Source organism: Scomber japonicus, chromosome 20 (genome assembly GCF_027409825.1).
Source record: "Scomber japonicus isolate fScoJap1 chromosome 20, fScoJap1.pri, whole genome shotgun sequence".
NCBI lineage: Eukaryota > Metazoa > Chordata > Actinopteri > Scombriformes > Scombridae > Scomber > Scomber japonicus.
The window spans coordinates 16,342,406-16,486,179 of record NC_070597.1 but is presented as its reverse complement, the minus strand read 5'-3'; the positions used below and the strand labels follow the sequence as shown (position 1 = coordinate 16,486,179).

The window sequence follows — 143,774 nt, the reverse complement described above, 5'->3', positions numbered from 1 at the left end:
AACAAACTAATCTTAATCATATACCAAAATATAATAACCACCCATTAAACCAAGCTACCCAAATTCATCAGCATTGCCACTGAAACTCCAGACTAATTTCAATGAATTATGCTTTCACAAAAAAGTATATGCATACCTGCAGGGACTGGCTCAGGCATGGTTATTCCTGTTTCTTTCCTTTGCTGCTGGAAGACTGAGAGCTCGTGGTGCTTATTCCTTTTATTTCTCCCCCTCTCTCTGTTATTCAAAGCTCTCCTGGCACTCAAGTCACCCACACCCTCCAGTGAGCGAAGAGCACAGAAGAAACTGACGACACCCTTGGGGAGTTCAAGAAGAGAGGCACTAAGAGTGAAACCGTGACAAAGTGAAGAGACAAGAGGGTGATGTTGTGAGATTTATGATGAGATTAATGGACTCACAAAACCTGTTCAGCGCTAATACTCAGTGGAGAAATACAGAATACAACTGACCTGATTTTTGACACTGTATCCAGCTCAAACTAATCTTTTGATCATCACCTTCTACACTCACATTAAGAGCTGGATCAACAAGTACTGGCACATAATTTTTGTGGTTGCATTTGGTAAACTTCACTTTGTACAAGCGATGTGCTGTTGACACTAGAGGTGAATCCCAGAAATGAAGACACATAAGTAGTATTTACATGTTAATTTTCTATTCATATTTGACAATGTGACTTACTTGTTTATTTATTGAATATTTCATATTATTTGTGTTCGTTATTTACTGAGAAATCTGTTAAACCGAGGATGCATAGCATAATGTAACTAAGCATGATGCCATATAATATGTTACATTAAGTCAAAGAGTTCTATCATGAAATTACTGCAAAAGTCCTGCCATTCAAATTTGATTGAAGTAAAAGTTCAGAAGCATTATCAGCAAAATGTATTTTCATTAGTGTATTTGTTAGATGAACACATTGTACAGTATGGTCCTTTGTGACTGTTATGTTATATATTATACCATTGCATTATTGTTGCTGATGCATTCATGTTGAAGTAGCATTTTACTGTTGTAGCTTGTTTAGCTGAAACTTATTTTGACCACATTATATACTTTTTGAATTTTTTATATGCTGATCCTGTTTTGTATATAATTTGTTAATCAGCAAAGCAACTACAGTAGCTGTCAAATAACTGTCGTGAAGTAGCAAAAAGGAAACGTTCAAGTGAAATTTACTTAGTTGCATGCAAACGCTTTTGGTTCGTTTCCCCGAATGGAACCCTTGATGAACTTGAACTTAATACTTCCTATTTGTAGCCCAAAGAAATTGAGAGCCTTAGCTGGACACACCCAGTAACAGCCAGCTTTCCCTATGCAACAGTTTTTGCTTCCCTTTCAAGATCAACATCCAAGTCTTAGGCATGTCTTCATTACCTGTCGTCATCTCCACTTTCACTCATCACAAATGTGCATGTGTCTGCTGCTGGAGCCTCTGCGGAGACAAGTCTCCTGCTGCTTGGGTCAAAGTGTAAATCTGTGAAAAGGGGACAAGCATGCCGGTCTGCAGACCACCAGATGAGTGAATCTGTAGTTGAAGCGATTGGAATGTCGCTAAGATAAAGAACAGAGATGGAAAGAGGGAGCAAGCTTGAGAGAACAGGAGGGTGAACTGGGCTTTGAGGTCACTTTTCATGAAGTGACATACAGACACTTGACTTACTATAATCATCTGGTAGGAGCAACACAGCTCACATCACATCTTAAGGCCAGCCAATAGTAACCTAATCTACTATGCTAGTATCAGAGACACAAGCATGTATTGTATGTAATGTTTTTTTTGTTTTGTTTTTTGAATTATGCTTTTACTTTTTTGCTAATATCACACAATTATGGAGGAAGAGGCAAAAGGGGGTTAGTTTATCTTATCTTAGCTTAGCATAAATGCTCATAAACAGAAATGTAAAAATGAAAAGGAGATATGAGGCCTAACGAAAGTTCAGACAAAAAGATCTTTTTGAATGCTAGTTTATTTCTCAACCCTGTGTCTGAGTTTACTCATAATTTCCTTGCTGTCATTTTCAGATATCAGTTAAGGCTGTTCACAGTAACTGGTCACATCTAACACATAGCATGGTGACACACCTTTATTGTCAGCCAAGCTATCTTTTTAAATGTTTTCTCCCTGTCCCTCTCTCTCTCTGCGTTAGTGCTTTCTTGGTGCTATTTTGTGTGACATCCCCATCACCGCTCAGTCTTCATTAGTACATCCCCCCTGCTGCCTTCAGCACTCTGGATGCAAAGCTAAGCTAATTGCCTCCTGGCTACGGTACAGTCCATATGATATATGGACATAGTGACTTGTGACATCCCTATCAGTTTGCACTGGAGCCAGTTTAAAGCCCGGGTTGCAGCCAATGGCCAGTGACATCTTTTCAGTTTGAAAAGATGGCAGGTAAAGTGTGCTAACAGGACAGGTATTGTAATCAAGTTAGTATCATTAAATGTACTGAATTCCAATTTAGTGTGAGTCCCAGAGCTGCAGAGAGAAGCAGGTGAGCAAACTGTTAATCACAACTGTGAATCAACGCCCACACAGCAGAAACCAACATTTTTACTTTTTAACTCTACTTTTTTAGTCTTCAAATCTTATTAACAGAGCAACACTTTCCAAAATTACACTTAAAGTCAATTGGAGCCAGGTATTTTTGAAGCCAAAATGTAGCAGTTATCGATGGCATTGCACATTGGCTTCAGCCTCAAGCTGTGGTTGTTGCTGCTTGGTACATTCAAATAATGTAACTGATATCCTCTTGTCATTCTCAGCAAGAAGGCAAATGAAAGTATTTCCCAAAATGTCAAACAATTCCTTTCATGCGTTGCTGTTCATGACAGTTTTTCTCAGATGTAGAATAAAACAACCTGAATCAGTGCTGCAGAACACTGTTAAGTTGCCATAGTTGAGTGCACAGTAAAAGTGACAATGCAGTGAAGTGATAAACAGTAAAATACATAGATGGCATGTAGACAGGCACAAATTTAATGGCTTCGATTCAGAAAATAGAATGCTTAGAAAGTTTAGAGCAGGCTAAGCAGAGGAAGTGTGTGTGTGTGTGTGTGTGTGTGTGTGTGTGTGTGTGTGTGTGTTTGTGTAGGCATAGACAGAGAGACAGATGGGGAAGGGCAGAGTGTACATTAAGTTTCACAGCAAATACTTTTGAGCAGTTTAGCTCTGGAAAATTTATTTTAAAGGGTTGTGAAATTAAGATTCATTGGCAATGAAAATAACTCTTCCTCAGTCAGCAGGATGTGTGTCTAATGTGATTAGTCAGTGATTAGTCCAGAATATGTGGAGATACAGTTTAATGGAGTGTATGCTTGTACAAATTTAAATTGAATTTAACTCAAAATGCTCTTTGCATGGGAGGAAATCTAAGCGTACTATTTTCAAATTCTGAAATGTCCATGTTTGGCCCGTAGCATTTATAATGATAATAGTAGTAATCTTTGTTTATACAGCACTTTTTAAAATCCACATCACAAAATGCTTCATGAAAGCAACAAAATAAAACAGACAATTAATCAAATCATACAGTAGGGTTTAAAGCAATAATACTTTTTTTTTAAAGGAAATAAAAGTTCAAAGAAAAGTAAAGTCCATGTAAAATCAGGAAAGGCTTTCCAATAAATGCATATTTTAGAAGGGACTTAAAAGAGATCACTGACTCAGCAGACCTGACTTCCTCAGGCAGATTGTTCCAGAGCCTCAGGGCCCTGACTGCAAATGCTCTGTCCCTTTTAGTTTTCAGCCAGACTTCTGGAACAGACAAAATAACTCTGCCCAAGGATCTCATCTACTGGCCGGCGTGTATGGTAGAAAGTCTATGAAGAGCCATAAAGTAATGAGTAAGAACTTAAAGTCTATAACATACTGGCCAAGGTAAAGAAGCTAAAACAGGAGTGATGTGATCACATTTCTTGGCTTTGGTCAAAAGCCTGGCAGCTGAGTTCTTTGCAGTATGGAGACAATCAATAGATTTTTGGTTGAGGCAAGTAAAAAGGCTGTTGCAATAATCCAGGAGTGATGAAATAAAGGCTTGTGAAATCTGTCTTAAAAGATTTCTTAAAAAGATTTCTAAGACGATCAAAACATGATTGAACAAGCTTTATGATGTGCTGCTCAAAACCGAAATTACTATCAAACCAGATACCAAGATTCCTTGCAACAGGTTTACTATGATCCAACAAGGAATGTCTGTTTTGTTGAGTTTAGCTGAAGGAAACTTTCTGACATTCAGTTTTTGACATCACAACAGCAGATTTGCATATCATCAGCATCACCAAAATAATGAAGTTATAATCGTTGTTCACAAACACAAAGAACGTCCTAATCAACAGGTTAGATGGAAAGCTGTAAAGCTGTACCTGATATCCCGACCTAGTGCCTCATCCTGTCACAGAGGATGCTGTGATCAATCATATCAAAGGCTGTGCCAAGATCCAGAAGTACTGAGCACATGCCATCATCAGCACCCATTGAATGGTTGTTGGTAACCTTGTGCACGGCAAAAAAAACTGACAAAACCAGTAGAAGGTGACAAATATGCAGCATACATAGTGCACCAACGCATGTCTCTTAAAACATCCATAAAATAGCCTGCAATGTCTAGATCAAACTTAAAGATTTATGGTAAAAAAAGGTGAAGAGCTCCCACTGCACTGAGTCTCTTTTTTCATTGACTGGCTTTCTACTTGGTTGTATAGAAACCTAATATTTCTGGCCTGTACCATCCATATACATGGCTTCTGCAGCCAATATTTAGACAGACATTCTTATCAAGTTTGCAGATGATCTTGGATTTTTCTATTGTTTTCCAGAAGGAGACTTGGCCATGGTATTTGTGACTTTGTGTCATAGTGCAATAAATTGTACAGCCTGCTGCCAAATCCACTCCACAATCTGATAAGGGAATTGAATTGAAGGGCAACTATAAATATCTGAGGACTTTTGCTAAAACTTCAGAGACAGTTACAGAGATAATTTGCAGGGACGTATAGTAGTTTTTGTTTTCCCTACAGAAAATAAAATCCTTTAACATTTGCTAAAGCTTTGACCTTGTTTTACCAGATTTTATTGCCTTAGCTGTGTGTATTGCACTTGTCGTAGGGAGCTTTGTGAGTAACCCAAGTATGATTACTGACTCTAACTGCAATTTGTAATGTGTTGAAAGATGAACATCTTTTTAACAGAGGAACTGATACTCTCTGGCTAAACTTGAGAGCAGAAGGACCCTGTCTAATGTATTCTTTCTGCAATTAGACAACTTAATTTAAACATGAAATTCAGCAGCAGTGTTTATCCGTTAACTGCAACAGCTTGGCACTTTACATTAAAGAACAACCAATTATTTCACTGTCTGGTCAGTAATATATGGTATATCAGACTGATTTGTGTAGGCTATATTGCATTTTATCTGTGCTTTAAGTCTGGTTTTATTTTTTGTCTTTTGAGTGGTTTCAATTAAATGCTTTATGCTAACAATATTTCCCTTATGGAACACTTGGAACACCTCATATTCGTTGAATACTTTCTAATTGCAGTTTTTTGATACTGATATGTTTACAAAATTGTGATTTTTTTTAAAGATGGTTTAGGGAGTTGTAATCCATTGTGCCATTTATTCTAATATAAAAGAAAACAGTGTAATCAATCCCCTTACTCATACATAAAGTTAAAGAAATTCAAGGTTGACATGAAAAAGCAGTTATTGCAGTCCCCAGTTCCTCCTTACTTAAGTGATGATGCCATGGCACCATCTAGTGGAAATATAATGTCATTAAGTGAAATGTATTGTCTAGTATAGCGAATTCATACTGTATTGAACTTTTGAATAATGGAAAATACATCTAAATATCAACCAGATTAAAATTATAACACATATTTAGATCAATATCAGTGACAGTTTGTTGATCTACAGGAACACAAGAATAGCCAAAGTGTCACTGCAGTAGCCCATCATGTACATTTTCTTGGTAAGACTCTTATTTTTCAAGCTTGTAGAAAGTGCTAAATGTGTTGTCAGTCCTTATGTAAATGGCAGCATTGTCCCAAGATACAGTATTACAGGGTTGCGCCTGGAAGTCCAACATAAAAACAAATATATTCTATTATACTGAGATGTAAATGTCATAATAACTACAATATAACAGGACAACTTTTTGCAAATTGTTCAGTTCTGTTCACAAGTTACAGAAAGATATTCTTTTTATACTCCCCCCCCCCCATGAAATGCTGTTCATGAAAATTGTTTTTCCACAATTGTGTGGAGTTTTCCTATTTTCAAACATGTTATTTTGTTTCTTACTGTTCATATTGTTGTGAACTCAAAGCGCCCTCTAGCGGCAGCGGTGTACTTTGTATTTCTTCTTCGGTGGTTATTCTTAGTGTGACTCGGTGGGTTTGACAGGTGAAGCTGAGCTGGTGAGTTGGTATAAAAACTGATTGTAATTTGTGTTAAATATCATAAATATGTCCGTGCCATTAACGTAGTGATGTTTATATTTTGTGTTTTCCAGTTGATTACCTGCTGACGGCACGATCACTGTTTTAAGTGCTAAAAGAAAAGCATGTGTGGAGTTGCTAATGAAGAGAAATAAACACATGAAAAAGACAGAGATTGAGTATTGGAGCTGAGTGTGACACTGTTTCGCCGGTCAAGCACACCCCGTGCGGTGGGATTTATTAGTTAATTAGTTGTTAAGTTAATAAAAACCGTACAACAATTATCTTGTTAAAATCCTTGAAATTACATCTACTCCTTCTCCTCAATTAGTATCTGTGTGAATATGCAAATTTGATTCATTTATAAAGTTTCATTTTACAAAATCATCAAATTCAGATGTGTTTTCCATTGTGGCATAACCACACAACATTAACCACTTAACGCACGCTGTTCCGTCTACGGAACGGGACGGATGTTAGGAGGTAGCCACACGTTCTTCTGAATGTTTTAAACACCAACCCTTAAACATATATACTCATGCCGTACATCGTTGGAAAGCTTAGATTGTCCTGATACATTCAAGACCACTCACGACTTATATGGTTGCTCACAGCCGTAATAGTATTAGCGATTAGCTCGGCTAGCCCCTGAGCTAAGTAAGAAAAGCTATAATGCCTACATACCTTCAAAGTCTTCCCTTTATCCACAACGATCATCTTATGACTCAGGACTTTCTGTACAGCTCGCCAAAATTGTAAAATATGAAATCCGTTTCCATAAAACCGAAATACTTTCTTCAATATGTCCATGTATTTAGTCCAACACGTAACGTAATAACACAAATAACAAACCATATACGTCCGTCATTTCCTGCCTGCACGTCCATCTCAGAGTACAAGTGACTAGATGTTTACGACCGTGAGCCTCTTCTGCTTCTGACGACACCACACACAAGCCAATCGGTGTTTAGGATTAGGCAGCACATGTCTCCAAAGCCAATGAGGACATGTGACCGACAACAATGACGACATGGCTTTGATTGACTGCTGTTCTAGCCTATGGAAATATTCGGTGAAATGAAGTTGATAACCTTTTAGCCAATAGTCAGAGGTTTCCAACGGTGTATGACACTAAGCTATTAAGTTTGGCTGTCCATAAACAAACTCCAAGCGTAACCAGCGTGCGCCCTGTGCGTAAAAGAGTTGAACCATATATCATTACGCACTCGGCATTTTGGTACACGGTTGGTTCTTCGACTTAACATATGACTTATACCAAAATAAACAGATAGATAGATAGATAGATATGGCCAAACAAAAAAATATGGTTATATGTAATAATAATAATAATAATAATAATAATAATAATAATAATAATATGGCGTCAGCTTTCATTAGAGACCAAGATTTTGATTGTAGGCAAAGGGGATGTGAAGTTATAGGTGTTTGATTGCGGTTATACAGCTTTGGTAACCAAGTGTCCATTTGGAGTCTCCAAAAAGGACCTGAGGAAAACGCATGGACATACCTGTTGAAAAATAATTCTGAAAAATTCATCTTTTTGTCTTTTGACTCCAAATTTGGACTGCATGAAGCCAAGACATGTGGCTGTGGCCTCATTGTGTCTATATCCTGCTGAGAGGTCCCTGAATGTCTGTACACATGTCATTGTAAAGGCAAACCTATGGGCGAGTAAACAACCCCATCATTGTAACCTCTGCCACTCTTTGCCAGTAAGTCACAGAATCACACAGACACTTTTACAAGAATCCTGAGAGTGTTTCCTTTCCAATGATACCAGACACATCTCTGAGTCTCAAACTATGTGGGATCTGTGCTGCTCACAACTTGGGCATGTCGTTTAGGCTAACAGCATAAAAAACAGGGGCGTGTGTTAAGTGGTTAAACTAATACACTGTAGACAACAGGTTTATGTTCACATCAAAAAGAAAAAATGCACATACAGTGTAACAAGCTTGCACACAGTTTTAGCATACACAACTATATACTGTACTACAAATATTTAATGTAGTCTGATACAGTACTGAAAAGTTTGAATCCTAAAAACATGTTCACAACAAAAAATACTGATGCAAGAATCGTATACATAACTTAAACACTCTCATCCATATGTGTGTGGAATACAGACATAGCCTACAGGTCCTACAGTATTCTAGTTCCTTACTGAGGCGAATCACTGATTATACAGCACATCATAAAAACAAAACAAGAATGAAGAAATTCTCACAATCAATTTATAGAATGTCTGCACAGGCTCATTTACAATTCACACAGAACAGGTGAAACAACTAAGACACTCAATGTTATTCAAAGGCTGGTTATACTGTGCCCCTGCAACTCTGTCCACTGCAGCAACACAACAGTTTCAGTGTGCAGACAAACACCTCATAGTGCAAAATATGACCTCCATAACATCAACAACTATGAAGAGTGAGCAACAGCATGCAGATCATATTATTTCATATAATTAAGTCCCACTGAACTTGGTGCATTCTTACTTTGTTAGTTCACATAACTCTTCATCTCATTGTTCCATTGCTGCTGGATAACTAAAAACTCTTACAATAATAATAATAATAATATAAGCTCATCTTAATAATGTTAATTACTTTACATTGTTTATTATGTGGTCAGAGTGTGACAGGCTTCACCCAGAGTTTCTTTTTCCAGTGACCTGTTCACTCACACATTTGCATGTGAGCACTTATTTACTTAATCTTTAGTCATACAAACAGCCATTACACCACAGAGGGGCGCTGTTTAACTCGATTGAGTAAACTCAGTTGAAACTACTGTAGGACATGGACACAACATCAAAATAAGAACTCTGTATGCGAAAAAAAAGATGATTGAATCTTTTTTATTAAAATTGTTCTGACTTTTTTTTTCTTTGTTCCAGAGAGAAAACTCCGTTTTAAGAGTGGTACAAGAGTTCCAGGTATGCTGCCACAGAGGATAAACTCTGTCTGTCATACTGCTCACAGTCACTGGAGGGAGGCAGAAGCAAAGTTTTCTCAACCAGAGGAAACAAACTGTTAGAGAAGTGGCTTTCAACCTGTAAACTCAGTCCTCTAACCAGCAATGAACACATTTATGTCAGTTCTGAGGGAGTCACATTATGAATCATGATATTTGAAAAGACAAAATATTTCCTACTATTTGTTGTTTGTTGTAAAATATAAAATGTGATTATACTTCATCCCATAACTCTGCCTTATGCACTTTTATGATTTTGTTTTTCTTCTTAATGCTCACAAACCTAAAAACCACTGTGGTGAAACACTATAAACATCAGTATGATTTTTGAAAAGATTTACAGTACAGAAATTTTACATGAGTATAATGATGAAAATAAAACTATTTGGACAGTTAACAGTGTCTTCTTCAATCATCTTTGTGTTGTGGGTCCAAGTATATGCACTGCATGGTTGCTGTTTTACTTTTAACATGCATCTGATTATATAAATGTATGTAATTGCTGCAGAATGCACTAAAACTTAATTGTAGAGATGGTTTCCATCATGACATGTAACATCTACAGTCCTGTTGTGTGTAGTCAGTCTTTTGTCCTGAGGAAGTGTTTCTGACTAAAACAGTTTACCTGCTCACCCAATGTGTTACCCAGTCATGCTGTATAACAAATATACAGGAATTACTTAATTACTTAATTATTATTTTCTTTTATTACTCTTGTCTTCATCTTCACCTCAACTGAATGTTTAAGCTTTGGCAAACTGATCATTCTGAGTAATTCAGCCTATCTGGTATTAAGGAAAAAATACTCAATGTCATTCTTATTAATTAAGTTAGCAATGAGTTGAGCAATTAATCTGCTGTCTTATATTTATTCAACTTCTCTCTCATCTGTGCTCCTGTATTGGCCTTGTTTGTGTACTCACATGCAACCTTGTTTATTGCTTCCCAGGATCTGCTTTCATGTCACCAGTCTAATCCTCTGGCTCACTCAGTGTTAACAGGGAAAGGTGAGGAATGAAAGATCCAGAGCAGCTGGAGGTATGGAGGAGTCGGAATGCTTCACTTGACATTGATGGATTAATGTTCCTACGCTGTAAGCTCATATTTATACATCATGACTTATCACCAGAGGATACCACAAAGCAATGCAGCTCTGCAAATAAAATGATTTTGTTTGTCCTCTCAATTTAAAGCCCCTTCTGCTTCTTTTAAAAGCAAACATCTCAGCTTTTCTGAAACACTGCAGCCTCCTAAAGAACAGATCTAGTACAATGTGCTGCATGTTTGATATAGGGATGTTGCAATTGCATCTCCCAACTCTCTTAGCACTGATGAAAGCCTGGATTTTAAGGTGCATGTGCTGATTTGTATACACATTTATTTGTATAGAAAGTTAAATATGAATACAATTGAGTGCAGTTAGGTTCCACCTATTCAGAAGCATTTTTCCAAATAGAATCAGTTTTAATTTTGATTCATTCATGTATACAATAGAAGTAGTTAGAAATGAATGGTGTAGACCACTGACTCAGAATAATATACAATAATACTCATGATAGTATTCAGTACACGGGAGTAAAACTTCAAAATGTATTTTATTTAAATGAAGTCACACAAAATCATGTTTTTTATATGAAAAGTGCAGAATATACCTATAGTATAATACCATAATATACATAATACAGTGTATCACCACCACAAAGTATTTAACATTTGGAACACGTTATGCATACACAAAGACTTACAGTAGTAGATTCTTGATAAATATGTTTCTATATACACAGTTTTTACATAAAAGTACTTTTCTCTTAAATTATCCTGAAAAAAATTTAGCATACATGACATTTAACTGGAAATGTAAGAACAATGGAAATACAAAATGTGCAATCTTTACTCCTCTTGCTTAACTAACATGCATGATGATTTTTGTCCCACCCAGAAACCTGCCATCATTTTTCCCTTGAAGGAGCTCTTAATCTGCTGCAGCAATTGGATCTTCCTCATATATTCTCCTCCCTCTTCCTCCTTCTCTTCTTCGACTGCATAAAAATTGATGACACCAGCTGGATGGTCAAGGTACACCCCAATTGTAGTGTATTGGGGAATGTCCCAGATTTCAGTGCTAATACCATCGAACCACAACTGGTAATGGGATCCACCCCACCCAAGACCCCAGGACTGTTCGCTTTCTCCAAGCCCGCAGGGTCCGTCACTTCCCCTTCTCCCTGCCTTTTCATGGGTGACTCCGGCGACCACCCAGCCTGAATATTTTATTTCCCAGTAAGCTCGGAAGCCCAAAATGCCTTCTTTGCAAAGAACCTTAACGTGTGAGGGGATAAAAACAGCTGAGCATTGGAAATAATGTTTACCACAACATCTAAATGTGTGAGTATAGTTGAAAAACATACCTGGGGGATATGCTCATATCTCTCTGGTCTGTCCAGGACAGGACAAGTGACGTTATCAGTCATGCGTGATACCTTGGATCCACTCTCTGTAATCCACAGCATCTTATTGGCTGTCTTGTCATCCAAGGAAAGGTTGATCCAGTCTGAGGGAAAATGTATGGGTTATGACACATAGAAACTGCAGTATTAAAAGACGAGGGGAAAGTAAGGCACAATCATGAAAGTCAATCCAAATGATTCTTACATTTGAGAAGATCAGCTCTGCATGTCGGCTCAGGGATGTTGGGCTCGTAGTCTGGGATCTTTGCTGAGTGAGGAGAATAGTCAGATTTAAGTGGGTTAGAAGGGTTAGGGTTAGAGTTGAGAAAGTTATTAGTTCTTTAAAATAGCAAAAGTATATTTTTCTGGGTTTTTAAAACTCACGTGTAACGGAAGCCACATCTTTGGGTTTTTTTCCTGTAAACATGAAAAACAAGCATGACTGCTGGTTGTTGAATACTTTACTTTCTTTTAGATTAAATTTTAGAAACGTTCATACTAACGATATACACAATCTGCTCAGACAAAACTGTCAAAAGCAATCCTATAATTCTTGTAGGATCATTTTGTAGTTGTGTTAATAATCAAATTATTATAATCTGCTAAAGACTATAAAGGGAAGTCACTCACCAGGTCTGCTGGCTGTAGGCATGATTCTCGTAGTGGGAGCACTGGTTGGCATCTTTATCACTTCTTATTGTACTGAGGTTTCTTGAATGTTGGCGTCTGTCAGCAGCGTATTGCTGCAATGATGCAAACTCCTCTTTATATATCCCTGAGAAAGGGGGTATTAAAGGTTTTGGGCGGCCCCTGGGGATTCGTAGGAGAAATTTTGGTAAGGTATGTAGAGATAATGATCTCACTAATGGGCGTGCCATGGTGTCTGCCAAACCAGGATACACATGTCAATGCCAACACCTGACCCGCTGACCCATATTTATCTGAGTAGTTCTTGAGTTTGTTTGTACAATTGCTCTGTCATCTCTTTGAAATCACACACACACATCTTGGATATTGATATCTGCCGGGGAATGTGAACATCCTGTACAGAACAGAGGCACGTGGATGAGTAGAGCTACTGCACTTTGAGACCTTCTAGAGATAGTGATGGAGACGAGAAACCTGGTAGAGTTTCATTTAGAATAAAGTCTCATCCATATTGAGCTCTTTTAAAGAAGACTTGAAGGTGATGATAAAATATTTTAAAGGTAGATTTTTGATGCAGCACACTCACTGCTTTATTTATTTTTTCTGGTAGATTTTGAATCTCTGGGGAATGACTTTGAAATCTTTATTTATTTAGTTAGTTATTTAAGATGTTTAATTCTGTCAACCCATTTCTTTTCCTCATTTACAACACTCAGTAAAAACATATTTCCACATTATTGCAAGATATTCAGAACAACAGAAAAAAATGAGGTAATGACCTTGAATGTCCAGAACAGCTCAGTGTTTTGGCAGAGATCACTAGTCTGTCAGCACTGCTATAAAAACTGGGTGCCTCTGGTTTGTGATCGGCCTTTGAGAGGAGAATGGGAGGAACTCATAAAGGTATATATGTATACCTTATCCATACTCCCTTCTCAATAAACCCCTTCTGGCAATCTGGGACAGTTCCAACACTTCAGTGTGTACTGTTAAGTATGTTGGTTGCTCTGCAATCAGTGGCCCAGTCACTCATCTGCTTGGACAGGCAGGAACACAAGAAGGACGAGACAGCCTTGCCTAGATGTTTGGCAGGAAGCCGAAACAGTAAACACTTCGGACACGCTGCATCACATTAGTGAGCATATCAGAAAAGGGTTTACGACCAGCGAGATGTTTTTTCTTTTGACTCAGGCCATGTGCATTAAAACATTTGTGATAGTAAATGGGTTGATGTGATAATGCAGGTCAAGATCATGTCTAAGCCTGGCACAATGAACCGAGGAACCCCCCAGTCAACTGACTCACAGTCAGGTATTCAGGTCATAACGCACAGTAATCTACTGTATATAGATTTAATTTGGTGTAGACGTTACATTTCTTTGTCAATGTATTGTTATTAGCTGTTTGTTGATATTATATATTTAATTTACTTACTGATAGATAAATTGATCATATCATGATGTTAATGTCCTGTTTTCCACCATGTTTTTTTAATCACTCAAACTGAATTATTAAAGGGATACAAACGTACTGTAGTATCAATGATTCTTTTATTCATTTTTAAATGCAAATTAAGGAAATATGTTTAATAAATACTCTTTTAAACTTTATGTATGATTGTGATTGCTTGAATATTAAAGTAATCATTTTAAAAGTTTTGATTCCTGTTGTTTGTTTTAAGAAACAAAAACATTTCAATAAAACTTATACTCACTTAATCTAAACTTAATCTAATTATATTCATGCAGTCAAAGTTTCACTGACATCAGAATGCCAGTACATTCTTATACACATTCTATAGATTTTTTATTTCAATGTAAGAATAGGAGTTTGAGGTAAATGGAGGTTTTAAAAATGTTGTTTCAAGAAATATTGACACTTAACCATATCATGTTGATCATTCCTCTGATATAGAGTCTATATGTTTTCTTTCAACACTTTTGAATTGTGCAAACAGTTGAGGTCATACTCTCAATGCACTGTACTTTTGCACCTGTTCGACCTCACACTGCTTCACGTGCTTGAAGACCACACAATCTGCCTTACACATTGAAATATTTGCATTTGCATGCTCTGAATTCATGTTAATGTGTCTGTGTGTATGTGTGTGTGTGTGTGTGTGTGTTTGCATACACTGATCATCTTATCTACCATCACTGCTCTCAGTGTGCAATGTGATGAGATCAGTGATGTTCTGTGGAGAGGGAAGGCGGGGTTTACTGGGTTCAAGGTGGTGTCCTCCAGACATTGGAACATTCATCTAACCTTTTTAAGGAAAAACACGCATACACAGCTCCAATTACAAACCTCTTACCTCCCACTCTTCCTGTTGGAAAGTTTTGTCTCACTCACATCCACGCCAAATGACCTAAATTCTTTCAACTCTGTCCTCGTTTAAAAGTATATAAGAGAGGTATAAAGCTGTTACGCAGTATAGCCAACAGCGACACATCACCCTCAGAGAGACCAGCCACATCAGGCTAAGACAGGCTGACTGTATCAAGATGCCCACTACCACTAGAATCATCTCTGACACTCGGAGGCCAGATAAAGGTGAGCTTTATTTTCTACTTTTCACACAATTTCAAATTGGTTTAAAGCTTAAATACAGAACATGAAATTTAAAACTTTCCTAGAGCTATCTACAGGATCTAGATCTTTATGGCAACCATCTTTATCTAGATCTTAAAGTATTGCAGCATTTATTAGTTGCTGTATTTAATACAGAAATCATCATCAGCAAAGCTTTAAATGTACTGATTTAATATCCTCATCTTGTGTGTGCATCATTGAGGCTGTTTATTATCCTCTGAGGCAAATCCTGAGTGAATGGGTTAATAGAGTTTATGTCTGTGTCAAAAACGCAATATTTCACTGACTGATTTCATGCTTGTCATTATGAGGGGCCGGGTATTATGGTTTTACAGCCAGCCTGGGAGCAAGGGTCTGCAAGTGTCAACATCATCTGCATTAAAAAAGATTTAACATGCTGTATGTATTTAACATGCTATACTGTATGTGCAGCATAATGCCAGTCTTGGAAACAGATGATATTTGGCAGGATTGTATTCAATCTAATCCAGTCTGAACTCATTGATGTCAGCCTCTGTAGACTGGATTAGCAAGACAACAGAAAGAAGGGAAGACAGCAGGAATACAGAAGTAACTCATGAATCTGTAACATAACTTACAAAGGTCTACTCTTGTATAGTTTTATAGTATAAGTTTTTTGGCTTTTTAATAATAGGAATCCAGCATCTTGCTCCAGTATCAATAACAATGTATTTATTTACACACTTTTGAAGTTTTAAATCCATCAAATCAGATTCAGCATGGAGTTAATCAGTCAAATCCTGTCACAGGCCAGATGAACAGACCCCATTCAGATTGCAGCAGTGGGGCTGAGGCTCCTTCCGACTTAAATCTTGTGTATGGTGTCATATTGTAATGAGGCCAGACAAAGCAGTTATTTTCATCACCTTGTGCTATATCCAGACAGGTGGCTTAAAATGTTCATGTGTTCTCTACCCAACCTCCAGTCAACAGAGAGATAAATTTCAGCTCATTTAGATGTGACGTGCATACTACATGGTGTAAAAATAACCGTTAAGTTTGAGAAATGCAGATAATGATGACAAGTAAATTTACATGCAGTTGAGAAAGCAAAGTCTCACCTTGAACTCTTGTCTTAACACATACCATAGACAACCTGTGCTATTGTGCTTCAAGTCATTTTCATAAAAAATTCATGAATTTTGTTTTCCTGTTTGCCAAGACGAACTTCATGAATGTTCTGAGATGATTTGGATGTGTGAATGAAATGGATAGTGTCTTTTTTGGAAGGGATGTCGATTGATATAAATAAAACACATGAGATAGTCAAAGTTGACATCTTAATGCTGAAGAGATTAAGTGTCTCCTCTTCGTGAGGTCCGTCCTTAACTAAAACCGAGCCCTGCCTGCACACACGATACAAAGCTGGCATCCGAGCTATGCCTGTTATGTAGCCTCTAATTAAATTATGATTATTGTTACCTGTAATGAAGCTTAATTTGCTAATATCTGGCAGACTACTAATTATTTTTCATGTATGTTACAATAAGCTACCCTGCATCAGAGATAATCAACATGTTTTGCCTGTAAGATAAGTTTGTAAGTCAACATAACTTCACTTAAACTCTTTTGCAATACAACTTCTTTTTATTTGAGATCAGAAGTAACACAGTTTGTCAGTTTTGACTTGACTCCCCAACTCTTGATTCTTGTGCATTATTCACATCAATAAATAGATACTAGCTCCACATCCCCCACTTATTTTGATTTGAAGAAGCAAAACATGTCACATCTGATAAACTCCTCTGAGCACTCCGCTCTAGTGTGCCTGAAGCCAAAGCTGTAGCAAGTGAGATGTCTTGGTAATTCCAGCCGCCTAGCATGAATCAACCACTGTCTCCAGAAAGCATGTGGTTTCTGATGTGATGATCTGACAGAGGCAGATGGTATTCTAAGTATACACCATTTTGTAGCGGCACTTCATCAATTACAGAGACACACCTGACACATACCGCTGCCTAAAGTATTTAGAACGGATAAGTACATCCATCTTAATACGTTTTCTTTTTTTTCTTTAATTGTTTGTGCAGTAAAGAAAGTCAAAGCTGGAAACACACCCACAGGTAAGACAGTCAACTTATTACAAGCTTGACAACAGTTTTTGGTTTTTAAATATTTTGTATTGTAAACGCAGACATAAAGATGGACCTACAGTACAGTATGGCTCTCCTGACCTTGTATTGATTTCACTGACTTCTGTCACTTCACTCCTCAGAGAAGACCCCGGTCTATGAGCCAAATATCCCTGAACCCAAATGCCGAGCTGATCTCATCAAATGTAGGAACAATTTTATCTGTTTTTATCCATCCACAACTAAGTTCAAAAGTATTTTAAGGTTTTTTTTGTTAAATAATAGTCTCCTCCTGTTTTTCAGACTGGATCGACCTCTCCTTTGATGACAAAACAGCCAATAAGATGCTGTGGATAACAGAAAGTGGTAGTAAGGTGGCCCGTATGACTGATGAGATCACTTGTCCTGTCTTGGATAGACCAGAGAGATATGAGTATGCTCCTCAGGTACATATACATAATGAATATGCAATATTTAATATGTATTTTCTCTTGATTCACAGTGTTCAGACAAGTCATAAACTTGTCATAACCATGCTGCAGGGGGAGGGGATTGATATGACTATAAAACAGGGGCAACACTATGATGGACCTCAGGGCTGTCCCCTGTGTTTATTTAAGTCCCGAGCCAACTGGTTTGGTGTTGCAAGTTGGAGAAAGTGAAGCTGCTCTGAATTCTTCCCAGTGGCAGATGCAGTAAATCACAGGTTATGATCAACAACATCTAAAATAAACTGTCATTTTCATTCATGTTCTGCAAGGTGCTTTGCAAGGAAGGTATCCTGGGCTTCCGAGGCTACTGGGAGGTGGAGTTTTCAGGATGGGTCGTGGCTGGGGTGGCATACGAAGGAGCAGGAAGGAGGAACAGCGATGGACCATGTGGCCTAGGAGAGAACGAGGAATCCTGGGGTTTCGGCTGGAGTGGTTCAAACTATTATGCCTGGCACAAGGGTCAGAGTTTTGAGATCATGGGTATTCCTAAGTCCTCTATAATGGGCATATACCTCGACCAACCAGCTGGTATACTTAATTTCTATGCTGTGGAGGAAGTGAAGAAGGGAGAGGAGAGCACAGGAGTAAAGGAAGTTAAACTTTTGCAACAGGTTAAGAGTTCGTTTAAAGAGAAAATAATTCCAGGTTTCTGGGTGGGGACAAAGTCCCACTGTTTGATCCTAAAGAATGAGGAATAAAGGTGTAGATTATTTCATCTTCTAATTTTTTGGATGTTCTGGTTTATATTGATATATTTATTTGTATTCTATATTTTTATTCCATCATTGTTATTGTTTGCTAAAATATTAAATTCTGTGTGAATGTGTGAATGTATACAGAATGTTAAATATGCAAAAATGTAAATAATAAAGAATTTAACAATATTTTGTTCATTTTGTCCTGACTTTTAAATCTGAATATTAACATAAGAGACTTGCAAAAATATTGCATCGGATTTAATAACTTTAATCAGCTGACAATAAATATAGATCAAACAGGTGTTTGACTTGGCATATAAATTTCCTCTCTAAACCTCTCTGGGCTCTACATGCAGTTCATGGTAGATATAGTATTGTGGCCGCTGCAAAGATTACCAGTGTTAAACTTTTTAAAAAATGCAAGAGATGTTGTAATATAGGGAATCCTATCTATTAAACAATGCAAATATCAATGCACCTGATGCAAGACTTAGTAACACTTTCACATCCATGAAGCCTTATGGGTGTATAGATTAAAATGAATAGACCCCTTGTCGCATAAATCATTATCTGCTCCATCTATTTTTGGTTTGACTGAGGTGTCTTTATATATGTGGCTCTGCTTCGTCATGTACCAGTTGTGTTGACAAAATTGACAAGACCTTACTGTCAGTAGTGTTTAAAGTCATCTTCTTCCCTTTCTGAACAGACTCATGAAGTTTCATTGGTGTCAAATGTCTGTCAGCCTTAAGTATATTCGTATGTCAGAGTCAAGTGCATACACCCCTTTTAACCCCCCATGGCGCGCCTGTCCCACTGACCTCGACACCTCCTTCAGACGCCTACCTCATCTTCACAGAGGGTATAAAAGTCACGACGAACACAAAGACTTTTACTGCACTTTTACATTAGATGAGTCGAAGAATCTTAAAGGCTCTCAAAGTGGATAAGAAGCACACTGTCTCAAGATGCCTACCAGACCTCATTCTACAAGAATCCTGTCAGAGACAAGCAAACCAGGTACAATAAACAAACATTTTCTAAGAGAAATGTTTGTGAGAAATGTTGATTCATTTCAATAAATGAGTAAAGTTTGAGCTTCTGATGCATGACACAACCAACCGTTTTTAATGGGTGTAAATTTAAAGCCAGACTGTTCACATATACAAACAACTCAACTTGTCTGCTTTCCTAAACTTAAAGGGAAAGTACTTCAAATGTATGCTGAACCTCTCTGATATAACATAACGCTTTTTGTATAGTGATAGCTGCCATGTCAAACACCACATTTAAGACTCTGTCCCTTTAGAGTGTCTGTGTTGCCTTCATTAGATGGAATAAGGAAGTGAAGTGTTCACCCCCCAAAAAAATTGAGTATTACTTTGTCTACCACCTTTTGTGATGCCATAATATATGACAAAAGTTTTTGGGCATCCATGCTTTCTCAGGTTCACTAACACAAGTTGACATCAATGAAGGCAGCCAAAAACATTTCGTGTTCTTGTCTTCTGTATTTAAAGTGACTTCTCGAGAGTGACCTTCTTCTGTCATCATTACTCAATGTAATAAGGATAATGCACCACTTTTCCTGAGCATGGAGGAAAATCAATATATGAATGTAATTTGTTTTATGATGTTGATTGATATTTCCATTATAAAACATTGTTATGAAAGTATTATAGAAGAAGATACTTATTGTGGGGGTTCCCAGTTTCACCGGCTGCAGGGCTACTCATGAATAAGATATTTCAAGAATCAGGTGATGAAAGTTAAAAATGAAAAAACTGTCCACACTGTCCATCATTGTCATGCCATTTCTTAACATACAGATGTTTGTCAAATTCTTAGTCTTACTCACAACTTGTCTCAAATGTTTATGATTTACTCAGTGCTCAAATTCCTCATTGAGTATCACGTTTTATGTTAAGACTGTTAAAAGGGTTGTGTCATATGAAGCAGTAAACAGCTCTTCACCTCCAGCCAGGCAGTTTAACCTTACTAGTCCTTTATCTTTGTAGGAAAGAAAATTAAATCCAGCAAGAATGAGAAGACAAATGCAGGTAAGGGACTCATGCATACATTAACCTATACACATACTTTGAACATTACTTTGTTTATTTCATTATTATTATTACCTTAGTTTTGTTTTATTTTATTCTTCTTGTGGTATCACAAGCCAAGACACATTCTTTGCATCATTTGTAAAAAATAATAAAACTCTTTCTGATTCTGATTATATAGTGGACATCATTGTCTGTATGCTTTTCAAGCCAACTTCCTCTCCTTACAGAAAAAATTCCCATCTATGTGCCTAACATCCAAGAGCCAACAAGCAGAGCTGAGCTCATTAAGTGTACGAAACTTTTTCCAATAAATGATCAGCAATATTTTACAGTTTTTGTTGTCAGTTTATGAATAAAAGATACCATTACCTGGTTTTCTCCTGTAGACTGGTTTAATTTGACTTTGGATGACAAGACTGCCAACAAGATGTTGTGGATTTCTGACAGTGGGTCTAAGGTTTGTCGTAGAACTGAGGAGATTTGTCCTGTCCTGGATAGACCAGAAAGATATGAGTGCTCTCCACAGGTAAATAAAAACAATAATACAAACACAGTTATAGGCTATCTGGTAAAGAAACAAATGTTTAACTTTCTTTCTTTCTTTTCCTTTGCCTCTTCATTTCCCTGAAGGTGGTTTGCAAAGAGGGGATTTGGAACATGAGGACTTACTGGGAAGTGGACTACTCAGGCTGGGTGGTAATTGGAGCCACCTATGAAGGAGCAGGACGGAGGTCAGACTCTGGGCCAAGCGGCCTTGGAGAAAATGAGGAGTCCTGGGGTCTGTGCTGGTCAGGAACACGTTACCAGATCTGGTTTAACGGGGTCAACAAAGATATATACGATGTCCCATATTGCTCAACAATTGGGGTTTACATCGACCAGCCTGCAGGCATTATAAGTTTTTACACTGTAACTGGTGAGGGTGCAGAGAGGGAGGTTAAACTGTTGCACAGGGTAATGACTACGATTGAGAAGAAGATTCTTCCAGGTTTCTGGATGGGAATTCAATCCTCGTGTACAATACTGAAGATAGCAGATTAAACTGTCAAAGCTGATGAAATAGGTTTTGATTATGTTAACTGTAGCTGATGCTGTATTAACATATTCTCCCAATTATTATGATCTAATAGCTCCAATCACTTTTAACCAAAGTCAAACATGCATTAAGGTCTGGTACTGCCTTTGATATTCGTTTAAAGAAAACCTTAGTTATTCTTAAACTTTTCGTTTATGTTTTACAGAAATATTTTTCTATTTTTGTGTATTTATTTGTCTGATTGTCCTTTATTATACATGTTTGATTCTATAGGATCTCATTGGATATGTATGAAGTGGTATTATATAGGATATTTATGAATATTGAATGTCCTGTGACTTTATGTATTGTGAAATAAAGAATGAGTTATTATAAATTAATGCTGATATAGTGATTTTTTCCCCCCTTATCTTGTGCGTCATTTATGGCCGTATAGAAGGAATTTTTCATATTTTAAATGTGATACTTCTGTGAGGTGAAAGCAACTAAATCCACTGAATTTCATGCTTAATATCTACTGATAACCATTTAAAATGAAATCATCATAGGACTATTTACAGCTTCTTATTTTCCATGAGTGATCATTGCCCAGTGGGTAAAAGCCTTTGTGTGTTGGAAAGATAAGGTTGCACACACAGTGTCAAGCACTCAGAGTTTCAATCCCCCGTGGATTTTGGCTGAGCAAAGAAGAAGGAGTGAGAATCACACCCCGCTGGGTTAAAGGCCTCACTTTGATATGTGAGAGGCTCCAGCCTGAAGATGACTTTTCTACACTGACAGGTGGGCCTCAACTCAGCCACCTTCACACCTAAAGCATGAGCTTTAGAGGAACTAAAAGTGGGGCACATCAACAAAGACTGAACATCCACACTGCTGAAGGCCCAATGCATCATGCAACCCTGATTTAACAAGCGCTAAGAAGAGCTGCAGTGATCAACCACTCATGAGTCATGCAAGCATTTCATGCACTTTAACGGCCATCATTTGTCCTTCTTATCTATAGCACATTACATACAGTAAAGGTCATGTTTTATTGTGGCTATTAAATGCATAGGTCATTGGAACATGTATACATAAGTGGATCAAAATTAAATGACCTTGTATGTTCTTTCTCTAAATAAAGCAAGGAATCCCTGTCCGTCTGTATGTTCAGGCAGGTGACATATTGAAGGAAAAAATGGCAGTGGTCTGAGTGCTTGACCCCTACAGTGAGGGGATCTGGTGGCTCTGTTATGCTGTGGGGGACATTTTTCTGGTATGGCTTAAGAGACTGAAGCTCTACTATTGAACTGTGTAGCGTGAATTAAACAAAAACGCAATTTGTGCTTTTGCTGTTGTTATTGTTGTTGCTGCTGTAACATTAAGGATAATGAGAAGAAGTTAGCATTGTGTTATTTTTGGCATATTCTGATGTTTTATTTGCAACAAAACATATTTTAGCCATGTGCTGCAGGTGTTGGAGCTCTTTGAATGTAAATTAACAGTGGAACAGTTGATGAATATTTTTACACAGTAGATGGAGGCTGTCATAGCTCATAGACAGTCACAAAACATACTTAAGATATTTAAAAAGTAATGTCTAATCAAACATTTGGTTCACTTATGATGAAAATAAAATACAGTTTGTGTACAATAGTGTATATATAACTGCTGAAATACATCTGTGATCATAGACATCTATTTGTGATTTATGCAGTGGTTCCTGTGAAGTCATAGTTGAGCACACTTAAACCTATGTGACAGACAGGTACAAATATTGATTGTTGACTAAAGGAAATTGGAGTCCATAATCCAAGAATAATCACACCCAGAGCGCCAGTGTCCTACATGTTTGTTTCTGTGTGGGTTTATTCCAGGCATATGAGTAGTAACCCGAAGCTTGTGTCATGAGCAAAGTGGTATACATTATATAAGTGACACATATAGTATGACATATAGGTTGGGGGGTGAGGGGGGTGGATGATGCGAATGTCCCACATTTCATGCTGCTGTGTGCATTGCTTTGAACGCAATAAGGACTGAAAACAAGTGAATACAATTTTTTCTTTTATGTGCATTAATTCTATAATATTACAATGACAGGAATTATAATACACTATGATCCTTGCCTAATTGAAGTTCTTATATCTATAATTATACAGTTCTATAAGCAGATTAAAATGAACTATAAGTATGTTTAAAAATGTATTATAGGCATGGGTGTCATATAAGGTGTTTAACATGTTTACATCTAAGAGCTTCTTGTGAACACTGTGCACCAGCTTGATGAGTTGTTGGTTCTAAATTACATCTACTCAATGTACACCTGGAATATTATTCCCATCTGATCAGACACCACCTTATCGATGATATGCAGCACTCATTTATCCTGACTCTATTGGTCCCCACAGATTTACTGTCATGTAGCTACTGGCCTGCGTTCAAACTGTACAGTCTTACATGGCCTGGAGGGAGCATCAGTTACATATGGCTGCTCTCCACTACTTTCTCTGTATGCTTGTGTACAGTACACACACACACACACACACACACACACACATATATAGATATACACACACACAGGTATACACACAAAACTCTCCTTCATTGTCTCAGTTGGATGCCCTGTTATTCCAGACACAGTCTTGGTGTAGAACATGTGTAGGGAGTGACCCCTTTCGTCCACACTGTACAGTACATGGCAAAGGTGATACTGAGTCAAAGTCTGTTTATGGTTAACAGTTTTTGGTTTTAATTCCACCAATGAAGTCAGAACGCTCTTTGTATAGAGAACCATAGAATTACAGCTGGTTTTGTTTGTTTGTTTGTTTGTTTTTACCCTGGTGGTAGACAGTAAAATGAGTAGTTGAACAAAGTGTTACATAAAATAATCTAAATTTCGGGAAAATATTCTTGATCCATGAGTCTAGTTTATAATCTCTCTGCTTTACTTGTTTCATATTTGCTCACACTAAGTATAAAATGTTTACAAGTGTTGACCTTTCTACTGCATTAAAACACATTAAATTCTATTCTAGTGTTAATTATTTTTCTTCAATACCTGTGAAATAATTTATGGGTAGGTCCCTTTAACCATGAAGACCATTAAAACACTACTAGACCACTAGAGTGGTTATACATTGGCATATTTTTTCCATACTTTTTGTACAAATTTATCTTTCTGACTTGTTCAGTTGTGAATGACCACAGTTGGTTACAAGTCTTGTGAAAGTCAACAGCATCATCTTCTGTAAAAATGATGCATTACAAGTCAGACTGTCACTGTCTTCTATAGGCTATAGTAAGCTTTGTTGATTTTCTGGCATAATATCTAATTGCTGTATAGCTTTTAAAATGAGTCTCTATGTTGACTGTATTTGATAAAATAATTGTGTATCTTAAAAAAACTCTGGTACAACTATCAGGTTAAAGTTTACTAGATATACAACATTGTTAAAGGGCTCCACCTGCTGGTTTCTTTGTTTGTACACCACTGAAAGCAAACAGTCATCACTATGTGGGTTGCATACTTTCATGTGTAATGTGTTCACCTATATATAACTTGCACTCAAAACACAATAACATGATGATTGGCTAATTTATGACAGGATAGAAACAGATAATTATTAAACCCAATGATGAATTATGAGTTTATTTCATGTTAAATGAAATATTACATATATAATTACTTCCTATAATATCACATTACACTTGCATCACATGCATAATGTTTTCACTAATCCAACTAATCCGTAATCTGTGTTAAAATAATTACAATTAATTTCTTGTATCCACTTTCTTTCTAACTACAATCCCACAGTATTACTTGTAATTTATCATTCCTGAACTGTCTTGTTGACTCCACATCCAAATGATGATTTTTATCTGATGTGATGAAAGTTATCTGCAGTAAGTGTCTGCTGTTAGGTGGAATGACCTGCCTGAGAAACCCCAGATTGCCGCATCAGTATCTTCTTCTAAATTGATTTTATGTCTATGTTTACTAGTAATTATTGCTGCTCTCCCTCAGCAGGAGCCATAGTACTGTTTTTCTATGTTCTATTTATTTTACTCTTACTTGGATTTTTTAAAATATTATTTATGCACTTGTTTTTATCTTGGAATGCTGAGAGTGAATGTTGGTGTATTTGTGTGACCCATCAAAACAAATTCCAATTGACTATGTCGACATGGCAATAAAGTATTGAATCTCTTGAATCTCTTGAGGTGGCCGAGACCTGCCATAGCTGCAAATAAAAGTAACGCTGCAAACAAAAACAAACGCTGCTGCAAATAAAAAGAAACGCTGCTGCATATAAAAGAAACGCTGCAAATAAAAAGAAACACCGCAGCATATAATAAAAAAAAAACAATGCAAATAAAAAAAGCCACAACGGAAGTGGTGTTTTTGCCGAAACACCGGAAGAAGAAACAACAACAACAACAGGACTACGAATTGGAAAACGAACTTGTTGTATTGTTAGCTTCGGCTAACACGGGGAGACCACTAAGGAGAGTGGAAACAACTGACGGCTACATAGTTCCGGCAGCTTACTACTGTCGTTGTTGTTGTTGCTTGTACGTGCAGGTCAGGAAAAGACGTAAAAGGGACCGTATATGGTTTGTTATTTGTGTTATTACGTTACGTGTTGGACTAAATACATGGACATATTGAGGAAAGTATTTCGATGTTATGGAAACGGATTTCATATTTCACAAGAATGGATACTTGGCGAGCTGTACAGAAAGTCCTGAGTCATAAGATGATCGGTGTGGATAAAGGGAAGACTTTGAAGGTATGTAGAGATTATAGCTGTTTTTACTTTAGCTGAGTGGCTAACCGAGCCAATCGCAAATACTATTACGGCTGAGAGCAACCAATATAATTCGTGAGTGGTCTTGAATGAATCAGGGCAACCTATGCTTTCTAACAATGTACGGCATGAATAAATATGTTTAAGGGTTGGTGTTTAAAACATTCAGAAGGACTTGTGGCTACGTCCCAACCTCCGACCCGTCCCGTAGGCGGAACAGCGTGTTTTAAGTGTCTGCAGCCGAAGCTAACAATACACCGGCATTCTCCAGTTCAACTTCAAACCTGGGGCTACATCGCCTGACCAAATAACACATTAAAAAGTACATGTAGCGACATTAAACACTACCATTTTCACTTAGTTTCTAGTTCGTTTTCCAATTGTTGTTGTTGTTTCTTCTTCCGGTGTTTCGGCAAAAACAGTCCCCGGTAATCCACTTCCGTTGTGGCTTTTTTTATTTGCAACGTTTTTTTTTTATTATATGCTGCGGTGTTTTTTTTTGTTTGCTGCGGTGTTTCTTTTTATTTGCAGCGGTGTGTCTTTTTATTTGCAGCGTTTCTTTTATATGCAGCAGCGTTTCTTTTTATTTGCAGCAGCGTTTGTTTTTGTTTGCAGCGTTACTTTTATTTGCAGCCACCGTATGAATGACATGTAATGTAAAGCGCTTTGAGTGGTTGCAAAGACTAGAAAGGTGCTATATAAGTACAGTCCATTTACCATTTACCTAAACATAACTGCATGTGTACACAGAGATCTTTAACTTTTTGATACAATCTGCTTCACATAAGACTCCACACTGTAATTGTTTTTCATCAGACAATATTTCTTAATTTTGGTTTGTAGAGCTACATTATCAATATTGTCTTCATCATCAACTAACGTATATGCTTGTGAGAATGTAACAGACAGATGTGATGACGCACCATTATGGGCTCATTTAAAATGTTTTTCACTGTGGCACCTCCTAACTTTCCTTCAACAACATTTTATCAGTCCTCAAAAGAACTACATTACCCATGAGCTTTGACACCATTGTTCCTGCTTCCCATGTGAGAACGCCCCACAGGTTGCTCAGTGTGTAACAGGAGATGATAAGTAGCCATGCAGCTGTCAGTCAACATGGCTTATTGTGTAGTATGCTAAATGGGAGGGGTCGTAAATATCTAGAGGCAGACTGATTTGTTCCCTTGTGAGAACTGGACATCCTGGGCATCTGAGGTCACGACCTTCCTGGTCAAAACCAAATGGCCTGAACATGTGAGGTACTAATTATAAGATGGCATGATTGTGTGTTGAGGAATGGCTTGAATGTTTTGTGGCATGCTTATAGTACAGTATGTGTCTGGATGAAAACAACAATAGAATTCCTAGATATAAAATTGGATTTCTTTCGCCCACGCTGCTTACATTTGAATCTTGTGCCACCAACCCACCAGGCCTGCATTCTGCTGTCCTGTGAGAGTAATTTTAGACTTGACTTTTCGCCTATCTTCCTTGTTCCTATCATAGCACTTAAAATGCCTTTAATATCTTCCTCTTGTACACCAATAATGCTACCTCTCCTGAGGCTGTTGTGTGGCCCACTGCTGACTATCAGCTTTCATTTTTCCTTTGACTGTTTTCCTTTCTGTCTAGTTTTTTGATATTATTCATGACTAGAGATGCTCTCACTTTTCTCACCTTAAAGCACTGTACACCTGTTTTCTTACAGCTGCATAAGTTGAGTTTTTTCATGTGCTGCATGCGAGTTTGAGTGCATTAGCGGTTCCTCAGTTTCTATCTTGGGAATATTTGAAGACGCTGACTCAGTGCGGCAGGAATTCCTAAATAAGGGTTTTTGCTTAACTGTGGAAAGCATTCAAGTCCAGACATACCTATTATAAGACAATGAAATTATCTCTGGTGTGTAGGTTTTTTGATAGATTATGTTATTTAATTAACATGTTTTTGTTCTAATTTACACAGTTTTCCTGCTGTTTTACTTTAAATTACGTGTTGCCTGATTACTCACAAGTTCAATGAATACAGCTCAGATTCAATATAAGTTTCAAGGACATACGTTTGTTTGATTATTTGTTGTATTACTGCTCATTAAATGTTTCACTCCTGTGTCATTGCAAAGTCCTTCTTGGTTCGGCCTTTATCAAAGGTGAAAATTCAAGGCATACATCCAAATATCTAATCATATCTAATAGCTGAGAAATGAAATTCAAATCATGCAGAGGGCAGAGAAGAAGAATGAGAGAACAGCTGATTTTTTTTCTTTGTAAATTCCTAAGTCACAAACCCACACTCAGCAAAAGACAGAGAGGCTGTCAAGGGCAGGGAGAGAGGGAGGGACACTGAAGAAAAGAAGGGGGGGTAAGAAAGAAGGGGCTCACAGAGAGTGCACTGTTAGAGGGGAGAAAAGCGGTGTGTCAACAGCCAGCGTAGGTAGATCACCGGACAAACGCCGCTGTTAGAAGTCATAACGTGGGAAAGAAGTGAGAAACAGAAAGGGAGATTCACACATACGAGGAGGGAAGCGGAGTGTAGCAGGAGAGTGTTGTTACTGTTTGGGCAACAGGAGCTTGTGGAAGCCAGGAAGAGGGCAGCCAAGCTTGAGGAGATGCTGTGAGGAAGCGTGCCAAGTGATGGAGCTTGAAGCAGCCAGCAGGCGGGTGCAATTAGTCAGGTACAGCAATATGTCATCTTTATTATGATTTATTCTCATGTAAAGCTAGATACTGTACTGTCATATGAGCAACCATTAACCATTTTACAGTAAGATAATTTATTTGTGCTCCAATACGACTTTATTTATACTTTATTTTCTATTGTTTAATGAATTTAAAGTAATTTTCAGACCTATTATACATTCAGTAGAAAGACTGCAAGGTTAACAGGACTATTAAAAAGCATGGCTGATGTGATGCATTATCTGTGGTTGAAATATTACAGACCTACTGGGGGACTTTTTCCACAGCTTTGCCAAACTGTGATATCCCAACTTTATTTGCACAGCAACTTTTATATCTTCTAAACCTCAATTTTCTTCTTTTCTTTGCTGTATAACAATCCTATGTCTTCATTAGGAAATCTTCTAAGCCAGGCAAATTAATGTGACACAGCAGCTTACGTCACCGATATACTTATCAAGGTCAAATGTGCTATGATGATTTTGTTGACATTTAAAGTCATAAGAATGTAAAAGACATGCAAATGTTTTGGTTGATGGAGAGGGAGGATATTTTCCCGACCGACGTATTCAACACGCTCTGTGTCCAACTTCACATGATGCTCCAGAGTCTTTGGGCACCACAAAGCGCACTCTGTGTGGTACACAGACCCACCATTTGTCCTCTCTATCCCTCTTTAGCATTTTAAGTCTTCTCTTCCCCAAGCAAGTGACCCCTGCTGATAATGAAGGAGATTTTCCAAATATTTCACGACACCCACGTAACCCCTAGCAGCTACGAGGTTGATAGTCTCTGCTCTCATCTCCTACAAAGACTTGATTGTTTTCTTTCATTTACTCTGTGTCTCACTTGTGAGGAATCGTGGTTGATTCTGACATAGATTACCGATGCTAACCGTGTCAAGCCTCTGGGTCTCCCACGAGTGCTTGTGGAGGCTCACTGTGAAATGTTTCTCATTATATTTTATCTTCATGTTCATCTGCGTTGTTGTTTCAAGACGGTCAACAATAATTGTACAGTGCATAAACACTATAAGAAACCTTTCGGGGTGGGAAAGTTACAGCAGGTGTATCTTAAAGTAGCTGAGAGTCAGTTTTAAAACCTAAATATGAGTTGTTTTAAGTTGTGAGTTTGCAATTTAAGTCATTACATATGCACATATATTCATACATAGGACATATAAACTGCAAATACAGTACACAGAGTTCACCTAGAGACAATAGAATACATAAATAAATTAGTTTAGAATAAAGAAGACTTGTATGGAATGTATTTTATGTTAAAATAATATGCAAAGAAGTTTTATATGAATCAATAGTAATGTTAAAAAATGTAATTTTAAGAAATATGACATGATTCACATCCAAAAAAAGAGGGACTTGAATGTGAGTAAAATGCCAAAAATCATATAACAGACTTCCAATAAATACATATCCATAAATATATTATGCTGTAAAAGTTCATTATATCAGAATTGGGTAAGTACAATGTGCAGGTGTGAGAAAAATGCTACCATGTGACCTGAGGCACAGACCCTGCTGATAAATCCTTGTGGTCATGTGGTTGAATAGAATGCATAAAAAATGTAGAAACCTCTGACACAGTGAACCCCACCCCTCCCCTCCCTACACATTTGTTTCCGACATGCCAATTTTATGTCCCCTGTACACTCCACACTCTATTATTTGGGTTTTCTGTACTTGGCAGTCCATAGAGCATGTCTGCAGTTAGGGACACATTCCAAATCTCGTCTGTCATACCAGCCCTGCCCCTGCTGCCAGATTGGTTTTCACACAGTCCTGGGCCCCTCCCTGCTACCACAGCGACACAGCTGTCACCTGTCAGTTTCATCGTGGGGATGCGTACCGGCCTGTTATGGCTCAGAATAGAATTGTGGGAGAGTTTCTCTGGGAGTGGGAAGATCACAACACAGAGTTTCCGAGAGAATGAACAGTTGACTTAGAAAAAATCTCAGCCATATGGGAATGTGGCATATGTGTGTTTGGAGGCTACAGGGTGCTGTTCATGGGAGTAACTGACTACTTCGACAGAGGGAGAGACTGATTCAGATGGTATTGGTAAGGCCTCATGTCTTAGCCACACTCAGACCAACCAGTCTCAGCTAGTTCATTCAAATGTGTAGGCACAATAGAAGGAGTTGTTGTTCAGCACTGGTCATGTGTTTTCATAGTTCTGGTCAATTTCATGTCATTTGGTTGCTCAGAGTTTGTTGTGATTATGACTATGACTATTGTGATGGACGTGGATGTTTTTATTATCTAATTTCCTGATTTAATTGAGTTAAATACTATGTAATTCTATGTCTGTGGGCACTTTCTTTTTTATAAACACACTGTAAGATTAAAATGCTGTTAGTAGTAATAGGCTTAGTTTAAGGGCAACCTCTGTAAAAAGTTGGACTGGTATGGATCTAAATGTTTTTAATACGTCAAGAGAGATGCTCCAGGATTTGTCCTACTGTTGTGAGTGGGAAATAATAAATGCATTTCATTGGTCCAGCTGTGACATTTTCATCCAGCCGTGACATTTCTGCCATATGTTTGTGGCTATGTGGAAACATTTCCCTCTCTCATCTTCTATTTCTTTCTTCTTCTCTAATTAATTTCTACATAGTTGTTTTCAGCTACAGTCTATATGAATATTTCTATTTCCACTGTAGAATGGATGACCAGGACAGAGTAAGCCAAGCATCAAGTGTGGCCACCATTTCCTTCTTCCCTGTCAATACGGTTTGTTTTTAGTTTTGCTTGTTTGTCATATTTAATGTCAAATTTGCTGGTGTAAATATAACCAACTGTAACATTATTATTAACTTGTTCTATAACAGGAAAATGATGGAAAGGTACAAGCATTTGGGAAAAGATGCCAGGCTGCAAAAAGAGACCCTAACTGTGCTGTGGTCATCAGAGGATGGCTGAACAAAAAAGTAAGATCCCACACATTTTTGTTTTAGCATTACATGCAGAAGACTGAGTTGATCAAAAAGCCACTAATTAATCTTCCTTCTGTAGGATAGTTCTGGTTTGAAACTATGGAAGAGAAGATGGTTTGTCCTCTCCAACTACTGTTTGTTTTACTATAAAGGTACAGTAGGAACTGTAATTTATAGCCCTGTGCTGGATGAAACTCTCTCATGTGCTCTGAATAAACAACAAAGCATCTTTTTTTCACTCCTTTCCTATCCGCATCAGACAGTAGAGAAGAATCTGTGCTGGGCAGCATCCCACTCCCAAGCTATAAAATCCTATTCTGCACACCACGAGAATGCAAGAACAGAAAGTTCACCTTCAAGGTATTTTGAATTGCTTATTCAATTACTAATGACCTATTATTATTACCTTATGATGACAGGAACATGAGCCATTATCAGATTATATTTATGTACAAAATGTATAATACACTGATACTTTGTATGACAGTTGTCTTAGATATTATTTCTAAAATCCAGCTCATCAGGCAAAATTAAATACATTTAAAAAAAACTTAAGGATCTTAGCTTTATTTGAATTGTTGAAGTATTGTGGTAACTCAGTTTTTTCAGTAACTTCAGTTTAACCTTTTATGATTTTTATCTTGAGCTACCGCACATTATGATCACAATAATGCCCATACATCGTTATTTAGGGGAATAATTGCAGTGTAACATTTGGATAATCTCTGTCAAACTAGGTGGTGCACCAGGGAATGCGCTCTTATTTCTTCAGTGCTGATACTCAGGAGGATATGTTGGGTTGGGTCCGAGCCCTCAGCCAGTCTGCTGCTATGGAGCCAGACAGCTCCATGAACAGGTACAGAGCACTATTCATTGTGAACATGAAGGGTTAAATATTGTCATGCTTGCAACTGGGTGAGCCCCCTTTTTAAATTTTTTTTTCTCTGATCCTTTCAGGCGTTGCTCAAGTTATCAGGATTTCACACAGATAGGTGGCAGCAGTGAATCAGTGGACTACCCTAAATCCCCTTCTGATGGAGAGGGTCCCTCTCATAAACTGAGGCATGTCAGCAGAACTCTGAGTGAACCGAGTCATCTCAGTGGTGGGAGAATGGGGGCATCCTACACAGAGAGGGGAAGGAGGAATGTGCGGCAAAGAAACAGCAGGTTGTCAAGTCATCTCTTTGTGTAAACAACTCATATTTAATGTCCAAGAAATCTTTGTCATACTGTTCTGTTATCTCTAATGTTTTTGCAGCCCGTCGCCCCGAACACCCAGCCCTTATGATTTCAGCAGAAGAAGAGCTTATGGTCCAAGCCACGAAGAAGATTCTCTTCCCTATATGTCTGGCCAAAACACACCGCCCACACAGTCAGACATCATGGGAACAGGTTCTTTGACCCCAAGAGGGCAGCTGGGATCACGACCTCACACACCAGTAGGAAGGGTTGACATCCGACCCCAGGACGACCAGGGCATGGTGCCACAGACCCTGCACTACTCACCTGCCTCACCTAAACTTGAGTACAAATCCGGCCCTAATACTCCAGTTACAGAAAGGTGGCAGAACATAAGCAAGGTCAGGACTTGTTTGGTTTACTTTCAATAGTTTATTAATAGCCTAGTAAAATGTGTATTTGGAGGGGCATTTGGAGTATTGCAAATGATCCAAAACACAATTTAATATATTGCTGTAAACTTCATGGCCAGATTAACCTGCTATGGGACCCTGTGGCAAAAGTTTGTTGTTGGGTCCCTATGGCCCCCTGTTGGTTCATGTGACTCACACCTCACTTTTTCTTGTTTACAGCCCATACCTACATATGGTTCTGTCCATCATATCCAGAGTGGGCGAAGACCTTTGGGAAAGGTGATTTTTAAGTATCAACTATAAATCTAATAAATAATATATAATATAATATATAATAATAATATAATATAATAATAAAAAAATAATACTAAAACAGATTATTAAAATCCCCAGAAAGATGGATTTTTCTTATCCTGCACACTTGTATAGTTTATCTTACATTACAGTGTTTTCTCTGCTATTCTCAATTTATATTATCTACATGCTCTCTCTTCCTTCAGAGCTACTCTACAGGAGCACATGCAGATTTACTGCCCCCTTTGCCCCCCTCATCGAGAACTTCACATGCTCCCCTCCCCCCACACCACCACCACCACCATCACCATCACCGCAGCCATTTATCTGTTTGTCTGCTACCGCCAGCTATGGTATAGCCTGCCCTGTTGCTCTCTGTGTTTTTATGGTGTCTTCTGTGGTCATTTTACAACTGTCAGTGGTGTTCTGGTGTTTTTATTTGTGTTATGTCCTCTAAAGAAATTGTGTTTATGTTGTACTGTTGTCTAACTATGCAGACTTATAACAGAGGGACTCTGTTACCTTTTCATATTGTCCGGTATTGTTATGTGTGTGTCACTGACTTGTGTAATGTCCAATATCACTGTACTGTATTGTCACTAATGTCTGTTGTGCTGTGTCAATTTTTGTTTTTGACTAATAAATCATATATTCTTTTAATGGCAGAATTATATCCAAAAAGGCATCAAATGTATATATCTGTGTTTTGTCTGATTATATGAATATTGTCATTATTATGCTAAATGTAATTACATTAAGCTATTGTTTGCCAAATTAAAATTGTGTCTTGACAAATTCATGATCAAACATATAAAACATGGCTGTGGCATGCTTAAGCTTGTGCTGTGATCTATTGAAAGACGAAAGCTAATCTTAACATTCAAGCACATTAAAGTATCAAATTAACTAGAAATGTGCATTAACTCTTGTGAGAACATACATTTAATTTTATCATTATTTTATTATTATTTAACATATCAATAAGGGAATGTAGTCATGAAAAAGCAACGTCAATAAAAGCACTATTTTTAAAGAGGTACTGTTTAACAATTATGACCTCAATGCTTTTCAGGCCCCAAAGCCTGACCTGAGGGAAATCCCACCAGTCAGACCCCTTGAGAGTGATGCAGATGTGAGTACTAAGTGCAGTTTTATTAGATACTGTATTTAAAATGTTTGTCTCTGAGTAGACATCAGTTTGATTTTCCCTCTTCAGGCTGTGTTGACAAGGTTGTGTGGGTGTGACAAGCTGCTACAGTCGCTGTCTGTAGAACTGGCCCAGCTACAAATGGATAAGGTCAGTAATATTTACTATTGTACCCAGCTCATGAAAGCACACCTTACCCTTATTATGGTAAATATCTGCATATTGTGCTTCTCAAAATGAGCTATTTGCGTTCTGTTACAGGACAGTGTCCAGTGTGCGTTAGAAGTGTCCAGACTGCAGCTGGAGGAGTGGAACAGTCAGGGGCCCCAGGCCCAGGAGGAGGCACTGACCCAGAAGGCTTTGCTCCAAGAAGATCTAGTCACAATTCGGGCCAGAATGTGTGATGTATCATTGGTGTGTTATATATCTGGGGGCAAAAAACCCAGATGGGTCACTGATGTAATACTTATGACATTAATCATCAAATAGCAGAGTCAATTAGCTTGTTGTTTTACTCATGTTTTTGTGTCTTCTGTATTATAATGTTTTTTTGTGGTATTGAATGTTAAGAAGTTTTTCTCTCTATATTGTTATCTAGGAAATGGAGCGGGTTTGGAGTCAATATGAGAGAATGGAGAGTGAACTGTCTGTTATTCGTTCACACCTTCAGCACATCTGTCACTTTGGAATGCCACAGGTAAATTCACACTACAAACTGGATCTGGATGGATTTTTTTAACCAATAAATTCAGCTTGGATAACATAGTTTATTGCATCTATTAAAATGCATTTCCACCTTTGGTGATCTACACTCTTAAACAGAGACAAACTTGACATACTGTATGTTCATAGTTAAGGCTTGTGCTTGAAGACATTTCATTAGAAATGTTTCTCTTTTTCTTACCAGGAGCAGTCTCAGGCCCAGAGAGAGCTGTGGATGATGGAAGACATTCTCGCTGGACTGAAGGTCAACAGGGATCAATTTCGCTTCCTGCTGGGACTACAGAGGCACCACAGTAAGTCTTAACTCCTCTTCACTGTAATGCTTAAAGTCTGTTGTGGTGTTGTTGGCGGTGTCACCATTGTGCTTTACTTAACATTGTAACAGTAGAGTTCTGCCTGATCCTTTCAGAGCAGTTTATCAGCAGCATTTAACACAAAACAAAAGCAGAGATTAACAATCAATGTGGTGATAACAAATCTGGAGATGTCAACTTTCAAAAATGTACAACACATGGTAAACATTTTGAATCAAGAGCTTTGTATAAAACATACATATTATACAGCACATTTACTATTATCTATAAATCATTTTTATGTAGATAGATCAAGCAAACATTTGTGAACATCTGCATAAATAAGGTGCAGTGAATCCATTCAAGCTGAAATGTTTTAAAATTCAACCATCTTATCAGCCTAAATCAAAAGGTTTAACTACAGAGGAGCCTAGCAGTTAGGCTGAATGAAATCTTTGCTCACAGGAAGTGATGAAATGAGACTGAATTATCACTTTCATTCATCACCTCCACCAGCCAATATAAAAACCAAAGCCTAAGGACTGAAGTGTACTGATTGCAGAAATTTTGGTTTTGAAGTCTTGAAGATTCAAACAGTTACTGGATGCTGTCATTTGGGGCTGCCAATGCACAAAGTTGCCTTGTTCATCTTGATTATGCACATGAAACCTAACAATAGACTAATAGTGTCTTCACATTGACCTTTTCTGTCTCCCCCTCAGTGTTCCAGCCGACAGCCCCACATCCTGGATCTCCTGGCTCTCCAACTGAGAGGCTGCAGAGTGGACTGCCAATGGTAGGACTCCTGTCCATTGTTCATTTGTCAGTGACCTTTGAAGTATACTCTGTGCTTATGGAACAAACATGAAATTGGTGTTCAGCCCTTTGACAAGGCAAAAGTTAAATCCATCAGCTGGCTAGATATTTGAGTGTGACAGGTGATTTCATACAATATACACACTATGTTTTAAATGCTTGAACATGCATCTGGTGCATCTAGTTATTTGAATGTGGCTATATTTTTGGATGTCACAATATTGGGCTACTGGTAACATTTACTATACTTTCTCACCAAAACAGCAGAATCTTTATCTTTTATCATTGCTTAACAGTTTTCTTCACTATGCGTCCTGCAGGATGTAGAACAAGAGCCTCCAGTCCGCCCACCGTTACCCCAGGAGCTACAGGAAAGCAACCAGAGCAGGGACCACAGCCACGGCTGGATAGAGTCACCATATGAGGTAGAAATGATCAAAATTATCATTAATTACTGGCAATGACCATTCCAGGTTTGAAGACCCTTTCTTTATCTTTCAATTTGTGTTTTCCAGGGGATCTACAGCCACCCTGCAGATCCAGTACACAAAAGAGGAAATAACCAGCCTGACCTCCTTAATGTGAAAGCACAGAAAGACACATCCGGTTAGCACATATAGTATATAATTAAAATACAAATAGAATAAATATAAAGACAGATATTGATATAATGGACATTGGATTCATGGTCTAATCTAATAAACTGCTTTTATATGTGTTTTATTCAAGAGATTCAAATATATTCCCCAGTGGCTTTGTTTTGTCTTCCACCCTCATATTTCCTGTTTTAATACCATTTCTCTTTCTCCCTGTCATTCTCCCCTCCCACCCATCCTCTCACTTCTTCCATCCTTCTACTCCTCTTTCCTCCATTTTCATCACATCTTTAGAATCCCAGTCTAGCTCAAAGTGGATCACACAAGATACAATGAACCAATCAAGCAAGGTTTGATTCTTCATAATTTTCTGTATGCTTAGATGAGTGTGCTGGTTAACTAGATCTGGATGTATTACAATATGATCCAAATGCTCCAAATATAGAAGCAGTCAAAGCTGATTTTTTCCTCATTGCAATGACAGCCAAATTCCAATTCTTTGATTCTCTCATCTTCCTTGCAATTAGGGCATGTTGCAGTGCCTATTCGAGACAGGAGGGGGAGGCAGAGGCTTATATCTCAGTGGCTCAGTCTTCTGACTTCTGCCACCCAACCCCCTTTCTCACATGCATGCACACATATATGCATACATAAGCTGTATATGAACATACAAATGCAAGCAGGCACACATACTCCTCTGCAAAAACAGATGCACATTCAGCCATAAAAATAAGATATTTGTTGTGTATTTAACAGTATTCCTAATTTCAGCTCATAAGTGAGTCATACCAATGTTCTAAATAGCCTATATCTTTCCTAGAAGATGAAGATGAGTGAAGAGGAGCAGATTGAGAGGATGAAGAGGAATCAGGAGAGGATGACTAACAGGAAGAAACCCCCCATACCCTCTTCAGGTGCCCAAACCCAGAGTCAAAGTGCAGACATACAAGAGGAGGTTTGCCAAATCATTAATCAATACAACTGAGTAAATCAAGTCATTATAAGACATTACAAATATGCATTTACCGTCTATCCATTTCCTATTATCCTCTATCCTAGCCCCCTTTTCCTTTAAGAGTGACACGAGTTGTAACAGCTGTACTGCCGTCCTCTCTTGTGGCCAGACGGGTTTCTGTTGAGGATCCCCCACCTGAGCTTGACACTCCGCTGCTTGAGCAGATCCCACCTGAGATGCAGCAGAGCCTGGCTGAGCAGAGTAAAAAAATGTTGAACAAGCCGCCCAGGCGGTTGCTGATAGACAGCCCTGATCAAAGCCGGTCCTCAGCAGAGATGCACCAGGATCAGCCCGTTAAAAATACAAGCAGACAGCAGCATCAGAGGGTATCCAGGACCTCTAAGAGGGAGTCACGGCTAGAAATGATCAGAGCTGAGCCTACAGACACCTCAAGGGCCCAAGTTCGAGACCAAGAAAGTTTAGGAAACGTAAGCATGAGTTCCAATATCAGAGTAAGAAGAAATAAAAATAAATCAAGTGAAAGACTGACATGATTGAAGTGCAACATAGTCAGTCAGAAAAATGAGATCCTTACATGTTCTGCTATCATTTGCTATATATAATTAATGGCTCAAAGATGATAAGTGGCATTGATATGATGTGCATTCAAATGTGAAACTGCTTGAACAGGCAGAGCAGCGGCACTCTGCCCTCCTGACCCTTGACATGGACCCTGAACTCTGTATGACCCCTGAGCAGCGAGAGGCCAAACTCAGACGCGTGGAACGAATACGGGAGAGAGTCATACAAAGGTGGGATTCGTTGTGTCATTTTTATATTGAAATGTTTGCCTTTGTGGGATCTAGGTAGATGACGCTCTATAAATCATCTATCTATCTATCTATCTACCTACCTACCTACCTACCTACCTACCTACCTACCTACCTACCTACCTATCTATCTATCTATCTATCTATCTATCTATATCTTAGCGCAGTCAGAGAGAGTGCCACAGCACACAATCAGCTGCCAGGCAGGAGGGACGGGCAGAAAGTCCACCATGACGCAGCTAGAAAGCACAAGGCGACATCAGGTATGTATTTCCAATGCACAATCAATAAGTTAGGTATTAGTATGTTTAAGATCAAGCTGCTAAATTGAGGCTACAATTAAATTTATTTCAACTGTGATCCTGGTTTAAGTTATGTTTGTGATCTGTCAAACTTTGTTCAGTTGTTCTTCACTTGCTGTTAGCTATTAGTGTAACTGACAGCCAAATTCTGCCGCTTTCTCTTCTCAGATCATGTATCTAACGATGGTTGCTGTGGGAATAACCTCAGGAGTTCTTCATGTTATAGTCCTGCAGAACTTGGGCCTCCTAGTTGTATATCTCAGGATGAAGATAAACAGCATCGGCATGTAAACGATCCTAAAAGCCGAGTGAAGTTTGGGAACAAAACACAACGTAAAGATTGCAGTGGGAGAACAGAGGTTGCCAAAACTAAAGTCAAGCATCCAGCTTCACCGTATCATGTCTCGTCTATGACTGTTTACCAGAAAGATGGAAGCAAGGGATTTACAAGTTCGAAGGATGGAGAGAGGCAAGAGTTTGACACACCTGATGCTGCTGCTGCTGATGAAAATAATTATCCATCATCCGATCTGAGAGCCAAATGGTTCCTCTCCACCAACCAATGGCAAGGGTTCATACCTCTGCAGATCCCTGGCATTGACACATTGTACAATGAGGCAGTATCAGACAGTGAGGACCAACCAGCATGCCCTGATGATGGGAATGAACCCAATGAAATGTCAACCACAGTCAGTCAAAGCTTGGAGAAAATGAAAGAAAATCATTCTCTTTTCTACAAGATTGCATGTGACATCAGCATCTCAGACTCAGACATAACAAGGAATGATGGGAATTCAAATGCCCAAACAGCATCCAGGCCAGAAGAGGAAGAACTGATAATCGCTGAATCTGTGGAAGATGAAGCGACTCACAATGTTGGGACATCTGTCCAAGAGAGCAAGAACTCCAACCTAAGTTTACAATCAGATGTTAATGACAATGGTCTGTCAACTAATAACAAAGTCCAAGATTTAACACAAGGAACAGAGGACAAAGCAGCATTAAATACCTTAGCCAGACCAGCAAGAGAGGCATGTATTTATGAAGAGATTCCCCGAAAAGAGTGTGAGGACACCCCAAGGCAAGAATGCCAGTTGAAAGTCAAAGAAAATAACCATGGAGTCTCACATCAGGACAATGATTCTGATCAGGCCCTGGATGAAAATGCAAAGACAAGAGAAGAGAACAGTGGGACAAAAGAGTCAGACGAAAGGAAGGTAGAGGGAGAGAGGTGTGAAGAGCCGAAGAAATCTAGTTTACGTGAAGAGGACAAACAGACAGTCCAGGACCGAGGCAACAACAACTCCATCACTTCATCCAGCTCTCTGGATGAGGGCAGACGTGTGATTCGGAGTGCCTCTTTTGGAAAGGCGCGAGTAACAGTATTAAGGACAAGTTTGTAGAAGCAAGAACAATGAGGGCTTAAGGAGCTTAAATGGACAGACTTGTGAAGGACAAGAACACAGTTAAGTGATTTATGGTAAAGGAAAGGGCCTGAGGAGAAGGACTTTAAGTGACTGAAGAAATTTGGACCTAACTTTGAGTTGAAAATGGTAAAATGGGAACATATAATATCAGAAATAGACATGATGTTTGGAAAACTTGAACATCTCCATTATTCATAATATGACATTTAATAAAATAAAAAGTCTTAAGTATTTTAGTAAAACAGAAACTATGTATGCACATAGTGTTGCTCTTGCAGTTGACCTTACATAAAGTTGCAGTCAAATACATCCCCAGTATTTGAAGTTAACACTTTCATTCCTCTCACTATATGTATCTAACATGAAGCTAAATGGATGGCAACATAACCCTGTTAGCCTGTTATTGTCATGTAACAAAATGTGTTTGTGTTTTGTATCTCAAATATCCTAATTAATAAACATGCTGTGTGCCACATGGAGACCCCAGCTCCTGCTTTATATGCACATTATGTTTCTCTCTCATTTCATACATCTTTTTTTCCCTCAATGAAGGTCCCCAGGGTGCTCGGGTGCTTCTCTCTGACAAGACCTGATGCAGAATTACACAGAGCCACTGAAAACGCCTTTGTCACTTTAAATCCTTGCCATGTCTCAGTCGATGACATCATTGTCTGAGAACACATTACATCACCCCTTCCCAGGCTCTCTCTCTTAAAGACAGCACCACCTTATGTTTACTGAGCTGCACACACGTATACACACGCACACAGACTCGCTTATCTGTTTACAAATGTGATATCAATATCAGCATGCATATTAATAACAGTCTTGAGATTAGATTTTATGCGTGGGCTGGTGAATTCTTATTGTATGAATGTGATTGCATTAAGGGCAGCATCCATGGATTTGGCTAATTCCATAAATGTATTAAACAGCTACAAATTGGAAATGAGATGCAACAACCTCCACTTTAAACATGTTCCTGCCATGATAAAATGATTATTGTCATGCTTTCTCAACCACACAGCAGACACTAAATGCATTGCTGACTTCATTTGCATTAAGAGCTTGGGTCTTTTTTGACATTCATATCTCAAACATACATGTCAAAGGGGGTAATTTGAGGCTCACAATATGCACATAATTGTGATTTATGGAAACTGCCTCCATAACATTACAGTGGTGCATATAAAGTTTGATTATTGATATATTTCTTTACATAGCTTTTCTCATGGTGTGAAAGTGGGCCTACAGCGCATCCCTCCACACAGATGCAGCTTTCTTTTGCAAGAGTACACTGCAGATATTTAAGATTTACTAAATATCTTGTGCACATTCTTTACCCTATACTGTATTTCCATTAAATAATGAGCTATTTGTGGATTTGGGATGTGACTACAGTTAAAAAATAGCCAGTATGACATCTTTGCAAGTAAAACGTCTGTCAGTTAGTTTGCCCTAGTCTCCGGTATACATACACGCTGTATAATTAATCAGGTGTTTGATTGAACTGTGTGTGTGTGTGTGTGCGCGCGCGCGCGTGCGCGCGTGTAAATCACAGAGATGCGGAGAATGCTGAGAGAATGTTTCTTTAAGACCCATTACCTTCCAATCCGACAGAGGGGGAGTCAGTGGTAAGGTGGCGTATCGTCTCTCTCCGCGTCCCCCCTCCTCGCCGTTTACATGTGGAAAAGAGAGACAGAGAGGGGGAAAAAACACACATACAGTAGGCTGTATAATCTGGTTCGGATGAGGGGCGCAGACACCGAAGCACGAACCGTGGAGATGGACCTAAGGAATATTTGACATCAAACATGGACACTACAGGCTCCCCGCGATGACTGTGGTAAGGATGCAACTTCACACCGCCCCATCGCAACCCAGTTTCCGTTGAGAAGGAAAATAATATTCACTGGAGGACGCAGATGGGGGAATATGCATGCACAAATGTATAAGAGGAGAGGTGGGGGGCGATGTACCATTTGAATAACTGCAAATAGGCGTATATTAAATAGACTGTGCAACGCTCGGTGCTTATGTCAGTGTTAGGCATTGACAGGTGTGTTGGCAGCACACAGCACGATTTATTTAGGGCGCGCTTGCTCGCTCCCGTTTGCATATACAGTTAGGTGAGGTGCCTACTTGAGGAAAGAGGGGAAGAGAGAAAGAGAGAGAGAGAGAGAGTCCTAAGATCATAAGATGCCACTGTATATTGGCCTACTATGTGTTGCTCGTAATTAATCATGGCTGTAACTAAGCCTTTGCCGCTGGGAGCTTTGTAGTCAAACCTCCCAGTTCGCTTCACTGCTGGCTGTCACTGGGCCTTATGGAGTTGCTTATAATTCTATAATGTCTGAAGAGGGCAGGCCCATTACTGAAAATGTGCGATGTGCATTTTCTTTCTTTTTTTTTGGGGGGGGGGGGCATCCTCCTCCTCCTGACGTGATGCTTTCCAAAGCTTCAACCGACCAGGATGTCTAAAGAGGAGACATCTCCTTCCTGTTTGCTTTAATTGTCATTTTTGCCGATTTTGTTTTGGAGATTACTCCAATATACACAACTCCAATGCGAGCCATATACTAGAAGAATGTTGTGTGCGTGCCCGTGTGCGCTGGTGCGCCTACCATCGAATGGTCTTTTCCTCCATACATCCAGAAATGGAGGTAGCCACACAGACTGTAGTCGACCTGTCATCCGGAGAGAGCCTCGTCATTTTCCCATTAGCCCAGTGTGTCAGTGTGGATGCCAGTGGAAATAAAAGCGTTTGATTCCAGATCCCGGTGTTTTCATTCCCTTTACCCAGCTGCCGACAATCACTTATCGATTCCAATGATGCGTTTCTTGTCCAGGGGGTACCGTTTCATGGTATTAGGATATGAGGTGGGGAAGGAGGGGGAGGCGCGTTCATTATGCTATATGCTTTGCTTTTATTGAAATGCCAAGAATGCCTCCGACATGCGTGCATTCTTTCGCTGGGGAGATGATTTCACAGTTAGCAGGGTGTAAAAACCAATGGCGGAGACTCTTTCTTTAGTTTTCATTGTCGGCGGCTGTGGGAGCCTGCAAACCCCTCTCCCCGCCCCAGTGTCTGGTGGAAAAGAGCTGTTTTTGCTGTTCTCTCTCTTTCTTTCTTTCTTTCTTTCTTTCTTTCTTTCTCTCTCTCTATCTCTCGCACACACACACACACACACACACACACATGGCTATGCTATTTTCTTTTGCCCATTTTTCAGAGACAAGGAATATTTTAGTAACATGATACACAGCCTAATTGGAGGCCTTGTCCTAATTGGTCATATTGCAACCAGATACTAAAGCCAGTGTATCCACTACAGGGTAGGTGGCTACAAAGCAGGATTCAGTGTGACTGTGGATGATGGTGACGATGATGATGATGATGATGTGTGGGCAATCATAATATGGAAACATCCACATGTGCACACACCGGCACTAACACATATTCACACATAACATGATCGATTCTACTCCAATGACACTGACATGAGCTCAGCCTTTACACCAATTAATTCAATGCAGCTTCTTGTTAATGTAGCTATGCGTTAAAGAAAAATGTTATCACCAGCTCATTGTTTCCAAGCTACATATCTTCTAGCCCCTAAGCTTTTGTTTCTACAGCAGTAAGCATTCAGAGAAAATGTCTCAATAATGCTCATAAACCTGTATAATGTTGCAGTGTGGCATGATGACCTCGTCTATTCTAGTGTCTTTTTAGCAAACTACACATGGAGTGCGTGCTCTCTCTCTCTTCAACACACACTCTTAAACACACAGGCCCACAAGCCCAGTGACCTCACAGCTGACGCTCAAGTCAAAACTGCAGGATGCACATTTGTGTTTTGCCTGTACTGAAACAGGACTCCAGCAATTAATCGTTTGTTTTCCAGCACAGACTCATCATATGGCACATTAGGAATACAGTGAAGCATTACTGTGAGCTGTGTAGTGATTGTTACTTATACATCAGTCTGCAGTAATTATATTACCCTGTTTTCTGTTGCCCCTGCTGAGCTAATGAAGAGCTGCTGGTAATGACAATGAATAATTCCAAGATTATACCAGGCTGGCCACTGTTTGGTCTATAGCAGCAGTGTGTCAAGGTGTTGGACAGGTGACAGGAATTGAAATACAGGAGCATAGTTGATCAGAAGCTATTATAGCTCTGTAGTGTGTATTTCTTTCAAGAAACAGTTTGACATAGTTTGACTGAGGCAATAAATTACAGATTGAGAGCCATTTCTCTAAATTAGTGGTCCTATGGTCCCCTACTCCCCTCCCCCCTTTTCTCTGTAGAAAGCTAGAGATGTTAGTCTATTTTAAGAACATGATATACAATGTATAATACATTTTTGCTATATGGTTCCCTTGATTAAAACGAATTACCTTTTAAAGCTGTACTAACAAAAATATATATATTAATATATGGCTAGACCCTGCAAACCCAAAAAACATAGTTTGCTTTGTGCTAAACAGACCTAGTCCTAATCTAATCCAGTAGTCAGGCATCTTCCATGTCAGTCTTTCACAACAACTGAAGCAGTTTATCATTAAATTCCATGCTGCCTCTGACATTTTGATGATGCGAGGGTTTCACCTCTTCAGTTTGTTAGCCTCCATACAGTTGCAACTGTATATGTAGCTGTCAATGTGGCAGACAAGTTTGACATGGTACTTACTGTATACCTATATCCTTTTTAGCCCTGAAAGGTCAAATTACTGTATTTTAAGGAAATGCAGTCAATGCCAGTTGAGTCTTGCATCAGTGATGATCCATCAGTGGGGCTGGGAAGGGAGGAAGTTTTTAGTGGGACACACTGTGAGGATGCCAAGTGCTCTAGCCAGCTCACCAGCATGAGGAGCTAATTCAGAGCTGTATCAGCACTCCAATTACCAGCTAGCAGTCCCCGTCTTTGGTCCTGGACATGCATATAATAATAAAGTTTGCTGGCAAGACTTGCTTTGACCAGTGCTGAGGCCAGTTTGTGCTAAATATTTTTGATTCACAAAATGGATGATTTTGGTTGGACAAAGAAATTCTTTATTGCACTGCCCAGTCTCACTGACGTTAAGAAGCCAGCATGGGGCACTTAATCAGTCCAAACCACTTAAAAGTATAAAGGCCAGTGCGAGCCCTTGAGTACTGTAGACTAGACAGTGAAGAATATGGAAGGAAAGAGAGGGACACAAAGGGCTATAATAATGTTGATTGCCTGAATCCATACCATCTTGGCCCACAGTGAGACAGAGGCCTTATTCAGTTTAAAAAATAAAAAAGACTTTTAAGATGAGATGAGGAAACAACGCCAAAAGGAAGATAAGTACAGTGAGATCACATCTTCGAAGCACAATCCCTTACTAAGCTACTAAATTCAAATTGAACTTGTTGTCATCTTGTTTAAATCATTAAATCATCTTTATTTGTGCTCATGTCATCTGGTCATATGAAAATGATTAATACCTTAAAGCAATAGTTCAACATTTTTGGACATATGTTTATTTAGTTTCTTGCCAAAAGTCCGATAAGAAGAATGATACCATTCTTATATTTGTCCACTTAAATGTGAAGTTACACCCAAGCCAGCAGCCAGTTAGCTTAGCTTAGCATAAAGACTGGAAACAGGTGGAAACAACTAGCCTGGCTCAGTCCAAAGGTAACAAAATATATCAGGAAAACAGCAGACACTTCAGGAAATGAATGCTAACCACAACCTGTCATTTTTAGACTTAAATATTTTTTTAGCAAGCTGTGAGGTGCTGGTACATGGATTTTATTATCTTTGTCAGTGCCAAGCTACCTGTCTCCCACTGTTTCCAGTCTTTGTGCTAAGGTAAGCTAACTACAGGGCTGCCAACTCACACACTGACCATGAGAGTCACGCACTTGATACTTGATACTTAAAAGCAAATTAATAACTGATAACATTGCGGCACGAAAAGAAGACACTGACAGACAAGACAGAGCAGCACAGTGCAACACGCTGTGTTTCTGTCACTCTGAAACTTGCTAGCGACTCCCAATATTTTTTAGGTTAGTATGCCTATGCAAAATTATGAATCTAAGTACCTCAATGCTTACAATCTAGTAATATAATGTTACATTTTAATGGGTTGCCAACATACCCTAATCTCTCTCAAAGCGAATCTCTCAAATCTCATGCCAAATAAGAGACCCTGCTTCATCACAAATGGTTCAAATCTGTGCAACTCTGAGTTTAGCACACCAGGTTAGCTAAGACTGTTTCCTAGGTGGAGAAGGGTTGGATGGGATGAAAAATAGTTTAAATATGAAGTAGCAATTCTTCTAATAGTCATTTCCTATCTCGATCCATCCACATATACAGTAGACTGTTTCTGATGCATTCTTAGTTTTCGTAGCACCGTCACTCTAACTAATCTAGACTAGGGCAGGGTATTTCTTGACGTAATCCAGGAGGTTAGGTGATGTAGAAGTTCTGTAAATTTGTTTTAAATTACAACTTGTTTTTCCCACCAATTATGTATCTTTCCAAGTTTGCTCCCCCATTTTAAAATATCACCAGACGTCCATGTACTGACATGTTTGTTTCTATTTGGATAGAATTGAGAGACTGAAATGGGGAGTGTAAGAGGATGGGAGTGACTTGGTGATCACTATCACTATCATTGAACTGTAATGGTTTTATTCCTGCCTCCTCAAGATATTTCACAAGTTGCATTCAGTGTGTATGTCTCTCACATACATCTTTCACTTCATTCCCTTTAACTTGAGGCTTTTACAATGCAGAAATCTAGGATTAATGTAGTTTTAGTGGAATTGTCACCATATTATTACATCAACATGTTACTGTATCTATTTTATTAACATGCTACGTACTTGCAAACCATCAACTGTTATTATTGTCACATTTCTGTGGAGTTACATTAACGTGTGTTGTCTCAAACCACAGCTCATGTTTGCAATGTCCTTTCTCATTTGTTGCACAGTGATGTTTCATTGTAGGGGGTTCTAATGCAACGCCTTTTCCTCTTTTTCAGCTCTTACCTCCAGTGCTGTGAGAAGCGCTGCCTTGTGGACACAATTTAGGAGCATTGGCCCTCCTTTATCCCTTCCTTTCCCCCAAATCCCTTCCCTTCCTCACCCTCCGCCTGTCCCACCGAACGGCTTCCCTGTAAATACTTTGTTCTCTTACATTACATAGGAACACATAAGCATTCTGATCATTTACCATGCAGGTTGGGACTGGGTGAAGGTAGACGATTGAGTAAAGAGGTACAGAAGTGAGTGCTGGAGAAAAGCATTAAAGGCAATAAACAGATATGTAGACATGACCAAAGGAATTATATTTTTCGAAAATTGAAGATGTTAAGATTTATATTTTGTACATCAGACTTTTAGTATAAGATCATAACACACACAAGGCACGAAGACAAACATTTTGCACGCACAATCCTACATTTAGTTTTCCTTATTAACTTGACACACACACCACGGTCTCATGATGATGTGCGAGGTGATGCCCACCATTTCTGAGGATGGGCGAAGTGGGACTGGTGGGGGCCCTTCTTCTCCTGCCGGGGCAGGAGTTGGAGGCTCCGGAGGTGCAATGGGAGGAGGGGGCTTCAGCGGAAGGGAGCCCAGAGGTGGAGGGGATGAAGGAGGCAGCACAGGGAACCTGGAGTCTCTAATGGTCAACATGTTGACGGAAAGGGAGAGGCTGCTGGAGAACCTAAGGGAGACACAGGACAGCCTGGGCACAGCTCAGCTCCGCCTACGTGAGCTCAGCCATGAAAAGGAATCCCTTCAGAGGCAGCTTTCTATTGCCCTGCCACAGGTACAGCTGAGTGTGTGTCTGTGTTTGTTCTCTGCGCATATGCATGTGTTTGTAACAGTGAATCAGTCTAGTTTTGGAGGTAAAAATATGTGTTTTGGCCATGCAAATGTGTGAAGGAACATTGTTTTTCCTATAGTTAGATATATAGGCATACAAAGTGAATGTTAAAATCTACCTATCTATATGTGCCAGCACAAATTAACCAAATTGAAGTTAGACAGATCATTTGCGCACATGTTGGATATTGTGATAAATATCTGACTAAATGGATTCTGTAATGCCATTTCAAGAGATAGCGTCTTTATTTCACGTTTTTTAGATTGAGAGTAGGCAATATCATTTTTTTCTAGCATGTAGATTTTAGTTTGATGTTCAAACTTGAGTGTCCAGAACTGCCCAACTTTCATTATTGCTAGACAACACATAACATCTTCACATGTTGTTTAGTAGTCACTACACTTATTGTCATTCATATTTGTGGGTACAATATCATTAAATGGACCTAATACAGAGCGATCTGGTAGCTGAATGGTTTCAGCACATGACACATAACTGCAATGTCCCTGGTTAGAGTCCAGCAAGGGACCCTTGTTGCATGTCATAATTGTCTCTCTCCCAAAAGGAAAAGATTCCTTTTGGCATCTTTGCCAACAATTGTTTAATGAAGGCAAAAAGGGTTAAAACTGCCAAAACATCATCTTTAACAATATTAATAATGAATAAACAAAATTAATACAATTCAATTTGGTACACTTAAAAAGTATGGACAATCATTTGCTGCCACGTTTCTCCTAAAATATTTAGTACAAATTATAAAATGATGACAAAACTCCACAACTCCAGCTAAAAATTATCATAATATTTAATTATTACCTCTAGAGCTGAAACGACTAATTGACTAATCAGTTACATGATTTGCAGAAAAATAATCTCCAAATGTTTTGATAAATTGATCATTGAATTGCTCAGATGTGTAGCATTTCACTGACTTGTATGAAAGTTCACTGAAGCTATTTGGGTTTTTGGACTATTGGGACGACAGATCAAGTTACGTTGGGCTTTAGGAAAATGCAATGGAGTTTTGACTATTTATTGATATTTTATGGTTTAAATAATGATCATTAACAATCATTAGTTGAAACCATATATACCTGTCTCACACAATTTCAACAAACAGTGAAACATTATAAACTCCACCATGCCAGTATTTGTTAAATGGCTGAATTGCATTTGAATGTACTGTACAAGTGTTTATGGTACTGGGTCCTAGATCTGTACAACATTATACATGAGACACCAGGCAAAAGCAGTTTTCATGTAATTCATTTAAATGAATGGAGGCCTCTCCCCTTTAGAAATAGAGTGAGATGAAATAGAAAAGAAATGACAAGGGGACAAGGGAAACCAACTGAGAAGCTGACCCCTATCCAAACAAGAAACAATCCCATAAGGCCAAGAGCCAATGGACCCACTGTGTCACCATCTGTATAGATCTCTCTCTCAGGCTCTTTCTCTCTCTTCTTTGCACACTTGCACCCATTTCATGTGTCTACTTTTAACTGTTTTCTAATCATAAAGCAGGTAATCCTGACAGCAAACATCTGTTCCTCATTGTCATTCTTATAAACAGTTGCCTCTATGCTGAAGCCTTGAATGTATTTTATGGACACATAAAGAAATAATTGACCGTGGATTCTACGAGTTCTGTTTGTTGTGTTTCTTCCTTTTTTTTTTTTAAAGCAAATAATGTAAGACATGCTCTCCTGTTTGCACTTGGTTTTAGCACTGTGCGGGAGTTGCAAATGTACTCCCACTGGTGTTTTAAATGACATATCGATGCTGTGTTTTTGGGGGTCTCTCTTGTGCATTCCGGTGCAGAGCCATTGTGTAACAGTGTGATGTAATCCATCCATGAATGCGAGTTCACAAAGGAGGATGAGCAAGAGCGAGTGGTGGTGGAAACTGTGTCAGTGATTTACATGATTATTATATAGGTTTACATCATGTACGTCGTCTGGTCTCAGGTGTTTCACAAAGAGGGTTTCTGCAAGGCTTTGTTTATGTATATTTTCAGTGGTATGCATGTGTTTACAGTATGTGTATGCAATATATGTGCATGTATGTTGAAATCAACAGTCAATTCTATCACGTTTTGCCATGTATGGCCAGAATTATTTGTTTATTATTATTGTAGCACAAGTGGCTGTGCAGACACACTTAAACTATCTAAACCATACATTTAAATAATTTGTTTTGCTTGCCCCTGAACGCAGCTTGTGTGTTCCACAGGAGTTTGCTGTGTTGACTAAGGAGCTGAACGTTTGCCGGGAGCAGCTTCTGGAGAGGGAGGAGGAGATTGCTGAGCTCAAGGCGGAGAGAAACAACACACGTGTAAGATGTTTAGCAGCCATTTTGCTTATTAGCACTGTAACAGCGTCTGTGTTATCTTCCTCACCCATTGTGATTGTGTGGGTGTGACACTGTTTCATTTTTCTTCCTCTCTTCCTTTTTCTTCTCCACATTTTCTTTTCCTCTATGTGACTCCTTTTTTTGTTGTCCATATCTGCTTTCCTTATCTCTCCCACTCACTCCTTGTCCCTCTCTGCTACCCGGCACTCTTCTCGCCACCCAATTTGATCTCATTGTCACTCTTAAAACCCTTCACTCCTCTGCATCTTTTCTGAGCCTTCTCCATCTCTGTTTCTCTTCCTTATTCTATCCTGCTCTCTCAACGTTTCTCTTGGTTTCTGCCTCTTATTCTCTGCTTCATCCTCCTCATCCTCTTTATCCCCATCGTTCAAACTCCCTGTTATACCTATTCGCCTGTCACCACCATCACTCACATAGTTGTTGCTGGAACACCTGGAGTGTCTGGTGTCTCGCCACGAGCGCAGTCTGAGGATGACAGTGGTAAAAAGACAAGCCCAGTCCCCAGCAGGGGTGTCCAGTGAGGTGGAAGTCCTCAAGGCCCTCAAGTCTCTGTTTGAGCACCACAAGGCCCTGGATGAGAAGGTGGGTCCAACTTGCTTTGAAAACTTGAAGCCTCCAATGCACATACACTGACAATTGACTTTACAATGAAGTAGAAGACACCTTGTATCCAACAGTGAAGTCTTTGAAATTAAAAATATTTATAGATTCTGTATTTTTAAGGAGGGATAAAGAGTAGGTGTTATTTTCAAAACTTTTAAGGACGTAATTAAAAAAACCATATCAGACAAATTATTAGTCAACACAGAATATTTCAAACATTTCTGGAGGGAATCTTTGGGTGAAAGACAAAAGTGAAAATTCTTCACTTTTACTTCTCGCAAAAATCACAAACATAAAGTGTGTACATTTCAGTATTTTTATACTAACAATGGATCACATGGCTATTTGTATGTGAAAGGCATCACCTGTAGTGAGAATGATCAACTGACTCCACTGTTACCCACAACTCCACAGACCTTCATAGCGTTTTTTGGTTTAGCAGCCGCTTTCACACCACTAGTTTGATTATTTGGCACGCACCAGGCAGTAAAATTGTTACTATGTAGCATAGAGGCTGCGGTGTGGTCCGCGTTCACACCTGCAAACGAATCAAGATTGGTCCGATTGACATTCCCTCATCTTCCGGTAGGTCGGCAATTGGTGCAGAGTCAAGCGCACGCGAGTACGATTGATGCTTTCACACCAACGAAAACGAACCGAACTAAGAGCTTTTGGTCCGAATGGACTGTTTAGTGCACACCAACTACTGTTGGTGTGAAAGCGCCCTTAGTTGTGTTGTTTTTGGTAACAGCAGGCAGCTATTTTGAACAAGAAAGCTCTGACTGTAAACAAACTGTACACCACCAAATATTTTCCACAGGAGTTAGTGGAGATCACAATAGAACTGAAAGAGAAGGGAATATTGGATTGACACACATGATTCTAAATTAAAAGCAACTGTTTGCTTACAAGTGTCTTAAAAGGTGATAATATCTTAGTATTGTGTTCACAACAATTGTGTTTCCGTTCTGCAGTTATTTAACATTTAAGAAATGAATGAATATTCATGCAGGAAGTCACGGAAGTCATACGCCCCAGCTGTAGTCAGCCCGCTGATTGAATCAGCATTTCTTATCAGTCACACACACTAATCACAGCCATTCTCACAACAGGGCAGCCCATTTAAATATGACTCCCTCCTACAATGATCTCCACTACACCAATGCAGACATTCACACTGATGCTAGTAAAACTTTTCCTCCACCAAACTAGCCATCACCTTTCTGGTTCGGAGTCTCAACATGGTTCAATGGTCAAACTGGAATTTGATGTCTTGCCTTAGGCCCACTCTTTTATATGGAGGTTTCTGCAATGCAGCCCCAGCTTTAGCTTAGCTTGCTGCTGGCTAATCCGTGGAGCATCTTAGAGTGGAGCCACTAGCGCCAAGCAAAACTGTATTTCCGTTTGTTGCAATGAATGGTTTGATCTATGAGGAGAGTGTTCCTAACTGAATGAAAGCTATGTATAAAACCTACACCACTTAAAATCATATATAAAAATATTTATATAAAATGAGAAGATGAATTGATGGTAAATCCTTGCATCTGATTTGCTATTGCCTCACTTGAAAGCTACTCTTAAAGGTTTGTCCTTCTCTTGTTTGCAAAAAAACCCATCGCTTGATAAATGTGTATTTTTACTTTTACTGAAGAACATTTATACTCATAAAACTGAACTTTTAGAAGTTTGAAGTAACACAGGTACAGGTCAGCCTTGTTGACTGTCTCACTGGGATCATTGCACCGGAATGCTGGTGTAGGATCAAAAGATTGGCAATGCAATAAACAAAATACCATATTCACCTTTTGTGGAGAAATTCTGTTTTGATTTGAGTGTTTTTGGCCCTTTACTCTATGAATCATTTAACTGGCTCCATAGTCAACCTGACTTTGTCTTGGTTTTTGTAAAAAAAAGCTTATCAGGAAGGTGATGGATGTATTTTAGAGTAAAAGGTCAAATTCATTTCAGCACCACAGAAGCAGCTCAAATCTAAAATTGTAAACGGCACTATGGTCAGTTGACTCATGACTTCTTACTGCTCTGTCCTGCAGGTTCGAGAGCGGCTCCGCGTAGCCCTTGAGAGGGTGTCCATGTTAGAGGATCAACTTGCAGCGTCTTCTCAAGAGGTAAAGTCCAGTGTAAATGGATATCTATATCTTAAGATACTTCAGCAATGTGAAGAAAGAATCCTCATTTGCATTGTCTGTTTGCCCATTTTGTCTCCATCTCTCCAGGTAATCTCTTTAAAAGACCAAATTAAAAGACGTCAACAAGGGGTGGACGGCGGGAAAGATGTAAGGGAGGGTTTTATGCATGTTGGTTCCAGTTGTTTTTGTGTATGTGTTAGCGTCCAGAGAGTAGTAGAAAAGTAGATGTATGGGTATCATGGTGTGTCAGTGTTATTTTAACTTAAGCTTCACCTTTTCGACAGCTCATTTATTTTCAGACACGGCCTTAACTGATTCTAACTGGTTATTTTTCTTCATCACTCTCTTTTTTCAACTTTTTATCCGATATTGTCATCACATCAGCGACTACCCAATGGCCCCTCCTCTGGCCTGGAGGACAGTGAGCTCGAAAGACAGAGAGAAGGAGAGATAGAGCGGCAGAGAGCTGAACTGTCCCAGCTGAGGGAGAGGCTGGCCCTCATGTGCCGACAGGTCAGTGTTTGTGTGTGTGTGTGTGTGTGTGTGTTCCCACATAATGTGTGTATTACAGTGCAAACCAATATGAGGACGATTTCAAGAAGATATTTTAGAGAGAAAATATGTTATACATACGTCCCATAGTCAGAAAGTATGTGTTCAATAAAATGTGAAAAAGTGGAGTGGCACCAAGGATTTAGCTAGAGAACAATTTTATCTAATGAAAACATAAATAAACATCAAAATTTAGTACATAGGAAGGAGGTTGGGTTGGTGGAGGGAGCAGCACTCAGCAGCAATCTGCTTTGGCATGAAGGTACGAGTGGGAAATGTCAGGTCATAATGACCACTCTGCATGGTTTTGAGTGTGATGGGAAGTTACTGGTCAGCTGGTCAAACGTTACTTCAGTGCGCCAGAACTAACACTACAGTATGCTCATTTTTTTATGGTCTAAAGTAGGAATAGGCTACAGTTCAGATATAATAGGAGTTGAGGATAGTGCTGATTGTTAAAGAGGACACAACTTGCACATTATCGGGTCTATATTTTGATTTTGGGGCTTGACTGGAATATCTTTGATTTACTGTTCAAAAAAACTCCTAATGAGCCCTTTGCTCTGAATGATTAGCTCAATTTTGGAATTTGCTTCTTTTTGTCATTCTTTAATCAAAATATAAACATATCCAAAATACATATTTGGACGATGCAAACAGCCCATGGATAAACCTTAGCAACAAAGGCTAAGAAACAGACTGTTTGTGGGCATGCATAAACAGTATGACATCAATTTGATGGGAAAGTAGAAGTAACTTTACAGAGTCATAAAAATATAACTCTAATGTAAAATTTAAATGCTTTTATTGTCATGGCATCATCATATTAGACTTAAAAACTAGACTCAGAAGTGTTTCAGCATCAAGCCTTTATCGGGGAGTGAGGAAGTCTGACAGAGTTTTCTAGTACTTTTGTATTTTTGTTTTCATGTACTCCTATCCAAAGCTCCTCAAACAAACTCTTTTTTGAGTCCAGGAAGTATTACAACCCAGTGTTCAGAGCAAGCCTTTTCATTTGAGGAAAGCATTTTTACATACATGTATGTTACATCACCTCAGGTTTTGGAACTTCTATCTATAACAGCATATAAATAATCATCAAAAATATGATAAGCCCCCTTTAATATTTGGGTTGGTTAGCATAGGGGATTGAATGTAGCCACTGAGGGTCCTCACAGTATAGAAATACAGTACAAGGGTATGTGTGTACTGTATTTGTAATGTATATGTCCATTTACGTTTTCCAGTTTAATTTAGTAAATTAAATATAGTAAACATTGGCTGTGATAATGAATTCCTTTAGTCATGCCAAACTATGCCACAAGCATTTCCAACATAATATACCAAGAAGTGGGGGAACCATGAACAGTAATGTACCTCTACTGAGCTCCCTCTTCCCTCTTGTGGCCAGAGAGACTATTGCAGCTGCTCAAAAAACCATACACTTATGCTCTGTGATGCACAATGTATGTAGCATCATTCCTCCTCTTGGTTTACAAAGCACTTTATGGTCTGACTCCACACTACATATAACACATGCTGTCAGTGTATCATTCCAGCAGTTCACAAGTGGAAATCTCCTCCATGAGATTAGAGAAGTCTAGTGAGAAAGTGTTCACCACATATGTAATTTAAAGAATGTAACAGTTTGCCTGCAGATCTTAGATTTGCTCCCACAATTTGTTCTTTTAAAAATTAACTTAAGTCCTTCCTTTTCACTCAAGGTGTACGTGTGTGTATATGTACATGTATGGATGGATGTTTTTCTTTAAATCCACTTTTTGCTGTTTAGTTTTTACATAAAGCACTTTTAACTGGTTTTGTATGACATGGTGCTATACAAATAACATTTAAATTGAATTGTGCAATACAGTGTTAATAATGTACAATAATGTAGGGTAAAAGTCATTAAATAAAGATGACCAAATGTCTGGTTGGAGGGTAAAGACATTGAAGAGAAAACACAAAATTGAAGAGAAATGTGTTTAGTGTTTAGCGTTTAGTTCATTCTGTTTCAGACTCACACGTCAGCATGTTACACTTACAGTATGTCAGTGGTGCTTTTTAAAAGTCTTACACTGACCAGACAGACATTTGTAATCAATCTCAGTTGTATCTATCTACACTCTGTGCTGTGGGAGTTAGCACTGACTCATGTAGGTTCAATCTGTGTCATCTTGTGTCCCTTCGTGGTGTCACATCAGGTTGGGGAAATAGAGGAACAGCTTGCAGCCGCCAGGAGGGAGGTGACGAAGTCAGAAGAGGCCAATCAGAAGCTCCAAAGGGAAGTGAAAGAGGTATGTCGGGCCAATGTGTCTCTTCCTGGCCAAAACCCTAAGCTCCCTGGGCTCCAAGTGTATATTTAAACATAATGTGCATATGCTGTAGAAATACTAAACAAATTGAAAGAATTAAATAATTATAAGGTTGATTTTTTCCAATTGTTGTGATATTGTTGCTGCAAAATACATTTTAAATAGACCAAATAGAACATCACAATACTTCTTATGCATACCATACATACATCTAACCTTTCATTCTCTTGCTTATGTTAATAATTATATAATTCTGTTGAAAGAGCTGTTATTTCATGTATAAAATGTAAGTTTCATGATTGACCCCTGACTCCACCAGGCCCTTTGTCAAAGGGAGGACATGGAAGAAAGGATTACAACACTAGAACGCAGGTAACCTGTGCTGTGTTTATCTATTCTCAGTGTTGATGACAGCTCACACCTCTTTTTTTGTCCCAGAATTTCATACATTAGCTGTAATGCACATAACAGAGGGACCATATGTTTCACCTGTTGGCTGACAATGTGTTGCAAAGCTGTCCTGACATCTCTTTATACAGTCTAAGGTTGTTTTACATGGCATTAGCATTATATTCTTATTAAGAATGCAGCTGTGTACTACAAGAAACTGCCTCCTACTGTAGCTAAATTTACAATCTAGACAATCATCTTAGGTGTTTAGGGTTAGTTTGTATTTTTAAAACAGCTATTTAAAGACTTGAGATGAAAAATGAGTAGTTTGAGTCTGTCTTTCTTTCTTTTTTCTTTGAGTAAATGTGGGCCTAAAGGTACCAGTGTCTTTAAAAAAGACCCATTTGTCTAAAATTGTTCTCTTTCCTGGCCAATCTGGGATTGCCTTTTTTTTTTTTAGATTAGTTGCGTCTTTCTTACTTACCTGACAGCCTTAATTAATCTTGGATAATTACATTTATCATATAATTATTTATTTTGGCTGAGAACTAATTCCATTTGATGGTGGCTTGGTGTTGCTTGCAGGTACCTCAGCGCCCAGAGGGAGGCGACTTCTCTCCATGATATCAAAGACAAGCTGGAAAATGAGCTGGCCAGCAAGGAGTCCCTGCACAGACAGGTAAAAATGTCTCAAATAAACAAAACTGTCAATTATACAGTATGGTTGTACTTACAAATCTAAAAATGTAGGCTACTGCTATCTTTAGCAATTATATTTGGAGTAAGACTCATTTTTAGAACTGACTCCACATGAACATAGGTCTCCAATCACGGTCCTTCTTCTGTGTTTCCAGAGTGAAGAAAAGAACAGACAGCTACAGGAACGTCTGGATGAAGCAAAGCAGAAGCTCCAGCAGACCCTACAGAGGGCAGAGACACTGCCTGAGATTGAGGCCCAGCTTGCCCAAAGAGTTGCTGCTCTCAACAAGGTACATTAAGTCTGAGACCGTTACATACTGTTGCCTGAGCAGACAACTTGCACACAGATGGGCCTTAACACTTCAATCATCAAATAATCAAATATTCATGCCTCTTTTGCGCAAATACCTCAATCAATACCCACACCAGAATCAATCTTTTAAGAACAATTAGAAATATTTTATGTTTTTTCTCATTTAGGCAGAGGAGCGCCACGGAAATTTTGAGGAGCGACTGCGGCAAATGGAGGCCCAACTTGAGGAGAAGAACCAAGAGCTACAGAGGGTAACCTTATTTATGGCTCTGTGCTTTGGCTAAATTTCAAGCCAACTTAAAGCTTGTTGTCTAACTGTTTTTCCAAGCTTGAGCACCTTCATTGAGTCTTTGTATGGCCTCACTATATTTCAGGCGAGGCAGAGGGAGAAGATGAACGATGAACACAACAAACGGCTCTCAGATACAGTGGACAAGCTTCTTTCAGAGTCTAATGAGAGACTGCAGCTCCACCTCAAAGAAAGGATGGCAGCGCTAGAGGAGAAGGTAGTGATATGACTAATCAGGGGTGCAGTATATTATGTGGTGTAGATGAAAACAAGAATGTGGAAAATAAATGTATTCATTCTTCTGCTCTCCTAGAATGCTCTTTCAGAGGAACTGTCCAATATGAAGAAAATCCAAGATGATCTTATAGCTAATAAGGTATTCAACTACATTATTTTATTGTCATGTTTGAAGCTTGTAATTTTTAAATCCTGTGCATGACCAGACTTTCAACGGCACTGTTCTTTCTTCTACTGCAGAAAATACATTTTTGCTGAGTATCTGGAAATCTGACTTTCCGAAACTCATATTTGTAAAACTTTTTGTAAAGGGTGTTGACCTTTAATTTCTAAATATCTAAATTCTCAAGAAATCCATTTCTTCACAAACAAGAGACATGCTGTTTAACAATTAGGGGTCAAGTAGATTATAGCCTTTTCTCCTCTGTACTCTAGGAGCAGCTCCTTGCTGAGCTGGAGCGAATCCAACTGGAGCTGGATCAGCTGAGAGGCCGGCCTGGCTCTTCTTATTCCAGGTTAGCCATAATGAACCTTTAAGGGAAACACAAAGTCTCCCAAGGGACACGATATGTACACTGCCTCCTCTGAAAGCTTCTTCTCTATTCTGTTTACTCTCCTTTTCAGTTGTTATGTGCTTCCAGTAATGACACAACTTAAAAAGTAATTATTTACAGAGGCTGGGAAATAAACTAATACTATAAACAAAGTTATATACATCACTAATTCACATGATTTTAACACTATTTGTTATTCTTTGGACACCAGTCTGTGTTAGCTCATGTTGTTATTTAATCTATCCATCCAGGAAATGTAATTTTAATGTATGGTGATGTAACACATGAATTCTGGATCTCACCATAGGGCAGGCAGCGTGAGCTCACTTCCCTCCACCCTTTTCCGAAGATCACTTCCAGGGAGTGCCTCAGAGCTACGGTACCCCCAGGGTGGTGGCTCACTCCCAGCTGGCTACAGCAGTTCCTCTGGTGGGGTCGTGGTCAGGCGGACACACCGTGGCCGGTGGGGGCCTGCGAGAGACGATAGTAACAAGGTGTTCATCTCACACTGAGATAATGTTGATGATATAATGGATGATCGGATGATAAAACCACATCATTTTGATGTAGTTTTATAGGATTTCTTACGCACTTCATTTCTTCATTCTTTACATTTTATTCTCTTTCCAGTATGGAGACAGTAGCACTATGCTGGGTCCTGGTTATGACGGTGGTGTGGAGGGAGGCTTCTCTGATGACGAGGATGACAGAGAGACTCTGTTTGGATCAGAGCTTCTCTCTCCCAGCGGACAGACAGATGTACAGACTCTGGCCATCATGCTACAGGAGCAATTGGAGGCCATCAACAAGGAGATTAAGTGCGTTTTCTGTCTTTTACAGTCTTACATTTTAACCGATATATATTCAGAATGACATGGCGTGACATGACATACATGCAAAGTGTTGTTCTCAAAGTGTCTTCTCTTCTCTCAGGCTGATTCAGGAGGAGAAGGAAAGCACAGAGCTAAGGGCGGAGGAGATTGAGAGTCGGGTCAGCAGCGTGGCCCTCGATACGCCACCTCTTCCGCCATCCTCGCTTGGAGGACGTGATAGCATTGGGAGGGGCTACATGACTCCCTCCATCACCTCCTCCACATTGGCATCTCCCTCACCACCAAGTTCTGGACATTCCACCCCCCGCCTGCCACATTCTCCTGCAAGAGAGACAGACAGACAGGTACTGAGCAGAAATATCCCATATAAGGATATTTTTGAGTGGACCAACATCAAAAGGCAGCGTAAAACTGACAAGCATTGTGTAAATCCACTCAATTCTTTCCACCATGCAGAATAGCAAAGATGGTGAGGAGTGCCGAGCCCTTGCCCTGATTGACTCCACACCTCCCTCTGTTCCCCGAGCCCTGCGATTAGACCGAATGACACACACTCATCCAGGGGCAGGTCTCGATGACCACCGTGAATTTCGCAGGTACTCTGAAAAATAAATAATATAGATATGTACATAATAATATTTTTGTTTGGTGCCCAAATTAGCCCTCATGTTCCCTAACAGCCTGTGGTAGTGGTCCATATTGTTGTTCTCTTTGTGTCTGTGTAGTCTCTCTGCTGATGGGGCTACCACTGCTAGCCAGGATTCCCTGCACAAAGCCAGCAAAAAGAAAAGCATTAAGTCATCAATTGGTCGTCTCTTTGGCAAAAAGGAGAAAGGAAGGATTGGTGCACCTGGGCGCGAATCTGTCTCACTGGGTACAATTTTAAACTGCTCAGCCTTTCACAAAACGTTTGTGTTGTGGTGCTATCATCGAACTGAACATTTTAGAGAATGATCAACAATGAGATGGATTCATGAAGTAATCTCTACTTTCAACCCCTTTCCAGCCTCCACACCTTCAGATGATCTGGGCTCAGCAGATCCATTAGGCCTGGCTAAACTCGGGACTGGAACAGTTGAGAAAGACCGCCGCAGCAAAAAGAAGTGAGATCTGTCATCCTTTGACACATTTTTCATGTTATATAGAGATTTTTAAATCCTCCTGTTGTCTACAGGGTGTTAGTACATGGCAGTCAGATGCCTTGTAGATTATTGCGCTAAGCAGGGTACTGATTCCCCTGGTGCCATTCAGTGTTAAATATATGCACTGATGGCACCGGAAGGTACATGAATAAAAACTGGCACCAAATATCATGGCATTTCACATCTCAATTTCAAAGTGAATTTCTATTTATAAATTGGAGACAGTGGTAAGGTGAGATATGAAGAAATTAATCTCTGTCACACTTTTCTTTTCCACTGTCCTTGCCAGGCATGACCTGTTAGAGGAAGCCTGTCGTCAGGGTCTGCCTTTCGCCTCATGGGATGGTCCTACTGTTGTTACATGGCTTGAGGTATGGCCACTGTCTTGTTAAATGGGAGGATGGATTCAATCCAGTTTATTTTAATTAAATGTATTTACATTAAATATCTTTCCTGAATACTCTGAGATATTGTTTCACTTTCTGTGATTTTTTAAAATACTCTTAGCTATCTAGCTCTTCATAACAATAAATCTTAGCACTTGGAGTTAATTTTAGTAATAGGCTCAGGTTAGGCAAGTGATACTTAAGTATAGTTGATAATCATCTGATAGTTTGTGAAGTATCATCATTGCACTGACTAAGTAATGTTTCCATTCAATGTGTGCCACATCTTCTTTCTGTTTACCCAGCTGTGGGTTGGGATGCCAGCATGGTATGTTGCAGCGTGTCGTGCCAACGTGAAGAGTGGTGCAATTATGGCCAACTTGTCAGACACAGAGATCCAGAGGGAGATTGGAATAAGCAACCCTCTACACAGGCTCAAACTCCGCCTGGCTATCCAGGAAATGGTCTCCCTCACTAGTCCATCTGCACCTGCGAGCACGCGCTCTGTAAGGCTCAATCAAAAGCATGATATTAACTTAAACATGAGTAAATGCATGAGACATTAACACATTTTTACATCTATGTTAATGAAGGAGACTGATGTCATTCGTTTCCTTGTGTCATTACAGTCGACCAGTAATATTTGGATGACACATGCTGAGATGGAGTCTCTCACTGCTGCCACCAAGCCAGTAAGACAGAATATTATGTTACCTATCAAATGTGAAGAGAATTCAGTGTCTTAGTCTGCTGATTAACTTTTTTATAGGCATGTGTCACTCAATTTATTTTACATGAAAGACAATCATGTTACCAAACAAACAGTTAAGATACAAAACATGTTGCTTTTCTGTGTGTTTACAGTAAATGTAGTGTAGTACTATAGGAATATGAGCAAAAATCTCACATTGATAAGGTTTTTTCTTCTTCTTTGTCTCTGATTAGGGGAAGTATGGCTACACCTTTCCCTTACTATTCCCTCGAAATCTGTTTTGATGTAGTGCTTTTCCAACTAATTCTCACTCACTAACAAAACGTTTCCTCCTTCTGCCTTCCCTCTCCTTCCCTCTTCTCCATTCGGTCCTGACGCCTATTTACCATAACACACACAAACACACACACTCCCCCTGGTGATTTTCCCCTCTCTTTCCAACTATCTGTCCCTTTTCTCTTTCATTTCTTCTGTGTCTGAACTACAAGGAGCAGAAGGAGTTCAGCTGGGACCAGGTGAGTTTCTGTCAGAACATGTCATCTATAATGTGTATATATACATCACTCAAAGGTATAACCTATCTATTGTAAGGTAATTTATTACTCAGGCCATTAGAATACAAAGGAATATTAAAGCTACCAAGGGCAGCTTTTAATTACAAAAACATTTTTTCTCTTGTAAAAAACTGAGGTAAAACTGTGGTAAATATGATCCTCATCAGATGGCTATAACGAGAACAAGAGGGACTCTGGGACCAGAACAGACAAGAGTGAAAATCACCAAAATTTGAGTTATAATGCTTTTGAACACTCAAACTCGATTGATGCCACCTTCTAATAAGGAAACCTTTATATAGAGATCATAAACTCTAGTTATGGCTTACTTTTGGTTAAAAAATAATTTACTAATACTTTATAGCAATTTCCATGTGACAAGGTTGTAGAAAATATTCCTGTTGCTGCATGACTCAAATTGACTGCTCATAAGTGGTTAATGAGATAATGTCAGTGTCAAATCTAGTTTTGTTCAAAAGGGCCATTCCAAAATTTGCGTGTCTTCCTGAGGGATTAAAGAACCAGTGCGTAGGATTTAGGGGCATCTAGTGGTGATGTTGCAGATTGCAATCAGCTGAATACCCCTCACTTCACCCTCCCCTTCCAAGCATGCACCTACAGAGACTGCAAAACTCACCAAAAAACAAACAAAACAAAACAAAAAAAACATGTGAGGCCCTCTCTAAAGGTAGTGTTTGGTTTGTCTGTTCTGGGCTAAGGTAGAAACATGGCGGTGCAACATGGTGGGCTCCATGTATTTGTAAATTACACATTCTAAGGCAGCAAAAAGACAATGATTCTTATTTTCAGGTGATTATACACTAAAACATACTATAATGCTCTATTTCTGGCAAGACTGTTCCACTAGTTGCCACTAAATTCTACACACTGCGCCTTTAAAGATGAGAAAAGAAGTGTCAAAGGCTATAGGAGGATTTCCACAACCTGGCAACCCAAAAGCTGTTCTTATAAATGGCTTATTACTAATGTAAAGTAGTAATACATTATGTATTTACCATTAATAAAGCCTTTACTTACATCACATAAGATCCTTTGAAATGGTACCATCATAGTTGGTTATCTTTGGCTGTATTTCCTGTGTTTCCTATGATGCATAATTTTCAGCTGAGGGATGCTTTGCAAAATTGCTGAGTGTTCATGACAGGAGCAACAGTTGGGGAAATCCCTTATGACAGAAGGGAATCTTCACAATTTTTGTTATATTTAGACTTTTAGCTTGCACTTTGGAGGTTCACCCGGGGTTATGTACATAAAACTTGTAATGTGGGGAATGGATTGCATCATATTTGGTTTTTCAGTAGAGTATCATTTGACATGACATTCCATTCCCACAATAGGCATCAAAGTAATAAAACTCAGTCTTATCAGTCTTGCTGCAATCAAAGGCTCAAATAATGAGTTCATGAGTGACAGAAGAACATTAGGGTCCAGCGGTGCCTCCCCCCCACACATTGTGCTTTGTGACAAATTCAGGTCATTGTTCTTGATTTTTATATCATTAGGAAACTAGCAAAAGTATAAAATCAGTTGTTCACCCCGCCTGTGTTCTTTCTCTCTATTCACCCCTACCTCTCCCACCTCCATTTTATAGATCCTGGCTTATGGAGACATGAACCATGAATGGGTGGGAAATGAGTGGCTGCCCAGCCTGGGTCTGCCCCAGTACCGCTCCTACTTCATGGAGTCACTGGTGGACGCCCGCATGCTCGATCACCTCACCAAGAAAGAACTGAGGGGCCAGCTGAAGATGGTTGACAGTTTCCACAGGTCTGAAAAAATCAGTTTGATTCTCCATCTCTACTTCTTCTGTGCATCCTCTCCATAATTTTGTGTTGATATACAAAATTCAGAGCAATGTGTCATTCTTTCCTACAGGGTGAGTCTCCACTATGGTATCATGTGCTTGAAGCGCTTGAACTACGACAGGAAGGAGCTGGAGAGGAGGAGGGATGAGAGTCAACATCAGAACCAAGGTTCCTGCCCTACATTTACACACATATTTCTGGGTTTATATTGCACACTATCAGCGTGATAAGTGATCAGTTACCTCATGCTAGTTGTTGTCTTAACTGCTGCTCTGTGTCAATCTCCACAGATGTGATGGTGTGGTCCAATGAGCGAGTGATGTGTTGGGTGCAATCTATTGGTCTCAAAGAGTTTGCAGACAACCTATTAGAAAGTGGGGTCCACGGGGCCCTCCTGGCATTAGATGATACCTTTGACTACACTGACTTGGCCCTTCTTCTTCAGATACCCAATCAGAACACACAGGTATGCCACAGCGTCACACGAGTTCAACACTCCACCTTTACCGCCAACTTGTAGACACTGAAATGAGAGAATCATCATCTCTGTAGAGGACTTATCTCACAACTCTTGTCAGGAATTCTCATTGCCACACCTTCTGTTTGCCTAACACCAAGATAATCCTTATCTCAAATTCTTAAATTATCTTAATTATGATCTTACTGTAAATCTCAGTTTGTCGATCTTTTGCAGGCAAGGCAGCTCCTAGAGAAGGAGTACAATGCCCTCATCTCCATGGGAACAGAGAGGAGGCCAGATGAGGTATGACAAAGCGAACTGTCAGTTGAAAATCAATTAAGATAATCAATGCCTGCCAGAGGGCGAGTGTATGTGTTGATTGTAACCGCCTCAACTAAGACTATTTTACTTGACAATAGGGCTTTTGATCCAAACTTTTCATTTTCACCCTTTTTTATATTTGTGTCATGACAAGATAATTTATTTTCAGTGGTAAAACAACAGACTGAAATATCACTCTTCTTTACATAGAGAGTCTTTTGGCATCAGAGCATCTACCACTGCTGGCAAAATGTTAGCATGCCAATGTGGTTCAGCTGTGTTTACATCACTGCTAATTGCTTAGTTACAGCATGTAGGACTAAAAACTGTGCAACTATATTGTCACAACAAATCCTGCTTTGTCAAATACTAGTTTGTTGAACCCCACTAATGCATAATGAATAAGACCCTGGAATAGATAGCCTCCACTGTGACTGTCGTTATTTTTAATCACCGGTATTATTTCATTGTCTCTGCAGGATGGCACGAAAACATTTACACGGTCACCATCATGGAGGAAGATGTTCAGAGAGAAGGACCTCCGCGGTGTGACCTCTGACTCTTCAGAAACATTACCTGCCAACTTCCGTGCCTCCGCCATCTCTACCCCTTCTGTCACCCTGAGAAAGGTCCAGAGTGAAGGTGAGGAGTGGGAACGAATGAGCTTGGCAACAGAATTTAACAGGACCAGGCAACAGCACTGAACAGGATCTATTTTCACAAACTATTAAGCTGGTCCCGCAGTTTACAAAAAAAACAGTTAGTCAAAAAAAGAATGCAGAAACACAACAGAAGTTGATGTTTATTTATTTACATTAAAATGAAAATAGTGATGCTAAAACAGGGGCAAATGTGGTCGTTTTTGGCAGCTATTCATCTGTGATTGGTTATAGAACCCTCTAAATCTCCTTATAAAGTCAGAACCATTTGATGATGTATTGATGGTACGTTAAGAAAAGGTGTTGTTTTAGACCAGAAAATAAGACATTGGTGTCCAGTGTGCAAAGCAAAAATGATGAAAAATTCTGTGTCATTTACATAATTGATTTTTTTTCACTTCCAGGATGCCATATTGGTTTCAATTAATATGAATGGTAGAAAAGATTTTCAGAGATTTTAAAGATTTGTGATTGTGATCAGCATTTCATGTTGTGATTGTGTTATCATTTTGTGGTAAGTGTCGTGAGCAGGGACAGGTTTTTTTTAGACTTTTTGGATTTATTCTCATTACAGGACTTAATGGACAAATCAGATTTTTTTTTGTCAGATCTGATGTTTTTGTGTTTATGGTTCACATTCATGACTGTAAGTGACATGCATCCAGTTCCAGTGTGAACACTGTTGTGGTCCTAAACTGATTTAACTGAAATTTGAGCCGCATGCATACAAGAATAACTACAATAATGTCATTTCTATGACAGTCATATCATAAACATGGACAACATGCCCGTGCTAGCATTCGGTAATACGATACTTCCTCATCTCTCCATTGATCCCTGCCGCTGTTGTTGCTCTCCTCCAAGTTTATTTTTACCAGGCTTTGAGGTGCTGACACTGAATGATGAGAACAGGCAATATGTGCAGAGACGTGAGAAGTTAAAAAAACTATGAAGTCTGATCTGACTGTTCTGACAGTAGCCAGAGATCAGATATGAATCAGATTGAAGTCCACATATTGGCACAGATTCAATATGAAAAAAAAATGATTCTGTGAAAAATCAGAACTGATTCATTTTGAGGCAAAACATAAAATTGGATTTGGGCCACTTCAGCATATAACGTGAAAGTAACTTAAAAATTTTTTTGTGGGAAAATTAAACCCATAACCGAAATAACAGGCAACCATGAATGCTATTAAAAGGATTTGTGTGGATTTGAAGATATGTAATGTCTTTCAACAGTTAAGATAGTTTCAGCTTTAAGGGACACCTTGACCCGTCCTGAGAGGCTGGACAGTTAAATCTGAGGAAATACAGGAAAACCCAGTGACCTCTTACCAGAACAGCTTTTTATTTAACACCAGATTTCCCCTTGTCATCTGAAGTTCATTCAACAGACTAATGAAATATTGCGTCAACAAACATGTGTTAAGTGGGGCTTTCAGTAACAGTTTTATAGTTCTAGGCACATTGATGAGTCAGTCAAACTTAAAAGCCAATAAAATACAAGGAAACAGTCAATGGCATAACTACGTCATTTTAAAGGAATTCTTTGACATTTCGCTTTTTTGCTGAGAGATTCACATCAGGTCTGTATGGTGACTATGAAGATAAGCACAAACAATAGAAACAGAAGGAAAGAGTTGATTAACTCTGTTGTTAATTCATCAAACTAGTGAGCTTTTTGTCACCTTTTGATAGAGCCAGTCTAGCTGTTTCCTCCTGTTTACAGTCTAATCAGTATTACTATTATTATTAGTAGTAGTAGTAGTAGTAATAGTAGTAGTATTGCTATTATTGCTACTACTACTACTACTACTACTACTACTACTCATAATAATAATAATAACAATAATAATAATAATAATGATAATAATAATAATACTACATTTTATTTATAAAGCACTTATCGTAAATTAAATACAACCTCCAGTGGATTCAAATGATTTAATGATTTTGAGTTTATTGTTTTGTTCTGTCTGATTTATTAAAAATGTATTAAACACAGTTTTACTTGTTTCAGTTTAAACTACTGCAGTAGTTAAGACCTGTTCTTCTTATAATGCCACAATGAATTGTATTTACTAATGACTTTCTTCTCTTTGTCAGTAAACTCTGGTCCAAGAGGAGAGTCGGGGTCAGTGAGAACGTATTCTTGCTAAAAGATAAGCACACCAGGTGAGGAAAACACCCTTACTTACAGTACGACTGTATTCTGAATTTTCTTGTGTCGTCTGTAGTTAAAAACAGCCTCTGTTAACATCTAAACATCTCATCTCAGCAGGTGCTATAACAGTGCTTTAAGTGTGTTTTATTTCCTTTTTTTAGAACCCCACCTCCATCCTAACCCAAGGAGAAAAAAAACACATTTTTGGAGAAAAAACAGAGGCTCAAAAATCAAAATGGACACTAGAAGATGACCAACAACATTCGAGCCAGATGTCTCGAAGAATCAAAGACACTGAGTGAATGATTTCTGAAAAAATGATAAAATAATGAGTGAATGTCTGTTTATCCATCAACTCTTTCTCTCTCTTTCTCTCTCTCTCTTCTCTTCTCTCACTCTCTTTCTCTCTCTTTCTCTCACCCCATCTTGATCCATAGTTGTGGCATGAAGCTGTTTGATTCTGTAGAAAGTGGCCTGTAGAAAGTGACCATCGCCTATCGTGAATTCATCTTTTGTTTTTGAGTGTGAGACGGCAATATTGACACAATGAATTTATAGTTTTTATTTGATTGGAAAATGCATTCCTGTTCAGACCAAGAGAGTGATACCCCGACTCACATCCTTTCAGGTGATCTTACTATGATTTAGATTGATAATAGAACATACTCTGCCTAGCAACATCACAGTACAGTTTTTTGGGGGGAGGGAGGTTCAAAGGATAATGTAAGTGTACACAGGGGAAATGAGATGTATGTTCTTAAGCCATAACAGACATGAGATGCACAAATGTGAATAGGACAATGAGGCAATTAGCAAAGTGCTTTATGACAAAAAATCCTGTTCAAACTGGAAAAAAAGAGTTAAGCATTTGTGTTAATATGCATGCCAAAATCAACCATTTTAGAGTGAACGTCATGATACCAATCATCTAATGATGTGAAAGCTTGGGTAAGAACTTTGTAAAATGTGTGTATTTTATTTTTATCATTTTTTTATGATAACTGCTATTGTACGTATGTATGTATGTATGTACATTATGTATGTGTGTGTATTAAACTGTATGTTCATTTCATACTTAGTTTAAAGACTGACAGTAATTTCATTTTAGGTTGACTAAAGGAAAATATGTTTTAAATTATGGACATTTAAGATATGCTACTTGTATGTGTACATTTTGAAAAAAAACAAAACAAATTGTGTTATGATTTAAATTCATATTATTGGAGAGTAGTGATGATAATTGAATATAATATGATAACAATAATGATGATGATTGTAAAAGCTGTAATTAAAAAAACATACCTGTAAAATGTTATGTTAAAGGAGTTATTTTGCAGTTTCCACTCACATCGGTCACAAATGGGAGGTAATGTGCAGGTCTCAGTCATTTTTAAACCACAAAGGCCCAGTTTATCATTGAACAACCTTAGCTTGGATATTTTTGCAGTAAAGGTATGGGATGAGGGGCCTTAGAGAAGAGGTATACTAATTTATTTGCCTTATATTCAATCTCTTAATAGAGTGTATATGGTAGTTTATTAACTGTATTAGGCTACAGTTTAAGAATATATTATTCTTATACGTATTTTATTATACCTAATGTCAGACAGAATACTCCCTTACATATTAAAACAGACATCATCTCCCCCACTTTGTTGGCAGTCACAGCCCTTTATTGTTATGGCATCTCATGAACATGTTTTTTTTGCTCAGTCAGTGCGAACTGAGCACCACAGGACTGGAGACAAGCCAAAACAGGAAGAGGAAACTCCAGTGCTTTTTAGTCACGGCGATGGTTATAAATAGTTCAGGTGTTTTATATACCTCACAGGCGAACAATGATTTTTTAAAACATTCATTTATTAGTTTCACATTTTTTTAGTCGTTTTACTGTTTAAATATAATTTAATGCAGGTTTTTGTATTTTTTTAATATATATGAACATATTCATTATTCAATATATCCTTTATCAGCCTCATGTTTCAAGTCAAGCTGCAATAAAAAAAATCAATAAGTATGCTGACATGTCTAATTCAGAAGTGTGATGCAGTGTGATTTGGCTAAAAAAAGATAGTTCAGAGATTAAGAGAATATTATTGCTTTTTTCACCCACAGTCAGAAACAAATAAATGCCTAAGTTCAGATATATATTATATATTTTTTATGTATTTTGTGTTGTCTGGAGTATGTCAAACAGCAATATTAGGCTATCTCTATTCAACTTAATTGTTGAACGTCTATGGGCTCAAATAAATAAATAATGCTCCCATGAACACCCAACAATTGATTAAAACTAAGCCAGTAAATCAGTGGGTAGGGGGTGGTTGCTTTTTTCTAAACTTTGTCTATAGAAGGTGAGGCCCACAGTCTCAGGCTTTGAAAACCCCTGGTCTACTTTATTCAAAAATACTCACTCAAATTCAAGATTCAGACTGGTGTTTCCTAATGTGTTTTTGTCATGAGAATTGCAATACCGGAAGTTCCTGCATCCCTGCCAGAACAACTCCTCCAAATTAAACAACTGTTGACAAATGACCCATAATATGCTGCTTTCCAGAAATGGTAAGCAAACACAAGTCTCCTGCAGCTAAGTCCACTTTCTGGCTACTTAAATAACCATGTAGCCATCCACCCATCCATCCAACCAGCCTCCTCATAATAAGAAAGACACCTTATATAGATAATTCATCTGAACTGTGTCAGTTTTTTCATAATTGCTAGAGCTGCTGGATGACGTCTGTCACTCACACGTAACTATAGGCCGTTTTTTGTGACTGAATTAATCTATCCATCTATAGGGAAGTTTTTCTTTGGAGTACAGGCTTCCAAATGTAAAGAGTAAGCAAGATAGTGCCATCTGCTGGCTGAGTTCCATCTATAAAACTAAATCCTGTTTGTATTCGTCAAATGCCTTTTGAGCAATTTTGAGCATGAGGAAGACGTAACACTCATCATAATAAACATAACATAAATATGAAAGTATAGTTTTCCGTGTTTATGATTACCATTGTGTTTATGTCACTTTGAACTTTGCTGATGAACCACAAGCACAGGAACAGGTGTTTGAACAGAACAGAAGTTTGTTAAATTAAACTGTCACAGATGATCCACACACGACCTACTATAATAATGGTGTCTCAATATTTCTCGGATGTTACATTGTTAACACTTTAGAGTTAAATATGCTTTAAAGTGTTTTTCATGATTTTCATTTTCCTGACAGTGTCACAAATGATATATTTGGCCTCAGGAATAATGGTGACAGTGTAATAACATTTAATGACATCTTAATGTAGCCTTTAGATTCTGTTATGATAGACAAGGGAGACACTATATTAATTTGTATGAACTGAGCCCTTTGGTTGCATGTCAATAAAACAAAAGTAGGTGATACACTCTGAAGAGAAAGTTAAGCTTCCTGGTTATGCACAGTTTTTCTTAACTAGTAATTTACAAGGTGACGTATGACCTCTCTGGGAAATGCACAGCTGCTGTCACATAAACAGTTGTCCTCTGCTTCTAAACACGCTGTTTCCCTAGCACATGTCAAGATAAACACAGTGAAACTCAAAACAGTGTTAGTCACTTCTACTAGTATCTGTTTGTTATAATTTATTCGGCAGATGACGCAGAGATCTTTTACTTGTGAAATGTGTATCTTTAACAAGTGGAAAAGAGGGAAAGCACCCTGGCCTGACTTACTGTAATTTGTCCACACATGAGTTATCATCTTTACTGATATTTCTAAGTATGAACACTCACAACAAGTCTTCAAATAAACTTGGAAAACTTAAATAATAGTGCAGTGTTAGAATATAGTGATACTTGATGAGTATCATTGTAATGAATGTGAACGAGTCAAGATTCTAGCTAGTTCTTCTGTTTGGTTAAAAAAGATAATAGATTGCACGCACAATACAAATCACACGAAAGTCCCTGAATGATGTGATACATAATGGAAACAGTGGGAACCATAAAAACAGTATATATATATATACATATAAATACAGTATACATATAGCTTTTGTAAATGCTTGTTGGCTAAGATGAATTCAACACAACTGATCTCGTGTGAGTCCAAAAACTCTACTTTACCGGCAAATCTTAATATAAATGACGGAAGAAGCCCATACATAGTTTGATCTTCCTCTCAGCATTAAATCACGGTTTAATTATGTACAAATGTCTGACTCATACTCATGAAGGACCTCCTTCTCCTGACTCCTTTATAAGGGCCCAAAACATGTTTAGACATGTCCTGTTTAGAGTTTAATCGAAAAGAAGTTGCTCAGACAGAGTCTATATTCCTATTTATTTTTAGTGTTATAAGCTATTTTTTGTTATTTATTTTTATATTTATTATTTATTTGGAAGTTAATTTTCTTTATCTCCAAATGTTTTGCTTTCCACACAACTCTTTCTCTTTTCTCCCTTCTTTCTTATTAATCATCCCCCTTCCTTTCTCTCTGTCATTTTATCTTGCTGACTCCAACCCTCTGTTATCGTTTAACAGTCAAGTCAGAGAGGGACATCTCTACACAGGTACTTTTCATTTTAGTTACTTTCATTGCACACAAAATATCTTGGACATAGCCTTGAACACTTAAAATTCTTCATTTTTCTTTTGTTGCAGAAAATCACAGACGTGGGATGTATCTGCAGATGACCCAGGATGGGAGAGTGTCAGGAAGTGATGCTCAGACCCTTTACAGTGAGTGTTTGGCAGAAAAATCAGTGACAGACAGCATCAGTGGACCCAATGTAGCCTATTTTCCTTTCAAAATATCCACATAATTCTCTGGATAATTCACGGCCCAGAAAAATGAGACCAACAGAAAACTTATGAAGCACATCTCTTTATGTTTTTCATGTTTCCAGGTGTCTTGGAGCTGAAATCAGTCAGACCAGGCCACGTAGTCATCAAGGGACGGTCAACATCTCTGTTTCTCTGTATGGACAGTGGGGGCCAGCTGAGAGGACAGGTAAGCAATAACAGCTTCAGCATCCTAGCACCTCGGTCCTTCCTGTCGCCCATGGATAATTTACATCTGTTGTGTTGTCTCTTGCAGAGGCAGTATGAAGAGGCTGACTGCACCTTCAGAGAACTGCTGCTGGCAGACGGATACACCCGTTTGCTTTCCTCACACTATGGATTTCCAGTGTCTCTGGTATCAAAACACTCCCCACATCGAAATTCACTTCCTTTCACTCGATTCCTACCAATTACGAATACATTGACAAGGGTGAGCGTGTCTGACCAACCACCAAATAATCAGAAATATTTCAACATGGACTCTGATGATCTTCTTGGAATGGGTTTAAACTCTATGTCCAGTCCTCACTTCTCAATGGACAAGTAAAGGTGAATAACACTATATAATACTAAAAGTGTCCTTTCCTGAACCGAGTCAAACCTGGAGACTTGACTTTGTTATGACATGTCAGGATTAACTATTGTACTGTAGTTTAGTCATTTTCAACACTTGAGGGTAATATTATTGTAACTTATTTATTTATTGAGTGTGTTGTGTGTTTCCAAATGGTCTTCTTAAGCCTAAATCATGTATGTAATAATATGTAGACATTCCAGGATGTTATGCCTTGTAGTGTGAGAGCTGTATATTTGTGTCAGAGTAAAAAATAACAGCTCTCAGGTGGGTTTCAGACAGGAAAGAAGTTCTGAATGAAAAAATGTGACTTTTGTTCTTTGAAGCACATATCAATTAACTGAATGACAAAAATGTACACTGGTGGATAACTAATGTTCTTTTCACTGTGGGGGAGTCAGTTATCAGGCTGAATATTGTGAGAGCAAGATCGCCCTCTAGTGGACAAATAAGAAATAATGAAATGTGTGAAAAGTTCTCTTTCCGGACTCTGAGACTTGTGTTTTTGAATTTTTAGCTTATCTTTTGATGTTCTGGTCTTTGAAACTACAGGTGATTTGTATTGTGTTGACTTGGATCCAAATAAAGACAGTTAACCTTAATTAGAGCACTGGGTAATTTATTTTCCTTTTTTCGTTTAAGATTTACTGGTCTGTTTTAAAAATATATTTATATTCTTAAGTAAAATGGGGAGTTGATGAGAGGTGAAAATATTTTTGTTATGAAAATTACTGTATTTGATTCGCAAAATCAAAAGAAGCTAAACAACACTAGACCATCAGCTAGTAAATTTAAATGGTGTGACCTCTCTGTGGTTGTAGTAGATTCATCTTAATACACCAAGCAACATTAAATCATTTTTTAAGTTTTTGTTGATATTTTGGGTTTTTTTGTTTAACAGGATGATTTTTTTTTTGCATTTAAAATGAATTAAAATAAAACCACTGTGCTAGTAGCCCATTTTATCCAAAGTTACAGCAAGTTTCAATTATAGATGTTGAAATAATTTATCTCACTTTACACATTTTAATTTTAACTGCGCTGCTTGAGTGACTGACAATTTGTTTGAGTGATTTAGGGATCACATTTGTGCTTCACTGAGTGTTAAATTAACACCTTAAACACATTATTGAAGCAGTTTACTTTTGCAGTGTTACATTAGTACACATAGTTTCCATGGGTCATCACTCTGATGTTGTGGAAAGCCAGGCTTACATGTTCCAGTGAAATTGAGAACAATGTTATTGGAAGCTACCGCTTACAACAGCTTAGTAGCTGTAGAAAAGGTCAGTCACGACCGTACAAAAGTGGAACTCAGGCGCAGTCTGGCAGACTTCTGTGACTAAATGTTGTGCTTGGAGTCTAAGCAGAGATGGATTAGGTATAATTGTGTTTCTACAGTTTATCATATTTCATACCCTAAAATAACACTGCAATATCTAAAAGGCAAATGTTTTTATTTCAGTGGCAATGGTTTAAATTTAAATCTTTTTTCTCTAAATAATCAGCTACTACCACAGGCAGCCATAAAAGACATAGCTTTGTTAAAGAAAATTAATAAAATAGAATCTTTATTAAAAACAATGAGTACATAATAAAGCAGATAAATATAGAACTGTTGCAAAAGCAATCAACAAATTCCCTCTTTAACCCAAACAGGTAACACTATGTCATTAAGTCATTCCACAGTGTTGTATTACAGCATGATAAAGGTCATGTCAGTTGCTTCAGGTCACATAAGCCAAAACTACAAAAATGTGAACTTTGTATATTACTTACAGAAGAATGTTGAGAATGTGAGGTTGGTTTACAAGAGATCTCAATCTGCTTGCAATGACAGCTACAACTACCCTGGTGTTTGGTTGAGTTTTGATGAGACTTGAGCTCTATAGGTCTATTGTCAATAAACTATATGCTTCCACTTCAAACATTAAGGCAAAAAGTGACAGAACTAAGACATTGTAGTTTCAAGGCACATACATTCAGAAAGTCAGTTTCATCTAAACACAAGCTGATATCATTAATATATTACAGCTCATTTTACATTTAAACCGTGACCCTGAGTATATAGAATAACAAATTGCTTGCTATAAATTATTGTTGTCTTTCTTGCTTTTTTGGAAACTGAGAGATAAGTTGCCTTTCAGTGACATTTGACTGGCTGGTGCTGAAATAAACAACTCTAAATGGACAAGAAAAAGGCAAAAAAAAGGAAAAAGATTTTAGTAGGTATATTAGTGTTATATTTACTTTACTAAAATAATTTGTCAGTTTCTGTTTGCCAGTTTCTCTCCTCAGGAGCTGTAGAGTTATGAACTCTATATAATTCTGCTTTTTCATTCACTTTATTTTTTCCTACTGTGTCAAAGGGTACAAAATACACTCACCCTTCCTACACCTGGGTGACCAGTGGTTCCCTGAGATACATATTACCTCCTCTGAACTCTGTGTGCTGCCCTGTGCAAAATCCACCCAGCAGAGTCCCATTCAGAGGGCCGCACATGCCTTCGATGGCATAATAATCTCCTTCTGGATCCATATCCTCTTCCTCTATTTCCTCCACTACAGGCTCCTCGTCCTTCCACATCGATGTCATGATGTGCTTGTACTCAGTTTGGTCTTCGCATTCAGTCTCCCGATGGTAGAAGTAGCTAAAGTTAGATACTATGACAGGCACTGGCAGCGAAATGGTAAGTACACCAGCAATGGCGCACATAGAGCCCACCAGCTTCCCCCACACTGTCTCTGGGTACATGTCGCCATAGCCCACTGTGGTCATGGTGACGACTGCCCACCAGAAGGCATGTGGTATACTGATAAAGGCCGTGTTGGCGTGGTCAGCTTCTGCAAAGTATATGGCGCTGGAGAAGAGTATGACGCCAATAAACAGGAAGAAGATAAGCAGGCCCAGCTCACGCATGCTGGCCCTCAGTGTCTGACCAAGGATCTGAAGGCCCTTGGAGTGACGAGACAACTTGAAAATCCTGAACACTCTCACTAGCCTGATGACCCTGATGATGGCCAAGGACGTAGCTGGACTGGCTTCGTTGTCCTTGGCCAGTTCTGTTCCCAGAGTGACAAAATAGGGCAGGATGGCACTGAAATCGATGATGTTCATGACATCCTTGAAGAAGGTCATTTTGCTGGGAGCACAAGTAAAACGCATGAGGAGCTCAAAGGAGAACCAGCATATACACATGGTCTCCACCAAGAAGAAAGGGTCCTGGAAAACACTTGTTGGAATAGGCATGCTCTCAGATATGTTCTTTGCATAGGAGTGGTACCTATAAAAATATTCCTGATGTGGAGGAGACAGGACAGACAGGAAAAATAGACATAAAAAACAGAATTATAACATAAGTATCAACACAAATGAAAATACACAATTGCAAATGTAATTTAGCTAATTGTTCTTCAAACTATAAATACATCTCTCATATATACTTTAGTTTGACATGTTGTGTAACAGACTTCTTTGCATTCTTGCCAAGATTTAGATGAGAAGATTGATACCACTCTCGAGACTATATAAAGCTAAAGCTGGCAGCCAGTTAGTTTGACTTAGCACAAAGATTGGAACGGGGGGAGACAGCTAGCCTGGCTCTGTCAAAATTGACTAAAATCAAAATCTTACTACTTTACATGGTGTTTAATCGTGTTAGTGTTGTTAGAAGATTTTGCTCCTTATTTCAGGTCTTTATGCTAACTGGCTTCTGCCTCCAGGTACATATTTATGCATACAGTAGTTAGAGTGGTATTGGTATCTCATCTAATATCTTGGCAACAAATCAAAAAAGTATGTTTCCCAAAAAATCTAACTATTCAATAAAATCTAAGGCTATTGCTTTTTATTGCCATTTTCAAAACGTCTAGAGAGTCCTTTCATAGTAGCATGATAACATAGAGATAGTTCCTATAGAACTGCAGAATGTTGTCCACCATCTCATTGGTTCTCCCTTTTGGCAGCATCATAAAAGCTTGTGACATCTGCGGCTTTACATTTCAATCATAGCTGCACCAATCTCTTTTTCAGTCCACCTGTCTTTCCATCCTCTGTATCAGTTAACATTACATTCAAGCAATGGGTAGTGGCTGTTTAGAACATCTTACATCTAACATCAAGTTAAAAGTATGAAAATGAACAACATGGAAAGGGATCAGTTTAGTATGCGGTAATGGGCTATCTGTGATATATATAGTTTCAGTGTAGTTTAAATAAACCTAGAGTATTCCTTATGACTTTCAGTAGCAGGTCAGTAACCGTGTTTATTACTATAGGTGGACATCTATGTGTTGATCTCTTCCAAGGGCTCTCCTAAGACTAAATATAACCCTGTGAGATCTACGAAGAGAAACATGAGAGTGTCTCACTGCAACGCTCCTCATCCATCTCCACGTTCATCGCTATCCCATCTCCCTGGCCACTGCTGCCGTACAACATTGCCAATGCAGTTCAGTCAGTCTACCACTGACTTGGATGGGAGTAAGTTACAGTAAGTTCCTGGCAGCTCCCTTGTGCAAAGGCAGCCTGGCCTAGCACAGCAGTCCTGGAGGAATGTGTTAACATGACCCGACGTATGCTACTCATCCTGTGAGACCTTTTAGTCTCCGGTTCTAAGCCACCGGAAGGCTTAAGCTCACCTTTGCCTGTGTGTTTGGTCACTTGTGTGACCTTTTATTAACACACCTAACTGTCTCTTTACTCTGTCTTTCCCTGCTCTCCCTCTCTTTGTATTCACAGGCTCCACCCTCCCTGTACCCTTTAGCGCTTCCTGAATCCATGTGTATCAAATTTAACAGCCGACTAAAATAATCACACCATAAGCTTCTCTCAATCGCTCTCTCTCACACAGTCTGGTCTGCTTCCAGTCATATTGGCTAATAGTTGTCCCCAAGTCAGTATGTTACTCTTGCAAAACTGTAGTACTCACCAAGAGTATGTTTACCTAAATACTTGCTGTCCATGTTATCATGTTTCCATCATATATCCAAGTGGTTATTTGGGCTTTTATAAAAACCCAATTTTATCTGTTTGATACTAGCTGTGTTCATCAAGTGTGACTGAAATGATCCGTGCCACATTGAACATAAAACCCAAAAAGCAGTGGGTTATTTTGTTCAAGAGACAGAGCCTTATAACCTACAGGAGCTTCTTCATTATCCAATCATTTACCTTTGACCTACCAACAAAAAATTGTATTACATCTTTCCTTCTCTGTTAATAATATTCCTAGTCAAGTTGAATCTTCTGATGTTACTCAACTGAAGTAACTAAGTTATGTGCTTAAATGGAGGACACTCATACTTCTCATGCCATCCATCTAATAATCCCTAAAATCCCCCCACACTTTACCTTGAAAGCAACCTTATTTTGAGACTGCCTCCCAAGTCTACAGTTCAATACTCTAATCACATTCCCTACCTCTCGTGATTCTTTCTCATTCCTGAAGTCGGGCAGTGTCTCCAAGCAGAAGATGAGGATGGACACCACAATGACCATGACACTAATGATGGCTATGATGCGTGCGCCCGACGAGGATTCAGGGTGCTCAAACAGCATCCACAGTGATTTCTGGATTTCATTGGTGGGCAATGGCCTCTCCTCATCCTTTGGAAAACCTTCGTCCTCCTTGAACCGGTTCATGATGTCCTCTCCCAGCTCGTAGAACAACAGCTCATCCATGAAGATGTCCAGGGGTATGTTTGCAGGCCTACGCAACCTCCCACCTGACTGGTAAAAATACAGAATGGCATCAAAGCAGGCCCGGTTGCGGTCCAGGAAGAGCTCATTTCGCAGCGGGTCAAAGTACCGTGACCTTCTTCGAGGGTCACCAAGCATGGAGTCAGGGAATTGGGCTAAGGTGCGAAGTTGAGTTTCATAACGCATTCCTGAGACATTGATGGCCAGTCTTTCACTTAATGCCCATCCACTCCTCCATATAGACCCAGAACGCCGTCTGTCCCTCCTTTTCTCTTTCTCATTCCCTTTGATCTCCTGCTCTCCCTTTTCCTCACAGTTTAGCTGGTTCTTCATCTCTTTATTTTTCTCTCCATCACTTTCTTTCGTGTTGCTTCCTCTTTCATCGTCCTGTTGGTCACCGCTGTCCATCCCTGTGTGTATCCCTGAATAGGGAACTCTGCAAACCTCTCTCCTTAGAATCCGAGGAACAGCTGGATTTATAAGCAAACCCTGTCTGGAAGCAGAGTGATAGTTCAGTCAGTGAGTTTGTTTTTTAGTTAATAAGCATGGTTTTAAAAGCAAATGGCTGAATTGGAGAAACTGATGCAGTGAGTTTTTGTTTAGTAAACATTTTCCATGACATGTTTTATCACAGTTAAACATACACATTAATCTGTTTGAAATGTATTGCTATAATGAAATGTATTCAGAAGGCGAACTGTTGACTACTAACTCCAAGCAATGTTAGTACGCAGCTAGTGAGAGGAAAGCATTTACTCACTAAGTGTAAAACAGCTGTTGACAGACACTAATGGCAGGATGAAAAATCACATTGTCTCCTGTCGCTCATAAAGTTGTTCTTCCCTTGTTCTGTCATCATGTCATGAGAACAAAATCCTTGCTTTGGTTTTCTATATTCGATGGACTCTCCAAAGGTCCACTGCCAGTCCAGCTAAAATCTTCGACCAGGTTGTACACAAACCCTGTTCCCAGTTGTTTGCTCAGGGAACATCCAGGATCTTGTCCTGTCCCTTGCTGCCTCACGTTGTCTGTCTCGAAATTTTTGGGGAATGCTGTCCTGTTGAAATTCAATCTCTGCTGGACCCCTCCAACCCCTCCCTGTCCTTTCCCTCCATTTTAGCTATGGGGCAAGGCAACCTTCACCCTCCCTATCAAATGTCACCTCAGCCTGGCACTGCTTAGTGTTACTCTAACAAGCATGGCACACTGACTGACAGGGGTCGCTCGCTATCCTATTAACTAATTATTTGGTCTTAATATGAATTCTTAAAAATTAAATAGTAAAACAAAACAACAGTACTGTTTTACAGAAAAGCAGCAAATATTTAATGTTAGATTACTATGTGTAATTGCTAATTTTGCTAAATTACTAGCAAATATAATGGAGTTAGTTTGCATTTTTATTAATTAAAATGGATTAACACCTATTTCCAGATTTATCAAAGTATGATTTATATATATTATTTATATGAAGACATTCACAATGCAATTGTTTGCAGAGCTATGATATGTAAAGAGAGATATGTAAAATAAAAAAATGTTGGTAAAAATGACTTGCACCACAGTGGATACTGGAACCACATCTACAATTAGTGGAAAAGTACTGCTTATTAAAATTGTCCAAAAGGGAGCCACAACTTATTAGCACCTGTAACTGCAAGAATGCAAAATATACATGTACAGTGTTGTTTTCACTGTTATTTTGTATTTAATATACCATACTATCCATCTTTCAGTGGCCACTACAGGCAACTCCACATTAGATTACATCAACTTTAAACATGACACAGTAAAGGCTCTGAAATTGTGCCAATGAACTTTTCAGCCTGCCTGCTTGCTAATAACCAAACTGTCTCAAATATTATTAATTTTTAATTGTACCCTCATCTTGAGGCAGGGCAGATGCTGAAACAGGTAGCCAGTCAAAATGCACACAGGTCAGTCACTGATGTCAAGTGTGACTTCACTGACAACATTTTTATCAAACAGAACTCACTCACCTGTGTGTGAAGAAATTGTTTGTTTTCTTATTTTACCAGAAGCAGTGTGGTTTGCAGCAGTGGCACTGCTTGTACATCTTATCTGAAACCTTAGCTTTGGCACCTGTAATCCAGACGAGGCTAATGAGGAGTAATATAAGATTACAGTAAGTCAAATATGAAATGTGCTATAGTAAATGTAGAGAATTATATAAAGTGTTACCGTAATTTTTCTCATAGGTCATTTTGTCACAGAATGCAGGTTTTATTTAGCTCGGTCATACTTCCCTCCTTTCATTTCTGGAATGATGATGCATTGAGTTAAAAGAAAATGACACCCTCACCCCCACAGTGTGATCAGCCCCTGCCAGTCTTTCAATCTATTGTTACTGCACCAGATTGGCATGTATCACCCAACATGCTTCAGCTGGAAATCAATAACCACCTGTACCTTAGAAAGCTGAATTTCAGGCACCATTTAATATGATAGCTACTATCAAATGGGGCATGTAACATACCTACTAAAAATACACAAAATAGCATAAATATCACTTATTTTTTGGGTGTAGTTCTCACTGACACGGGCAAGACAGCAACCCTAACCCTAACCCTATCCCTCAGTTTCAAAAACTGATTAATGAAATTCTGTAAAAATGTACAGTGAGTCGAGCTTAATGACACAGCTGTCTTTTGCAATGTAAACTATCAACCATTGTTCTGTCATAAGCAATAAATAATATGAGATTGGCATAGGCCAAAATTAGCTCTTGCACGAAGTGGTTGAAATATTTTTCAGTGGTGACATCGGAGGAGTTTCTCACATTACATAGCACTTTACACTTACAATAATATTAATATTAATAGAATTTGGGGTAAAATTTAGTATCAATAGAAACAGTTTTTTAATTGAAGACTAATATTACCAAATTTTTGATTCATTTCAAGTTTTTTGTTGAAAACAAACAAACAAAATGTTACTGACAAAAAACTAAACAAACAAAAACTAAATCAACTAATCAATCAGATTTACTGTCATTAGTCTGAGATCTTCATACATCTATCTGAATCAACTAAGACAGACACTACTGTGTGTTACCACTAGAGGGAGCTGATGATTAGGCACAAAGTAGAAAAAAACTGAAAAACCGACATTTCCTCATTGCTGCCTTCAGTCGCAGAGAAAATACACTGCATACTGGGCTGCTCCGTGACATTCCCATTTGATGTACTGTCATTGAAATTATGTAACTGAGACTGCTTACTATGAGGTTGCCCATGTGTGTTAAAGTGCTATTAAAGCAAGAGTGTATATGGTGGTGGAAAGATAAAAACAATATATGAATATAAAATATTAATTAAATTTACATGCAGAGCAATCACGAGACACTGTGACTCTATGAGATGGCTGCCTATACAAGCACAGTTTTATCACCATGAAGAACAGTTTGAAACTGACTGTGGGTAGGCTATCCATAAGTAGAAAACAGATGATTCATAAGAACATATTACAATGTGGTATTTACAGAATACCTTTACCATGGCCCTTAAACCATTCAGCAGCAGGTATTATATTATCTGCTTCAACTACCACTGTTGTGATTTTCAAATATTTTCCCCCTTGCCCTAAATTATTTTGTGATTTAGTTTCTTCGAATTTACTGTGACATCTTTCATTTTCTCTACCAGTTTTGCTCCATTTCCCCCATATCTTCAATTGTGTTTTTTGTACCAATAAATAAAACTATTCTGTATCATTTCAGTAACAAATCTCACATGTCCTGATGGTTCTGACATGTAGGTGTTCAGTTTCATAGACACTGAGTTACAGTTACAGTTATTTGATATCAGGCAAGAAGGACAGCACTTACTGTACATTACCTCACCATTCTCGAATGTCTCGACACAGTTACAGCTGACCTCGAAATTATAGACCACCTTTATGTTACGAGTATTTGTTTTATAGTCTCTAAATGGCTCAAATGCAACTGGACAGCTAAACCTTCTTGGAAACGCTGGCTTGAAAATACATCATATCCTTAAACTTCCAGTCACACAAATTTAATGTGTCATCTTTCACTTTCTTGGAGGACTTTGGATTTTTCATCTTGTTCTCACATCAAGTCAGATTATATCAATCACTGTATTGTGGTATCCTGTTCCTGACAGGCTGATGAATAGTGTTAACTGTGACAGTCAGTACAAAATGTTATATGGTATCAACCTAATTCAGTCAGTATGCACAGGAGCACACAGTTCAAGGGTTAGAAGTCTGAAACAAACTGGCACACTGCTGATGTCACTTTTTCATTTATTTTAACTTCATTTCAACGATTTTTAAGCAATTTGTATGTCTCTGAAAAAGCATCTCATGACTTTTAATCAGTTATTCATTCAAGCTGCTATGGAGATTGGTTCACATTAGATCGCATTGACATTCATACATTTTTAAGTCTCAATAGTAGAAATATGTTCAATTATGACACTTTATTGATATGTTTCTATTTTTTCTTCAAAATATAAAAAGATAGATCATGAACATTCCATTGAAATATACTTTATACAGTTCTTGATGAGTTGTTCTTTGTGTTTCCAACATTTCAAAAATAAAATCCGGCATAAGTCACAACCAGATACTCCAGTGACCACCTCTTCTCCCCATTCACTCTCCTACTAAGACCGCAGTACAATGGACTAGTACCTAAGTCTGTTTTATACTATTTGGTGGCATGTAAAATGAACATCTTTTATCTTTGGAAATCTTACGTGAATACATGATGTTAGTTGGTAATATCAGATGTATGACTGTAGTGTTAGTTATCACATTATTTCTAATTAAAATAATACTGTATATTAGAAAAATTAATTCAGTATGATAATATTTCCTCTAAAATAACTATATGGTCTATATGTTTTTAGAGTAGTGTGATTGCTAGGGTGCTCTATGGAAAGCCATAAAGCTTCTACACATGTGGTTGCAATCATCTGGACTGATGACAGAACATCTGTGTCTCAGGGGAGCATACAGTAAGTGTCGATCAGTGGCATTCGTGGTGCAGATTGCATACAGTGTCCTCAACTGAACAAACAAACAAAAACATATTAAAACAAAACAGACACATAAAGAGAAAATGAATAGGATATCATTGAGCATGTGTCATCCAAGGACCACATAACACCTCCCGAACACCTGGAGAGGACATGTCATAATATTGTCACTACAAATAGTAGCCTTTCGGTTAACAGTGGCACCTACTTATCATGTAAAGCATTTTGTTTCTTTTGGTTATGTGAATGTTACACAGGAAATCTTGAACAAATGTAAAACAGTTTGCAAGGAAATAAAACAGACTTGGCACTCTCAACATTGTAACTCATTCTATTCAACATGACTAAATCAAATGGCAGTATTATGCAATAGAAAAGGAAAGACATCTTTTTTCAGCCTGGCACTGGCAGAGCAGTCACAATGTAGAGAATGGAGGAATGGCAAACTCAACAGTGAAAGATAAGGAAAGAAAAAAAAAAGTACTTGGCCTTAAAAACACACACAGCTGGGTGAAGCACAAGGTTTTTGCAAGTGTGCGCACCGTTGCTAGAAGTTTCCTTCTGAAATATTCATAAACATCTTTGTGACCATCAAAGACATAGTTGCTGAATGCCTTCCAAAATGGGAACAGAAGTCTGAGCTTTAAAAAGGGACCAAAACCATTTTTGCAAATAGACAAAAGTTCTAGACCCTGTAAAACCAGCATAGACTCGATAGACTCCTTGAATAGTCTCTGCAGTCTACATCACACCACTGAGTCTCATATACTGGTGAGCCTCCAACTGTAATGTACTAGGAATGGACAGAGGACCATTCAGCTGCCTAAACTGAGCCCTGGACCAGCAGGGCCTGAAACTCACTTGGATAACCAAACCAAATATGAGGTGCTTGGATTGCACTCAACAATGAGATGCTTTTATATTTAGCAAGAGTCGTTTTTTAAAAAACATCAATCTCCTCTCGGTGGACACTGGTATCTCTCATCCTCTCTTTCTTGCAACACTTAAAAGTACTTCACTGACATCATTTTGGAAGCTCTGGGTCTCTTTGATTGGCGCTTACATGACTGCGTTGTGCGCTGCAATGAGCTGCCAACAAGCCAGCTGGATGACAGTAACTTCATGGACAACGACGGATGCGAGACCTGACCATCTTAAAAAACAACAACAAAAAAACAAAGACAAGCTACCGCTACACACTCATGCTGACACTGCGAGTGTGAGTCGTTGTCAGTTGCCTCTCGGAGGAAGACGTTTCTGCTCTACGACACAGCACAGTGTTCATAGTTATCAGGACTGGATTCATGACAAACAATGATAGGAGGCTAAGGGGATATGTCAAGGCTCTGTCCCCCCCTTTGAGAGATTATCAAGTCAATGCATGCGGTTTTTACACATCACTGTGAGGTGTTCACATTATCATCGTCTATATACTAGAATTTATTATGTTAGAAAGTAAATAGCAAAACACCTACATCCACACACACCATCGACACACCTGAGTCCTTTAAACCACACACAGACTTTGGAATGGCAGTTGGTTCCATGCAAACCTGAAATCTCTCTTGACTGTTCCAATATAGTATCTCTCATAATCTTTTATTGATCATTTTGTGGGATATTCTGCACTTGTACTCCCATTTTTACTCTTTAGGACTAGTGGAACAGAACTGCCTATTCCACCAAAATCCTACCATGGGACAACCAAGGCCTTTGCGAATCTCTTTAACACTGAGGCGTTGAAGATACTCCCGAAGTTCTCCGTTTGCCCTGCTACAATCATGTGACAACTCTTGTATTATTGCCAAAGGAAAAAAAGCAAACTATGAGTTTTAATCAAGCAGTCAAAAGTATGGAGAGCTGTTGTTTTAGAATTGCTGCTTCTGCTGCTGCTGCTACGGTAGTTGTGCAAATGATTTCAAGGAGGAATACATGGACTTACCAACAAACATCCTTTGCACAAATGCTATAGTTTGGCAAAGTCTTGAATGATCTCTGTTGAGATGGTTAAGAAATATACTGCTGAATGCATTATAAAGTAAATCTATGGCAGCGGTTGAAAACCCTGGGATGAGGAATGTAGGGCAGTAGTAGCAGAGAGATTTCATCAAACAAAACATAGTTCAGGGTGTAACTTTGCGAACATACATGTTTCAATATTCACATTTTTTTTTTACCTGTCAAAACAAAATATAGCTCTTCTCTTTCATTATAATCTTTTTTAAAACATTAATTGCATATAACATTTTTTTAATTCATTTTATATATACTTTTTTGTATCTCTAGCACCCTTGTCTTCAACTAAGGGCTTGCAGAAAAGACAGTCATGCAAAGTAGTCATGCTGGTAAACAAAGTTACAAAAATGCATTTTCTTTTTTTTCCCCCATTTGTTTATCTCAGCGTCCATCCTTTGTCTTCCCCCGTGTCTTTGTAAGTAAGAGTCTGTCGTTTCTCATTGTGTTTCACACTTTTTCCCCCAGTGCTTATGGGGGAAAACAACTTCTCTTCACCCCCTCACCAGCAAAATAATCGCTTCTCATCTTTTCCCAGGACTTTGACTCCATTTCATGATGCCAAATTTTCTATTCACATTTGCATCTTTTTTTTTTTCTTTTTTTCTTCCTTCCATTGTGGACCATTGTTCTGCTCAAAAACTGTCTCAGAAGCCATGGATAGTTGATTTGTTTATCAAAATATAGATTTGTTCTCTTTGTACACTTCCACTCGCTTTACTCTTGGTCCATTTCTTTTCATTTTCCCCTTTGCCTAAGGGCTCCCCGGATAGGCCATCCTTATCTTGACATCGACTTACCAGTGAAGCAGTCGTTGGCAGTATGAGGTACAAGATAGAGATGGGGCAGTATGCATCTGGGGACTCTTGTGCCTTAGTGGCAGTGTAGGCCTTTGTGTTTGGGGAACGTTTATCTGATTGGTCCCTTTCAAAAATGATAACATAGAATTTACAGCTAATGGACAGTTTTATGTGATGTAAAAAGTGTCCTTGTGGCAGGGTTGTCCTTTTCTTGTAATTTAGGCAGACCAATATCCCTCGTTATTGGCGAAAGACTAGAATGGTCTCCTTGAGTCTGTTTTCTCCCCATGGCTGAGCATTGTCTCTGCCAGAAGAAGGAAACATACTTATACTTTAATGTGCTTAAGGGAAAGGGAATGCTAATGGCAGTTAAAGGAGCAAGTATTCAGTTCTTTTAGAGGAATGTCTTACAGAGAGAATAGCCAGTGTTAGTACGAATTAATCGATACCAAATGGAGTATTTCTCTTAATCTACAATACATTACATAAGGTCATCTAGCAAGAACATGCTACAGGACCTTTGGTCTCCCACATGTCAGTACAAGAGAGATAAAAAAATGTCTTTTTCCAACATTTTTCTCCTGGCAAATATTTCAGGTGAGTCTAAATGTACAGTGGATGCTGTACATGACCTGTTTGAGCTGATGCTACATGTGCTTCATTTGTTCAACATCTGCTTTTGATTATCTCTTTACCTTGTGGGGAGGGCAGTGTTTCAGTCTGATATAAGTGAATGGAAGACATATGTTCAGTGGCAAACATGACTGCTATACAAGTGCTAAACTTGAATGAGGGACTTTTATATGGGACTTGTTAAATACTGTGCAACTGTGATTGATTTCATACACACGGTTTGTATTTAGTGCATCTCTTTTTTGGGAATATCAAGTGTTTTACTGAGTAAGACCAATCAGTTGTCTCTCATGTACTCAATTTTTTTTTCTTCACTGAAAAGGAACCCAAGAGGAAAATGACATCTAAAAGATCCATTGAATGCATATATTCCTCACTCTTCGAACCATTGATGGGTTAAGTCAAGTTATTTCCCAGCCAACAAATGCTACAATATGTTAGCAGAGATGCTACATTGTTCATTCAGTCCTTTGTGAAGACAAGTGGGTTTTTTTTTCGTTTTTTTTTCGGAAACTTGTGAAGTTGCTCAGTTGTTCAGCACTGTAGACGGTACTGAGTTGGTCATCGTACAAGATGGCGAGAATAATGTTGTCAGAGTGATGTCATCTGGAATGTGTAATCAGGAGTCCTTTTCTCTCCCAAAGTGTGTCAGTGCAATGCTCAGTCAGTTTGCCAGAAAAAGGGGAATGGGAGGGAGAGGGGGGGTCTGTCTGTCTGTCTGACAGCTGTCAAAATTGTGGTCGGAGTTCCGAGAGGCTGCTTTGGTAACAACGTGAGGAGCAGACCATGTGATTCTTTTTTTAAATTCATGATTAACCTCTGGTCTCTCTCTTGTCACCCCAAAGATCTCCTTAAAATTGTCCATCCATGTCACACTTGTCGCTTACGTGGCTCCTGCCGCAATTTTGTGTTTACCGGTTACTGACTCCTCATTAGAGAGAAGGCGAATGCTAGAAACTTAACACTGTGAAGACAAGAACAGAAATCCATTAATATTCAGTCTCAGATCATAAACTTAATATGTAAGAAAATTCTGTTCAGTAAAATTGAAACTTATTATTAGCACTTGTATTTCGATTGGTTTATAGCAGTGCTCAACTAATACAAACCAATCTGAGAAATTAATTGTTGATTTCTCTAATATTTGGGATTTGCCAATTACTTACATTTTCATTACACAGTTTCATAGTTTATATTTCAGTTATGAACAATACAGTAGGGAAGTAATCAGAGATTACCATTACCTGTAAACTGCTGGTTAACTGTGCACAAATCTGAACTGCAATGACAACTCTAGTACAACTACAATAACAGTCTATCTCAAACATACAGATAAAAAGTTAGCACGCAAGTTATGCTTGAACAACAAGGTAAAGAAATGGTGATCATATTAGAAAAGCATACATTAACAATAGACTGAATGAAACAAGCTGCCAGCAAATTGATCAGCACCGTCCTCTCCACTCTGCCAGCAAGCAGTCAAATTATTTACAGGAGTGAATAATGTACAGAAAATGTCCAAAGCGAACAAGATTAGGTGATAGGGAGATGACCAATCCTCCATTGATGTGCGTGTGTGTGTGTGTGTGTGTGTGTGTGTGTGTGTGTACATGTGCAAACACTTTCCTTTGGATGACATGTACACTTCATGGAAAAACACATTCTTGACAGATGAACACGCACAAACATACTAGATGCTCTCCATGGACATATTCACATTTACAAGAGAAATTTTTGTACAGAAGCAAATGTTGGAATTACACATTGAGCTGACACCATGTCAGGAGGCTTAATCCTAACCCCCCCCCCCCAAATGTCTATGCATCATGCAAACACAGGTGCTAATTCAAGAAAATGTTTGCAACAACAGCAGGTTGATAGTTTTTACTCATTCCTTGCCTGTAGTTATAGCAAACAATTCTTGTATCACATGTGCTGGCATCGTGCATTATTTACTGGGAGATTAAACACTTCTGTTGTGGTCTCGCCAACATAAGTAGGAAACATTCATCAACCCACAAGACAAACATCCTCTTTTATTGCAGCCACATTAGCTCTTTCCGTCTGCTCTTCATTTCATCTGCCTCTTCTTCTGTCAATTTCCACTGTGTAGCTGAGGCTCTCTCCAGACAAAATCTCTTTACACACAGTTTGTGCATTTAGTCAACTGAGAGACAAGAGATTGTGAATTACATCATAAGTAAGAGTCCCCCATTAATCTAACCCACCATGGTTATTCATCCATTAAGCACAGACTGTATAATTGTATTAAAGATTTTGTTTTAGAGAGAAACAGGATCTTCTCCTAGTGTCAGATGCATACAACTGTTTAACTTCCAAAATGCGTACTGTATGCAAAAAATCAGAAGTTAATATGTCCTGCATATGTCATGTTCTATGTCACACTTACATTTTCTCAAACACATGCACACGTACACAAGTCTAAAGACATTATCCATAACTGGATACACATTAGCATTTGTCTGGACTTAAACCAGACTTTCTGTCTTTGTTCTGGCACCAGTAACAAAGTAAAACAGTGCCAAAGCAGCCTTTGTGTTGTTATGCATATCCATTATACACTGGCATTGTAAATCACAACAGCTCATTGATTGATGACACAACTAGGTCAAAATTATGATCCAATGTACATTATTCTTATTCCCACATTACAACGCAATACAGCTATAAATATGTACAGTGCTGTTCCAATAGAATACAAATCTACCCTGTAAAAAGGATGTTATATAAGGCACTCTGAGACTACAGAGCACACTCAATATAAATGTCTCTTTAACATCATTGTTCTCTTTCTTTATATTGCTATAGCACACTCAGCTCAGCACCATAATGCCTCAATACCTGCAAACTTGCCTTGAAGTAGTCTAACAGCACATTCTGCGTATCATGTATAAATCACAGTTTATTTGTGGAAAAAAAACATTATTTTGGTACATACTTTATATTATTAATATAACTGGCACCTTGTGTCAATTAAAGGAATAGTCCCATTTTTGGCTAAAACTAAAAGAGGATAGGTAGTTTTACAGTTAGTCTGCAATGGTACATACTAATGACTTATCACAATTAGTTTGGTGGATGTTACTGTACTAAAAAACTGGAGTCAAATACTTTGTATAACATATGTAGCCAATAAAGCTGATTCTGATTACACCAGTTGTCATTACAGCTGAATTACTAATGTTATGCTTTAGAAACAGCTATATGATTTGGAAATGGCAGAGCAAAAAAAAAAGGTTGTGTGGTTAGATTAGTTTGGCACCTCATTGAGCCATTTGCAAGATATTCCTTTCTGATGATATACATATTAAATGATTAAACTCTGTTAGAATCAGCTGCAAAATGAAATCAAACTTCCTGCCCAACACACAAAGTATACATAGATATATTGTTTCCATATGACTTTAATGTACTCTCATGTGTAGATACAGTTATGTACATATTCAATAATTACCACTGACCTATTAAGCATTGCTTTAAAGGTATTGCTAGGTAAATCTAGCTAGTTTAAATGATCACCTAAATTGACATCAGAGCCTACAGGGGCCTCATAGAGGCATTTACAACATCTGCCCTTTTTTGTTTATTCAAACAATGTTTACTTCAGTGTGTCCTAGGTGATTTGCATTGGTCACAACTATGTGATATGACTCTTTAAATTCAACAAAAGCACAGTTATGACATTCCTCACATCCGTTTGATACAATACAATGCAAATATTAACAAATACAGAAATTCTACAATCATAAATATTAAAATTAAAATGAAGGTGTGTGAGATTATGTTATTCCTCTCAACACATGTCAATTTTTGCATTAAAGAAAAACATTCCTCTGCAGAGATACAGTAAACAAGAGATTAACATTTTCTTTGACTGTAACAGAAAATGTATATTTCAAATAAAGCAATGTGAAAATTGTAATATCCACATTGTGGAATAATTTAAAGATAATGCAGTGTGCATGTGCGCTAAAATGGTTTACTGGGGATTTGTCCACTAAGAGAAGTGATCCTAGCAAAAATCACAGACAGTAGTGAGGTTTCTGATTTACTGGATTGACATTAGTTTTGAGGATTAAACCCAGGCCAATCAATGTGTGTCATTGTTTACTCATTATATGTTCAAAAAGGTTTTTCTGCAAGTTAAATCAATTTAAAAGCGTACTATCCCAGAGTTTCCTTATTTTTAACTGTACAAATTCAGGCTGACTGAATACATTTCCAAATGCTTAGATTCACAGGAGAAACACTGCATGCTGTTTCAGATATTTTCAGACAACACTAAATGATTGTAATTTTTGATCATAATGGTGAAATGTAACAATATTGAGCTGAAGCACAACCATTAGCAGCTTGGGCCTGACAAATATGTGCAAAGGCCTTCAAAAACCTGGATCAGACAAAGCCAGGTGAGCATGAACTTTTGCAGTGACTGCCTGGTGGGATCTATCCTAAATGGGACACTTTCACAACTTTTACAAACCTCTCAAACTGCAGTTGACAACAGATTCAAGCAAACATTTCAGTGATGTTGTAGCTTTCATCTACAATCATAATACTGAATATCTAAGTTCTCAAAGGTTAGTCTGGAAGCACATCGATTTTTAGACAAAATGGCAATCAGGACCATTGATTGTGACAGTAAAATAGTGGAATGAGGACCGGACTTTCTAAACAAGTGTGGAAGTACTCGTTGGTTCTCAAAGCACTTACAGCTTTCCTCATGATTTCAGTCTAACTACATTTCTGTTCCTTAAAGAGCTTAAATACAGTTTAAAAGGACATTGCATTTTTTTTGACAAATGTTGTTTTACACAATCAGTGGTACAGAAAAGTCATTCCTAACAATGAAATACATATTACCAGTAAAAGTGAAAAAAATATAAAACCATTACAAAACTAAAACAAGTAAAAAATGGCAGCAAGAACATCAAAAAAGTCCAACAGACCAGTAAAACCACATCGACTTGAAATCAAACAAATGACAAATGGCTCATGTCATTGAAATAGTTTTGTACACTTTGATCAGGAACAGCTAAATCATAGATAATAAGTAGACTGCTGAGGGAGTCTGTGCATTTCTAAGATTAAAAATAGATCTGCATATTTACATATATGCACAGCATGTTGTCCAGCATAAAAGTAATATTGCATGTTTATTGCATATGTGAATGTGTCATTATTTTTAATTTTTAAATTTTTTTTTGCTTCATTTTTAACATAATTACATCTATTTTCATGTGAGCATGGCAATCGGAGGAAGAACATCAGTTAATGAATAAAATATCAAAAAGATCTAAAAGCTAACTGAATCTCTTCACATTGTATTGTAACATTATCTTATTTTTTTCAAATATTAACCAACAGAATGCATTTGGTCATTTTACTATTGTTTAAGGTAAAACTAAAACTTATGCAAAAACATATTTAAAAAAAAAACATGAAAAGTGAAAAACAAGCAAAAACAGATATTAAGAAAGCTGAATATCTTTGTTAGAGATGATTGATGGGATGGTCTCACATGTTTAATAATATAATCTGTGTGTTATGCCAGCTCATTTTTAAAAAGGTTAGTTTATAATATTGACTGTTGGTAAAGTGCTTGTATTTTTTTGAATTATATAAATAAATATGTGGTCATCGATAGCTGACGTTTAGGGTACATTTTACTTTTTTCAAAATACTTAATATTTTAGTTTCTACAATTTGGAGAGCAAATTGTAGACCTACAAATACATATTTTGTTAATATGGCCTCATTTCTTTAAAGGTCCGTTCAGTCATTTACTATCATGAAATGATTCACTGTGGATGTGATAATTACATTGTGTGACTTAGTCAAACTACATACAGTTAGCATGTACATTAGAAGCTATGCAGGAGTAATGGGCAAGTCTTCAGCTTCCCTAACAATGTTAACAATTAAGGATACAACTCCCCCCAATTTAACACTCTAAATTTGAAGTCAGCATTGAATCTGGTACTTTAATGATAAAATCTAGATGCACTCATCACAGGTTTGCCCTGGGGGGATATTTTGCACTCACAGCAAATGCCAGAAACAACATTACATGAAGCATTTGTAGCTGTTCTGTGCTCAAATAAATAAAACTTTAGAATGAATTCATGTTTATTTCAATATTTGTGAGACATATGATAGCATTATTTTTGTTTCTGAATATGGTTGTTTGTGATTACATATAATGGGGATAAATATGTATTGGGTAACATGCTTGCAACTGCCAAGTAAAATGACCGAATGGACCTTTAACTGTACACTGTGAGGTAACAGGTGCACATGTGGTATCCTAACAGCAATGCAATAAAATAAAGTATTAGTTTTTATACTCATGTTAGGCTGCCCATTTGAGATAGCTCTTATGGACAATACTTGTTTCTCTTTTTTTAACGAAAGTTGTTGTTTTTTCTCTACTTTTGACATCGTGTAGCTTTGCCATGAAAACTATTGACATAAATTGTCCAACGATGTCACAATAAGATACAAAATGAAGTGTTAATACTGAGACTTAGAGAGGCCCAAGTCTGTTATTTAAGAGAGAATTACCAAAATCATGTCTACACTGTACATACATTAATATTCACAAATGACAGAAAGTAGAAACCTATTCAACATCAATCTAATCTATAAATGTATTTTTGTCTTTGGCTAAATGAACTTAAGTAGCTTTATGGTCATTTCTATGGACAGTAATGTGAGCTCGGTTTAGTTTGGTCCAGAAAACATAAAAAATGGATGTCCATCTACACATTTAGCTCTAAGATTTAAAATGCAACTGTGCACATTTCTGTTGCTTTTTTTTCACCTTTGATACTATTTTATTCACTAACCAGTAACCAATTGGTTTTACATTTATTCTAATAATTTAAAAAATTAGTGTATCTTTAAAGCTAAATTTTTATTTGACCCCATCAGCTAACCTGAAGCATGCATCATAAACCAGTGGATTCACAAGACGAGAGGTCATTCTTTTTACATTCAAGTTGATTTTTATCTTATTGCTATTGTTTCTGCACGTTGCATGATCCAAATAGATGCTTCAATGCAATCTGTCCATAGCCTATCCACTGCATCTTTTATCATCCAATCATGAACATCCTTTTTGCTACAAAATGGAGGGGATGGGGGAACGACAGCGGCGCAATGGTCCCGGTGCCTCATATGTTTCAAAAGCTGGGCTAGTGATAGGAGCGAGCCGCAGTGATGACCCGGCCATTCCTGATATGTTATTGAGACTGCGAGATTTCTCATAGCCAGTTGCTTTAAGGAAAATAATTTAACCATTGATTAATTTATTAAATATTACATGTTATTGTTTTTTATGTCACATGCAAACAGAATAAAAGGAAATCATAGTTGAAATGTTTGGGCAAGTTATGATAAATTCCCCAAGTCAAGTAGTTTGTGTGAGGGTTATTTAAGCATGAATGTGAGATTTTGAGAAAACAAAATGAAAAGAAGCACATAAGTGAAGAGAATAAAAGATAAGAAATTGAAAATGTCATCAAATTATAAAGACATATAAAAGACAGACGAGGACAGACACAGACAAGACAGACAGGACAGGACAAAACAAGAAAATGCGAGTTATGATATGTCTTTTTTTTTTTTCAAAACAGAAAAGCAAAAGATACTTTGATATTAAGAAATCGAACACCTACGGAAGGCCCATTGAATAAATCACCCAACATTTGAATATGTGAAGCTTAATGTGCTATGTTCAGGTGTTTTAGACAAAAATTTGGCCGCACAGTTCAACACAAACAGCAGCAAATACGCAGATATCACTGATACAGTGTAGGAGTTGACCACATGAAGTTTTGAGGGCGAATAATCTTACAAAAATACAGCAAACAAAATGATGCATGATTATTATGATTACTTTGTTTTACACTTCATAAACAAAATCTGCTTTTATTTCTCATGAACGTCAAATGGCCAACTCAAAAAAGTTCTCCCTGCCATATTGAGAAACACTTTCTATCCCCCGGTAATCCTTTAATAGAGATCAGGACACATTGTGTTTACAGTGGGAAAAGACACACAGTTTAACAAAAGAAAAAAGTTATTTAGTGACAAAATAGAGTTGTCCAAGTATTGCACTGATGTCTACAACAACTGATTTAATTTTTTTTTAAAAAGAAAAAAGAACATATTGACCTTTGTGTCCTTTCCCGCTGTATTTTTGGTGTGTAACACAGCATGCAGATGTTGAATTCGCCCTGTAGGAAGCAGCTACAGAGAAAGTAGTGCTGTGTTTACATCAGGTGAAGTGAAAAACACCATTGATAGTTCAGCAGATACAGTATCTGCTCTAACAATGGCTAACTGACCCATAATGGGTGGAGTTTTTACAGTTTTATCAGCTGTGTTTTATATTAGCTGACATTCAATTTTAATTAAATGCAATAAAACTACAATCTTAATAGTTTTTAGCAAGTCAGATTGTACATTTGTACCAAACTCCAACCATCACAAGGCAACGAGAGACAACAAAGAACACCCATTGGTGCAGTATGACGCCCTTTGTGCCTTCCTGCTTAGAAGGAAAATATTGTGGTGCACAGTGGCCGACTGTAGCACTCTACATACATTCTGCTTCACTTGAGCCAACCATAATAACTCCTTTTTTTTTATTCGGACTAGCTCTGGCACATTAGTCGGATGGCTACTCAGTAAAATATTGATGATGCGTTTTCTTAGTGTTCTTTTTTTTAGGATGCATGTCACAAAGATTTCTGTAAAGCTGTCTGGTCAAACTGTGCTGCTGCTGCTGCTGCTGCTGCTGCTGCTTCGTTCTCATTCATTCATTCCAAAAATGTTTGTTCATAAAACCCAAATGTCTTGAGACAAATTGTTTGCTTGCATCAAATGGCAGCCATATTTGGGAGGTTTGCTGAATTAGAGGTCAGAAGGGACAAATACAGCGTAGAAAAAGATTTAACTGCTGGGCTACAACATTGCTTCCAGGCAAAGAAAGATGGTGGCTGTCATAAACTAATATTACATTAAAAAAGTCCTCACTTGACCTACCTGATGCTGAATTGTTAAATTCTCTAGATACATTTTTAATTGAAAGTGCAGCTGGTTTAAGCCCAAATGTTAATATATAACTATTATATTCCATTCAATGCTTTCAGAGCTTTCAGATGTCTTGTTTCTGCTGTTAAAGTAAATTAAACTGACATTTTTCAGAAAAATAACAGAAAAATGTCCCAACAGTTTATATGACTTTTAAGATAGATGGATCATTCATTAGTCTAAATATTAAATATGAAAGATAATACTGTATATATATAAATACCTTTCAATGATTAGACTATTGAGTGACTGCTTTCATGTAACAATGAGAAATGCCCTAAACATTAAAACGGGATGGGAGTTCATAAAAGTAGTGTTGGGGTGCCCGTATATGAAGTTACAACAAAAGGTTTTTATACTATTGAGAAAATCCTCTGGATCTATTCTTGGTGCTAAACAAAAAAACAGCGTGCAGCATGCAAAGTAGTCTGAGACAGGAAGGGAGAAAGAAACAAGAACTACTGTAAGAACAAACTGTTAAAGACTAAATTATTAAAAGTGATTGTGTTTACGGTATTTTAGTCTGATTTTCATGTTGACCCTGTTACTTTGAATTCATCTCTTTTATGTGGTTCTTTTCCATCTGGAATTAGAGGATTTGTTACACTTGTCAAATGGGATATGAGTACAATATGGATAATAGAAAAAGAAAGAGTTCCCATCACTTGATTAGATGAAAGATGAAATTGTTGAAAAATTAAGACCAGGCAGTAACGTAGGTTCTGATGATTTGCAGATAAACTGTATTTATATACAGTACAAATCAGTATAAAGCCGTTTTCCCGGCTGCTTTGTGACTGAATGCTGATTGACACATTAATTTCCTTTTGCTGATGTATACAAGTACTGCATGGTTGAATTCAAGACATGAGAAGTTTCCAGAAATGACAGCGAAATTGCTAATAAAGTTAATCATGTCTCAGCCACTGCAGTCTGTCACGGTCTACTCGCTGCTTCCTCACTGTGCTAACTACTGTATTTACAACAACATCAACAGGGGTTTTGTTCTCTGGGGTCCTCTATCAGGGGGAAACTGGGAGCCTGTGCTGTCACTGTGTTCAGTGATGACATAATTCCTACCACACTTAATTTACACTACGGTGGGAGTGCGTACCTACCTACAGTCAGACTTTAGTTACACTTGCACTGCAGTGGCGGCCTGGGAATGGGATGGAGAATGAGTGTTAATCACAAAAGGAGAAGGTAATGGAGAGGGAAGACACAGAGGAGCAGAGAGAGGAGAATCTGCAAATACTGTGACCAGATTGTTTCCAAAGAAAATATGTAGTATGAAACAGATTCAACCAAAAGCTAAATCATAAATCTTGTATGTATGTATGATCGATGATTACCTTAAATGTGATGTGAACACTGAGGTTACTGTGAAGCAATTCACCTCCGCAAACTAAGTTCCTTTTCTGTCATCCTCTGTCATCTTTTATCAATCTTTTCCTGAGATTCTACTGCGTTTTTCTTTTATCTGCTGGTTTCACAGCCTCACAGTAAAAAAAGAGATCAGTCTGAACAGCATTGTTAAAATCTGTTCAAAATCTGTTCAAAAAGGTCTGATTTTTTTTTTTTTTTTGCAACTAGAATGTTTCCTCCAGAAAGCAGCAAATACATTGGCTTCTTCTGGACATGTTCTTGCAACTACTGTTGCCATCTGGACATCCTTATGTTTTATCTGCTTGTAAAATTAACCACTATTCTAAATCTGCAATTGGACTACCAAATGGTCCATATGTTATTTGGCATTTTCATTATGGGTGAATGCTAATTAATATTCATTAATAAAGTTATTTGTATATTATATTATATGAAGCCTTACAATACGTCTTTTATAGATGCTTGCTATTGATACACAGGAACTGATGACTGTTGAGATGCTATTCTCAGCACAGCCACATACTGTATCATTCTTACATGGGATCGATTGCCTGTTTAAAGATGGTGCAATCTCCTGTTACACATAATTTGATATATTGATCTCTTTGTGACCATTACTGAAGCCACAGTGTGTATGTACAGTACAAACAGTACCTGGATGTCTTTTGGGGAAACTAAATGACATGTTACTGTATACTGCGTCCTCCTTAGCTCGATGTAGGTCATACAGACCTACTGTATATGCATCAGCTGTTATCATTAAAGCTAAAATCCATTTAAAATTTAATATATATATAGAGTATATATATCTCATATATATTCATCATATATACATACAGTACATTTAATGTATTATTTTTATAATAATAACAATAATAATAATAATAAATGTTATTTATATAGCACCTTTCATGCTTTACAATAAAAACACAAAGATTAAAACACCCTAAAACAATAAAAATAAACACATGATAGAACACAAATGGAGTATAACGTAAAATTAAAAATAATAAATATGAAATTAAAACCATTTGTGGTAAAAATCTGGTTCAGGCGGAGAAATATTTGCAGTGTTGTGATGAGGTGATGTAGTAAACAATGATATTTTTACACACAATAGTACATAGTAGAACAAGTTTACATGACTAAAAGAGTACAATGCCATCAGGGACGTTGGAACTATTTTAAAGGAGGGGGGTGCGGTAAATATGGGGGGATGGGGAGTTGGACTACTTCACCCATCGCACTGATCTCTTCTGTCATGGTGCCCCACCCTGGACAACAGTGCTGATTAGACCAAATTATTAATGAGCCCAACCCAAGAAATTAACTTCAAATCATACAGGTATTAAGAAAACTTAGACTTAGATGTATTATTGTGGCAATGAAAAAATGTCAATGCTCATATCAATAATGAAATCTAAATACAATCCTAAAGGCAGGCTATTCCATATAATTATATAGTTCAAAAATAAATTGAATGAACATGAGGCCAAACAAATATAGTTTAAAATAGAAAAATAGGTACCTGCATTGAGCTCAACTGGTGCGTGAAACCTTCAGCATGTGTTGTATTAAACTATATTAACACGGGTCAACAGTCTCTCTTGCTACAGTAGGTTGCTTAGGAGCCCTTCTTGGCTCAAGACGACACGGACCACACTGGCCCAGATATTTGTTTTCATAGTTAGAGACGCATGAAGTGCTTTGAGCAGGAGAGAGGCTTATCATTTGTGACAATCATATCACTGGGCTAAGAAAGCATATATCCTGTATATTTACAGAAATGGAAGTCAGACTGATTTAAGCACCAATTCCTTTATTTAAAAATGGGGGAAAAAACCTTTTGGTACGGTAAAAGGAGGCTGTTGATGGCAGGAGATGGTGGAGGAATACTAACCTTACTTCCAACGTCTCTGAATGACATACAAGGAGGACACTGACAAGTGTTACCACATAAAACAAAGTTTCACACAAACTAATTTTTATAAGAAAGGTTTTAGGAGTTCAGTTTATATTGAGGATATTTCAGCTGCTTTGTAGCCAGTTACTTTTTGCCAATATTACCATATCAATTCTCCAGTATAAAAATTGGCCATGCAACAGCCAATACATTAAGTTGGTCAGTTTGTGAATACTAAAGACCAATTTCAATTGAAATAATTTCTGATTTTTTAATGATGTGATGTATGAAAAGTGAATGCTAAGTACAACTGCTGGTTTATAAATAGATTTATACACATTCTGTCTAATGTTAAACCTTAAAATTGTATTCAATTGCAATGTGTAAACTTGCTTTAAGAGTGGTGATAGCTGTTCAACATTAAGTATAAGTATATTCATATTATGGGTAGATTTGGTGATGAACGATGAGCTTTTTGTCCTAAAAAAGTGAGATTTGTGCCACTTCTATGTTACTTACTGTATTTCACTGTTTGGTTTGTTTTGTTATTGTTTTCTTTATCAGTAGTTAAAACTCAAATGAGAACACAGTAGGAACATAAGGGAGGTCAAACTGACAGACAACAAAATACTGCTCTACAAAACTTAAAGACATTGAGACACAATAACCACAGTCAACAGCAAAACATATGAACTCAAAGTAAATATAACTTAGTCCTATGCACATTAAAAAGATAAAACATCCACAGTACAACACAGGAACACAAAACTCCATAATACTCCACAAAAATACTTAATGAAAAATACCATGCAAGAAACACACAACATAAATTGGCACAAAAACCCAAGTAATAACAGAAAGAACAGGGGGAAAAAAACAACAACTCGTTCACAAACACTGAGAAACGTAGGAGAGTAAGACACTGAAACACAAAGTAGAGAGAGACAGAAAGAGAGAGACAGAACCCAACTGAGATCCTTGAAGAAGGTCTAGAGAGGAATGAGTGGGACTGGGCGATCAGAGGGCTCATTGACCGTTTGACCTTAGTGAGCCATGCATATTGCATCTGGTGCGAAGGAAGTCAAATGGCCAACAGTCAAATAGAAGAAACTCAAAAGCTAATAACATAAGTTGGCAAAGACATCTTATGCTCTTATCTACGAAATGAATAACAACTGAAGCACACAAGAAGAAGAAGAAGTTTTAGACAGCATGATAATCCCTCTTTAAAAACACAAAGGAGAACGTGTTTTCAGTGGAGAACATTAACCTTAATTAACATTACATTTTTAGCTCTTTTTCTTGATATTTTTGTGCTATTTGCTCTAAACCACATATTGTTTTAACTTATTGTTAATCATGTAAGTTTTCATGAAACAGCTACAATGTATGAAATCTAACTTCCCATGTTCTATCCACATTTTACAGAGAGGGCAGTGCAATTTGGTACAAATTATTTAAAAGAAATAAAGGAAAAAAGTAAGGTTGAAAAGGTTATGTACTGAAGTTTGGTAATAAACAGGTGCTCTCTGTTTTATTAGGCTTTTTTGCATCTTAACAGCACAACCTAAATGAATTGGCATGAGAATTGGCACTTACCAACTAAAGTTACTTAACACTTCTTTTTGTTTTTTTCTTATTATTTGTACCACCCTCTGTGTAAAATGTTCTAAATGCTTACTGTTAAATACCTTCAGATTAATCAATATTTCCTGCATCACAGGATGCACACATCCTCACTATCAAATGTTAGAGAATCAGGTTTCAGAGGTTACAGAAGCAGATCAAATGTCTCTGCTATTTACTGTAAGCAACAATCTCTTTCTCTGGTGCACTAAGCTCAACACAGTGATAAAGAACAACTAAGAAACACCGGACCGTTACGGGTCCCCAGCCAAAAAAATATGAATTACAGCGTACAACCTTTCTGTAAGAAGCCCTAACCCTGATTAAGTAGTGCACATTTCTCTGCAGCATCACCCTGATGGCTTCACCACTATGAACTCCTGATTTGCTTTAAAGAGGGATTTTTATAGCACTTAAATAGCAGTTTTTACATAAGAACCAAACTAAAGCCGTGTCATAAAGCCGGCTCAAGTCTTGCTTACCTTAGATACCATGTAGTCACTTTTCAATCAACTCTGTCAAAGCGTTTGTCTGTCTGGTCAGTAAGTGTTTCAGTCACCGAGTGTAGCTTATAACTCTTTTTTAATTTCTATCCAGGTCTCCCACAGTGCAAATACAAAAGGTCCTGAACTTTGGACTACACCAGGCACTGAAAGCACAGTTACATGGTCTAGGGGACAGTATTTCAGACCCATTCCACGCTCACAGCACAGTATTTTGTTAAATCAGCATTGCAAAAACTGATTTATATGAAAAGCTGAAGGTAAGACAGCAAGTGTTAACAGTTTTAAAGTCTGCTTGTTGTCAGCGTGGCATGTTTCAGGAGGTACTATCCCTATGACCTTGGTGACTCCGTTGACCCCAGTGACCTTGGGCCTTGGAAAAATCTCAGTTAAAGTCACAACTGTGTGTCAAAAATGGCAGATTCATTTTACATAAAACACTGCATATGTACATGTAAGTATGCACAAATTTTGAGCCTGAAATGTATTCTTGCAAAGAAGGAATAAGCACCATTGTAGGTACAAATCTGTTAATGTCTGAAGCTTTGATAGGTGTAGCAGAGTAACCTGTGCATGAGTACGTGTACATATTATATATATATATATATATATATACATAGATTTAAAAAATAGTGTTTTCCAAGACAAAATATTGCTAAGTTGCAGTGTGTGCTTTTGTTTGCCAAGGAGGAGGTCCGTGGGGTAGGGAGTAACACCAATAAACACAGTAGAAGAAAAAAAACGAAAGAAAATTAAGCCACACACGACAACACAAACACAACACTCAGACGGCATTGAGAGGACAGAGACACAGTGTATAACACGTAAGAATGAAAAAGCCCACATACACACGCGTGATATGACACAACCTGAAGAGAGAGACAACAACAACACAGAGGCACATCAGACAACAACGTGACCCGCTGTTCCCTTTCAATCTTCTTCAGAGTGCGGTTTATTAGTTATTGACACAAGACACAACAAGTGGGTGTATTTGCACATGTGCATGCCCGCACAGACGTGCCCTTGTACTCTGACTGTATGCAAGTTTTAATTTCTTGCACAGACACAGACACGCAAGTATACACAAAGAGTAGTAAATATTATTCATTATGGGTGTTTATCACAAAGCAATCCCATTTTCTTTCCGATTTCTTTTTCTTTTACATATAATACATTGTTCATTGAGAAAGAGTGAGGTACTGTGTAAGTGATCAGGTGATTGTTGCTAAGTTCACAAAATTGTATATATAAGCAAATGCAAGTAGGATACTGGGCTGAGGTTTGATTTCATTGGATGAAACACCTCAAATAAATCAGATGATGATTCCTAAAATGCCATTTTCCATCCAAAAATAATATTCAGATTTAGGTAAGTACTTCCTAACCTTAGCTTAACTGTTGGCATTAAAATGACAGCATATCTTCCCCACTTCCAGGCACAGAGAAGATTTTTCACCAGTAACACTTAAAAAACCTCATTGGACGTGTAGACACAACACTGTGAAAATGGTGGTGTGTATCTGTGATTTCAAATCATGCATAGTGTGAAACTGCTTCTGTGTTAAAGTGGGCACTGCGCTGGTGTCATGTAGTTTGTGCAACTGCAAAATCATGCTATGTCAAAATTTCTGGACTCTTTCAGTTAGAAGTTGACTAGGCTACGGGTTTTGTTATGTTTTGATGTTTTGTTTTTTCTTTTAACTTTTGTCAGTGTTACCTCTGGTCTATGGTTTGATCCAGGAAGAGGTGGAGTTTGCATTGAGGTCCTGCTGTAACAGAGACCCTTCCATCTTATACCAATCCTCAGTCAGAGGGGAGTCTGGGCTGGGTGCCAGGGCTGCTGCCTCTAGTTTGTTGTCAACAGGGGGTGTTAAGAGTTTGGAGGGAGTGTGAGGGAGTGTTTTAGTGCAGGTTGGCAGCAGTGGTGGTGGTTGGATTGCAGTAGTAAATGAATTAAGGTGTCAGGTTTTCATGAGCACAAAGATGATGCATATGGGTTAAAAAAAAAGGAGGGGAGGGGATGTTAACGTGTGGCATAAAGGAGGAGAAGGAAGGGAAGGTTAGGGTTTTTAGGATGGGGCAGAGGAAAAAAAGGGAGCCAAGGAGGGAAAACGTGCAGCATTTTAGGGTGGGAAAGTCATCACAGGGGGCGGGTGGGGTGGGGATGGCGGTGGGGGTGGGGGTCAAAATAAAAAGGATGATGTAAAACAGGAGAGGGAGAGAGAAACAGAGAGGGAGAAACAGAAGTGACGAGAAATAAATTAATGCATGGTACACTGTCTGAGTCCAGAAGACAGAGAAAGAGAGATTTGTTTATGATCATGAATAAATGTGACAGTATGAGACACAGAACTAAATTCACAGACGCCATGGAAAGATGGAAGATATGAGCGAGGCAGTGAGAAGAGAAGGAAAAAGGAGAGACATAGAGGGACAGAAAATCTTGTCTGATAGAGGAAATAAAATATGATACCAAGCAGTGATGGAAACACAGACAACATGAATGTGAAGAGGTGGAAACAAACAGAGCAAAGCAGAAGTGTACTGTATATGCATGTGTGTGTGTGACTATGTGTGTATCTTTATTACTCGTTGTGATTGGAGCCTTCATAATAATTGTAGTTGAGGCTCCCAAAAATCAGTTTTATGCGTGCTCTCCCATCCAACCTGTCTTCCCTAGATGTTTGAATCTGATCTTTTAACCTATGTAAACTGATCTGCATCAGCTTTCACCTTAAATGTATAATGTATATGTTTACAGTATATTGTGCCTGGCATCTTGCCGTGTGGATCTGTTTACATAAGATGTTCATGTTTATGTATCCGTCTCCTGGTGTGAAACGTACCTTTCCGCACATTCCCATCTGTGGCTCGGAATTCCCTGGTGTTGAGCAGGAAGCAGGCGCGGTCCTGCTGGTAGCGTTCCCGGGTAGGCCCTCGCCCAATAGGGCTCCTCTCGTCTGGGCTCAGCACCTGGTCGATGGTGGGGCAGTCCTCGTTAGCCAAGGCGGCCGAGGCTGCATCACCATTCTGCTTGGAGTCTATAGGGGAGGTAAGGACATATAGGAGAAGATTAGCTATAAGAGAAAAGCATCAAGAAGCATCTTGTGTCATTTCTGTTTTCAAGTTTGAATTTGTAGATCTTCAATTCACTGACTGTCAGAAAACAAAGCACCACATTATGTATTAGAAGTTGGCATTTTTATGTCTGTTAATACTCACTAAACTGTAAGAATAAAACATGATTATCACAGGGAAATGAAACTTCCAAATATTCAAACACAGTAATATTCACTTCAGAAAAGAATACCCAATATTTGCTTAAAATAGCATCCCAAATTACATATTTTACTTGCTTTTCCCATTAATTCTAAGTTTTTTGTTGTTAATCAAATAAAACATTATCTTTTTATCATTACCTTTGACAGTTTACAGACCAAATATTTAATAAAAAAACACATTTACTCTATAAAAGCCTGAACTATGAAGTCCACCCTGTAAAACTGTCATGTATGTTGAGTAGCAACTATTCAGATCAGGAATGATTATTAAAGACAATATATGTTGTACTGCAAAACAGTCTTGGAGCCAGTTGCCTATATTTAGACATATATGACTTCCTGCTAAAACAACTTAACAGCCTGAAAGGAACATTATTACATTGGAAACAAGCCAAACAGACAGGATGCAGTAAAGCACTGATTAGAACAATATTTTATTTTCATTGATGACTAAGGCAGTAAAGTAATGCATTAAAGGAACATTATTGTTCTGTGTCACTGACGCCTGGTGCTGCAGTGTGTAAAGGGCAAACAGAGAGCTAGATTGCCTCTCCTCCTGGTTTTAATGGTAATGCCGGCAAGAAAATATGTGAAGTCATTCCAAATTGAGATGCATTAAGCTGTTTTGATAGATAATTGAGTTAATTTCCCTTCCATAGTGTTTGTTCTTCACTGACAGATGGGTGCCTTAAGGCAACTGTGGACTTACCAGTTGATCATAAATTACACATGAGTTCTGATGGGGTAGTGATTTCTCCAGGGTGGATCCAGAATCAACTATGCAACATTTCTTGATAGTGCTCCTACTTCTTTCTCTTGTCACGCTAACCCTCCATCCCACCTCTCTAATCACCACTGTGTAACTGCCATTATTCATATTTCCCAGAAGAATATTAATCAGTTTAAACCACTTCCCTATGATTGGAAAACTATAAACCATATAGGAATTTAAAAACACTTGAATAAACACACTTGTCCACGGATGTCTTTCCAATTCGACAGAGTTGCAATTTGTTTTCAGTGGATGTACTTCATGTGAAAAATAAAGTATCTCACCTCTGTTGATCTCTATAATTTCTTCTTGGGCGAGAGGACAGTCACCCCCCATGCCTCCAGACCCCATCACTCCACCTAGGACATTTCCCAAGATCCTTTGCGGTGATGCGGTAGCCATTGCCAAGGCATCTGGCTTGCAGTAGTTGGGGGACCCTGGTTGGGGTGCTCGTGGAATGTGTTTGTTCTTCTTTTTGGGCAGCTTTTGTTTGGCCATGGCCAGGGAGTAGTACATGCCGAAGTTGTTGACAATTACAGGTACTGGCATAGCAATGGTCAGCACACCAGCCAAGGCACACAGCGCACCCACCAGCATCCCTGACCATGTCTCTGGGTACATATCTCCATAGCCCAGTGTGGTCATGGTCACAACGGCCCACCAAAATCCAATAGGGATGTTCTTGAAGTTAGTGTGGGCACTGGCAGTTGGGTCATCTGGGTCGGCGCCGATTCTTTCAGCATAGTAGATCATAGTGGCGAAGATAAGGACACCAAGAGCTAAGAATATGATGAGCAGGAGGAATTCATTAGTGCTGGCACGAAGGGTGTGGCCAAGGACACGGAGACCGACAAAGTGGCGGGTCAGCTTGAAGATTCGGAGGATACGGACGAATCGGACGACGCGGAGGAACCCCAGGACATCCTTGGCAGCTTTGGAGGACAGACCACTCAAGCCCACCTCCAGATAGAAGGGCAGGATGGCGACAAAGTCGATGATGTTGAGGGTGCTTTTGAAGAACTCCAGTTTGTCTGGGCAGAAGATGACTCGCAGAAGGACCTCAATGGTGAACCAAATGACGCACACACCCTCCACATATGTCAACCAGCTGTCAGTCACCACCTCGTATACAATCTCCTCACGGGTCGTGTTGCCCACTGTGACGTTTTCTGTCTTGTTGAGGATGGTGTTGAAGGCCTCATGTGTCTCCATGCAGAAAGTGGAGATGGAGATGAGGATGAAGAATAGAGAGCCAAATGCCACATACTGGAGGAAAGGAAGAAAACAGAAAAAAGAAAGACAGGAAGAGAAAGGAGAAAAGAAAGTAAGGGAAGGAGACTCATCAGGCCTGACAAAATTATATCTGACAGTCATATATGATTGTGATGAACAATGAAACCCATAAAAAGACATCTGCTGTCAGTGTCATTTCATACCATCTGCCTTCAGGAAATGTTCACCTACTGTGATTGGAAGTCATGACAAACAGTTTTGTAACAAAGGTCAGGTGTGTCATATATAATATGCAATGTACTTCAAATGTTTTAGTTATGAATTTATAATAAACAAAGCACAAATGCAAGATATATACAGCCTCCATTACCTGAGATTTACAGACATTATTTTAGACCTATCCCTCACCCAAGAGATGAGTAAGGACCATGGACCTGATACCAATTAGACTTCAGGTCCTGCCTCAGTTTTTTGGGTCCAGATGGACCCCTTAAGACTTAATCTACTATAACGAATCAAGGAGAAAAATGTATGAGAAAGGAACAGAAAAATCAGAATGCATCATAATCCTGTGAAAAAGAGGGAAGGAAAACCATGGAAACTTGACAGTATTAATTGACCTGTTTGTGGTGAACGAATAACTGATCATCTTTATACTACAGTGCAATCAATGATTAAGGTCTTAGGTGTTTTAAATAACATCACCTCATCGTCACATCGCATGAACCCTAACCCTTACCCCAACCCTAGCCCTAACCACAACATCTACCCCACATGAACTGACAGAGACTTATATTGTTGCAAATGTGTTCTGACTGACACAGAAAACACTGGAACATTTTTACTAATTAAAGGCTTTGATCAATAAAATTTCAACTTTATATGGGTTAACTGAACAAATAAAACATTGGAGGTGAACTGAGTTGGACCAAACATCTTACAAACCACCTCTGTTAGGATATTTTGGAGTAACTGCTTACATAAATTATTAGTTGATCTGCTTATGAGAGCATTTATAATTTATAATTTCTTGTCAAAAATGTGTTGTCTTTAAAATGTACTTGAGGTTTACACGAAAAGAGGTGATAACAGTTACTGGGCCCAAAACAAGACATTATGATATTTAGTGTTTCTATTATCATTTTCGACATTGTCTCTATCCTCTTCCACAATCTGAGAGTGTTGTATTGTTGCTCTTCCTTGTAGTGGCAACCTTTCTACACTACAATGTCTTTCAGCTTCATGTGTGCTTGTTCACTTCCAAAGCGTTGTCCACACTGTGAAAGCAAAACAAAATGAGTTGTAACACAGCCCCACCACAGAGACCTCCCCTGTTTTCTCAGTGTGTTGATTTTTCTGTCATGTTTTTATTTTATTTTACTGAGGCTATTTTCTTAGCAATATCCAAATGTGTGATCTGCAAGCATCATGTCTATACTGTATATACCCGAGCTTATTATGACTGCACACTTGTCGTAGAATTACAGTAACGTGATAATGCCAGTGTGTGCGTGGCTACAGTTCAATCTTTCCCTGTTGCGACCTATTCCTACCAGCCCTCCGGTGTATTTATAGATGCAGTATACTTTGTGCTTCATCAAATAAATAATAAAACACAGACATGGCCTGAAGAGCAAAAGAGAAAGGTAATTCATAGTTGAGTGGAGCCCATATATATAAGAAGCCTGAGTGCCCTCACTGTATTGTGCGTGTCACCATGTATTTTTGACATTATGCACTTATATAATATCAAGAGTAACATACTTATAGGAGGAGGCCTTATAACTAGTATAACTAGTTTCAGTTATTTTTATTGAAAAGGTCTTGGTTTTCTCGCCCAGCTTTTCTCTGAATTGGAAATTGGATGAGAGCCTACACATATTTTCTCTAAGTGCCTTCATGATGGAAACAGACTAAGCAGTAGACTTAAGACTCTGAGCCAGTGTATTTATTGAGGAGATTAGCCGACAAGCATTTAGCCAAATAAGTCATCTTCCAGGAAAGTCAGCCATAAAACCGTGACCACTGGCATTAGTAGGTGATGCTAAGACATTCAAATCATATGTTTGTAAAGAAGTATCTCTATTTCTGATTTTCCATCTTCTGTCATTTTCCTCCCCCTCCACTCTCTCCAGCCTGTCTTTCCCTGTCCCCCTCTCATCCTCCTCCTCTTCCCTTTTCCTCTTCCCCTTCCCTCTCCATCTCTTTCCCGTACCTCTTTTCTCCTCTGCTGTGATTCTTGCTAGTTGGTGTCTGACCTACTTTCTCAGATTGCTGCAGTGCTCTCCCCCTCTGTATCTGGAAAACACACATATACTGAGGTTCTCAATCACCCTCCTACCTCTACCCCCATACCAGCCAACATGTCCCAAGGAAGCAGGATAGCACCGGCGGGACCTGCTCAGGATGCTCCCTCATTGGCTGAGCACCAGAGAGCCTACACATGTACAAATCAGGGCAACGCGAAGAGTTTTGCCCTGAAGTGTTATGCTTATATATTTTATGTTACTGTTGCCATTATTCCTTACGATGACATTACTGATATAAGTAATATAAAAACTGTTAGACTGAGGAACTGCACTGGTATAAAGTAATGGAGTGTTGTACTGTATATGTATGCAAACTAACACACAAACCCTCTGTAAGTCTGCAAACAGAGAATAGTGCCAAAACTACAGCAACATAATATCTTCTATGTAGGCTACACAGGTGGAGACACAGGAGGGGGTGGACGGGTGGGAGGGAGACCAGACGATGTGGATCCATGCGTGGAGAGGTACAAAGGAAAAAGTTGAACAGTCCAGAAGAAAGGACTGAAAATGATAAAAAAACGTGAGAGAGTCTGAACCGAATGCCAAAATGATGAGTATTAAGCTACAGCACTATTCAAACACTGACAGAGGGAGCTATCCTGAGCTACGATTTTCAAAGCTAAGCTAAGGTGCCTCATCGTTCTGATGATCTCTACGTGATGTGACTGTGTCACGCAAAGAGGACTTTTAAAAAAACAAGGAAGAGGACAAAAATCATGACAGAAATGATGAGAGTAAGGAAAAGAAAGAGAAGGACACTATCAGGAGACGGAAGGCTAATACTAAATGACAGGCCTGAGACAGAAAAGTGACTTCTGTTAACCAGAGGGACAGAGGGAGTCTCTCTGTGTCTTTTTCCTGTGTGTAAGGCCATAAAAATATTTTCTTTTTTTTTAAAAAAACTCATCGAGTCTTTATGTCCACAGTAAAAGAAAATGAATACATCTGACAAACAGCTGCTAATGACATTTGATTTGAGGTTACAAACAGAGGATGCTGCAGGTGGTGTAATGGACACTGTAACAACCAAAGTGATGTCTTCTTGTTAAGATATTCAACATAATCTGATTTGTTTAGGCTGAGCAGTCGTGTTAAGTATACCACATATTATATACTATACTGTCAAAATAACATTAATATTTAACTGAATGAAGCTCAGCGTACCATTTGTAAGGCTACTAACTAAATCCACACAGCATCCAAATGTTGTTGCTGCTGCAACAAAATATTTGCAAGACAGATTCAGGTAATTGACAGTGAGGAGAAACGGAAAAAAGAATAAAATCAGCTGTTGATACAGTATAGGCACCTTAAAATAAAAATATACCTACAAACTAAATGGGTCAATTATACAGTGTTTAGCAGATTTTTACTCAGGCTATTTGTGAATCTATCTTCTACACATTTTTAATATCTGAAACAATTTTGGCGGTAAAAAGGCAATAATATTCAGACGTGATAGAACTAACACACACCTACACTAAAACAATATTTTCTAAGCATTCTGTCTTTTCTTGTCTTGCTGGCACTGCGTGAATTTATCAAGGCCACAAGAGATTTGTGATGCAAAGCCTCTCCTGATTTGCACATTCGTCCTCTCTCTCTAAATTAAACTTCGGTGTTAGGTGGATTTCTTGTGTAGGTTGTTTTTTTTTGCTATTGGGAAATCTCACACGCTCGGGAAATAACACATCTGTATTTCAATCTCAAGATGTGTTTGAAACCAAAATATAAAACTTGTCAGAGTCACTAGTGACATCTGAACCTATTTATCCAAAGATACATTCAAGTCTGAGGAGAGCACAAATTACTACTGAGTTACTCTTAAAGTTAACACGCAGCGCAGCTTTAACCAATAAGAACTGCTGGAATTAAATAGTTAAAAGCTACAGTACAGTACTGCTATTTATAAAACAATGGTTAATTCAATGTTTCTGTAATTAAATGAAACAGTATTTCAAGATGGCGGAGCACAGTGGATTACATTGTAAATCTGAACATCGAATTAATATTGATCAATCCTTCGCAGCAGCCAATCCTTTTTAAATAAGCAGCAACATGTAAAGCAGAGATCTATTGTGTGTGTGTGTGTGTGTGTGTGTGTGTGTGTGTGTGTGTGTGTGTGTCATAGTAGAGTCATAGCAAAGCGCCCCCAGTTGCCCGAGCCTTTATGAAATGCACTCATCATCACAGGTGCGCATGAGTCTGTGTTTATACTTACATTCATACGTCTGTAAACATATGTTGGTGTTAAGTGACTGGCACAAGTGTGGACATGACTCACAATGAGAGAGAGAGAGACAAACAGCCTATGGGCACAGGGAGGTGTGTGCGCACGCTTGCTGATCACAGATAGCAAGTGGTAGCTACATGAGCACCACATTGAGGTGATGGAGAAGGATGGGCAGAGAGACAGAGAGAGAGAATGAAAGAGGTGGAGGAAGATGATGTTAAAAGGAGGAGTAGCAATCCATCATTTAACACTTATTTATCTCTTGCCTCCCCCCCTCCCCATCTCTCTCCTCTCTGCAACCTGAAGGTATGCATGTGTGTGCGTGTGTGTGTGTGTGAGCGTGTGTGTTCTGGTCTGAATAGCCATGTTACTGCTCTGAATAGATATGATTCAGAGGCACACTGTAATATTGGTGTGCAGCCTAATGCATTGAATCCCCTACAGTAAAGCTACCATGTGTGACACCTGCAGCCGCAATGACCTTCAAGGACTGATAGAGTCCCCCCTCGCTCTCTAGACTCTGAAATTAGATTTGGAAAGATCATCAACATAAATTTAAAAGAGCGGGAGTCTGAGACGGAAAAGAAGAGAGAGAGAAAAGAAAAGTGAATGAGAAAGGAGCCTTTGAGAGACAGAGAGAGAGAGAGAGAGAGAGAGAGAGAGAGAGAGAGAGAGAGAGAGAGAGAGAGAGAGAGAGAGAGAGAGAGAGAGAGAGAGGAGCTGTGAAAGGTGGTTGATGATAGAAGAGTGTCGATTGTATTTCAGAGGATGAATGAATAAGAGAGAGTGAAGGAATGGAGGGTGAGGAGTTGAAGGGATGAAAAGATGAGCGGAGGAGAGAAGACAATGACGTGAATCTAACCAATCCAGAGGAGAGAGAGAGGGGGAGAGAGAGAGAGAGAGAGAGAAGGGGGCAACAAGAGAGGGAGAGTGCAATAAAGAGATAGAGAACAAGAAAGGAGGAGGTGTTGGGAGAGCATAAATGTAAGTGATATAACCAAGGAGAGATTGTCGGAGCTGATATTAGCCCTGCAGGCATTTTTGCATGCACGGCGGTGTGCTGCGCTCCTCCTTAACGGGACCCTTGTGGCGCTGTGTTTACTGCGGCACCATCCAGAAGAGCTTTATCATTACAGTATTACCACAGCCCTGCCTGGCTCTCTGTCACCATGACAACCACTGCGTTAGCCTCTGCTTTCAGGCACCAAGGACAGGACTGAGCCAAATACTGCTCCTACAGCTGGCGTAAATGGCTGCATGTAGCCAAACTGTGAACATTCGGACTGGCCGCTGATCGCTTAATGAGAGATTAACATTTGTCAGGTCAAAGGTGAGTGACCTTGACAGAGATGTAAAGATAAATAACGGACGTTGCTTGTAATTAACAGTGCTTTTGTTTCATGTGCGCTGACGGTGATGTTTGATGAGCATTTGTATGACGAATGGCGCCCAGTAAGTGTGTGAAGTCTTTCCCAGAGGGCAAAGCAAATGGTCGACCACTGCTGCAGAGTCAGCAATGATAAGAAGACATTGAAGGATGATGTGAAATCTGCACATGAATGAGGCATGAAAAATGAACATTTAAACGATGTGAAATACAGAACGCTCTCCTGAAGGGCAACCCGAGCAATGGGGTAAGACTGGGATCCGGTGATTAATCTATTATCTTAGGTGAATGACTGTGGCCATCACTCAGAGACTTACAAAGTAGCCACTTAGCGTGCAGTGTGAGTATAACCTTGGGGTGGGTTACAGGAATAGCCTTCACTTGTACCATCATCATCATCACTGACTGTTATATTCTGAGAAACACCACAGAGTAATGTTGGAATGGAAGGTTTGGCCACTTTAAACTAAGATTACCAAAAAAATACCCTAAACCTAACAGGCAAACACTCTTGAACAAGACAACTAAAATGTCAAAAGAGAGAGAGTTCCCTTTAGGGACATGGCGTGTGAAACGGACAAGCAGGAAAACTGAGTGGAAAGGCAGAGAGAAAGATGAACAGAGCAAGAGAGAGCAATACAGAAAGAATGTCTGTCACTTTTTTTTCCAATGTTGTATTTTTTCTACATGCTGAATTATGAATTACTGTTATAGCTTTTAGTCGTTTATGACCTCAACCTCAAGGCAACTTCATGTGAGTTTAAATTAAGCTGGCACGACCCATGAAATGTGTCTAAGAATGTTAACCACAGTTACAGCATTCAAACTGGTATTCTGCCACCAAAGTTCACTAAATACTGTTTATTCCACATGGAGATAAACTGACTGCAATTTAATTTAGTGCTGTAATCAACATCACACTTACAATACATACAATACTCTGACATTTCTAAGCCTTTCTTGAGGAAAGTTAGATGACATGATTGGTATTACTTTCATGTTCATACAGTAAACATGAAGCTTATCCCCCCACGAAAACCATTATTACACTTTTAATTTTTTACAAACAGCATATAACATGTTAACTGGTGAGCTGGTAAACATCAATATATTACTTTAAAGCAAAATTCTAGAAAAATGTGTTTAAATAGTCAGAAAAAACAACAAAAGCCAACCTAATTTATTGATGTGAAAGGTTTGATGTTCAGTATTTTGGCTTCCAATTTAGGGGGCTGTTATCAGCAGATGGTTGGTGTTTTTATTTAATAAAATAAATGTTGTCATCATACAATCAATTAATCATTATCATTTCAGTTGCATTCTTAGATTTAAAAAAAGTACGACATTGGCTTTGAGTGTGGCGGCTCTGCCTTTGCAGAATAGTCTAAATTCTGCAAATCCAGGAGCCACTGGATAAGGTGCCCTAATCCAGTAGCTCCTCAGCTCATTTAAAAGAGGAGATCCATGACAGCTGATAATAACAGATTGACAATAGACAGAAAACAATAGCAGGGGCAATATCAGGTTGATATGACCCTCTCCTCCCCTTTCTGTCTCTGAGGACCTGCGACCATGTCACACCCCAAGGGAAATGTAATCAACATGAGTGGAGGACGTTAGTACAGCCCCAGAGTCCTGTCTGGCTTGAGCCATGACAGGCGGTTAGACAGAGTCCCTGCTAGGGGTCATCCAAGACCAAACTCAGGACACTGCGGGATAATGGAGGGCAGGACAGGTGAGGCATGGGAAAGAGTTGTATTGGTAGAAATAGATGTGGGATGAGCATAGAGTGCAAATATGGGAAACACACACGCCACATGCTAAACGAGTCATCAAACAGCTGACAGCGGGAGGAAATGAAGGAGGGAGAGCGATGGAGGTTGCACGGAACTTAAGAGATATAATTAGCGTCAGCTCTGGGTAATCCTTGAATATATTTTGGAGAGCTAGAAACACTGAACGTGTCAGGTCAGCGCTCTTGGAAGTTATCAAATTTCAATCACAGCATAGACTTCTGTTTCCGATATTCCCTGAATGACTCAACTCCTTGACACGGCACAGTTAAATCAGTAAGCTCTCCTACACACACACACACACTGCTATTCAGTCAACGCGTCACAGTGTCGTATCTGCTCTGCAGCGCTCAGCCCCCCCCCCCCCTTTTGTTCCCACTGCAGTCCTGTCAAACATTTCTGAAGACAAACAAATACTGTGTGGAGGTAAGTTAACTGTACATATGTCCTTTCTCTCTCATCTGCTTTGTATTCGGTCCAGATTACTGCAGCATACGATGTGCGCTCGTCCTTGCGACGCAGCCCCCTCTTTCTCAGCCGATCCTCCCATTTTCCTCCCTTTTTTACCCCTCTCTCCACCCATCCTCTCCTCTCCAGTCCTGCTTGTATTGTTGGAGACAGATAAAGCAAGTTGGGCAGAGCTGTCCCTGTTCTATTAGCTATGATGACTGACTGCTTTCATGCCACCTCCTCCCCATCCTCTTTTCCATCCTCCCCCTCCCTCCTTTCTCCCTCTGTGCTTCAGTAACTATCCGTAATCTATCTCATAGCTCTGTGATAAAAGAGAAAATGAAACGTTATGGGACATGCACAATTTTTTGGTAAACGAGAATGCTCCAATTGTCAACCTTTTGAAGAAAATCTGCTCACAGAGTTAAACAAATAAATGTAAAGTTGTGAAGCGGCTGAATGTCCTGAACTCAACAGACCCCCACAGGATGTTCTGACACATTTCTGTTCAAATCAGAACCACTCCCAAATCAAGACAGTTACACGCTTCTCTGGATCACGTTTCCATTTAACATGGTCATTCAACGGAGCATGGACTCTGCCTTCACTCCACTGCCACTTGAACAGGAGGGACAATCACAAGGAAGCAGATGGTCACGCAGGAATTGTCCCAGTGACGCCTTCCAATGTCATCTTCCAAGGGAATGAGCAGGGATCCAGTTTGACTGTTTAAGTGCCAGAGGGTAACGACACATGGTAGACCACTCATAGACTAAAAAACTGTGTGTGCTGTGATGCGTTCCCAACAGCTCAGTAACTATCACCAGATTAGGTTTGCATAAATAAGCATCAGTTTTGACTATCAACTAATCACTTAGGCCATGTTTACATGAAAACGCTGGTGAAAATGATCAAATATTTTATTGGATGTGCCTTTCGTTTAGACGGTGACAGCGTTTTTGAGGCTTATAAATGCAAAAAAGTGAAACCACCCTCAAGAGTGGAAATCTTAAAACCGCTTCACCGTCGCGTTCCTGTCTAAAGGGTAAAAACGCAAAAGTCTGCCTTAAATGCAGCAGAGTTTTTGCTTTGGTCTGAAGCTGTAACCTAGGTGACAGACTTTGCGGTGTTGTGGCCCGCCTGGCGTGCACACAACATTGAATTCCACAAACGTTTGCGCCACCGTATGCATTCAACCCCCAAAAAACGCTTGTCTGAATGCGGAATAAAAAGTGAGAACGCAACGCCACTTTTGCGTTTTCTGTTCAGATCAATTTATTTTGGGTTTTGGACTGTTGGTCCAGCAAAATCAAATATTTGAAGTCGCCATTTTGGATGAACTTGCAACAGGCATTTTACATTATTTTCTAAAAGTTTACAGTGTAATCAATTAATAAATCAGAAATAGAATTTTCAGTTAAATTTATAATTAAAATATTTGTTATTTGCAGTTATTTCATGTGTCATTTAATGAATATTCAGCTAGTTGGTTTATGCCATTGTTAAACACGTGTTTAAGAAGTTAGATGCATGAAAGTGCTCTGCAGGGTAACACGTGGAGGCATGTCAAATGAAGTGATTTATCGGCGTGCTGTAAGTGTGAACATTCAGCAGGATGGTTTATGGGCAGCTACACTTACAGAGTACAGGCCAATGTGTAAAGGTGAATGTACTGAGAATGATTTATGATCAGTCAGGTGTTTGAGAGGGTCAAATGTAAGGGTGTTTTCACACGCACTTTTTTAGTCTGCTTAAATCAAACTCTGGTTTGTTTCCAGGCTTGGTGCGATTTATCTGGGCAGGTGTAAGGACAGCAATCCCACTCAGATGGACCACAACAACCACACCAAGGTCCTTAAGAGGTGGTGGTCTTGGTCCAGTCGCAAACGAATGCGGAAGAGTGAATTTAGCTGGAGAATGAATCAAGGTCAGACTTGGACTAGTGGACCAGTGGACCTCCTTCAGGAACTTCTCCCTGTGTTTACATTCTTTCTCCCGCCTCAGACACATCTGACCAATGAGTGAAGTCAACATTCTCACATGGCTTGTGGTGACGCATTTTGTCTCGCTTGGATTTTTCTCTGTGTGAAAAGAAAGTGAATCAAAGGGAAAATCCACCAAGTTCACCAACTCATCAACTAATCAAACCAGAGCAAACAAAACGCCCTATGATGTATGTTGTAATGAAAAAGGTTCAATCTGTTTCTACACCACGGTATGCAGTGAAATGACTTTTGATTCAGCCCCCAATTAAACTATTTTTCTCTGTCAGTATTGTCACGCTATGTTTGTGTTCATATACATGTGTGCAGTTTGTGTGATTGCTGTAAATTACACAATACATTGCCCTCTCGCATGATTTGACAAGAATTGCCCCATTTAGAGAATTCAGACTCCCGCCACTGTAATCGGCCGTGGCAACCTCAATCATGCTACTGTCCTGAATCATTTCAACAGCAAAACATAACAGCAAAATGTACAAGGTTTACCACAACATCTAACTAATTGACTGACTGTACAGTGGTGTGGAGTGCTGATTCAGCACTTAACCAACATATTTAAATGGACTGACGCACAGGAGAAGAAGGAAACTGGCTGAGAAGGACGTAAAGAAAAGAAAGGTATTTGAAGTGATGGGAAAACATTTTTTGTACATGCTTCAAGTCTAAAATGTAATCTGATTACAGGTTACATCAAATTCAGAATATAAAATCAGCATTCTCCAACTAATGATACTAAACAGAAAGAAAACAAATATATATTACGAAAATACTACTAAGAAGTCTAGATCAAACTTTTTTTTTTGTTTTTGTCCCCTTAAAGTGCTTCTTGCTCAGTCAACACAAAGATCATGCTTCTGTCCTCGTTATGAGACCAAGAAACATATCACCACCAACAGTCAGCGTTCAAGTTACACGGCAGCAAATAGAGGGACGGTGACTTCCCAGGATGCAAACACAACATGAAAAGACCTGCTATACAATAACCTTGTCAGGGAAAATTCAAACAGAACATGATACATTTATCAATCGCAGACACATGAGAGGTAAGGACTAATTATCATGCCCCTGCCAGCAGCCACTGCTTGGATAAAAACAGTTTACCTGAATAAACCTGGTGAGCACTTAAGAATATCCTCCTCCACTCTTTGTCTCTGCAAAGACGGGGTTTGGTGCTTAAGCTCTTTTTGAGACTCTTGTTTTCTAAGTATTGCTTATGTGCTGAATGGTCACACAAGTACAGAGTGTAATTCCCTCACTAGTAAAGGAGGAATAGATTTGTGAACAGTGAATGAAATTAAGGCCTCCTTTCCTCTCTTTGCTATTTTCAGATGCAGCCCACAAGGAGAGCAACGAGAATGAAAGTAGGAAATAAGTCTTTCGGCAGGGCTAGGGTTTGAATGGAAACTTGGAAGCAAGAATGCCAAACCCCACTACAGAGTACAAGTTTAATGCACACTTAAAGCTTTGACTATCCTCACCACTGTCCTAGAGTTAGTAATGATATGATACTGAGCTGATGCTTTGATACTTTAATGGAGCTCCTTTTGTGAACCAACATGGCAAAGAATCTTTTGTTGCACCCCCTTTAGGACAATAAATGTAGTGCTGGGTGTTATGTTAACTTCTCCTGGGGCAATGGGGATACACAACAGGGCAATAAGGTGAGGGGACGTCCAGGGTTTGCTCTGATTGGCTGGGACTCGCACAGACAATACAGTCACCTTTCCCACAATCCTCATAAAGCTCCAACCAGAGTTGCAAGGTGTTATACACAAAACTAGATAGCTGTGGTACAAACAAAACCGGTGCAAAAAAATGTATGCACAGCTGTAAAAATGAATGTTTGATACAGTTAAAATCAAAACAGTACAGGCTAATTGGACAATTTGAAATATTTCTTTTGTCTTTCAAACCTACAAAGAACTCAGTGTCTCGGTCACAAGGTCTTCTCCCCTAAAATTGTGATGCAATATCCCTGACAAAAATAGTAATCTCACCCAAACCCTGCCCTAAGCAAACTTTTTTTTTAACCCAACACCATATCTATATATACACTAACGCTCACCAATACATCTTTTTTTTTCTGAGACAACCTGTTCTGAGGCCGTCCAGCACGGTGGCAAGTCAAATTTGTGTTTATGACAGCACTGTGCGCTCCAACCCTGGACACCGTGGAAAAGAACAGCAAACAATGAACCACAATATATGACCTTCAAGGAAGGGGGGGGGGCAGTTGGACAGGAGTGCTTCTCCCCCCAAAACCAGCAAGAATCAAATACAGGCACACAAAGTCCGATTTGGAAAAGGGGCAAAGGGGCATCTTGTACATGCTGAGCTACAAATGGTGCTTTGTCAGGAGATTGCTGACAAAGACAACTGTGCCCTTCTGGTACAAAACTGGAAGTGACCAAAAAACACAGCTAAACCTGTGGGATAGTGGGACTAGATTATAGGACAGAATCCAGATAATCAGCAGTAGAATTAATACTGATTAAAAGAGGTTAGTTAATAGAAAATTCAACATCTTATTCATTTCCCTCTCTTATAAAATTATGTTCAATTTTAAGCATTTATAGAACTGCATATTAACCTGACACACTAAACAGCAGTGATGGCATTTCACTCATCATTTCAGTAATTAGATCATCTCAGTTTTCCCAACAAAAAAAAAAATCCTAATTTCTTCCCCATTTTAGTTTAGTACTATATATTAAACATGCTGAGTAACGGGTGCCTCCAACAAATGAGATTACCTCTGGTTCAATAACACAAACCTGACAAAACAATAACCACGGCTGATTGATATGGTGAATCCTTAGTTATTCAATTACAATCATTGTCACTGCCGAAACAGTAGAGAAAACATACACAAAGGGGATAAAATGGGTCACGATAAAAAATCTGTCAAACATAATATAACAGCTCCACATCCTCTTAGCTGCACTGAAAGCTCTATGTCAACCAGGCACAGATCAATAAGGAAATCAGATGCAAATCATATTGTATAACACCTCATCAAACAGAAACATATACATCCATAAATTTTGTCAATGGGTAAACGCTTGTGTTACAGTCCGACAGAGTAGCCTGACTGCCTATAAACATTCTCGGATTTTAAGAGGTGACAGAGAGTGAGAGACAGAGAATGGCTTTAAAAAAACAGACAAAAAGAGAAGATAATCAATAAAATATCAATCAATGGGCAGGCAGGAGGGCCGGGGTAGGAAGATTGGATGGCTAAAGCCTTCACAGATAATCGAAGATGCTAAGACAAGGGTCCCCACCCCCATCATGCAATGTCTTTCTCTCTGTGGTTGTCACCTCCTCCCTGTTTATCTCGATACCCCTCTTCCTCGTCTCTCTCTTCCTATTTATCCCTTTCAGGCTCCCCTTCAGTCCCTTTTCCCCTCTATTTTCTCTCCACTATCTCACCCCTTCTCTATTTCCCTCGCTCTGTCTATCCCTCTCACTCCCACCCCCTCCACCTCTTTTTCTCTTTCTCTGGTGCCCCCCCTCCTCTCTCTCTCTCTCTCTCTCCCTCTCTCTCTCTCTCTCTCTCTCTCTCTCTGTCTCCCTCTCTCTCCCGTGTCTACTGCAGCAGAAAAGCCAGCACAGACACCCGCATGTGTGTGTTTGTACATGCATGTGCTACTACGGTACATCCACGAGCGAGCCTCGCACGATCATGAGCGAAGGAGGTGAAATTGAGAAAAAAAAAAAAAAGAAAAAAGACCCATGCATGGTTGTCGAACGCTCTGATCAAAACATTGATTGCTGATGTGTTACATCACAGCCATGCAAACAAAACCCCTTAAATCATTAGAGTAATGTTTCTCCTCCTGTCTCCCTTTATTTCCTCCTGTCTCCCTCTTCCTCCCTCTGTCTCCCTCTCATCTGTCTCATTGTATTTCCACATCAGTGTCTGTGTTTTTTTTTCCTGTCCTAGTCTCTCTCCATCTCTCTGTCTTTTCCCTCCACATATAATTTGCATCTCTCAGGACTGATAGACCAAAAGGTTCTGCCACGTTGGACAGGATACTTTTAGAAAGAGCAAGGGAGAAGGAAAAAACACGAGTGATCTGGGTCACATCACTGTTTGACGTATAGCGTTTGCATATTAGACCTACAGACAGAAATGGGGCTGCATTTACCCACAAATAGCGCCAGCGTTGTGCGGGCACCGAGATGAATTCCACCTGCTACCTGCTCTGTACTCTGCATAACCCCAACGTGGCGTAACAAGCACAGCTATCTCCGAACATTACGCTGAATGAGTGTTAGTTTTTGTATGATTCATGAGATCTTGGCTGCTGTAACAAGTGGATGTGGTGTTAAAACTGTACATTACATAATATACAGCATTAGAGCAGCCTGGCAGCAGGTACAGTAGCTTGTATCCAAGGTATGGCAAACACTGTAAATGCTGTCTCCTCTCGCTGTAACATCATTCAGAAACCAGCACCAAATCCTCATACACATAGCTCCTTTGTTTGTACACACATTTGAAGCATCATTTTGTCATAGCTGATTTGATCATCCAAACCCTGAAGCTGTCTCCCTCTAATGCAACTTTTGGACTGAAAGAAGAACTACTCCATAATGTTTGGTTGCATAAGGTAAGGGTAGGGGGGTAGAGAGGGGTGGGATAGAGATAAATCAATCTGACTGGGATGAGAGTGACAGAGAAGAGAAGAACTTCCTGCCTGATCGCAAGTCCAGTGAGAGCACAGAGACATATCAGGTGGCCTGATCCAGACTATCTGTCCATCACAGTCCAACACTTTCTTCTTCCGTTGGAGGGAACTGAATCCAGATATGTGGATCTATACCAGGTCCCAGCAGAGGAGGTGTGTGTGCGTTTAGGTGCAGCTATTGTCTTCATCTGTGATTATTAAATAACAGATGTATTGCTGAGTGTGCAGTCATGATGTTTAAGAGTTTAAGAGCTATTATCAAAGTGATGGCATGACTGCCTGACCACTGCAGACTGTCTGGTTTTGCATGTGTACCTACAGCAGCCTATGCATGCATTCCCACACACACACTCGTAAGAGAAAAGGAGTGTTAACAAAAGCACGGACCAGGTGCAAAACAGGAATGATCATACTACAATACTGGATACACAAAGACAACAAAATCAAAGCGGCAGTGATCAAGCAGCTGGATTTGTCTGTAACTGGAGGGTCTGAGAGAAAAAAGAACCACAAACCCTGCTCTGTAACTGTTTTCATTTACCACAGATCAAAAAAACACAGTCAGGGGTACTTGTTACTCATGCACCTGTATGATCAAATACCATCACGCGTTTGCTTTTAAGAGGTAAAGTGGCATATCATTAACTATTTACATGAAAACAATAAAGGGCACCTAAACATAGGAGCAAGTTGTGCGTAACAGCAATAAAGCCCGTGCGTAAAAGCCATGTAGCAGTCAACTGGGACAGGGGGGCTGACAAAAAAACAACCAGGCAGAGTGTAACGGTACCAAGGGCAAATGTGGGAAAATACATGCACTTCAACACGACGTTTCAATGTCGTAAGAGCCTCATCGCTGCAGCGCTACAATAAATAAGACGAACATGAAATACGGCGCATTGATATGCATCGTAAACGGACAAATATGACCTAATGAAGGCGTTTGGATGCAAGAGGCGCAGCGGATACTGCCTTCACAGACAGATATGTATTAAACCTACTCAAGTTTCAGAATATGGCGATAGGAATTATGATAGCAGTAAAAAAGGTATTCAGTGGGAATCCAGATCACCTGAAATGTCTCATATATCAAGTAGCTATCAGGCATGGAAGTGGTGTGTTTGACAAAAACCTTGGTTGTTTTATCAGCCGGTACCCATCTACCAGTAGATATAGCTGCTATACCATTTTCCATCTGCCTTATGCTATCAGCATTAATTATTCAATATCAGTAAGTCTTTATCCTGCCTTTTAAAACGAGCTATGGGCTACTGTGAGAGATGACATACCAACAGTAAGAGGCTTGCAGGTAATTGTGGTGGAGCGGTTTATCTGCAGTTATAATGTGGACAAAACATTTGAAAAACAAAGTTTTTAAAACTTGTCATGACTCCAGTGGTGGTGTGAGACATCATGAGTCAAAATATGCAACAGTACAGAAACAAGTTGGTCCCTCTAGGAGAGACATGGGTAACTCACCCGGGCATATTTGGAGGAATACGGGTCTTCAAACAGTGCCCATATTCTAGGCTGCCAGGTTTTCCACCAGCCTGCTCTCCTTGCGTCCTCCTGCATGCACAGTCTTTTCAAGTCCCCATCCGCACCGCCTAGCGCTGGGTCGTCGTCCGGCGCGTCCGGTTCGGGATTCTCAAAACTGTCCAGCGCCTCCTCCGCATCCCGATGCTGCCGGTAATTCATCCAGCAACACGCCTCCACGTCCGTCTCATCGATGCCCCAGAAAGCCAGCTCCTCTTCAAACAGGGGACCGCACACATCGTTGGGACAGTGCAACTTCCCAGTGCGGTAATAGTTGAGGATGAAGGAAAACACTGACGGGTGGCGATCGAAGAAGAACTCGTCTAATTTGGGGTCGTAGTCGAAGTTGCTGAACGCGTCCGGCTCGGTAAGCCACGATAAGCGGGTACCGGGCAACGTTTTTAGGGTGCTCCGGTAGGTCTCATGCCGCACCCCCCCGCAGTTTATCACGATTTTCTCGCTTTCCGACGGACAAGTCATGTCTGCACTGTAACATGCTTTGTTGGACGACTTGTTCCCACCCTTGCGCCCTTTAAAAGAGGATACACACACCGAACTGAGCATAGAGGACCGGGGGGGGAGGGAGAGGATGAGAGAAACCGAAGGGAGGAGGAGGGAGGAGTCTGAGGAGTCTGCGGGGAGAGAAAAAGGGCAGAAATTTTAGCAGAAGGGTGAAATAGATGAGGATTATCAACATTGCAATACAAATTAAGATTGTACACGCTAATAGCCAGCTGTATGTGCAATTATTCACTTGATAATCAGCTGATGGTAGGACACAAAATGACCTTGTGCAGGTGCAGTGAGTGGCAAGGGGGGGACAAGGCTGAGATAAGAAGGATGAGTGGTAAAGTTGTTTTTTGTATTTTTAACACAGCATCCTGGTGCATCTCACTTATAAATGCAACATATGAAAACAGGTGGCTTTGAGCGCATTCATGAGTCAGCATCCTCACAGGCTGATTGTTGACAACAGTGATGATTTGAGATAGCTCATTTCCCCAGCCTTAAGGTACTGTGATGTGATTGGGGTCCCAGTACCGTAACCATCCATGTCCCTTATCCCCTCCGCCGATCTATTATTCTAACCATCATTATATGCTCTCCTTCAGCCAACAATCTCTAAATTGATCGGGTTGATACTCGAGTCAGTGTTCATTCAAATCCTCTCCCTAATTAGGCCACTGTGAGACTTGGGCATGCAAAAATCCCCCTCCCCACCTGCAACAACCCTACTCTTTTTCCTGCCTGCATGGGCACACAAGAGTTTGTGTGTGTGTGTGTGTGTGTGTGTGTGTGGATGAGAGAGAGAGGGAGAGGAGGGGGAGGAGAGAAGAACTACATGGGAGGAAAAAAGGGAGAAAAGAGAGGAAAACTGGGGATCCATTCTCCTTCTTCTTTTCTCCTTCCTCAAGAATGCCGCTCTGACGTAAGGTGGTGCAGCACTGTGTGTGTGTCTCTGTATGTGTGTGTGTGTGTGTGTGTGTGTGTTAATTGCCTCCCGAGAGTGCAGTGTCCGTACTAATGTTAGATCTCCTCAATCAGTCTATGTGCGTGCTACACACACTGCTGCAGCCCCCTCCAACCGCCTGAGATTCATGCGATGCACAATTATGTCAAAGCTGTTCTGCCACTTTCCCCATGCAATGTGTGTGTAAAAACATGTAGGGGCAGAAAAAGAGGCAGAGAGCAAGGTGGGAGAGTGTGTGTGAGGGAAGAGAAAGAGAGAGAGAGGTAGGTTGGTAGTGAAGGGGTGGAGGAGGAGGAGGCCATAAATCAGATTTTTAATGGAAGGATGGAAAAGGACGGAACAAATGGCAATCAGGAAAAACAAGTCAGGCTCAAACAAAGAGAGGAGAAAAAAATGTGTGTGTGTGTGTTTGGGGGGGGGGGGTTGATGGAGAAAAAGGGGGACAGAAAGTGAATGCAGTTACAGTGAACAGCTAGTGTAATATTGTCTCTTCCCTATTAATGGAAGAGGGGGGTTGAAGAGAGTGTAGGAAGGGGAGTGGGGGGAGGAGGAGTGAAAGGCATCGAAAAAGGAGAGCGCGCTATAAAAGTGAATGAATTCTGCTGCAGTAAATAAGCCAGAGTTATTTGCTCTGTCTCCTTCTCCCGGAGAGGTCAGAGCATTCGCTGAGAGCTGCAATGCCATTCAGAGAGTTCGAGATGCATCAGAAAGACGGCAAAAAGCTTCTACATGTTTAAACATGCAGCGTATCTATATGTTGTTAACCTCTCTCTCCATTCAAAGAAATGCACCACTCTCCTCCTCTCCTCCTCCCCTCCTCCTCTCCTGTGCGCTCTCTCTGGCACCCCCCCCTCCCCTCTCCCACCTACTACTCTCTCTCTCTCTCTCTCTCTCTCTCTCTCTCTCTCTCTCTCTCTCTCTCTCTCTCTCTCTCTCTCTCTCTCTCTCTCTCCCCCTCACTTTCTCTCCCTCGCTCGCTCTCATATTCCGCATAAAGGAATCACATTTCATTGAAGGAGGGGAATCAAGGCTTCACACTTCTTCTTCCTCTTACAACATTTTTTCTGTCCAGAAACCTCTGCTCTTTCCTCTGCTCTTCCCTTTAACCCTCACTGCATTTTACTCTTTTCTTCCCATTTCTCCTTCTCTTGCTTCCCTTCATCTTTCCACCATTTCTCACCCTTCCCAAAGTAAGCTCTCTTCACTTTGGGTCAACTCTCTCTCCTTCCTTCCACTCACACACTTCTGTTTTCTGTCATGTAGGACACTGCAGTCTCTCTCTGTTTTGTGTTTTCTTGTGTGTTTTCTTGTGTCAGTTCGATCATTGGACTGCACTTTTTAGTTGAAGGAAACAACTTCTCATTCTTGGAAAAAGTTTGCTGTCTTCTCTCTCTTCAGAGCTTAAGTCCCCTTTTTTCAGATTTCATTTGGACTTTGGTATGACAATTATTTCTCTTTTTTTCTCTTTTTCTTTTTTTTTTTTTTTTTTTTTTTTTTACCATTTTTGAAGATCATGGAAAAAAGAGTAACAACACTGAGGTAAGATCTACCACTGAGGCTATTGCACGGGTGTACATTCTAGTTTGGAAACAACTAAAGCAAATAAAAACATATTTAATACAAAACCTTATATGGACATGCACGTATCAGAATAATCCAGTAAGTTTAGTGTTGAATGCCTTAAATGTCTACTTTTCTCTCAGCTATCCCAGATCTTTGCAGTGTTTGCTGCAGGACCATCAAATATGCTTGCTTGACAAAAAAAAATCCTGCGCTCTTGAGTTTGAGAGTTGTACTGCATCATTCTGCTGAAGTAGTTTAGTCTGCATCTTTGCAACTGAAAGAAGAAGTTCACTCAGGACTAATATCATTTCATAGGTAACAACAAACAAAACCATGTGGATACAAGGTCAGGTGGGGGAAAGTGTAAAGAGATCTGTATCCAGTGTCAGCTTTGTCCTGTTGGACTTTCCAGCAGGGACTGCTTGTGTTGTGGGATGGATTATATTTCCGCACCATGGACACTCTTTCTTTCTTGTGGGACGGAGCATCACTCTGACAGGATCCTGAACTTTTTAGAAGGAGCTTTTTCAACTTCAGGTGAAAGTTTCATCCCTTAGATTAGTGTTTGTTTTTTTTAACTGACTTACTGTCTTCTACTTCATAGGCAGTTGTACTTTATTGGTGAACTGCTGAATATTTTATACGTAGACAACCGCAAGTCTGTAACTGTGGTTAAATGCTTTTTGTTCCCTGCGAGGTGTGTGTGGTGAGCTTATTTATTTTATACATTTTCTTAAGTAGGCCTATACAGTCATGCATAAAAACATAATTGGGAGCTGCAGTTGGGTTCTGTCTTACCTTTCCTCACGATTAACTGTTAAATTAAAAAATTTGAAGTTAAAATTCACTTAAGTGAAAGCATATTACTAATCTTAATAAATTCAGGATATACGAGTTCAATGCTTTCTAAATGCATTTTGCAATGCAAATTGTCCTCAGTTTGAGGGTTTTAGCTTACAACAGGGGAAGTAAGCACATCTCTTGGATCAAAGACGGCAGTGCAATCGCTAGGAAAAAGAAAAGCACCACAGAGAGGCGGGGGGAATCAGGTACAGGGGGGAGGGGGTGGAGTTGAAGCTACAGAAGGTGTCTGGTGTAAAATGGAGGAAGGAGGTCGAAATCCAATGGAGGTGAGAAGGAAGGCAGAGAGTTTGTACGCATCAGGAAGAGGCTAAAAGTGTGGGGAGGGAGGTGGGGGGTGGGGGGTAGAGATGAGGAACAAACCCCCCTCCTCCTCTCTCCTTCTCTCTCCTGCAGCATTTCCTGCCTTGGCCACCATGTCCTGCGCCACCCTGCTACTACTTCCTCACCACTGCACACACACACAAGGGGAGAGAAAGTGAGAGGGAAGGAGGGTGACACACACACACACACGCTCACCTGGCTGAAACAAACAGGCTAAGAAAAAACATTTTAAGGGCAAAATAAGGCTTAATCATTATGAACCCTTAGGCAGAGGAGATGGAGAAGAAGGGGATTCTGCAGAGGATGGGGCTCAGAGAGAGAACGTGCACAAGGCTCGTGCACAAAAGGCTGCACTGACGCTAATATATATTAGCAGAAACACTGCAGCAAGAGGGGGAGGGAGCATAGGATTATGGGATGCATTGACTGTGAGGTACCAGCAGCAGTAACCAGGGGGAGGAGAGGAGAATGCACACAAGAGAGAGAGAGAGAAAGAGAGAGCGATAGAAAGCAGGGAGGAAATTGGAGGAGTGCTGACTATGCGGAACAGACCCGGCAGTTGGCAGAAAAAGCAAAAACCTTTACCAATCGCAGAGGGGGAGAGTAGGGGGAGAGAGGGTGGGAGTGAGATGTGATGGAGAAGGAGGGTTGTTGCTGAGAGAAGGACAGAAATGGGTAGGAAGAGCAGGGAAGGTGATGCGAAGCGAGATGAGAATGAACGATGCTGGGGAAAAACAAAGGGGGGAAAAAGGCGGGGGAGGAGGAAAAGACAGAAAAAGCTCGCAGTGGTTCAGGATGGCACCTGAGTGGCTGTGAAGGGGTAGCAGAGAAGAAAAGCTGGTCAGGGAGGGGAGGGGTGGGGGGAGGCGGTGTTAGTGATGGTCTGCAATACTAATAAGAGAGTGATTAAGACAGAGGAGGAGAGGAACAAGTGTAGGGATGTAATGCCGATATACAGCTGAGCTGAATGGTAAATGTACCACTGGGGAGAAAGAGGGCTTTGCAAGCAAGTGTTTGTAGGCTTTTGTTTGTGTGTGTGTGTGTGTGTGTGTGTGTGTGTGTGTGTGTGTGTGTGTGTGTGTGTGTGTGTGTCTGTGTCTGTGTGTGCGTGTGTGTGCGTGTGTGTGCGTGTGTGTGTGTGGTGTGTGTGTCTGTGTGAGAGCACGAATTACGTATGTATTTCTGGTGCGCAGCCATTTTTTATACCACCCGCTACCTCATCAAAGGATGTAACCACAAGGCTTCACGCTGTTCCATCCATATCACCCCCCCCCCACCCCACAACTCTCCTTTTCCTCCTTCTCCTCATTCCTCTTCCCCTCATCTCTACCTTATCTCCCTTTCCTCTCCCCTCCTCCCTCACTCTCTCTCTCTCTCTCTCTCTCTCTCTCTCTCTCTCAACACACTCCACAGTGTTGAGGAGACCCCAACAGGAAAAAGGGAGGCACTGCAACAACGGTGAAAGCACTGCGGTCACCTCCCCTTTTAGTGCGGTGTCACACCAACACAGTGTCCTCTCCCCACTCCAGTTATCATTGCACCTCTGATTTTGCCAGGAGGGATGCCAGATAAGGTGTGTGTGTGAGGATGAGGGTGAGGGATAGGGGGCTCCAAGCTCTGTCACAGCTAATGTACACAGAGAAGAAAAACAAAACATTTCTCATCATAACAAAGCTCACCACCAGCCAATTCCCAGAACATGAATGAAATGGCCAATCAATTAAGCAAGCAATTGAAAAAAAGCAACAATAAAAAAGAGGAACTCCACCAGAGGCAGCAAACACACACACACATCAGCATGGAGATCTCCAGGGGCTGACCAATCTACACATACTGCAGCACCAACACCCTCATTGGGGGTCATGAGCTTGGTCAATCAGCTACCAGAAGCTGCTGCTTTCTTGCTACTATCCCCTTCAGCCACCTCAGGGGAAAACCCTAACCCTAACCCTAACCTTGGGAATGATTAATACATAAGGCCATATTCAGGAATAGACCAGCACAAAAGAAGCCTGTAATAGAGCTCTGAATGCTCAGACAGTGTCCAAGACTAAAATTCTCCATGGCCACAAGGGAATAAACACTGAGACTGTTTGGATGGACATGCCCACTGGGCAAGACTTCACTAGTGACAGAAGGACATGGGGTGAAGAGAGGGACGAAAGATAAGGCCATCTTTTGTGTGTAAGACAATCAAGGAACCAGGATTGGTCTGGAAGAGGTTAGAAAAGGCCTGAAACAGCGTTCAGTGCTGGCCAGAAGAGACAAGGGATACTGTGTCATGTCGTGAAGGAACTCTATTTTTGGCCCTGTATAGATCTGAGCTAATATCCCACAATCAGGCTACTTTTCAACTTTAAAATCTGGTTCTTTGAGAATTTGCATCAAGAGCAATAGCTTTAACCCTGTGCACATCCCAACTCTCTCTTAGGTCATTTAAACCTGTCTGCTACTAATTAATGATGCCCTCCCCTGCATGATTAGGACCATTATGATCCAGCCGTACAGTGATGTGCTACACAGGGGCCAGACAGACGAACGGGAGGAGGGAAGAAGTATTATTCAACAGATTCCTGACCTGCGAACTAGCCACCAATTAGACATAGAGGAGGTGGTAGAAAAGTCACAGATTACACTCTCAGCAGCCAGTGGAGGAGGGAGAGAAGTTGGGATTTAAATGTGTGACGTGGAAGTACAGAGTGAGAACAAAAGGGGGAGATGAAAGGTTAGCTGGAGGTAAGATTCAAGGTCAAGGGTTTGAAACAAATGGGGGGTATGAAGGGCTGGAACAGCTCAATCAAGTTTCGTATGTATTTCTGGTGCGCAGCCATTTTTTAATACCACCTGCTACCTCATCAAAGGATGCAACCACATGGCTTCACGCTGTTCCATCCATATCACCCCCCCCCCCCCCCCCCCCACATCTCTCCTTTTCCTCCTTCTCCTCATTCCTCTTCCCCTCATTTCTACCTTATCTACCTTGCCTCACTCTCTCTCTCTCTCTCTCTCTCTCTCTCTCTCTCTCTCTCTCTCTCTCTCTCTCTCTCTCTCTCTCTCTCTCTCTCTCTCTCTCAATACACTCCAGTGTTGAGGAGACCCCAACAGGAGAAAGCGAGGCACTGCAACAACGGTGAAAGCACTGCGGTCACCTCCCCTTTTAGTGCGGTGTCACACCAACACAGTGTCCTCTCCCCACTCAAGTTGTCATTGCACCTCTGATTTTGCCAGGAGGGATGCCAGATAAGGTGTGTGTGTGTGTGTGTGTGTCTGTGTGAGGATAGGGGTGAGGGATAGGGGGTGTATGAATTGAACAAATAAGAGTGAGGATGGTTGGAATTGCATGAATGGACACAGAGAAGGGGGTAAAAAGAAGACTGGGGGCAGTGAAAATAGAGAGCAGGACCACAAAGCTCCAAGCTCTGTCACAGCTAATGTACACAGAGAAGAATAACAAAACATTTCTCATCATAACAAAGCTCACCACCAGCCAATTCCCAGAACATGAATGAAATGGCCAATCAATTAAGCAAGCATTTTTTTTAAAAAGCAACAAGAAAAAGAGGAAATCCACCAGAGGCAGCGAATGCTCCTCCACTCAGCAACATCAGCATGGAGATCTCCAGGGGCTGACCAATCTACACATACTGCAGCACCAACACCCCCATTGGGGGTCATGAGCTTGGTCAATCAGCTACCAGAAGCTGCTGCTTTCTTGCTACTATCCCCATCAGCCACCTCAGGGGAAAACCCTAACCCTAACCCTAACCTTGGGAATGATTAATACATAAGGCCATATTCAGGAATAGACCAGCACAAAAGAAGCCTGTAATAGAGCTCTGAATGCTCAGACAGTGTCCAAGACTAAAATTCTCCATGGCCACAAGGGAATAAACGCTGAGACTGTTTGGATGGATATGCCCACTGGGCAAGACTTCACTATTGACAGAAGGACATGGGGTGAAGAGAGGGACGGAAGATAAGGCCATCTTTTGTGTGTAGGACAATCAAGGAGCCAGGATTGGTCTGGGAGAGGTTAGAAAAGGCCTGAAACAGCGTTAAGTGCTGGCCAGAAGAGACAAGGGATACTGTGTCATGTCCGGAAGGAACTCTATTTTTGGCCCTGTATAGATCTGAGCTAATATCCCACAATCAGGCTACTTTTCAACTTTAAAATCTGGTTCTTTGAGAATTTGCATCAAGAGCAATAGCTTTAACCATGTGCACATCCCAACTCTCTCTTAGGTCATTTAAACCTGTCTGCTCCTAATTAATGATGCCCTCCCCTGCATGATTAGGACCATTATGATCCTGCCGTACAGTGATGTGCTACACAGGGGCCAGACAGACGAACGGGAGGAGGGAAGAAGTATTATTCAACAGATTCCTGACCTGCGAACTAGCCACCAATTAGACATAGAGGAGGTGGTAGAAAAGTCACAGATTACACTCTCAGCAGCCAGTGGAGGAGGGAGAGAAGTTGGGATTTAAATGTGTGACCTGGAAGTACAGAGTGAGAACAAAAGGGGGAGATGAAAGGTTAGCTGGAGGTAAGATTCAAGGTCAAGGGTTTGAAACAAATGGGGGGTATGAAGGGCTGGATCAGCTCAATCAAGTTTCGTATGTATGTCTGGTGCGCAGCCATTTTTTTTATACCACCTGCTACCTCATCAAAGGATGCAACCACATGGCTCCACGCTGTTCCATCCATATCACCACCCCCCCCCCCCACCCCACCCCACATCTCTCCTTTTCCTCTTTCTCCTCATTCCTCTTCCCCTCATCACTACCTTATCCCCATCTTCTCTCCTCTCCTCTCTCTCTCTCTCTATCTCTCTCTCTCTAACTCTCTCTCTCTCTCAACACACTCCAGTGTTGAGGAGACCCCAACAGGAGAAAGCGAGGCACTGCAACAACTGTGAAAGCACTGCGGTCACCTCCCCTTTTAGTGCGGTGTCACACCAACACAGTGTCCTCTCCCCACTCAAGTTATCATTGCACCTCTGATTTTGCCAGGAGGGAAGTCAGATAAGATGTGTGTGTAAGAATGGGTGTGAGGGGTAGGGGGTGTATGAATTGAACAAATAAGAGTGAGGATGGTTGGAATTGCATGAATGGACACAGAGAACGGGGTAAACAGAAGACTGGGGGCAGTGAAAATAGAGAGCAAGACCACAAAGCTCCAAGCTCTGTCACAGCTAATGTACACAGAGAAGAATAACAAAACATTTCTCATCATAACAAAGCTCACCACCAGCCAATTCCCAGAACATGAATGAAATGGCCAATCAATTAAGCAAGCAATTTAAAAAAAAAATTAAAAAAGGAAATCTACCAGAGGCAGTGAATGCTCCTCCACTCAGACATCAGCATGGAGATCTGCAGGGGCTGACCAATCCACACATACTGCAGCACCAACACCCCCATTGGGGGTCATGAGCTTGGTCAATCACCACCCAGAAGCTACTGCTTTCTAGCTACTATCCCCTTCAGCCACCTCAGGGGAAAAAACAGAATTTCTCCTTTTAGCTGCCTGGGAATGATTAATACATAAGGCCATATTCAGGAATAGACCGGCACAAAAGAAGCCTGTAGAGCTCTGAATGCTCAGACAGTGTCCAAGACTAAAATTCTCCATGGCCACAAGGGAATAAACGCTGAGACTGTTTGGATGGATATGCTCACTGGGCAAGACTTCACTAGTGACAAAAGGACATGGGGTGAAGAGAGGGACGGAAGATAAGGCCATCTTTTGTGTGTAGGACAATCAAGGAGTCAGGATTGGTCTGGAAGAGGTTAGAAAAAGGCTGAAACAGCATTCAGTGCTGGCCAGAAGAGACAAGGGATACTGTGTCATGTCGGGAAGGAACTCTATTTTTGGCCCTGTATAGATCTGAGCAAATATCCCACAATCAGGCTACTTTTCAACTTTAAAATCTGGTTCTTTGAGAATTTGCATCAAGAGCAATAGCTTTAACCCTGTGCACATCCCAACTCTCTCTTAGGTCATTTAAACCTGTCTGCTCCTAATTAATGATGCCCTCCCCTGCATGATTAGGACCATTATGATCCATGATCCAGATGTGCGACACAGGGGCCAGACAGACAAATGGGAGGAGGGAAGAAGTATTATTCAACAGATTCCTGACCTGCGAACTAGCCACCAATTAGACGTAGAGGAGGTGGTAGAAAAGTCACAGATTACACTCTCAGCAGCCAGTGGAGGAGGGAGAGAAATTGGGATTTAAATGTGTGACGTGGAAGTACAGAGTGAGAACAAAAGGGGGAGATGAAAGGTTAGCTGGAGGTAAGATTCAAGGTCAAGGGTTTGAAACACAGAAGGGGGGGGGGGGTATAAATCAGGTGATAAATGAGTTAAAGGACAGAGAAGAAAGTTCTCCACACTGAGGCTGATATGAAGACGTGAGAGATGAAAGAGAAACCATCACAGCCAAGGAGAGAGGAAGGGTCAGAAGCGAGAACACGCAACCCAGGACACGACAGATCCGTAATTCAATCAACCCAGCCTCGAAATAGATTTACCCCCCCCCCCCCCTCTTAAATTGCGTCTCCCTCCTTTCGAGCCCCAACACTACTCCACCAATCACATCTAGTAACAGCATGCCATTGTCTCTTGATGGGAAGCCTGCTTTTTTTTTCTTCTAAAATCGAAGGGGTGTTTTCTGGGTTACCCTCGGTCTAAAAATAGCACCAGCTGTAGATGTATAATGCAGGATTGAAGTGGGGTGGGTGGGAGGGGGGAGACTGAGAGACAGCAAATGGAGGAAGAGCATACACCAGAGCTAGAAAAGGCGAGGCATGTACTGGAAAGTGAAGGCAGAGACGTTATCAAACTGGAGACTTTGCAGGAGAATGCGCATGGAGCAAGTTGACAGAGTATAGGTGATGTGGTGGCAGAAGGAAGGAGATGTGGGAGTTTTATGGGAAGAAGACCACGTCTAGACATTTAGCTGCCCCCCCCACAGACTTCCTGTGATGCTATGTCCTTCCTGTGGTTCAGCACCATCATCTTCCTCACACCTTCTCCTCCTCTCAATCTCTCTTTCTCTCTGTGAGTGTGTGTTTGTGTGTGTGTGTGTGTGTGTGTGTGTGTGTGTGTGTGTGTGTTTGTGTCAACCCTCTTGCCCTTCTCTTATACTTCCCTTTATCAAACCTCCATTTCAGGCCTTGACACTTACCCATTGCTGCCACGCTGCGCACCCAGTTACACACACACACATACACACACACACACACACAAACACAAACACTGGATGCACATGCAAGTCAAACAAATGCATGCATACAGATGGACAAAGACACATGGAAACAGTTACTCATGCAGACAGACAGACAAGCAATGCACTCTCAGATGCATGTTACTGCTCTGATCTAGTGGTGCATGTGGGGAAACACCCACAATTTGTGCAATGAGGAATGTAAGGTTTTATTTAAAAAAATGAAATTCTGGGCGTCAAATCAGTGGCTAATTAAAAATCTGACTGTATGACAGTAACAATTACAGCAGCTAGAAATAACAGTAGAAAAATATAATATAGTTGTGAGGTTTCTAATGTGAACAATTTTCACACATTCAAATGTCTCCAGATCATAACACAAATTGTTGACAGGCTACAAGAAAAGAAAAAAAATCGCAGTTATCTTGGATAAAACGATACTTGTTGAATGTATGTTACACGCTGTAGCCTCTCTTTTTATTTTCTTCTTCTTCTTCTTCTTCTTTTTAGAGCTGGCCAATAAATGCTTTGTTATTAGACGGAATAAACGCAGAATCAAAGCCAACAAGAAATACAGACATATACACAGACACGGTAAATACTCACTTGCTTTTGGTTCAGGTTCGTTTCGAGTGCGCGCAGAAATACGCACATCAAGCTTTTTAAAAAAAAGATCAATCAAAATGTAGTTTTCTTTGTCAGATTGCTCTTTCTTATGATTTCAGAGAGTATCCAGTTTCTCGCAGGCATTCAGTTGATCTTTTTTGTTTCTCTCTCACCCTGATTATAATAAATCGAAATAGGATTGCGCGCGTCTGTTGCTGAAAATCTCGTTTTGACACCGTTATTGCCAAATGTTACTTATAGCTTATGGTCATGCTGATGATAGCAAGGGATGAGTCTTTCAGATGAAATGAAGCAGAAATCCCCCTGAAAACTGTCTCTCTTTTTTTTTTTGCTATTTCCCTCGATTTCAGAGACCCTCTCCCACCTCTTTGTTATTGCCAAAAATAATTGCCAGCCTTTGTTACAGTGTCTCTACGCTTCCCAGGCGCAGGGTGTAGCTACCATTCAGCTCTTCCTCTGTCTCCCCTCTCCAAATGTTTCAATGGAGATGCAGCCTGTAGACACCTCTCTCTTTGCCTTTCCCTCTCTGTGCTTTCTCTCTGTTCCTTTGGAGGAGCGTCACCTTCTGCACTATTTTTTTTCCTCAGACGATACATGTGGGCGGATTAGAGAACAAGACAGAGGGGTGGGAGGACCCCGGTGAATACAGAGGCTAATTTCTCATATGGCTGCTGAACTTCATAAATACATATGCTGTAAACACACACACGCACATACACACACGCACACACCAGGGCTCTGAGAGGAAATATTGTGTAGATTTATTGGCATCTGTTTAATTGGTCCTCTCTCTCCCTCTCCCTCTCTCCCTCTCTCTCTCTCTCTCTTTAGCCTACACAGCCCACACATGCACACTCTGCTGGATGGACGCACAAACACCATTTTGTCTACAGTCTCCCAGCCTTGACTCTGGCTTGGCTGACATCAGCAGTCATGTGGTAGCAGAGGAGCAGGTGGGTTATATGGCAGCGTCTGGAGTAATATGTCCGATAATGATGATAATGGCAATAAGGGGGAGAAAAAAGGAGGAGACACTATTTTGCTGTGAGTACACTCCCCATCCTCACAGGATATCATATTTAATTAACTATATGCTTAGCTACATGCATAGTCCTCATGTATGATTCCATAAAAAGTCAAAGAAATGATTTAACCTGTTGGCAAGACAATGTCACTCATTTCTATAACATCACATTAATGAAGCAAAAGAGGCCTCATGAACAATCCCGTCTAGATTTTTTGTCTTGAATGCTCAAACAAACTAAGTCATTTATTTGGGTTCTTCTGCAGTTCACAGAAAACCTGTTTTGAGCTCTGCAGACATTGTTTTCTTTACAGAAGACATTATGTGTCTCAACCGCAGAAGTATGATGACCAGCAATATTGTTGATGCACTTATCAGGAAACCTATGAGTGAGTGCACCTCATGAAAATTACAACAGTAGTAAAAGGGCAAAGGGCTTTCGCTTAGGTGCCTGTAGCATTATCCTCTGACCACAAAATGTTCTTGTGAGAGCAAAGTGCGGACGGAAAAGAGGATGAGTAAAGGAGTCACGGCAAAAGGGGAGTTTCTGAAAGCGCACTGAGCATAAGTATAAAGAAGATTGTGATGCTCTTAAATTAAGAATTTAATATTCAAGAGGTTTTCTTGTGAAGAGATGTCCACAGAAGAACCTGATTTGTATTTTTGTGGACTTACCCTATACCTATCTTGTGTTCAGACTGTGGAGGAAAACCATATGAGCAGACTCTACCAGGATAAAGTCAGGTTTCCATGTGTCCTAAAGGCTACAGTGCTAAACACTGAGCCACTACTCTTTCCTTCAAAATGCATCATTATTCACAAACAAATATCTCTCTACAATTCTGATGCTGGAAAAAAAGGGAATTATATCAGCTGGGAGACTTACAGGTTTGATTCCAACAGCAGCTGCTGTATAAACAAGACATTGAACCCTTTCCTGATCATGGCAAGCCATTCTAGACATTTTCATTCTTACATTCTTATCTAAATGTGGAAGTATTTTAGGTCTGGTCAAGCTGCTTTTTCTCTGCACTGTATGTGTAACATGTAAAAACCATATTACCTTCACCTCACACTGCTCACAACCAATAAGTAGGGGGTTTGGGGTTGTGCCTCACACCCCCAAGAAACAATGCATAACTCTGACCTGTATAAAATCACTCCTTGTTCACTTACAATCTCCCAAACCCCTACAGCACCATCTAATATTGACCAAACACAAGATTTATATACAGGTGTTGCACTCAAGAATTCTTATGTAATATAAGAAGTTGTAAAACACTAGACATTGGCCTTGCAGCACATTCTGACATAGATTTTTATACATCTATAGCATTCAGCAATTATGTTCCCTACCAACATGTGAATTCAGCCCTCAGTCACCAGATCAGGACAGATGAGCAGGACGTCATCTACAGAAAATAGCTTTTTCTTATTGACTCACATAAATACTGAATGTTCAACTTTGTTCTCACTAAGAGTGAGCGTTGGCCAACACAGACACATCCAGAGTTGGTCTCTTGGCGGCAGCATAGTGCAGCTCATGCATAAGGAAGTAGCAAGCAGGAGACTAAGGAGACAGTGGCTGTGTCCCAATTTGGTCCAAATTGCGAGGCTGCATCCTCGAAGTGCGCATTTCGAGGCCGATTACGTCACAACGCCGCGCGAAGGCTGTCCCAATTCGAAGAGTCCTTCAAATGCAGCCTTGAAATGCGGCCTTCTTTTCCCTCTTTTTCGAGGATGCATCGCTACTATCCTTCGCGGCCTCCCAAATCCCAAGATCCTTTGCGCGGCGCTGTTCAGTGCCGCGAAAACACAACAATGGCGACACCAACAGGTGAAGACTTTTCATTCAAGTGTATGTATTGGTTTGTTTTATTTAATTATTTGTACTTATTACTACTAATACTTTTATACTTTTACTAATTACTTATATTTTATTACTTGACTTATATCTTTATTTATATATATATATAAATGGACTAAGATGAACAAATTTAGATTTTAATAAAGAGCTACGTTTGGGATTATCACTATTATATGTTATACTTCATTATTATCATTATTATGATAATTTTTTGCTATATTAGAACCCTTTTGTCTGTTGACATAGTAAAGAAAAAACATGTTTTACATTACATTTTGTTTTATTTTTGTTTTAGGGAGCAAGGAGCAAACCGAGCTCCTGATTAAACAAAGAGGGGAAAATGACCATCTATTCACGGGGGGCAAAAACTCTGCCACGGCGGGATGGAGGCAAGGCTGATGTCCATTTTTGTACATCTTTGCATCCCTGTGTTGATGTGATCTTGTGTTTACCTTTTCTCTTGCTTCCCTCTGTGTTTAGAGCAATACTGGGAAAGACTGGGCTGGAGGGGAAGGTCCAGCCCTACCAGGCCAAAAAAAAATGGGACAATTTAAAAAAATATATATAAAGTAGCCTACAGGTTTGGATTAGTTTTACTGTTACTAAATACTTTTGCTGAAAATTGCTGACATGATTGATTTCCACTGCCTTAGGATTGCAAATATCCAGGGACAGGGGAGGGGGCCAGCGGCAAGTCCACTGCTGGCACTTGGCCGTGGTTTGTCCTCATGGATGAGGTACTGGGGCAGAGGCCATCTATTGCCCCCCCCTGTCCTCATTGCCTCCATCCGTGAGGACACACCAGGGCCAAGTGCCGCAGTGGGTGAGCAGGAGAGTGAAGAGGAGGAGGAGGAGGAGGAGGAGGAGGACCAGCCAGGGCCCAGGAGGAAGAGGAGGAGGGAGGATGACCTCCTTGACCTCATAAAGGAGGACATGAGAAGGCAAAATGAGGCAGAGGAGAGGAGGGAGCAGGAGGGGAAAGACAGGATGAAGAGGCTCTTCTCTCTCCTGGAAAAGTAATAGAAAAATAAATATACATCTATATAGATGTGTTTAATTTGATTTTATTTATGAACTGTGTTTATTTATGATTTTTCTTTATTTTTTATTTGATTGTGAAGATTTTGATGTTTTATGTTGTTATTAAATAAAAAATATTGTTCATTGTTACACGTCTATTCCATTTAGTATTTACAACTTCAGTACAATTTATAACAGGGTTGCATAAAGTGCTACTGTTCAGGAAGAACAAGGGATTAAATATTTTCTTTTATTATCAAGTGATGAAACATTTCACTATTTACAAAAATTACATCAGAAATAACTATTTAGAGATTATTATTATTTTATTATTCTTTCTCTTGTGTGTTTTCCTTCTTTCTTTCTTTCTTTCTTTCTTTCTTTCTTGTGTGTTTTCCTTCTTTCTTCTCCTTTCCTTTATTCTTCTCCTTTCTTCTCTCTTATAATTTTGTCAGCTTTTTCTCCGTCTTTTCGGTCGAGACGTCTTTCTCGTCTTATGGGCGGGAACAGCTGGTGACGCAACCAGGAAATGCCTCGAAGGCTAGACCGTCTCATTTCACAACGGTTGATGCGTCCTTCGGAAGTTCCTCAAGGCTGCATCCTTCGAAGGCCGCAAAGGCCGCGTCCTTCGAGGATGCAGCCTCGCAGTTGGGTCCAAATTGAGACACAGCCAGTGTGTGGTCAAAAGAAGACTCTGAAGCACTGATGGAAAGAAAAAAACAGGCCTGTGATGACATCCTCAGCCTCTGCATTTCACTGTTATTTTCAGTAAATTTCACAATCATTATTCTACAGATGGACATTGAAGATTGTCTGTATTGTAAGAATGAAAAGGGAATGTTATATATCTACTGTAAACCATGTATTTGCACAGATGGGGTAAACAGAAAGGATTGCTGGCCTTGAGGATGCAAAGACTGACTGACACTGAGTAACTGGTGGTTCAATAATCTGTATTGATGTTGTCCATCAGTAACTGAAACAGTCACATGTACAGAAATGAAAAATATCTGTTCAGCAATGAAACCCGGCATGATTTTCAGGCCTGTGATATATTTTACATCCAGTGGAAGGTGGTTGTCTCAAGCACATAAAATTGGTTTTTGGTATGAGAACAAAACAAGAGCCACAAATCAAACAGAGTTGCTGTTTATATGCTGTGTGCTTTGAAAACCCACAGACCACACAACAAATGTCAATATTGACTCTGATCACCTTCCAAGACAGAGACAGTGTACAGTATTTGCGAAGACTGTAATTTTATTGAATTATGAGCAAAGTGCCATGTTAGCAACAGCGGTAATGCCTCCAGTCCCATCATGAGATTTGTTAGATGAGTGGATGTGGTCAGATTCATAATAACCAAATTATTTCCAGTATGGTAGCTTCATAATTTCAGGAAATATTTCTGCAAATCACTTCTGGTCTTTGAGTAATTAACTGACTTAAATTAATTGAAAAGACATATTGTATTATTGTGAAAATGCAATTTAAAACTTGATTATCTTCTTAACAAAGTCTTACTGGCTTTTATAGGTCCCACTGGGTGCGATCTTTTTGAGGAGTCTGCAGTTTTGACATACAACTGTACATGATGTTCTTTCAGACTCAAGCTGATATTACAGCTGTAACACAGGCCTGAAAATCATTCTGAAACTCACCACAGTAAAGGCATTGCCATATGAGATGGAATAATGTTTTTGGGTTATTTGGGCAAAAATGAAATTTGCAGTCAAGTCCTAATTTAATAAACATGTTCTGTTCTGTTCTGTTCTGTTTGCCATTATTACGATGTAGAGTCAGACAGGCAGCAAGTGGATGGATGGAGACATGGATGAATGGCAAATGCATTGTTGCTTATTATATTCTGTACAATTTGTCAGAAATCAAATAGCTTTCCAATAAATCATGCTTTTGAATACAGTTGAATAATTACTCTTTTTTCCATTTACTGTGTCTGGATTTCCTGAAAATGTTCTCTTTGCAGGTGTTATATCTTGAACAACAATAAATAAGTTTGGTTGACATGACAACCTCGGTACAGGCCTCATCCCAACTGAGATGCTTTTTTTTAGCTGGAGCTGAAGTGTTTTGGATATAGAATAAAGTTTGGATAACTCTTTTATCAAGGGCATATTAATTAAGGAAATGTTTTTTGATCCAAACTATTATAAGTGTTAAACTTTTAATCCTGACATACTGTTAATCATACATTTTCCTACATAGTATGAACTGGCTCTTTTTTATTTTTATCATGTCCCTAATAATTGGACTTTATGCCAAATTTTGAAACACAAATCAGTAAATGGGTGAATAATCTTTAATGTATATTTCAGAAAGCCAGGAGTGTATATTTTTAATGTTTCACACCAGTTGTTTATGCTGAAAAACTTTTTCACAATCAATAGTTAGTGTGCTGCACACAGCAAACACTAATGCAGTTTAGCAACTGCAATTGTTGCAATACATCCTGAGTTTATATAAGTTACAAAATTCAGTTTTCGTTAAAACTGTTTTGAAAGTGTTGAGTCAACACTGTTGATTCAAGTTCACGTTCATTTTGGATGCTGTAGTTAGTGGCGCTGTTGCACTATGCCAAGAAGTGTAGTTAATAGGATATTTGTCTACCCTCAGATAAAAAGGAAGTGAGACACTGGGGAAGTTACAAATTGCAAACAAAATGGTTAACCATCATTATATTGACCCTTAAAGTTTAGTTCCCTGTAATTTCTTGCTAATGTGCTGAGTCCCTGCTGTGAAATTCTCACACAAAATACACTTCAAAATATCATAAACCTAGCAGTCCCTTCTGTCACTCCTGCCACTAGGTGGAGACATACTACAGTTTTGTTAACACAAATGTGAAATCCAGAGAGAAATCGTCTCTGCTACTCTGTAGCACTACAACCATAACACAACTCTACTCAAATTCCCAGACTTATACAGAAAAGAAAATCTTACTGCTGCCTTTTGTCAGAATATGAGTCAATTCCAGCATTCAGATTTACACTGAGGTCTGATGTTTTGGTTTTCATCTGCCCTAGGCCTTCACAGCATCTGAAGCTCCATTTAGAGCCTAATTTAGAGTTTGGAGTCTGCAGACCAAGGGCATCGGCTTCATTTCAAAGATGTAGGGCACAGTGTGCCTCAGCTGCTGGACAGCAAATCACATTGACATACTGTTAGCACACAAGGAGGATAAATCTATTACTTTGTCACTAGTGACCGAAGCATCGAAAAACCGAAATGTGCACAAAACAGGAATTCAGTTACTACATAAAACTGAATATGACAAACAACACATTTGGTCGTCCTGTACTGTCTCAGATGCTGTATGAATAAATAAAGATACCAAATGCATATTTAAACAACCTAGGCAGTGTCAAAACACTTTTTTGAATCAACCATGTGAAAAAAAGTGAGTGGCAGAGAAAAATACTTTTCATTCATCCAAGGCCTCCAGAATCTGATTGAGGTCCAGGGTTTAACATGTAAGTGTAATTTGGAGGCTGTGCTTTTCAAACCAAGGTTGTAAGCTTAATTTTGACTGTGAGAGGAGCCCATTGTCAATCATACATGTGCGGCAAATCACACTGGCACTCTCTGGCCCCTCATTTTATCACTGGAGTTTTAGTTTAACA

At 39.4% G+C, this 143,774-nt stretch overlaps 10 protein-coding genes and 1 long non-coding RNA gene across 11 annotated transcripts in view; 7 read left to right on the top strand and 4 right to left on the bottom strand.

Annotated features, from left to right (window-relative positions):
- The window catches only part of mybpc2b (myosin binding protein Cb), a 25,760-nt gene extending 23,365 nt beyond the window's left edge, over positions 1-2,395 (bottom strand). The window contains exons 1-3 of the mRNA XM_053341091.1: positions 2,298-2,395; positions 1,402-1,578; positions 137-342 (exon numbers count right to left, since the gene is read on the bottom strand). Coding sequence (XP_053197066.1) covers positions 137-342; positions 1,402-1,578; positions 2,298-2,395 — 481 coding nt within the window. The remainder of the gene's footprint in view (positions 1-136; positions 343-1,401; positions 1,579-2,297) is intronic.
- Positions 2,396-11,353: 8,958 nt separating this feature from the next.
- LOC128381141 (tripartite motif-containing protein 16-like protein) lies at positions 11,354-12,592 on the bottom strand. Its single transcript, XM_053341090.1, has 5 exons — positions 12,541-12,592; positions 12,295-12,327; positions 12,116-12,178; positions 11,872-12,014; positions 11,354-11,782 (listed from the first exon to the last, which is right to left on the bottom strand). The coding sequence occupies exons 1-5, from the start codon at positions 12,590-12,592 to the stop codon at positions 11,354-11,356; spliced, it is 720 nt and encodes a 239-aa protein (XP_053197065.1).
- A 2,470-nt stretch (positions 12,593-15,062) lies between these two features.
- LOC128381139 (stonustoxin subunit beta-like) lies at positions 15,063-18,432 on the top strand. The gene is made up of 5 exons (XM_053341089.1): positions 15,063-15,111; positions 17,202-17,234; positions 17,387-17,449; positions 17,547-17,689; positions 18,004-18,432. Exons 1-5 carry the CDS (start codon positions 15,063-15,065, stop codon positions 18,430-18,432), a joined length of 717 nt encoding a protein of 238 aa, XP_053197064.1.
- A 968-nt stretch (positions 18,433-19,400) lies between these two features.
- LOC128381138 (stonustoxin subunit beta-like) lies at positions 19,401-21,536 on the top strand. Its single transcript, XM_053341088.1, has 4 exons — positions 19,401-19,452; positions 20,723-20,785; positions 20,882-21,021; positions 21,126-21,536. Exons 1-4 carry the CDS (start codon positions 19,401-19,403, stop codon positions 21,534-21,536), a joined length of 666 nt encoding a protein of 221 aa, XP_053197063.1.
- A 7,427-nt stretch (positions 21,537-28,963) lies between these two features.
- On the top strand, positions 28,964-31,894 carry LOC128381541 (uncharacterized). The gene is made up of 3 exons (XR_008323551.1): positions 28,964-28,998; positions 31,683-31,752; positions 31,851-31,894. It is a non-coding gene; the product is annotated as an uncharacterized LOC128381541 (long non-coding RNA).
- Positions 31,895-32,070: 176 nt separating this feature from the next.
- si:ch211-234p6.5 (pleckstrin homology domain-containing family A member 4) lies at positions 32,071-39,241 on the top strand. The gene is made up of 20 exons (XM_053341087.1): positions 32,071-32,107; positions 32,215-32,315; positions 32,693-32,811; positions 32,913-33,122; positions 33,214-33,535; positions 33,767-33,826; positions 34,048-34,194; positions 34,914-34,973; positions 35,058-35,138; positions 35,250-35,402; positions 35,587-35,685; positions 35,896-36,004; positions 36,727-36,800; positions 37,141-37,245; positions 37,336-37,426; positions 37,711-37,766; positions 38,237-38,371; positions 38,476-38,859; positions 39,062-39,183; positions 39,238-39,241. Exons 3-20 carry the CDS (start codon positions 32,708-32,710, stop codon positions 39,239-39,241), a joined length of 2,316 nt encoding a protein of 771 aa, XP_053197062.1. The 5' UTR covers positions 32,071-32,107; positions 32,215-32,315; positions 32,693-32,707.
- A 194-nt stretch (positions 39,242-39,435) lies between these two features.
- Positions 39,436-40,906, top strand: LOC128381136 (uncharacterized). The gene is made up of 2 exons (XM_053341086.1): positions 39,436-39,464; positions 39,672-40,906. Exon 2 carries the CDS (start codon positions 39,914-39,916, stop codon positions 40,904-40,906), a length of 993 nt encoding a protein of 330 aa, XP_053197061.1. The 5' UTR covers positions 39,436-39,464; positions 39,672-39,913.
- Positions 40,907-48,423: 7,517 nt separating this feature from the next.
- Positions 48,424-68,533, top strand: LOC128381527 (liprin-alpha-3-like). Its single transcript, XM_053341553.1, has 31 exons — positions 48,424-48,759; positions 51,049-51,150; positions 51,607-51,771; positions 53,844-53,918; positions 54,027-54,086; positions 54,324-54,452; positions 56,696-56,788; positions 57,126-57,178; positions 57,782-57,875; positions 58,051-58,185; positions 58,376-58,459; positions 58,583-58,714; positions 58,811-58,873; positions 59,170-59,249; positions 59,596-59,782; positions 59,919-60,106; positions 60,222-60,465; positions 60,578-60,717; positions 60,847-60,995; positions 61,128-61,224; positions 61,553-61,634; positions 61,955-62,155; positions 62,279-62,341; positions 62,850-62,876; positions 64,528-64,703; positions 64,812-64,909; positions 65,032-65,207; positions 65,436-65,504; positions 66,002-66,164; positions 68,291-68,359; positions 68,510-68,533. The coding sequence occupies exons 1-30, from the start codon at positions 48,424-48,426 to the stop codon at positions 68,341-68,343; spliced, it is 3,714 nt and encodes a 1,237-aa protein (XP_053197528.1). The 3' UTR covers positions 68,344-68,359; positions 68,510-68,533.
- A 4,448-nt stretch (positions 68,534-72,981) lies between these two features.
- fgf21 (fibroblast growth factor 21) lies at positions 72,982-73,708 on the top strand. The gene is made up of 3 exons (XM_053341717.1): positions 72,982-73,059; positions 73,227-73,330; positions 73,418-73,708. The coding sequence occupies exons 1-3, from the start codon at positions 72,999-73,001 to the stop codon at positions 73,706-73,708; spliced, it is 456 nt and encodes a 151-aa protein (XP_053197692.1). The 5' UTR covers positions 72,982-72,998.
- A 2,361-nt stretch (positions 73,709-76,069) lies between these two features.
- Positions 76,070-79,877, bottom strand: LOC128381224 (potassium voltage-gated channel subfamily A member 1-like). The gene is made up of 2 exons (XM_053341173.1): positions 79,158-79,877; positions 76,070-77,033 (listed from the first exon to the last, which is right to left on the bottom strand). The coding sequence occupies exons 1-2, from the start codon at positions 79,842-79,844 to the stop codon at positions 76,128-76,130; spliced, it is 1,593 nt and encodes a 530-aa protein (XP_053197148.1). The 5' UTR covers positions 79,845-79,877; the 3' UTR covers positions 76,070-76,127.
- A 7,963-nt stretch (positions 79,878-87,840) lies between these two features.
- On the bottom strand, positions 87,841-136,249 carry LOC128381135 (potassium voltage-gated channel subfamily C member 1-like). Its single transcript, XM_053341085.1, has 5 exons — positions 136,202-136,249; positions 106,785-107,766; positions 105,294-105,488; positions 104,165-104,293; positions 87,841-88,870 (listed from the first exon to the last, which is right to left on the bottom strand). The coding sequence occupies exons 1-4, from the start codon at positions 136,247-136,249 to the stop codon at positions 104,172-104,174; spliced, it is 1,347 nt and encodes a 448-aa protein (XP_053197060.1). The 3' UTR covers positions 87,841-88,870; positions 104,165-104,171.
- Between the last annotated feature and the right edge of the window lie 7,525 nt (positions 136,250-143,774).

Bases quoted from the DNA above. Each gene is read 5' to 3' on its own strand.
- LOC128381138 (XM_053341088.1), top strand. From the start codon at position 19,401: ATGCCTACCAGACCTCATTCTACAAGAATCCTGTCAGAGACAAGCAAA. The intron at 19,453-20,722 runs GTACAATAAACA...CTCTCCTTACAG, and splicing joins GTCAGAGACAAGCAAACCAG to AAAAAATTCCCATCTATGTG. The intron at 21,022-21,125 runs GTAAATAAAAAC...ATTTCCCTGAAG, and splicing joins GATATGAGTGCTCTCCACAG to GTGGTTTGCAAAGAGGGGAT.
- si:ch211-234p6.5 (XM_053341087.1), top strand. From the start codon at position 32,708: ATGCGCTCTTATTTCTTCAGTGCTGATACTCAGGAGGATATGTTGGGT. The intron at 35,139-35,249 runs GTCAGTAATATT...GTTCTGTTACAG, and splicing joins CCCAGCTACAAATGGATAAG to GACAGTGTCCAGTGTGCGTT. The intron at 37,767-38,236 runs GTTTGATTCTTC...TATCTTTCCTAG, and splicing joins CAATGAACCAATCAAGCAAG to AAGATGAAGATGAGTGAAGA.
- fgf21 (XM_053341717.1), top strand. From the start codon at position 72,999: ATGTATCTGCAGATGACCCAGGATGGGAGAGTGTCAGGAAGTGATGCT. The intron at 73,060-73,226 runs GTGAGTGTTTGG...TCATGTTTCCAG, and splicing joins TGATGCTCAGACCCTTTACA to GTGTCTTGGAGCTGAAATCA. The intron at 73,331-73,417 runs GTAAGCAATAAC...TGTCTCTTGCAG, and splicing joins GGGGCCAGCTGAGAGGACAG to AGGCAGTATGAAGAGGCTGA.
- LOC128381136 (XM_053341086.1), top strand. From the start codon at position 39,914: ATGACTGTTTACCAGAAAGATGGAAGCAAGGGATTTACAAGTTCGAAG.
- LOC128381527 (XM_053341553.1), top strand. From the start codon at position 48,424: ATGATGATGTGCGAGGTGATGCCCACCATTTCTGAGGATGGGCGAAGT. The intron at 53,919-54,026 runs GTAAAGTCCAGT...CCATCTCTCCAG, and splicing joins TTGCAGCGTCTTCTCAAGAG to GTAATCTCTTTAAAAGACCA. The intron at 62,342-62,849 runs GTAAGACAGAAT...CTGAACTACAAG, and splicing joins TCACTGCTGCCACCAAGCCA to GAGCAGAAGGAGTTCAGCTG.
- LOC128381224 (XM_053341173.1), bottom strand. From the start codon at position 79,844: ATGGACAGCGGTGACCAACAGGACGATGAAAGAGGAAGCAACACGAAA. The intron at 77,034-79,157 runs GTAGGGAATGTG...CCTCCACATCAG, and splicing joins ATGAGAAAGAATCACGAGAG to GAATATTTTTATAGGTACCA.
- LOC128381141 (XM_053341090.1), bottom strand. From the start codon at position 12,592: ATGCCAACCAGTGCTCCCACTACGAGAATCATGCCTACAGCCAGCAGA. The intron at 12,179-12,294 runs GTGAGTTTTAAA...CTCCTCACTCAG, and splicing joins AGATGTGGCTTCCGTTACAC to CAAAGATCCCAGACTACGAG. The intron at 12,015-12,115 runs GTAAGAATCATT...ATTTTCCCTCAG, and splicing joins CAGAGCTGATCTTCTCAAAT to ACTGGATCAACCTTTCCTTG.
- LOC128381135 (XM_053341085.1), bottom strand. From the start codon at position 136,249: ATGTGCGTATTTCTGCGCGCACTCGAAACGAACCTGAACCAAAAGCAA. The intron at 105,489-106,784 runs GTGAGATACTTT...CCTCCCCTATAG, and splicing joins AATTATAGAGATCAACAGAG to ACTCCAAGCAGAATGGTGAT. The intron at 104,294-105,293 runs GTACGTTTCACA...ACAACAAACTAG, and splicing joins AGATGGGAATGTGCGGAAAG to AGGCAGCAGCCCTGGCACCC.
- LOC128381139 (XM_053341089.1), top strand. From the start codon at position 15,063: ATGCCCACTACCACTAGAATCATCTCTGACACTCGGAGGCCAGATAAA. The intron at 17,235-17,386 runs GTAAGACAGTCA...TTCACTCCTCAG, and splicing joins AGCTGGAAACACACCCACAG to AGAAGACCCCGGTCTATGAG. The intron at 17,690-18,003 runs GTACATATACAT...ATGTTCTGCAAG, and splicing joins GATATGAGTATGCTCCTCAG to GTGCTTTGCAAGGAAGGTAT.